Source organism: Agelaius tricolor, unplaced genomic scaffold, assembly GCF_023055355.1.
Source record: "Agelaius tricolor isolate 1412-34295 unplaced genomic scaffold, bAgeTri1.0.p SCAF_36, whole genome shotgun sequence".
Taxonomy (NCBI): Eukaryota; Metazoa; Chordata; class Aves; order Passeriformes; family Icteridae; genus Agelaius; species Agelaius tricolor.
Window position 1 is genome coordinate 2,751,376 of NW_027269296.1, and position 106,878 is coordinate 2,858,253.

The following is a 106,878-nucleotide window of genomic DNA, read 5'->3' on the forward strand; positions in this document are numbered from 1 at the left end:
AGAGGGGGAGACACGCACAGATCACAGAGGGTGTCTTGGCCACGGGGAGAGAGAGTCATGCAGGAGTCACGAGGAGTGTCACAGCGAGACACCCACGGCGGTGTCACTGGGGAGACTCACGTGGGGAGTCACAGGGAGAGAAACGCCCACAGGAGGACACCCATGGGGACAGACTCAGAGGCAGAGACCCATGGGGAGACCCGTGGGAGGTTTCCATGGGGAGATCCACGAGGAGACCTGCAAAAACGCCTCTCCCACCGCATGGTCACCAATTTCCCGCACCACACCCATGCCTTTCCCACCCCACGGACACAAAAGGATGGGAGACAGCTGAAAGGCGAGCCCGGTGCCGGCCATGTCCCCGCAGGGAAGCGGCCGCTGGCCCGGAGTAACCAAAGTCATCTTTATTAATTGCGGCGGTTCGTTACAATAAAAAGGGAGCCACGTGTCACGGTCACTGCACGGCGCTGGCCGGGGCGGGGGCCGGGGGCCCTTCCCAGGCACATCCCTAAATTGGGGGTGCAGGGGGAGTGGGGTGGGGAAGGGCTTTGGGTGGCTGAGTGGGTGCTGCCGTCACGGAGGTGTTTAGCACCGACGGACCCCCAGGAGCGAGGGACCCCAGCGAGGCGTCCCCCAGCTGCCTCTGACCCCACCGCCCTGCCTGAGGGCCTGGGCGAGGTTTGGCCCCAGATTTCGGGAGGTTTGGCCCCAGATTTCGGGAGCCACCTGGCACCCACTGGCCCTGCCCTGGGGGGTGGCTGGTGATGCTGCGTGGGGCTGCTGGCGCGGCAGAGTGAGGGACAGGGGTGGGGTCTTCCCCCCTCTGCCACCAAAAAAGGACCAAAAAGGGACACTGAGGGGGGGACAGGATGTTTGGAGGACGGGGTTAAGGACAGGGATGAGGCAGATGCAGCCTCCTGCCCCACCACGCTGCTCTGCCCTGGAGGGAGCTCTCCACCCTGTTCCTGGCTCTGTGCACAGTGATGGGGGAGCTGGGAACAGCCACATCCCACGGTGTCCCTTGGCCCTGAGAGGCATCAGGTAGGTGACAGCCCTATCCCGGGGTGTCCCACCCCACAGGGCTCCGGGAGCTCAGGAGGAAGGGGTGTCCCCCTGAGGGTGTCTCTAGCTCCACACTCAAGGGACAGCTGCTGGCCATGCCCACACCCCGGTCCCACCCACTGGTGCCAAGCCCAGTGTGGTCCTTGTCACTGCAGGTGGGCTCACCGGGGGAGCATCTCCCACCTGCAGCAAGGCACGGGAGGGGGGGCTATTGCCTGTCCCTGGCTAGTGCCACGTTGCAGAGGTGCTCCTGGCCTCCAGGCTGGCAGGAGGGAAGGACGGACAGATGAGGGATGGGCTGAGGGGACGGAGGGCTGAGCGGGAAGGGGAGAAGCGCGTGGCGATGCTCCGTGCGAGGGAAGCGGGGCGGCTCGCCGTGACCGGGGGGCCTCTGCTGCTCTGGCCCGTCCCACCAGGCAGGACACAGCGCTGGTCACGTGTAGTTTCTGGTTTATTCCTTGGGTTATATTTATATATGTATATAGGGGAGGGAGCCCTGGGTCCCCACGGCACCTGAGCCGCGGGCGGGGGGAGCAGCGAGGGGACCCCTTTGTCCCCAGCATGTCCCAAAGCCTCGAGCCGGCAGGGCAGGGCTGGGGGGCTGTGGCCGGGCAGGGGCTGGGGGCCCTTCCCCGCCACACACCAGGGGATTGCACTGAGTACAGAGAGGCGGGGGGGCCTGCCTGCAGCCCCCTCCCCTCCAGCCCGGCGGGGCCGGGGGCTGGAGGTCACCTCTCTTTGGGTTGGGATGCAGGGGCGGCTGTGCAGAAGGGCTGGGGAGTGGGAAGGGGACAGAAAGCTGGGACACAGCCCCAGGGAGGGCAGAGGGAGGGAGGGAGAGCCCCGGACCCCAGGAGAGGCTGGCAGGGGCATGCGGGCAGTGGGGGGCAAGGGGACGGGGCAGAACCGGGCTTTGCGTTCACCCGCCGTCGGATCCACGAAAGGGCTAAGATAGAAAAGAGAGAAGCTGTGAGTGGGGCCAAGAGCTGCCCCAGGGTGTCCCCGCGGCCCCCCATCACAGTGAGCTACGGCCGCGCCGTCCAGTCCGGGTAGAAAAGCGGAGGCTGCGGTCACAGCCGGGTCTGCGCCTCGGGGATGTAGATCTCGATGCTGTCCGCGCTCTCAGTGGCCGAGCTCTGGCGGAAGGAGGCGGCTCGCTTGGCTGCCAGGAGCCTCTTGCGGGCCTCCTGCCGCTGCCGGTCCACCGAGTCCAGGGAGCGCTCCTTCACCGGGTGCACCTTGGAGCGCGGCGGCTTCTTTGGTATCGGGGGAGGCACCTTCTTCTCCTCCTGCACAGACAACAGGGGCTTCAGGCTGGGACCTCCCAGCAATGGGCATCCCAGCGGGCTCAAGCCATGCTGAGAGGCTCCACAGACCCTCCCACAGCTTGCCAGGCAGGGCTGCACATCCCTTTATCCATCCTGTGCCAGGACCCTTGCCTGGCCCTTTGCTGGGATACATCAGTGGGAGAACAGCCCTTCTCTACCCTTGCTTTTTCCCAGCTCTGTTTTTCAAGGGTTTGCTAAAAGCAGCCACCAGTGAGAGCCCAGCAGTGGTTTGGGTGCAGTTGTGCTTGGGGATGAGGAGGGAGGAAGAGGTGACAGGTACAAGTGCCAGTGGCAGAGCCCTGCCCTCACCTTGGGCTCCATGATCTTCCACCCATTGGCCTTGAGCTGCTGGAGCTCCCCAAACTTCATGCTGACATCCTCAATGGAGAGCTGCAGGAGGTCCCAGAAGCCAGCCAGGTCTTGGAAGGTGGGCACAGGGAATGCGTTGGGATCCTGTGGGGACAGAGGGACAGAGTGCCATCCTCATCCATCAGTGGGATGTTGGCTCTGCTGGCCATGGGGCCATGCCAGCCCCTTGTGCTGGCTCTGGGTCCAGCTCTCCTCCATGGTGGTCCATAGTCACTGCTGAGAGTATGAGACACCCCCTCCCCAGCACAGCTGGCCCCTGGCACGCTGCCCTGCCCACACTCACCATGTTCTGCTGGCAGAGGCGGTAGAACTGCTGCACCTTCTGGGACATGAGGAGCTGGGCACTGCCCACAGCGCTCCGGATCTTCTCCAGGACTGGGGGGAGAGCAGACAGTCACAGGCAGCTCAGAGCCCTCCAGCACATCCTGTCACTTCTCTCCTTCACATCCCTCCAGCCCCAGAGGGTTTCCCGGTGCTTCTTGCCCTCACCCAACCCCTCCAACCTTGGCAGGGAAGATGCTCCAAGGTGGGAGCACTGCAGGACAATGACTGCGCCCCCCCGGCTCTGCAGGATCCCCAGCCCCTCCCTTCGCTGTGTCACCCCACCCGACTCACTCTCCTCGGGCAGGTCATAGTCCTCCGCCTCCCTCTCCATCTGCTGGCACCATCCCTCCATCTTCTCCACCTCTGCCTGCAGCAGTTTGATGAACCACTCCCCGTCGCGGTGGCACGGGGAGGCGCGGCCGGAGTCGGGGAGGCTGCGGGAGCCCCGCTCGATCCAGGCATCCCTCCGGGGCACCTCCACCGTGTCGTACTGCAGCTGGTAATCCTCGCGGTACGCCCACTGCCCCTGCGTGTGCACCGTCTTGTACACGGCGTACTGCCGGCCCGACTCGGGCTCCGAGGAGTGCCGCTGGAAGGGCCGCCCGAACTGCAGGGCTTTGTCCTCGGTGGCCACGGCCAGCCCGGTGAAGCCCTCGAGCTCCAGGTCCGCCTGCACGCCCGCTGTGACGCTGTTGGAGCGCTTGAAGCGCGCTCGCCTGCGGAGACAAGGAGAGCGTGGGGACCCTCACTGCCTGATGGGACAGTCCCTCACTGTCCCATCCCCCTGAGACATAAACTTTAAGGAATTTAGAGGTTTTAGAGGAGCTAAGATTTCAGTTAGAGATAAGCTTTATTGGAGTTGATTAAAATAAATGGGTAAGCCCTGGTGAAGTTAAGAGTTGGTAGTCGCTGTGACGCTGTTGGAGCACTTGAAATGCTCAGCCTGCAGAGACAGGGAGAGCGTGGGGACCCTCACTGCCAGTCCCTCACTGTCCCATCCCCCTGAGAACTAAACTTTAAGGAATTTAGAGGTTTTAGCAGAGCCAAGATTTCAGTTAGAGGTAAGCTTTGTTGGAGTTAATTAAAATAAATGGGTAGGCCTTGATGAGGTTAAGAGTTAGTAGTTGCTGTGACACTGTTGGAGTGCTCAGCCTGCGGAGACAGGGAGAGAGTGGGGACCCTCACTGCCAGCAGGGATTGTCCCATCCCCCTGAGACATAAACTTTAAGGAATTTAGAGATTTTAGAGGAGCTAAGATTTTAGTTAGAGATAAGCTTTGTTGGAGTTAATTAAAATAAATGGTTAGGCTTGATGAAGTTAAGAGTTGGTAGTTAACTGATAACTGATTGCTTGTCAGCACAATGTTTGGTTAGCTGTGTTTATAATGAAGAATATAGAAATTGATAAATAGTTTTTAGGAACATAAGACAATTGTGGCCTCCTCTGTTCTGAAACCAATTGAAGACAGGGAGTGGGAGTTCTACCGAGGGTTCATTTGTCATATTTGCATTGAAAAGGTAGAAAGGTCAGAACGAGGAAGACTTCATTTACTTCCTCATTTTGGGACCCCTCCTCATGAAAAGGACCACCGACCCATTTCAAGGACCAAACTACACATACTTAATAGCGTTTGAACTAATTACCATACAGAGTGGGGAATGGGATATACCAAAGTTATGAATATGCATTTGTATTTTGGGTATTCAATACCTGTATAGATAAAAGGACTCTGTAATCACCTGTAAATTGCAGTGTGTATTTGGGAACTATCCCACAGTAAACATACACTTTCTAACTCTAAACTGTTAGAGAGTTCTTGCCCATCACAGTTGGATATCGGTACTAGATCAATATCCATATTTTTTTAACAAATCACCCCTGTCAGGTATGACAGTGGCAGGGGCAGGGTGAGGGACACCCATAGGTAGGATGGGGCTGGGGATGCCGGGGTGGATCCCAGAACATTCAAGGCCACAGGCACAACCCTGAGCAGCTGCGATCTGCCAGTCCCTCATCTCCTCTGCTCTCAGCCTGTTTCCATGGCTACCAGTGCTGGACCAGGGATGGAGAGGAGCACCAGGCTGCATGGGCACAATGCCAGAGCTCCCCTCCTGCAGGCCATGCAGGTTCTGGCACACCTGGCATTCCCATCCCAGCCAAAATGTCATGGTTAGCTACAGAAATGCCCAAAGGTTCATCTACACCTGGCGTGGGCTCAGAGCTAAGGGCTGAGCCCAGCAGAGGAAACAGGAATAGGGCAGCCCCTTCCCCTGGGCAGCAGAGAGGACAAAGGAAAGGCCAAATCCTGCTCCAGGTGGGGGCAGCTAGCCTGGGATGGGGATGCTGCTGAGCTCTGGGGTTTCAGCCAGAGGGGAGAGGGAGAAGATGCTGTGGGTGTAGGAAGCCCCTGGGAACCCAATGCATCAGTGCAGCCACGTGGTACCTTTTGTCCTCCTCCACCTGCACCCCGATGGAGTGGAACTCCCTCTGGCTCCGGCTCTCCGTATCCGAGTCAGAGACGGCCTCAACCTGCCAAGGGGCAGAGAGAGAGCTTGGAGGGCAGCCCCAAAGCGCAGCGTGGTGGCTCAGCACGGCCCACAGCACTCGGGCAGCCCGCAGGGAGGAGCAGAGCCCACCTGCACACCGATGGAGGGACGCCACTTCCTCTGCCGAGCCAAGCTCCGCAGCTCCTCCCGGCCTGGGATGGCCTTGATGATGAGGGTGGAGGGCTTGGGAGCAGCACGGGGCTGGACTGGGGGCAGGTCGAGGGCCACGGCCGTCACCTTGGAGCTCTCCAGGCTCTCGGCCGAGTTGCAGCGGGCCGCGGCATCTTTGGACCAGGCGGGGCTGCGGGCGACCTCGCTGGGCAGGTAACTCTCGTGGGTGGACTCGGTGCTGCTCTGCGCCGTGACGGAGATGAGAGGTTTGGCTTTGGTTCCTGGAGGGATGGGAGGTGGAGCTTTTCTGTAACTGAAGGCTGTTGTGGGAGAGGCGCAGGATGAAAAGGCACGTGAAAACACAGACACTTGCTCATTTCCCGCCACGAACAGGGGCCCCGGGGAATGCTGCCCGTCTCCTCCCACAGCACGGGGATCATGGCCCCACAGGGTTTGCCCGTTAGCTGGGTTAGATGTGGGCCGGAGTTCAGAGGGGCTGTTTGACCAGGTTTTGGGATTGGAAAACACCCCAGACCCACACTGGCCACATTGCTGCAGCAAGGGGCAGAGATGGGGACAGAAGGAGGGGATGGCAAATGGGTGCTGGGGACACAGAGCACCCCCCTGCCTGGGACTGTGTGACGAGCAGGACACTGACACCCTGTCCTGGGCACTACAGGGGTCAAGGGCCAGGAGGAGGGCAGCAGCAGCCCTTGGCAGGTGCCCAGGTGAGCAGGCAAGGAGATGTGGGGTTCCCTCACGCGGCCAAGCCCTCGCCACCCCCCAGGACTCACAAGTGCTGGGCTTCAGGATGCTGCTGGTGATGGGCGGCCCAGGAGGGGCCGACATGGAGAAGAGTGAGAGACAGTCGTCGTCCTGGGAGCAGCCTGCCTGGATGGCCCGCAGGTAGCTGTGGCTCCGCATGCGGAAGCAGCCGGGCAGGTCCAGCGCCTCCACGGCCTGCGACTCCACCTCGCCGAACACCGACTCGCAGACGGCCTCAAACTGGTGGTTGAGCTCGTCGTTGATCTGGGGAGAGCGGCGGGTGAGGCTGAGCCAAGGCAGGGGATGCTCAGAGCGACATCCCTGCCCCAGCCTGCCCCGTGGAACCTGAGCCACAGGACGTACCTGGCCGGTGGTGAAGGAACGGCCGTAGCTCTGTCCCCGCGGGAGCATTCGCGGTGGCGTGCAGCAGCTGGGACAGTTACAGATATATGAATCAGAATAGTGCCTACTTGCAAACCTAATGAGAGACAGTGGGAATAGAAGGGATCGCACCAAAAGCAACACATTCCAGCAGAGCATTGGGAAATGCAGCCACAGTGATCCTCCCACTGGCCACTGCTGCTGTCCCCACTCCTCACTGCCCCCAAAAGTGTCACCTACAGGGACTGGAGCAAGTCTCACTCATCCCCCTTTGAACATGCCTCTTCTCCCCACGGTCTGCACGTGGCTGCAGCAGCAGGTCCCTCCCAAAAGCCCAGCATAGCCATGTCCCCCCCAGTGCCCTGACACAGAGCAGGGACGGGGCTGGGTGCTGCTGCGCTGGGGAGTGCGGCTGTGAGCGGGGACAATGCTGTGAGCAGGGAGGGTGCTGTGAGTGGGGACAATGCCGTGAGCAGGGAGGGTGCTGGGAGTGGGGACAATGCCGTGAGCAGGGACATGCCACTTGTCCTCCCAGGGAGCCCTGGCCCATGGCCCCACTGCTGCCTGCAGAGCTGGGACGGGGCTGGGAGGCAGCAGCCCTTACTTGGTCCTGGCCTGGTCGGCGCTGGAGGAGCGGCGGTAGCTGTCTCGCCGCGTGGCCGCCCTGGGCAGCACTTTGGAGCTGATGTCCGAGTCGGCGCTGTCCTCGTCGCCCATGGCCTTGATGTAGCTACCGCTGCGCATCCGCCGGCACGGGATCTCCCCGTCCTTGCCCGCCGGGTACCCGCTCCACTCGTCCTGCGGCACCTGGAGCAGGAGGCAAGCGTGGGAGGATGTGGTGGCCAGGGTCCCACAGGTGGGATGCAGAGCCAGGTGGGATGCACCTGCCAGCCCAAATCCGGCCCAAATCCAGCATGTGTGCCCAGCTCCCCTGCCCTCCCCATGCACCCCAGAGCTGCAGGGACAGACCCTGGGTGCTCTGACCCTTTTGGAAAGCTCCAAAATCCAGGAGAGCAGATCCCTCCTAACAGGCACAGCTCCCCATTCCCACAACACGGGGCGGTGCAGCAGCTCCCACCTCACAGCCCCTCTGGCAGGAGCGTCTGGGCCAAATCCCACCCATGCCAGCGCAGCACCCGCCTGACGTATCGGGCACCAGTGCCACCACGTGCTGCTGACGCCAGCACCACGGGGTCCTTATAGGGCAGTGGCAGGGGAATGGTGTCCCCTGGGGCCCCCAGCCAGGGTGATGGGGCCGGCACCCTGCCCCAATGCCCCTGCTGCCAATGGAGACAGGCCCTGGCCACCCCCACTCCCAGCCAGAACAGCATTGCTGCTCCCTGTCTCCTTCCCCCAGGAAAGGGAGAGAAGAGTTAATTAGTTTTTAATTGGAAGGGGGGTGACCTAGAAGGGAGCCCGGTGATGAGGCAGGCAGTGGCACCCAGCCAGACACACAGGCAGGATAAAAGCAGTGACAAGGGAGCAGACACAGGACTGCTGGTGGCCCTGAGCTGACAGAGCTGTCTGACCCTAAATGCAGCACAGGGCAGGAGGCAGCAGATGGACTTCGAGGGGACATAGGGGCCATGGGAATGGGGCACAGGTGCTGGGGACACGGAGCAGAGCTGGAGCATCCCCACAGCACCCCAGGCTGCTGGATGGAGGGTCCCAGCCCTGGCTCATCCCACAGCACAGTCAGCCCCACTTCTCTCACCCTGCCCAGCCCCTCACCTGCAGGTACTGGTACGCTCGGTCTTTGGCCTTTGCTTCCTGAAGCATCAAGGTCTTCTCGGTGCCGCCGGCGCTGGGATAGGCTTCACGGGCCTGGCTGACGGTCATGGTGTGCCAGGCACTCCTCTTGAGCGTCTGGCCGTCCAGAGACATGGACATGCCGGCACAGGCCAGGCATTTTCCTTCCCCGCCGCCCTTTAGACTCTTCAAGGTCAAGTCTCTGAAGGCACTTTCGGGAGCGTCCACGCAGTACTGGGTGCCCTGGTCGGCGGCGTGCCGGCCGGACACCATGTAGCTGCTGTCGCTGTCCAGGTTGTCGTCGGAGCTCCACCAGCCCAACATCTTGGACCGGTGCCGGGAGTCCACCTTACGGTCCTTGCTCTTGCTGCGCTTGCCGTGGCGGGACTGGTGGTGGTGGTGGTGATGGTGGTGGTGGTGGTGGTGGTGGTAGCCGTCCCCGCGGCCGTCCATCTTGGCGCCGTTGTAGTCCCGCTTGGCCGGCGCCTCCAGGGAGTGGGACTTGGCGAAGAGCTTCTGGACGGAGTGGACGAGGTGGCGGATGCGGCTGGGGCTCTCGCTGCGGGGCTCGGCGCCGCCGGCCCGGGGGTACTGCAGCGTGTGGAAGCCGTCGTGGTGCAGCGGCAGCTGCTTCTCGAACTGGTCCAGCAGCGTGGGGGGCAGGCGGTTGATCTTGCTGGCGGGGTGGGCGGTCGCCATGCATTCGTCGCAGGAGTCGTAGGGCTGCTGCTGCTGCTGCTGCTGCTGCTGCTGCGCGTGATGCATCCTCGGGAAGGTGCTGCTGGCGCTGGCGGAGGGCGGCTCGCTCAGGGGCCCGCCCGGGCACTCGCTGCCCGCGTCAGGGCAGTAGGGATGCTCCAGGGAACACGGCTCGCTGGGGCTGGGCAAGTAGGGCGGCCGGCCCTCGGGGATGCAGTCGGCGGGATGCTCGCAGTTGTCAGGGATGCAGCGGCAGCGGTGGCCGGAGGAGGGCTGTGTCTGGCTACGCTCCCCATGGTAGCCCTTCATCATTTCAGCACCCACCCCATAGCCGCGGCATCTTGCCGGGATGCCCCTGCGGGCTCATCTGTGGGGACAGGGACAAGAACAGTGTCAAGATCCCCTCTACACCCCCACAACCAGCAGAACATTGGGGCCACCTCACAAGAACCAGCTGAGAAGGTTGGGAAGCTTCCAGGGCAAGATTCAGCCCTGTGACGTGCCAGAATTCTGGCTTTCCATGTGGTGACAGGAGCACAGTGCCTGGGCCAGGCACCTGGGGTTACCCCCAGCTCAGGTGCTCGGAGGGGGCAGTGGGAAGGAGAAGGTGCTGCCAGCAGCGATGCAGGCAGCAGGGCCTGCAGACGGCAAGGGAGGACATGCTGCCATCAGCAGATCCTTGTTTTCTTCTGCAACACCAAATATTATGAAGTGTTTCTCCATTAGAAAGCGGCTCTGGCTGAGTTTTTCAGCCGTTGCGATTCACAGCGCCGCTAATGAGCTGCCGCGGGGCGCGGGGGGGCCCTGCTCTGATGTCTCCATCCAGCCCCACATGGAGACCCACAATCCAGGGCTCTCCTCCCTGCAAGCCCTCGGGATGGGGAGCCAGGAGCAGAGATGGCTGTGCTGTGTTAGGGCAGCCCCAGGGCGAAGCAGGAGGATGGACGGCGTTGAGCCAGGCTGAGCTTGTGCCAGCCAAGGCTGAGCCGCCTGCACGCATGGAGGTTTGTGTGCCTTGCAGCCCCTCAAAGGCTCTGTCTTTGGTTGGACTGTAAATGAGGAAATTACTTATTCTCCAGAGTATCTCGGCTAATTAACAGGCGTCGTTAACGCTCTTGTTGTCAGATTCAGGCAGGGTGCTGCAGGCAGCACGTCTCCCATACTGGCTGCAGGGAAAGGTGACCGTGGGATGCTCCCTGTGGCACGTGGGGATTTGACCATGGAGACTGGAAACGAGGGACACTGGGAGGGCCAGGGCTGGTGGGAGGGGGTTGTGCCCCAAGCAGCCCTGGAGGAGAGAGCAGCTGAGGGTCCCCAAGGGGTGTGGGAGTGGGCAGCAGTGGCGTTTTGGCCCTGAGCAGCAGACAGGGCCCTAGGAACACATCTGCCCTAAGCCACCACCACCTTCCTTCCCAGCTTTTTGAGGCTGGATGGCTCCATCCTGCACTGCTCCCCATCCTCAGATCCCGCTCCTGCTCTAACAAGGCTCCCTAATTGCTGAGCGGAAGGTGCAGCTGGTACAGATGAATCCTCTCCCCTCCCCAGACAGCTGCTGCGAGGAGCAGGAGCGGCAGCGTAGGATGGAGCTGCCTCCCTGGCCTGGGATCGAGCAGCAGCATGGAAGGACAGACAGACAAACAGGCTCCCAGCCCAGCTCTGCCTCCGCAGGCTGAGCTATCATCTCCTGCTCGGGGAGGGAAGCTCGCAGCTGATCCAAATATTGCTGCCGCGGCGGCAAGAAGGAGTCAAAATATCTGCGGAGCCTGTCAGCACGAGCCCGCCGGGCTTTTGTGCTCGGCAGGTGCAGGAATTCAACAAAGCCGGAACCGCGGGCGAGGCGAGGCAGCGCCGCCGCTCCCCCGCACCTGCGGAGCGCCGGCAGCGGGTGGGGACACGCCGTGCTGGAGGAGCCGTGTCCCAGCTCACCAAGGCGACACAGGCGTCCATGGCCTGCCCAGGGACCCGCCGGGCTCCCTGAGGGCAACCTCGGGATGGAGAAAGGGTCGGGAGAGACCCAGTGGGGCTCAGAATGGGCGGCACAGCACAGGGTACCCATCCCATGTGCCAGCAGGAATGGCCTCATGTCATGATGAGAGAGCCCACTCCTGTCCCCTGTGCCAGGAGGGCAGGCTGGCAGTGGCACTGGGGCAGGCTGGCCAGGGCTTCCTCATGGGCACATGGCCGAGAGCTGGAGCTGTCCCTCCAAAGGCCAACGCACTGAGCAGCCCTTGGGATGGAGGGATTTGTGCCACCAAAGCACAGATTTAAGTCAAGGGGGAAACACCCAGCCCAGCTGAATTTTGTGCCATTTAACACCAGGGTAATTACCACCAGTGGGAACCTACCGCCCACACAATTATGTGCTAGGATAAACTGGAAGAGCATAATTACCATTACAAATAACTCACTCCTCGCCTTTATTGCTTCCAGCCTGGAGAAACTCCCACCAGTGGCTCCCCATCACCACCTCCCTCTGATGTCTCTCCCCATTGTGAGGGTCAGCTCAGGGAGGAGAGGGGCTCGCAGTCCCTGGTGCTCCAGGCCATCCTGAAATTCCGCCTCCTGTTTAATTTCCCATGGGAGCACTTGGCAGAGGCAGCTCCGCTTCCCAGCAGCTGCCCCATGAGATCCCAGCCTTGGAGGCAGCGCCGTGCTGAGCCCCAGGGCTGCAGGGGTTCAGGGCAGACCCCCCCCAGGAGCCTGAGCTTCCCTGGGACCCCACAGCACCCAGGATGCTCCCATCCTTCCTCCAGCTCCAGGAACACCAGCGGGGATGTGAGAGGACATCAAAACCCCACCACAATGTCTGGGTCTGGCAAACCACCCTGACACAGGGCAAGACTGGGCTTTGCAACACTTCCAGGTCCAACCCCAAGAGCTGGGGTTGGTGGCCCTGCACTCGGGGCGTCCTGGCCCCCTGCCCTTCCCCAGCAGCCCCACCATGGGCAGCCCTGCTGGGGTCTGGTGAAGGTTGCTGGTGGCACTCACCGCCCGGCGCTCAGGGGGATGCTGTCCTCATGGTCTCACCAGCAGCAGCTCCTCCACGCTGGGAATCCCTGGGGCAGCAGCTCTGGGGGAGGAACAGGGTGGGGATGAAGCCAGAGCGAGGGTGTTCCCCCCCAAAACCAGCCTGAGCCACCTCCCTGTGTGTTCTTTATCAGCCCAGCCTTCCATCCTCCCCTGAGGCCGCCCCACACCAGCGCAGCAACGAGGACAGCTCCGCACGGCCACGGCCACGTGTTTCACCCAGTTTAGCCCCAAAACCATCCCAGTCCCATCCTGTTATGCAATCTCCTGCCAGCGGGTGCCAGAGCCGGCCCAGCGGCCTCCTCGCCATCGACTTTCATTTGCTCCGGCTCCGGCCGCTCGCTCCACAAAGCCTCCTCCCGCCACCCCGCCTTCCCAGCGTCACCAAAGGGACTTTTTTTCCACCTTCCAGCCCGGGAGAAGTGCGAGCTCGGCCCGTTCTGCAAATTAATGCGAGGCTCTGCCAGCTTGGGTCCTGCTGGGGACCTTTATGGCTTGGGATGAAAGCGGGAGAGAACAAACACGCAGCGTGAGCGAGCTGGAGCCGGGGAAAAAAAATAAAATAAAGTGGTTTTCCCACTTAGGGGCTGAACAAATTTGATCTACGGTCTTCGGAAGAAAATAAATATGGAATACCGCCAGGTCCTTTCCACCGTGCTTTTAATCTATTTACTCTTTCCCAGCTCGTTGTAAGTGAGAAGGATTGTGGAAAGCAAACATTTTATTTTATTACTAATTGCTCTGTTATTTTATGAGGCTGAATTAGTAAAATTTACTCAGTCTGGAGGAAAAAAGAGGGGCTTAGTAAGAGATCACCTAATTTAGAAGAGAAAGGGGAAAGGGAAAAGATGAAGAAAGAGAAAGGGAATAGGAAAGGAAAGGGGAAAAAAGATGAAAAGGAAAGGGGGAAGGGGAAAAACAAAAAGAGAAAGAGGAGGAGGGAAAGAGGAAAACAGTGTGAGCAGGATGCAAAGATCACAGAAAATGCACTGGCTGCAATCAGGAAATCAAAACCAATTACTGTTAATAAAAGAAAGCAGAGCAGCTGCAGGCAGGCGCTGCCTGCAGAGGGCTGTGAGGGGCAGGATCCAACCGGGCACCGCTGGAAAAAAGGGATGAGGCAAGATTTGTTAAAAGTCATGAAAGATGAACACAAGCTGAGGATTTGCAAATATGAGTGGAGCAGGAAGTGTTTGCTGAGGCCACTGGGAAGGCCACAGAAGCCAGCACAGCTGGCTGGGACCTCGACAGGGCTGCAGGGCTCTAGCACCCCAAAAAATCTGGAAGACCCTGACACCCTGACATAACTGGGGGGCTCTGGCACCCCGAGGCTGGGGGCATCTCCCCTGGCTCAGCTCTGCCCTGACACATCCCTTCTCACCCAGAATGGGCACTTCCCAGGCACCAACCCCAAATCCACGATGCCCCAGGGCTCCAGTCCAGCACAGCCACCCTGCTCCAGAGCCTGGAGGCTGAGGACAGGCCGTTTGACGGGCTGGGTACGTTATTAAGCACATGATTAATTTTGGCACCAGCCCCAGCTGCCTGACAGCTCCTTCTCCAGGGCTGGGAGAGCGAGCGCGAGAGGTGCTGCCTCTGCTGATGCAGCGGTTGGTGGGATGAAAAATCCTGCAATGCAGCACTGCTTCTTAATGAGCCATTTGTCTTTGAGTCTTCTTCACTCATTACCATGCCGGGAGAGGGATGGGAGTTGCCCCACGTCCCCATCTGAGCAATTACTCCTGGAGCAGAGCGAGGAAATACGGCCACGAGGCGCCCAGCTGCCAGGGATCCCTGCACGGCCGCCAGCGCGGGGACTTCCCACCACAACACCACTGACTCTGCCTGCTGCCACCTCGGGGGGACAGGAACCCCCTCCCTGCACTGCACACACGGCCCAGGACCACCCACCCTGGCCCCAGACCTGATTCTCTGGGGGTAAGAGCTGCTGTGCTGGGTGTGCAAAGGAGCTGGAGCATCCTGGAGCTGCCAAGGCAAAGGAAGGAGTCTGGCATTCCATCCCTGCAAAGCCCAAACCAGATCTTGGTGGAAGAGCCACATCTTCACAAGCCCTTTAGGATGGGGAACATCTGGGCCTGGGGGCATGGCAGCAAGGTGCCAGGAAGCTGGTTGAGAAGGAAAGAGGTGGCACAGGGAATGGGAAGCTGGCTGAGAAGGAAAGAGGTGGCACAGGGAATGGGCCATGGCAGCTGCTGAGAAGGAAAGAGGTGGCACAGGGAATGGGAAGCTGGCTGAGAAGGAAAGAGGTGGCACAGGGAATGGGCAGCTGGCTGAGAAGGAAAGAGGTGGCACAGGGAATGGGCCATGGCAGCTGGTTGAGAAGGAAAGAGGTGGAACAGGGAATGGGAAGTGGGTTGAGAAGGAAAGAGGTGGCACAGGGAATGGGCCATGGCAGCTGGCTGAGAAGGAAAGAGGTGGAACAGGGAATGGGCCATGGCAGCATGCAGAGGAAGGGCTGGCAGGGGTGAGAATCCAGCAGCCCCATGGCACAGGCAGCTCCAGCCCCCTCAGCCCTGCAGCAATGTTCATCCTGCCCACAGGACATGGCACACAGGGCATGGACTGCCAGAGGTGGGACCCCAGAGCCAGAGCATCAGGAGTGCAGCCAGCAGAGCTGGGAGATGCCCATGGAGGGACCCCCAGGCCAGGCAGGGCTGCAGGGAGCCCAGCCCCTGCCAGCTGGCACAGGCACTGTGGGCACTGAGGCGCACAGATGAGCACCCATCACTGGTGATGCCCACGGACAGCTCCCCTCCCATGGCACCCTCGACATCTGCCCACACTGCCTGGGGCCAGCAGCTCCTGTGGTGCCTCCAGGGCTTGGTGGAAAGGGGGACAGGCAGGTGACACCAGGGAGAGACCATACATAGCTTGCTGTTCACCTGGAGTGAAGGGAAGGGACAAGCAGGGACATCCCCTGTGCTGCGCTCACCCTGGGCTCTGCCCACACTCCCATGGGCACTCCAGGCACCAGCAGTGCCCCAGATGGGCTCCAGCATCTCCCAGGAGTTAAATCTGCCTGTGCCAGGGGCACTGGGGGCCATGGCAGCTCCCTCAGGCCCTGTGGCTGTGCCAGGGACCCCAGCTGGCAGCAGTGTTGGATGAACCCCATTTCCCCATCACCCCCATTTCCCCTCCTGGTGTTGGATGAACCCCATTTCCCCATCACCCCCATTTCCCCTCCTGGTGTTGGATGAACCCCATTTCCCCATCACCCCCATTTTCCCTCCCACCCACATGGAGGCACCAGCTAGGCCCCAAGGCTTAAAGAGCCACTTACTCCCCAGCCATGCTGTGTAATGGCTGAAGCCAGGGATCACTCCAAAGCCTCTTTGGTGAGCTGGGGGCAGCGCAGCCTTAGCGCTGAGCATGGCAGCAGTGGCAACTCCGACCACCTCCTGCCCATTTCCTCCAAGCCCCGGGGCAGGCTGCCCCTTCCCTGCCCAGCTTCACTCCCACTGAGCCCCCAGCAGGCTGGCACTGCCATCCCTGCTCTGCTTGGCTGAGCCAGGGCTCTCACCTGTCGCCAGCGTTGCTCCTCATCCGGGACGAGGCACTCTCTGCTCCACCCCAAATAACAACAATTCCAAATAAGACCAATCCCAGCCGGTTCCCTTCAGGGCACCACACCCCTCCCAAGGGCCCACAGGGGCTGGAGTTTCCAGGAACGAGGAGGAAGCAGAGCCCTGGTCCCTGTGCCAGCAGGGATGCTCGGGGCCATCACGTCCCATTCCCAGGCTGCATCCCCTGGGGCCAGGGCTGGGATGAGCACAGCCAGCCCGAGGCTTGGCACAGCCCAGCTTGCCAGCAGAGGACCCAAATTGCCGCTTTAATGGATGGGCTTAATTTGCAAAGCTGATGAAAACCTAAATATTTAAATACATAATTCTGCACAACGCTCTTAGCGCGGGGACAGAGCACGGGGAGGGGGGGCATGGCTGCTGAGTGAGGACACAGCAGGCGTGGGGGATGCTCTGGTGGGACCACCTGGATCACCTGGGCCAAGAGCACCTCCATCACAATTTGGGGACCATGCACACCCTTGTCCCCAAAGCCAGCAGCACCCACAGAATGGGTGCCATGGGGAGCTCTGCTGTTGGCACTGGAGACCTGCTCCACCATCCAGAAGCATCCCAGAGCGAAATGCAGGGAAAAGAGAGTGTGGTCCAAGCCAGGGAGCTGTGAAGGGCAGTGGGATGAGCCCCCATGGAGATTACACCACCGATATTCCTGCTACAACAGCTTAGAGATAAAAGAGATTTGCAGGATTTACCAGCAATACAAATTGAATATTTAATTTTAGCTGCAGGGGAGGAGCGGGGGCTCATCCCAGGGGTGCACGGAGGTGTGCAGGTGGTGGGCCTGGAGAGATGTTTCCAGCTGCTGGGGGAAAACTGGTGTCAGAGCCATCCCCACGAGCCAGAGGGGCTGGGCATTGTCATGGCAGTGGGACTGGGCACCCCCTGCCCAACCTGCCCCCAATCCCACCAGCCACTCACCACTGCCAACGGCACAGCACAGCCTCTGCCAGCACGTGGAGCTCCTGCAGGATCATCCTCAGATGAGCCACGTGTGTGTGAGCCCAGCACCAGCTCTGGGGGTGCTCAGGAGGGGTCCTGACCCCACACACTCCCCCTGGGCCAATGCGTGGCTCCTTTGCTGTGCTCCGCTCTGCCCTGACCAGGATGTACCCAACGAGGCTGGGCCTGGCTGAGGATGCCCCTGGATGGGGCCATTTGCCACCCAGGCCATGGACTTGGCAGGGAATGGGGCTGGAGGCAGAGGGAGGAGACACACCTGGGTGTCCTGTGGGATGGGGTGGAGAAACCCCCAAGGGACCCAGCCACCCTCTACCGAGCCACAGCAGGAGCAGAGGACAGGCAGCAACAGCTGTGAGAACGGGGCTGCTGGATGTCCCCAAGGCCAGCACAGGGTCCCCAGGGTGCCACCGCGCCGGGTGCCCGTCCTGGCTCACCCCTCCATGGCCTGTGTGCGGTGCTGGCGCGGGTGCCAGCGCAGGGAGGGCTGGGGGAGGACGGCAGAAGATGAATGAGGGAGTCGGGAGGCTAATGGCATTGTCTGGAAAGTAGGTCGTGTGCTGAGCAAAAAGATATTTATATCAAAGCTCGTTCCCCCGCAGAAGCTCCCGAGCTGGGTACAGGCAGCACCACGAGCCCATGGCCATGCTCTGCACCCCCGTGACACCCCTGTGGCACCTCATGGCGCTCCACGCCCCCTCCATGCCCAGCTCTGCCACCCTGGGCCCCCACCTGCCCTGCTCAGGGGTGGCAGTGCCAGAGGTGAAGTCATCCCGATGGAACGGAGCTTTGTGTTTTTCTGACCTGGCTGCAGGCGCCGGGCACTGAATGGCACCGAGTTATTTTTGTTTTAATGCAACCTTTGCCAAGGCGTGATGTTGCCCTGGATGCTCCTCAGATGGGCAGAGTCAGCCCAGGATGGCCATGGAGGGTCCTGCCCAGCCTCAGCGGTGCCACCCTGGCCTGTCCCAGCACCTGGCTCTGCCCATGCTCCTCACACCCTGCATCACCCCTGACCTGAGCTTGGGCCAGGTCTCAGCCTCGTTGCAAAGCTCAGTCACGTCCTTTCCTACCCCAGTATCCCTCCCTCACACCTCCAGCCTTCCAGGAAAAAGCCAAGAAATTATCCCAGATATGGAGTCAAGTGTTTTTGCCCCCTCTGGCCATGCTGCCCCAGCTGTGGACACGGCCCAGCAGCAGCCACGGGGCCATCCAGCCCTGCTCTCCATCCCCATCCCACACCTGGCAGCCAGCACGGCAGGAGCAGGTTCATTTCCCATAATAGCTGTGTCGGCTGAATTTACAGCCTGGCTCCAAGTTATTAATAATAATGGCCTCACTCTTAAGTAGGGCTTTTCATCTGCCTCAGAGCCCTTTCCAGAGGACGTCTGCAGCATTATCACCATTTTATTCTCGTTTCAGTGGGCACAAGAGTGAGATGGAGAAGGGGCAGCTGATCTGTGCTGTGGAGTGGATGGTCCCGTGGGGAGCCCAGCCACGAAACCCCCAGGGAGGCCGGAATGCCGAGGATGCAGCCACAGCCCCGAGGCTCCCGCCGGCCCCGTGCCGTGGTGATTTACACCAGCAGCCAGCCCGGGCCCTGCCGCACGGATAAATCCACTTCAAGCAGCAATAAACCAGCGTCACCACATCGGTAATCCGCAGCGCTGCCACCGCCGTGAGGAATCCAGGGGCAACGCACATGTGCCGATAAATCCCAGGCTTGTCTCAGCGGGGAGGTCCCTGCGGTGGAAATCCCCGCTGGAGCCGCGGCCGGAGGGGTGGGTGCAACCAGGGAGATGCCAGCAAGGGAGACCCTGGGGATGGCTCCAGCACAGGGGACTCACAGCGGCCACGTGGGACCGGGGACATCCCCGGAACGCCCCCCTCCGTGTCCCCCCGGCGATGCCCACCCACCCCGGGTGTCTCCCTGCCGTGCTCCACAGCGAGGACTCGATGGGCAGATTTATTCCCCTGGAAGAGAGCTTTGATCCGAAGTTATTTTTTGTTTACTAGCAACAAGGTATTGTAAATACATCTTTGCCGATAATTATAGAGTCTGGGCGCACACCTTAATCTCCATAAAATATCAGATGCTACAATTTGCCTGATTTAATGAGATTGGAGGCTGATAAGCCGCTGAGCTAAGCTGTAAACTTGGGGGGGAGGAGGGAAATGATTGCAAATGTGCTAAACCGCCTTCGTCCTCCTCCTCCTCCTGCTGCTGCCACGTGCCCAGCCCGGGAGCGTGTGCCCAGCCCCGTAGCCCCCTGCCCAGCTCCAGGGATGTGCCCGGGCTGTGCTGCAGCAGCTTCACGCAGGGATGGGCATTTAGGGCAAACGGAGCTTTTTATACAATTTACCTCATTAAAACTCCAGGAGCTGAGCACGGCACCGGGCCGTGGCCGGGGGCTGTGCCTGGGCACACTCTGTTCCCTGTGCCCTGCCGGGGGCAGCCAGCACAGCCCCAGCGCCAGGCTGGGTCCATGTGCCAGCTGAGGTGTGAGGACAGGGTCCCCAAGGGGCTGGGCTGCACGGGCAGGTCAGGATGGACGTGTGTCCTTATGTGTCCATGTGGGTCCAGCCGTGTCCAGGTGTGTGCCCAGACCTACCTGGCACCACCGGCCATGCCAAGGGCGAGCTGGACTGAGGGGTCCATGCCACCCAAGGCCACCCTCCTGCACGGGCACAGCCATGCCCTGGCCCTGTCCCTTCCACAGCCCTGGGGCTTTGTGCAGTCCCGGGTGCCCGGGGTGAGGATCCCCTCCTGCAGGGATGGGGGCCCTGCCTGGAAAGCAGGAGGCTCCTCCTGGTAACGAGAGCCCCGTTTCCACAGCAACCTTAAAGGCCCACAGGTGCTGCCTCTCCAGCGGCTCTGGCATTTCTGGGGGACACTCAGCCCCTGCCCATGCCCAGCACCCCGTCCCCCCAGCCCATCTCCCCCAGGTACCACCTGGGCTCATCCACAGTCCCCTCCCTCCATTGGGACCCCCAAAGGTGCAGATTCCCTGCAGCAAGAGAGATGGGACCCCCCCCAAAATACCCCTGTGCCCACCCCGACATCATGAGGAGCCAGTGCTGACCTACAAATGTCAGGCTGACAGGTTAATTACTCTCCCTCTTCCTCGGGCCGTTATCAGATGGAATCAGACGTCACCTGAGACTGTTAATTGGGCTAATTATTCCAGTTTCAGATTTTAAATAATTAGTTACTGTTGACTCCAGCCTGACTTCCGCAATTTTCTATAAAAAGGTCAAATGGTTCCTGGAGCCCAAAACCCAAGAGATGGGGTGGAGGGGCTGCAGCAGAGGTCAGGCACACCGAGACCCCTGGGCTGGCTGGGGACACTGGGGACAGTGTGGCTCCCACCAGTGCCTTGTGCTCTTACTGGAGCTGGCAGGAGAGGGACATCACCTGCTTCAATGGCAACAAGGGACACCAGGAGAGGGAGGGGGGTGTGGAAGCACAGGGTGAAGGGTGGGAGGGAGCCCCTTCCTCCCTCCCTTCCTCCCCCAGCATGGTTAGAGCTGCCCCAGGCTGAGCTCCCTGCCCAGGCTGAGCCACAGGAACCCCCCAGCAGAGCCCAGGTCCCTCTGGGCACCTCATCCCTCCTGGCTGGACTCCCCAGGGCTGAAATCTCAGCCCAAGGGTTTCAGCAGCTGTGATTGTCCCTCTGGGTTTCCCTGTGGGCGCTGGGCAGTGGGCACACGGGCAGCACTTGCCCTTCAAAGGGTTTGGTGGCCAAAGCAAGCCCTGGTGCCCCCGGGCTCCCTGCAGGGAGTACCTGTCACCTGCCCAGGCATTGCAGAGGGACACGCTGGGCAGAGGGACAAGCAGAACCAGCTCGTTCCCTCAGGAACACCACGCTTTCTCCCAGCCTCATCCCCGCTATTAATAGCCTTCACTAGCCTCCTCGGGAGCCATTTGCATATTTGATTGCAACTCCGGGGCGGGGCAGGGCCCTTCAATCAGCCGCTCCCGCAGTCTCATTTGCATGGGTTGACATTTTGTTCTGGGAGCAGTGACACCGGCACTGCGGTTGGGGACACGGTTCTGGGGGGCCGAGGTGAGCCCAGTGTCACCAACCAGCAGCGCTGCTCCGGGCACATCAGCCAACCCGTGCGTGCCCGGGAGCACCGAGCAGGGCCGGCAGCCCCTCCCTGGCTGTCCCAAAGCCGGCAGGGAGTGCTGGAGCCTTGGTGGCCCATGTCCCCACACGCCCTGCCCTGCCCTGTCCCGCTCTCCAGCCCGTCCCTGTCCGACCTGCCCGGCGGGACGATCAGAGCGCCCGTGCAGGGGAGGCTGTGCCCGTGCCCAGCCCGGCGGGCAGGGTGTGGGTGCCGGGCACAGCACAGCCGGGGTGAGGGCACAGAGCTCCGCGCGGTCCCCGCCCCGCCAGCCCTGTCTGGAGCTGCCGCACATCAAAGGGCAGGGGCAGGGCGGGACGTGCCCAGGGAAGGGGGGACCTCAGGGGCACCCCCGGGGGCAGCGAGGGTCGGGACCCGCCGCCGGTTCGTGCTGCGGGTCGGACTCGGGGGATCAGCACCGCGGACAGCGCCCGCTCCAGCACGGCCACCATGGCCAGCGCCACCAGCACGGCCACCGCTGTCACTGTGGCCACCATGGCCAGCGCCACCAGCACGGCCACCGCTGTCACTGTGGCCACCATGGCCAGCGCCACCAGCGCCACCAGCACGGCCACCGCTGTCACTATGGCCACCACTGCCATCGCCGCCACCAGCATGGCCACCACTGTCACCACGGCCACCACTGCCATCGCCATGCCACCACCGCCACCAGCATGGCCACCACTGCCACCATGGCCACCACTGCCACTATGGCCACCACTGCCATTGCAGTTCCACCACCGCCACCAGCACAGCCACCACTGCCACTATGGCCACCACTGCCATCGCCGTGCCACCACTGCCCCCATGGCCACCACCACCACCAGCACGGCCACCACTGCCACCATGGCCACCACTGCCACCATGGCCTCCACTAGAAACTCCCACCACGATAAACTCCCACCATGAGCAGCACTGCCACAGCCACCATGGCCACCATGGCCACCACTGCCACCAGTGTCACCACAGTGCCCAACCACACGTGCCACTGGTGTCCCCGCCAGCAGCCCCTGTGGCAGCCCCAGGCCAGGGCTGTGCCAGACAGCGGCAGGAGGAGCTGGGTGGTTCCAGGGCCCCGGGCAGACACAGCCCAGAGCTGTGTCCCAGGACGCCCTCGCTCCCCCCCGGCTCTTGGCATCACTTGGCAGGAAAAAACAAGCCAGGGTGAGGCGTGGGATCAAGCCTCAGGATGACAGGGATTGGGAGAGGGCTCTGCTGCTTCCCTCCCTCCTGCCTCAGTTTCCCCTCCAAGGAAACACAGCAGAGATACAGGTTTGTGTCACGGAGAGGCAGGGTGATGGGGGAATCCACAGAGAGGCACAGAGGGACCCAACTGCCACTGTGACTGTGCCAAGGAGCCGACTGAAGACAGGCAGGGCTCGAAGCACAGATGTCAGCACCGGCTGTGCCGCTCCCCGGCAGCGGGGCCGTCTGGCAGGCAGAGCTGGGGCTCCCCAGCTCCATCCCCGGACCGACACACAGACACACAGACACACAGACACACACAGAGGGGACCCTGCCCCTCGCATACACAGAGGGGCAGCCCTGCCCTGCTCCCCACAGCCCCCACTCAGCACATCCCCTCCCCCAGTTCTCACAGCTCCCAGCCCCCAGCCCCAGCACACACCCCCTGCAGCACACACAGCCCTCAGCCCCATCACACAGCCCCTACAGCACACACAGCCCCTACAGCACACACAGCCCCCAGCCCAGCTCTGCAGGGAACAGGAGCAGAGACCTCGGGGCTGGGATCTCCCCATCCCGGTCGGGCGAGCTTCAAGGCTGTGCCGAGGCTCGTCTGAGCGAGGGCTGGCCGGGAGCCACAGGCTGCACACCGAGGAGAGAACGTGGCTGCCAGGGAGGAGGATTTAGCCACGAAAGGGTTAGGGTTGTGGGCTGCCCGGGCCGGGGGATCTCGCTGAACTGGCACGGCTGGGCACAAAGCAGGGCTCTCCCAGGACTGGGGCTCTGCCAGGCACGGAGCCCCCTGCACGCAGCCAGGCCCTCTCCCCTCCCACCCAGCGCCCCACTCACCCTCCGCCGCTGCTAAGCCATGAAGTTGCCGGCCTGGGCTGGGCAGGAGCCGGAGGATGGATTCCCTGTGATCCTGCAAATTCCCCGCGGGCCGCCCATGCCGCGGCCAGGCCGCGCAGCGAGGCCGGAGGCGTCCCCGGGGTCACGGCCACCCACGGCAGCGGCGGCGGCGGCGGCGGCCACGCTCCGGGTGCCGACACCGGCACCGGCACCTCGCAGCCGGAGAGAGGCGGTGGCGGAGCCGTCGCCCCCGCGCGCTGGGGACACACCCACGCGCGCTCCCCGGCGCGCTCGGCCACCCCCGCGCACCGACAGCACCCCCGGGAAGGGGCTGCCCACGCCAGCAGCGCCGCACGCCCACGCACGGCCCCGCACGGCCGGACCGACACACGGCCCCGCACGGACAGACTGACACACAGCCCCGCACGGACGGACAGACACACGGCCCCGCACGGACAGACTGACACACAGCCCCGCACGGACGGACAGACACACAGCCCCGCACAGACAGAGCGACACACGGCCCTGCACAGATGGACACACAGCCCTGCACGGACAGACCGACACACAGCCCCGCACGGCCGGACCGACACACAGCCCTGCACAGATAGACACACAGCCCCGCACGGCCAGACCGACACACAGCCCCGCACAGACAGACGGACACACAGCCCCACAGGCCGGCGGATGGACGGACACCCGGCACAGCCGGATGGACGCACAGCCCCGCAGGCTGATGGATGGACAGACACCCGGCCCTGCATGGCCAGACAGACACACGGCCCCACACACTGATGGATGGACAGGACCCTGCACACACAGATGGACACACAGACCTACACATGGATGGATGGATGGATGGATGGATGGATGGATGGATGGATGGATGGACGGATGGACAGGGCCCTGCACACACAGATGGACACTCAGCAGCTCTGTATCACTGCACATGGCCATGTGCACCTGGCTGCTCCCACTCACACACGGCTGTGCACCCCACAGCTCCCCTCGCTCCCCACACACACCTGCTGCAGGGGAACCATGTCCTTCCCCCACCATGGGGCTGTCCCCAGTGTGCCCCCACCCAGAGAGGGCCCTGATGCAGATGGGTGTCATGAACAAAACATGAAACTGGGGCCATCCCTCAGCTCAGCTGCACAGATGGCACCAAGCTGGGGGGCATCAATGGGGTCTCACCCCAGCCCCAGGTCTGGGGACACCAGCCACAGCAGGGACAGCCACTTCCAAATCATACAGTGTTTCCCCAGTACCAACCATTCACCATTACCAAACAAGTGCCCCAGCACGCTCTGTGCCACCACAGCACCTGCATCCCTTTGGGAAGAGGAGAGGTTCCCCAAGACTGGGAAATCAGCAGGTCCTGTCACAATGGGACTCGATACCTTCAGCTCTTGTGGTCCTCTCACTCCAACACAGCACCCCTCATGCCCACACACAGGCTGTTCTCCCCCTTCCCTCTGCCCACCAAAAACTTCAGCTGATTCCCAGCCCAAACATCTCCTGATCCTCCTGCAGGAGAGGGCCAGGCAGGCAGCAAGGCCCCGTCACCACCCGCTGCCCAGAGCTGCCAATTTAAGGCCAAGCAGACTCCTGGTGAAACACTGAGCTCTGGCAACCCCGCCACAAACATCTGCTCTTCCAACAGCACCGTGATTCACAGGCTATTAATTGGGGCATGGCAGCTCTGGGAACTGTTTGCATCCCCTGGCTTTGCTCAGAGCCACAACTCGCTGCTGACAAGGTCTGGGTGCTGGAGGCAGAGCCAAACCTGGCACGGCACTGGCTGCAGTGGAGCCACACCAGGACAAGCCACGGGGCACCGTGCCCAGCTCCCACCCAGGAGTGATGCAGAATGAACCCCAGGAAAACACAGCAGTGGTGCCCAGTGCTGGGCAGAGCCACAGTGCCTGCTGGATGCCTCTCTGATGGGGTTGGCAGGTGCTGGGGGTGTTCCTGAAGTTGCTGTCACCAAACATGACCAGGTTTGCATAGGGTGTCCCAGCTACTGAGCCATTCACTCGCAGGGCTCCCAGACCCTGCTCGGGCAGCACCAAACAAAGGCTGAGGGGAGCCTCCAACAACAGCCAAAAGGAATCTGAATTCAGAAGCTGATTAGAAACCATGTCATGGCTTCTTCCTGCTCCAGCATTTGGGGAGGAGTGAGCTGGGGGGCGATGTGGAAAATCTAATTAAGATTGAGGACAGGTTGCAGAGGCACTGACACAGGCACTGCAGGAACACAGCTGCTTGTGGGAGGGGGACACGGGGTGCTGCAGCACCCCTGGCCTTGCAGAAATGGGGAAGGTACAAATTAATTCTCCTTACCCCGATGGGTACTTGCTCCACTGCCACGTGCTGTGGCGGCTGACAGAGCTCAGCTTTTGGACCTGTGGTGGCCTGGCCCTCTCTGTCCCCTGCCAGTGACACTGTGCAGCCCTGGAACGAGCTGCTGAGCAGGACTGGGCAGAAGGGGCTCAATCCTGCCTGCTTTGGGGGAGGCGGGTGTGGAGTGCTGAGCTGTCTGCCCTGTCCATGGATTTCCAGTTGGCCCCCCTGTGCTGCTGCTCATAGAGGAACCAGGCATCACAGGGCCATTGGGATGGCCGAGATCTGAAGGCCACTTTATCAGAGCAGGCTTTACACCTGGTTCTGGGGGATGGCAAAGCCCAGAGGCCAGGCTGAAGGGGCACTACCCAGGCTCTGCAGCACCAAGCACTCTCCACATCCCCTTGCCCTCCGCAGCCACCTGCATCACAGGGATGTCCCCCCGCCGGGAGGAGCTGCCACCCCATGGCCGGGGTGTCCCCCAGGGCACGTCCAGCCGCAGCCCCGGCCCCCGCCCGGCCCAGAGTCCCCCTCTGCTGGCACGTCTCGCCTGCTATTCTTAGCTCTCCAGCGCTGCGCTCTCCCGGCAATGGCACCGTATATTACTATTATTGCTGGCTGCCAACGTCTTGAAGCAGGCAGCCAGGATCGTGATGGGGCTTCCACACCCCTGGTGACCTGTCATTCGGTCCCTGCTGGGCTCTGGTCTTCAACAGGCTATTTCAGGAAATCCAATTTGATGGCCAGAAGGAGCACAAGCCACACGTTCAGCCCCTGCGCTGGATCCAGGCTCCTCCTGTTTCTGCTCAGATCCAGATTTTAGCTTCTCCCGTGTTGGCAATAAGGGCCAAGAGTCACCTTTGGCTCCAGATCCAAATTTCTGGCTGGGTGGGATCCAGGGTTTCGGCTCAGCTTGCTGGAGAGATGCGAGCGTCTGCAAAACCTGGATCTGGAGCCCCAGCCCCCACCGCAGCAGCTCCACCTGGCCATGAGACCCCAGCACGGGGCCTGATCCTGCCCTTGAGGGTGGGCAGAGCTGGGGAGACCCTCACCAGCACAGCCACCAGCCACCCACACAGGCTCTGCATCCCACAGGTGCTGGCACTGCTCTGCCTCTGAGCTGCTGATGGAAGGGCCCCCAAACACCCCCAGGCTGGGCTTCCCAACACCCTCCACTCATCCCGTGCCTTGCCCAAGCTGCTGGGAGCCAGGCCCAGCAGGAGGATCGAGAGGGCTGGGGGCTGCTCCTCCAAGCCCACGTGGCACAAGCCTTGGCACTCAGGAGGGAGATTTGGGCACCAAGCTCAGCACCATCTCGCCCAGGCTTGGAGAGGGACACCACGGTTTTGTCACCCTGTTCACCAGAGCAGGGACACGTGGAGCTGGTCCTGGTGCCCTGGCTCAGTGGGGTGACAACACCCAGGGCAGCCCCAAAGCTGGCTCACACCAACATCTCCCCACGTCAGTGCTCCCACCACCGCCACAGCCAAAAGGGGCCCCTCCAGGCTCGGATGTTCCACGGTCACTTTGATGGCTATTTTTGCATTCCCAGCCCTGCCGGCGCTGTAATAAAGCTTGAAAGGGCTGACATGCTCCTTGCAGCCATGCCCATCTCCCAGTGGCCTTCCCCTGCTCCATCCCTGCACAGACAGAGTCCTCAAGGGCTGGGAACTGTGGATGCATTCAGGGGGGAACAGTGGAGCATGGGGGTGAGAAACTGAGAAAGACCAAAAATTACATCAATTTCCTAAAGGAGAATCTGCACTGCTGACTGGATCCTGCTCCCATTTACACCGAGCAAGGCTGCCTGGATTCCCACAGGGATAACCAACCCCCACCAGCCAGGCTCTGTCCCCTCTTCCTGGCCAGGGGACAGGCAGGGATCCGCTGTGGGCAGCACAGCCCTGGACCCCACGAGGGAGGTGACATGCAGGGCTGGATGTCACAGGATGGAGACACACCAGCGGTCCCAGCACCAACTTGCTCTGCAGGTTTGGCACAGGATGGAGGGACCAGACCGACTCCTCCAAGAAACCCCAACAGTCTGGAGGAAGGAAGGCAGCAGCAAGAGGGAGCAGCCAGACAGGGGCCCCCGAAGCTCTGCTTGCCTGCCAGGCTGGCTGGGACCACGGCGCCTGCATGCACGGTGATGGGCACAGCTCAGCACCCGGCCGGGCATGGTCCGAGCCTCCCCCCCCCGGCAGGATGAGGAGGGGGAGCCCGGTGGGTGGGGAGGGGTCCTGGGCCTGCCCCGAGCCCTCCGCAGCGGGAGAACGCAGCATGGCTGGCGTCGCCATCCAGGGGAGGCTGGAGGGGCTGCGGGCTGTGCCGCCCTCCCCAGTGCCTCGGGCAGCAGGAGATGGGGACCCCCTCTCCCCCACCCACGGGGGAATCCTGGCGGAGCTGAGCGCCACGGTACCGCCGAGACGCCCCCGGCCATCCCCCGGCTCCCTCCTCCCCGGTTCACCCCCGGACAGCCGCTCGGCGGGGCCGGATGGGTCCGCAGGTGACACGTCCCGTTCCCGCGGGGCCGGTTCCGCACGGCTCCGGTGCCTCGTCGGTGAGAGCCCCCTCCGCACTGAGCACCGCGGGCCCTCGGGACCGCTTCCCGCACCCCCCCCGCCCTCCCCGCTGGGCACGGCGGAGCCCGGGCACCGGCCCCCGCTCTGCGCTGGGCACCGCGGCACCCCCGGCACCGGGGCCGCCCCCGCCGCTCTTACCCCGCTCCCGCCTCCTACATCCTCCGGCGGCTCCCGGGCGGTTCCCCGACGGCCCGGCTCGGCCGCCCCCGGCCCGGCTGCTCCCGGCCCGGCTCGGTTGGGCTCGGCTGGTCCCGGCTCGGCCCGGGCCGGCGCCCCGCGCGTGGGAGCGCGGCGGGCGGCAGCATGCGAGTGGCGGCGGCCCCGCAGTGCAGCGCGGGCGGGCGCGGAGCGGCGGGAGCGGAGCGGGGCCGCCGCGGCGCCGCCAAGACACGGCGGTGGATTTTCCCCGGGAGCCAGAGCGGGCGGCGGCGGCGCAAAATGGCTCCGGTGCGGCTCTGCCGCCGCCTCCCGGCGCCCCGGGACCCCACGGGGGGGAAGAGCGGGGGCAGCCGCACGTGGGGCCGGGGAGATGCTGCGGGTGCGGGATGAGTGGTACCCACCCGTGGGCATCCCCCGAGGCACCCTGCGGAGCCGGACTGGCACCCAGACAAGGGGTACCCGCCCGTGGGAATTCCTGCAGAGCCGGACTGGCACCCAGACAAGGGGTACCCACCCGTGGGCATCCCCCTGGATCACCCCAGCGAGCCGAGGGCACTCCGGGACTGTCACCCACGCCTGTCCACGGGCACACAGCCTGCCAGGGAGGGGACAGAGTGCAGGGACAGCCCTGGGGTACTGAGATAGCCCCGGGGTAGCCCCTGAGTGACAGAACAGCCCCGCGGTGCCAGGACAGCCCCAGGCACGGTGCAGCCCCCGAGGCCCAGCCTTCCCTCAGCAGACCCAGGGCCACCCGCTGCTGCCTGCCCGCTGAGCCACTCACACCACACCCTGTAATTTGATAATAATTATAATAATAATAATTACAGCGAGCACGGGCTGGAAGTGCAGGAACAATAACCTGGGTAACGCCCTGCACTGTGGCAGCAGCAGCACGGTGGCACAAGCCCCATCCTGGTGCCAAGCTGAGCCCAGAGCACCTCACCAGGCCCTGCCCAGTGCGTGGGGGGATGTGGCCCAAATGAGTGCCCTGTGTGTGTTTTTAAGCAGTCCTGTCCATGTCCCAGGCTCTGGTTCAAGTGCCAAGGTTTTCCCACTGAACAGGACACCCTGGCAGAGGCAGAGCTGGAGCTGTCCCCACTCCTGGTGTGCAGAGAGCCCCCCAAAAGTCCTGATGCCCCCAGGAAGAGATCTCCAGTCCCAGAGCCCACCAGGCCCTGTAGCATCCTGCATTGCTGACACTGCTGCTCCTGCTGCAGGCGGGGAGCAGAGCTCTGCCCCCTCCTTCAGCAGTTATATAAAAGGATTAAAATTTAATAGGAACTTCAAAAGGGGAAGAACTGGGTGGTCGAAGGCAGCTGGCCTGGGGCCGGGTGTGGAGCAGAGGCACCTTGGGACACGTCTCAGTTCTGCTGAGCAGCAGCACTGTGGCACATGGAGGCATCATCCAGCCATGGGGGCAAAGTGTCCAGGCAGCACGGGCAGCACGGGCATCCCATGAACCCACACTGGCTTTACTGAGCCATGGTGTCCCTGGGTCACAGTGGTGCACAGCTTCCATGGCACAGAGTCCCCATTCCCCAGGGTCAGCCCTTACCCAGCACCTCCACCTCTCTGCTGGCATCCAGGCAGCCTTTAATCATTGCCCACCCACGGGCACAGCATCACCCACCCGTCCTGGTGCCCGCTGCCACCCTGCCCATCCCATCCCATGCCATGCCAGCAGTCCCCAGGCATCACATCTCCTCCAGCCCGGTTCCTTCCATGCACGTGGGTTGGAGTGTGCTGGAGAGCAGCCCTGTGCTGGGGGAGCAACACCCCGAGCTGGGGGGCAGCTGATGCACCCCTGTCCCCCACCACACCCAGAACCCGCCTGGCTGCACAGCAGCGGCTCTGCCCTCCCGCCGGTGCAGCGCCGGGAGCGGGGCTGTGCTGGCAGCAGGAACGAGCCAGGGCTGGGAAAACACCATCTCCCGCCCACACACCGCCCACGGCCGGCCCCGAGCCCGCTCCGCCGCCCCCGCCGCGCCGGGGCTCACGGGGCGGGGGCGGCGGGTGCGGGGTGGGGGCAGCGCCCGGCCCGGCCGCCCCCGCATGGGCAGGGCAGGGGATGGGGCAGGGAACCGGGCAGGGAACCGGGCAGGGAACCGGGCAGGGGGTGCGGGTCAGCAGCCCCGGGTGCAATGTCCGCCCCAATATCCGCCCTGGGGCAGGGTCCTGCTGTAGGAGCCGGGCTGGGCTGGGGGCAGGGGCTGCGGGGGTCGGGGCTGCCCCATATCCATGGCACAGAAACCTCTCGGTGAGGGCCCAGCCAAGAAGCCTTTGGTTGGTTCATTTTTAATCCTGGCCAAGAGCAGGAGGGCTGCAGGCATGAGGCTTAGGGACACTGCAGGACATGATAGGGGGCCTCAAACAGCCCCTCCAGCAGCCCAGCTCATGCCATGAGGGTCTTGGGTCATGCGTGTCCCTGCAGGATGGGGATCCCCGGGAGACAACAGCAACCACCGAGCATCCCTCGCCATTCTGAGCATCCCTCACCACCCCACTGTGGCTCAGCTCCCATTGCTGGGTGAGTCCCTCTCCCAGCGCCAGTGCCGCTCTCCCAGTGCCAGTGCCGCTCTCCCAGCGCCAGTGCCGCTCTCCCAGCGCCAGTGCCGCTCTCCCAGTGCCAGTGCCACCCTGCCGGTGCCTGCAATGCGGGGGGCAGGATCCGTGCTCGAGCAGGAGCTGCGGGCGCGTGGGAATGCACAGAGAGCAGAGCGGGGTGGGAGGAGGGGAGCGCACGAAGCCGGAGCTCCCCCCACGCTGCTCCCGATCCCTCACCTGGCAACAGGGACCGGGTCCCAGCGGGAATGTGGCACCGGGGCAGGCGGGGGCAGGGCCCTGGTGCCCACCCCGCTAGGAGGAGGTGAAGGAGGATGCTCGGGCGGCGGGAGCGGGCCCGGGCGGGGCCGGCGGGGGCAGCGGGAAGCACCGGCCGATCTTGCGCAGGGTGCGGTGCAGGTCAGCGCGGAAACGCCGGATGGAGAAGCAGTAAACGACGGGGTCCAGGCAGCTGTTGAGGCTGAGCAGGGCCACGCTCAGCGTGTGCAGCACATCCAGGGTGTCGGGGGGAGCACAGAGAGGTGCGGGGGGCCGGCTACCCACCCAGGGGGCGAGCGTCAGGTGGTAGGGGGCAACACAGACAACAAAGACCAGCAGCATCCCCAGCACCATGGCACGGGCCTGCTGCCGGTGGGAGCCTGGCGAGGCAGCGGCGGGCACCGAGAGCGCCCGGGCGATGGAGGCGTAGGTGCCCAGCACCACCAGGAAGGCGGCGGAGAAGAAAGCCACCATGGCGTAGGCATAGCCCCGCTGCCGCCCGTGCTGCTCAAAGCAGGCGGTGGTCCCGGCGGGGGTGGGGAAGGTCTGGTGGGTGGCCAGGGTGGGCACGGCACAGCCCAGCCCCAGCAGCCAGGCCAGGGCACAGGCCAGGGCGGCGCCGCGGGGCCCCGGCAGCGGCAGCACCCGGCGCGCCGCCCGCACCGCGCAGAACCGGTTGAAGCTGATGAGGGCCATGAAGGTGATGGCGCTGTAGGTCGCCAGGTAGTAGGCGGCCCCTGCCAGGCGACAGGTGGCCTCCGAGAGGAGCCAGTCTCCCCCAGCCAGGTAGTAGTGGATCCAGAGGGGAAGGGTGAGGTTGAAGAGGATGTCAGCCAGCGTGAGGTTGATGAGGTAGATGCGGATGGCCTTCCTCACCTTGCCGCTCTGCAGGAAGACCAGCAATGCCACCAGGTTGCCCGGCAGCCCCACACACAGCACCAGGCAGTAGACGATGGGCACCAGCACGAACTGCGCCGGGTTGTTGGGCAGGCACTCTCCAGGGTGCTCCACCAGCAGAGGTCCCGGCACTGAGCTGTTCATCCCTGGCTCCTGCAAAGAGGGCAAACAGTCAGGGACAACCCTTGGGGACAGGGGAGGGACATTGACCTGGACAGGACGACCTCTCTGGCTGGCACTGCTGGGCACTGAAGGCAGAGCCCTGAGGGGATGCCTTCATCCGCCAGAAGGGCTCAGCTCACACAGGAGAGGAGGAGACCCCAGCTCTGTCCCCCCACACAAGGGAGCCTAGAGGCCACTGTCAACTGCCCATCTAGATCCTGCAGGGAGTGGCAGGCACAGCTGCAGCACAGCCAGGGGACAGAGCTGCAGCCGCAGGCACCCGAAGGTGCCACACTGGCTCCAGTCGGCAGCTGCAGGGCTTAACACCTCCCACACAGCACGTGCCTGTGGGGCCACCCACCCCAGCCCTCTCCCAGCACCCCAAATTCCCCATGGAGCCAGGCATGAGGAAGTCACTGACTGGCTCAGTGAGCTGCAGAATGGAGAAACCCAGGTAGGGACAGGGGGTACAAACAGGGGGCCAGCACCCCCCGTGCCCCCCAGTCCTGCACAGCAGGGTCTGCCTCTGGTCCTGGCCATGGGAAAGCACACTGTGCTGCAGTGGCTGTATCCAGGGCTGCAGTTACTTCACCTCCCATCACTGCCTGCCCACACCTCGCCAACGAAGGCACTGAGTCACCAGCTGGTGTTTTCCAGCACAGCAGGGCTGGATTCGGCACGCACGGCACCCAGCCCCGGGCTGAGGCATGGAGAGCACGAGCTGCTGAGCCTGGGGGACCTGAGTCTGACTCCCTCAGGGGTCCCCTTTTCCTCCTCCTTCCCCATCATACACACAGTGAATGCTCCATCTCACCCACACCACGATCGTTACTTACCTTGGGTCAGGCGGGAGCGGTTCTGTCCCCTCTGGCTGCTCCTCGCTGTGACCCAGCCAGGCTGGGGACGGCTTTAAGTGCTGGGGGAGGCAGGGGCTGCCTGACCCCCACCCACTATCCCAAACCCCCCTGTGTTACTGCCTGTGGGACAGCAGCTGGAGTGGGGAGAGCACCTGTGTGTGTATGTAACAGGGAATTCCCTGCTGGAGCCACCCTAAGATCCCCTGTGCCGGCTGACGGGGCTGGGGACGTGTGGGAGTGGCCAGTACTGGCCTGGCTGACCCCCCTGCCGTGCCCCCAACCTCATCTAATTCCATTTCCCAGGGCCCTTCTCCCACCCACGCCTGGATGAAAGCAGCAGAGGGTCAGGTTTCTGCACCCAGCAGCTGGGGACAAGAGGGATGCCCCAAAGGGATCAAAGCAGGAATCTGCCTCCTCCTGCCTCTTTGTGCTTTTGTTGGCTTCAGAGCTGGTTTTAAGGGGAGCAGCCCTAGAGGCCCCCCAAGATCTGTGAGCATCTGAGTCACTGCTTTGTGTGGTATGAAATTTGTGTGTGCTCTTTTAGGACACCAAAGATGTCACCCTGAGGTAGGTGACACCTAACTTCAGGTCCCACCAGGGGTACAGGGGTGACTTACACCCCTTGCTCATCCCAATAGCCAGACTCCCCACACAGCCATCCCAGCCCCCTTGCTGGGAGCCACTTCAGGTGAGCTGTGGTTCATCCTGAGCGTGCTGTGCCCATCTGGGGGGGCAGAGGGTGGCTCCCTGTGGGAGCTAGATCCACAAACAGCACATGCCTGCCTGGGCACTCGCTCCTGTCACTGCCTTGGTGTGCAGCAAGGGGCTTGGCACATTGCTGGGGGGCTGTGGGATCCCACCTCAGATGGGCTCTCCCCACTGTCCATCTGCCTCTGTGCCAGCTCCTGCACCAGCTCCCACACGTCCCCAGGCCTTGTGTCCAGGCACTGTCCCCAGGGACTGGGTTCTCCAGCCCCAGGACATCCCCTCAGCCCCCGAGGCTCAGCATGGGGGGGAAGCAGAAATAAACAGGGAGGCAAAACATGAAAAACAAGAGGTTTTATTCCAAAATTTGAAAGAGAGCAGAGCCAGCCCCTGCTTAGTGTGGCCAAACACTGGAAAGAGCCGGACACCTTGTGCGAGTTCAGCAGTGTCACAGCAGTGTCACAGTGGTGCCATGGCCACCATCCCACAGCACCAGCCCAGGTCCCACAGTGTGGGGACAGCCAGCACCAGAGTCACTGGCAGAGGCAGGAGAGGACACACTGTGTCTCATCAGCAAGGATGCGACGTCATCCCTGAAAATACCATAAAGGTGTTGCTCCCCAGCAGCCGAGCCGTCTGTCCTTCCCGTCTGTCCTTCCCGTCTGTCCTTCCCGCCTCTCATCACTCGAACTTGGGCCGGGGGGCAGCTGGGTACCCGCGGATGTTGAGCAGCAGGAGGAGGCCGAGGGAGAGGGTGGCCGGGGCACACATGGCCAGCGGCTCCTGCAGCGCCAGCAGAGTGTAGATGGCACCTGGGCAAGGAGCAGAGCACAGGAATGGGGTTCTCTGGCCAAGGGTGTCCCCAGACCCCACGATGGGCAGTGAGTGCCCGCTGGCTCTCACCTATCATGACGACGCTGAGGATGAAGTTGCTGATCTCCTGCAGCAGCTGGGGCCCAAATGCCAGCAACAGCCCGGCCGTCACCTCCACCCAGCCCACGGCCGCCAGGTACCTGCCCGGCTCCGGCACAAACCCCAAGTCCTTCAGGGGAAACACCTTGGCAAAACGCACGAACTCCGATGCCTGGGAAGGGTGGGAGAGGGGTGAGGCAGCCCTGAGCCTGGGGCTGGGGAAATACAGCCCCTCCAGTGTGTCTGCTCTGCCCTGCCCTGTCTTCCAAGGGGATCAGCTCTGCATCCTAAATAACTCCAGCTCTGCATCCTAAATAACTCAACCACGCACCCTAAGGGGATCAGCCCTGCACCCCAGTGGGATCAGCCCTGCGCTCCAAGGGATTCTGGGCTGACTCACAATGAAGGGCTCAGCCTTGTACCCAAAGTGCTCCACCCTGAACCTCTGTAGTCCCAACCTGCTCATTCTCACCCAAGGCTCAGCCCAGCACCACAACAGGGTCAGCCCTGCACGTTTCCCCTGGAGCTCAGCCCTGCACCCCAACCTGCTCCTTTCCTTTCCCCTGGAGCTCAGCCCTGCACTCCAACCTGTTCCTCTCCTTTCCCCGGGGCTCAGCCCTGCACACCAAAGTGCTCTTTGCTCTTTGCTCTGCCCCCATGCTGCTCATTCCCCCCGGGCTCGGCCCTGCGGCCCCCGAGCCTGCCGAGCCCGTGGCTGCACTCACCATGTGCCGGTGCAGGTCGGCAGAGAGCCAGTCCGAGACCTTCAGGACGCCCGTGAGGAAGAAGAAGAGCCCAAGCAGGACACGGAGGGCGGTGAAGGCCGCCGCCATGGCGGGACGGGCGGGCCCGGAGGCGGAGCGGGGCGGAGCGGCCCGGCCCCGTTCCCAGCCGGGCCCCGATCCCAGCCCGGCCCCGCTCCGTGCCCGGCCCCGTTCCCTGCCCGCTTGAGCCCGGCCAAGCCCCGCAGGTTCAGGGACCCCCTCGCCCCTGGATGCTGCCGGGGCAGGGGATGCTCAGATGTGCAGCGTCACCCCCCAAGCTGTGACACGTCCTCCCCTCGAAACAGAGCTGGAGGAAAAAGGGAACCCCCCCCACCCCGCAATAAATCCCACAGCTGGGGGGGGACTCGTGGGCTCTGTGAGCAGATGTGATCATGGCAGCACTTGGGTGCGAGGGGCTGCGGGGACCGATGGGCAGGCAGGGCACGGGCAGCGCTGGGCACAGCTCCGGAGCAGGCAGGAGCCCACGGAGCGGGCAGGAGCCCATGGAGAGCGGGCAGGAGCCCATGGAGAGCGGGCAGGAGCCCATGGAGCGGGCAGGAGCCCATGGAGAGCGGGCAGGAGCCCATGGAGCAGGCAGGAGCCCATGGCGAGCAGGCAGGAGCCCATGGCGAGTGGGCAGGAGCCCATGGCGAGCGGGCAGGAGCCCATGGAGCGGGCAGCAGCAGCAGAGGATGCCCCGGCCCCAGCGAGGCCGCTCGGGGGGACGGAGGCGGCCGCGCTCCCCCGGGCTCTGCGCTCTCCCGGGCTCTGCGTCACCGCCCGCGCTGCTCCAGCACCAGCACAGGCCGAGCTCCAGGAACGGCAGCTCGGGATTGGCGAGAGCCGGGCCCCAGGGGAGCCGCGGGCGCTGACGTTTGTGTAATTCAAGTGGAAATATTTTTTTAATGCCAATAAATCATGAGAGCCTGAAGTGTTTTCCAAGCACGAGGAAGCACTGTGGGGCACAGAAAGCACGGCCAGCCTGGTCCTGCACTGGCCCCAGCTCGGCCACCAGGTTGCAGGGGCTGCCACAGGCACTGGCTGGACAGGGGCCAGGGGCAGTGACACTATTTTTACTCCTGGCAGCACATGATTCTTCAGCTGCTCGACATGATTTGGAGCTAGGGTTGGCACACCATGCAATGACAGCAACATGCCAGGGCAGGCTCTAGGCATTCACAGCTTGGAAGGCTCTTTGGTTAGAAAGGAATTGAAAAAATAAACATCAAAAACCTAAAAAACCGAGTGCAGCAACTCAGTAGGATCAGAGCAGCACATACTGCTCCCAGGATACTGTTCAAGTGTATCTGCTCTCTGATCTTTTATTGATTAGAGAAGATACTTAATGAACCATTTGGTAGAACAAGGTGTCAGCCTCAGCAGAGGACAGCCCAGGTGATGGCAACAGCCATCAGCAGCTGCAGGGAAAACCCATCCTGTCCCTACAGGACACAGGCTGCAGTTTGCTCCTAGCAGGGAGCTGAGGAGATGCAGCTCAGCACATGGAATGCTGGAACACTTTCTCACAGGAAGCAGCCAGTGCTGCAACAGTGGAAATGAGGACAAGTTACCGGAAAATAACAGAATCTGAAGAAAAATTGTTGCACAAGCTGCAGTAGCTGTGGAGACAAAGACACTGAACCCCAGGCCCTGCAGGGCAGCTATTGAAGATCCACACAATACCACGAAGTCATGAAATCAGAGTGAAACACCTCAGATTGCCCTCAACCAGCACCTGATTGCCTGAGGGAGAACAGCAGCAGCTCCCAGTTGCAGCACCAACGCCCCTGCCATGAGCACTCCCAGGCATTCAGACCCCTCCCAAATGTTTCATTCCACTTTGCCACATGAAATTCAATTTATTGTCATGTTTCTAATCTGGCAAAGCAGGTCCCAGCCAAATGCTGACGACACTTTGTGGCACTGTGGGAGGAAACCCTGCTACAATGAGCAGAGCCACCACTGGTGTATTTCAACATTTAAACAACTTGATATTTAAACAAAGGGTTGTATTTAATCAATGACAGCATGAACCACAGTGTATGTGCACAGTGCAGCTGCCAAAGAATCAAGTGAAGCAATGTGAACCACTGCAATTTGTGCTGCAATAGCTAAATCCAGCACTGCTCTGGCTCCTACAGAACTCTAACTCTTGGCATCTTAGGCTTAATTACTACAGTCATCACCAAGAAAGATATTAAAAACCAACCAGGCAGAGGTAAAGATGTGGAATTCTACAATACAAACTATGTAACACGCAAAATGGGAGTAAGGAATGAGTGAAATTTCCAGAAATTTGTGTTTCTCAGACCCAGCCATACCACTCCACACTGACAGACTGCTTATTCACTGAATACCCTCTGGAATAAAACAGAAGTCATTTATAAAAAATATTTAAATATTTTATTTTTAAGAGCTGTGTGTTCCTGGTTCCTCTTCATTGCACTCAGACTTCTTTTTCTGCAAGTGCAAAGCACACAATTAGGAAGATTGTGGAAGAAAGACAGAAAACAACAGCAGAAACTACATGACATGGAATCATCATTCAGAATCACAGGCCATGGGCCTGCCAAATATTCTCAAGTATTCACATCAGATTTTAGATTAAATTAACAGAATTAATGTATTTTTAAGACCAGATATGGCTTTGTTTTCCTACCCCACAGCAAGGAGCAGCAGTGACAAACCACAGAGGATTCAACAGGAATTCACCCATTGAATCCCACTGGCTTCACACCTTACAGGTCTATTGTTACTCACCTGTGACTCCCGAGTTAAGGTACCAGCAGGTTGCTCCTCAAACAAGATTTTAAATATCTGAAGTTTCCCCTTGTAGTTTAGTGGCAAATTAGAGGGAAAATGTCATTAATTCCAGCTCTGCAAGTTGGTTTATTTCCCTGAACTGCTATTTGCTTCACTCCTATACATGCTGATTTATACACCAGGTTATTTTTTTAATTCATTGTTCAAGTGTTTCAGCAAATAGCTTTTTAACAAGGTTTAGTTGAATTAACATCTGAGAAGCAGCTGCTCTATTTTCCTTTTCCCATGCTGACAATCACCAACCGCAGCCTGAGTGCAGGAATGGTCATTTCTTGTATGACCACCTGCTGCACACAAAGGACAGAATTTATTTGCTGCTGCGGGGCTGAAAAGCCTCAGACAACGGTTACATTTTGGCTCTACAGAAGCAAGATGCAGAAACTTTATACAGAACTGAGATTAATCACATGTTTCAGGCAGGAATTACATAACCCAGCACAGGGTGATGGGCTAGCAGGCCCTCACAGCAGCATAAGGACAACAACTACTTACTTGTCCACCTGTTCCCTTGGTCCCTCCACACACCACTGGGCACCGTGCTGGATGTGCTCATGTTCAACTCCTCAACTGGAAAAACATTCCCAAGTTATTACACCCCCAAGTGATTTTGAAATCTTTTGTACAAACCCACGTCTAGAAAGGTATTTTTAGCTGATGCTGTCAAGATATCAAGCCCAGGTGGAGTCAGGGTGCTCAAGCCCACAGTGTGACAAGCTGGGACTGCGTTCTACCCTACATATTTAATGTATCCATTTTTCAGTGTTCCCCAATTCAAAGGTACTCAGTGACTGAACACAAAGTGACCAAAAACCTTTATTATTTCATCCATCCAGGACAAAAAAAGCAATACTTACTTCCAATGGATGAGCACTCCGGTGTCACTCAGCTTTCATCTTCACCTAAAGGATAACAACTGAAGTTATTAGAGTCATACACAGCAAATTGTGACCATTTAAAAACTAACTTAAAAATAAGATTTTAACATACATGGACTGATTAGTTATGAGGGGGAATTTATCAATTATTCCAAACTATTACGTGGAAGAATAAGGGGCAGAAATAGGCTAGCCTGAACACTCATCAAGAGCTGAAGGAATATGCAGGCAGTTGCCTGAAGAACTGCACCCTGAGCACAAACCATAACCCCAGTCTGAGCACAGTGAGGTTTGATTGCAGCCAGAGGTATACTATCCCTTATGTGAAGGCTTTAATTTCATCAGCTACTCCAACTCTATGATCCTATTGGTCTCCTGTAGCAATGCCCTCTCTCTTCCCCTTCCTGAGGGAGTGCAGTGGTCCTGGCCTCTTGGAGCTCTCGTGTTCTACAGTAGAACAAGTGCTTCAGAAGCCAAAGGCAGACACTAGAGGTTGGCACTGTCACTGCTTTTATCCTCAGCAAGGTTCTTCCCTCCTCAAGGCCTCCCTTTACTATAGCTGAGGGCAACCTGCAATGGTGAAAGCTGGGGATGTGGTGCAAGGCTCTGCACAGCTCCAGTTGGGAGGCAGAACCCACCCTGGGCACAGCATGATCTGACCAGGCAGGGACAACTTCAGGCCTTAGCCTCCAACCCACCACCCACCTGGGTTTCCTCACAGCCCCTGGGAGCAGGAGAGTTATGCACGTTTTGTTTTCTCTGCCATAGCAACAAACACCATGCATAAGGGATACTATATCTTTGTGCATCCTTTGAACACTGCAAATTCCCTGCTAGCCACACTCCTCCCAGCCCTCCCCAGTTAGCTCTTCAGTACTGGTGTTCAGAAGCAACATTTATAGAGAGATGGGGTGTTCACAGACCACTGCGGGATTGCACAGCCAAGTCCTAACGTGTCAATCATTACCTAGCAGCAATGACACAGCTGGGAGAAGGCCAATCCTCCCTTTTTTCCTTTTCCAGGCAGCAGCTATTTAACAGCCCCACTAGCTGGTATGGAGAGTGAAAAAAAATCTGAAGCTAATTAGCTGATTCCAAAACTTGCTGGTAGTGGAAGAAGCCAAGTGATTCCCCAGAGCAGCATACTTGGATGCATCCTTCCCAACATGCTCAGCCTCATTGAACATAATGGAACAGAACACTGGCCTTCCTGATCATGTCACTGCAGCTGGCAATGATTAACAGAGACATGCAACCCCATTACTGCTCCAGTCCTAAAACTACTCACAGGCCTCAGTGTTTAGCTATGGGGAGAACTGCAAGCAAATCAACACTTTGTATGCTTAATGTTACAATAAAGCCCCATCCACGCTGTGCTGTGCTCTCCTGCCAGCAGCAGGCTCTGCTCGGAGGGCCTAGCAGTACGCAGATGTATTCTGACACCACACTTCTGAGCTTCAGGTAAGCTTTTGAGAAAAAGTGTGTTTCACACACAGATAAAACCAAGATGAAACACAATGCAAGCACTTGAATGTCATTTCTTGTACCCACTTGTTACAGACTGACTTAGAGCAGACATGACTAAGTTTGCTACCACACCAAGTTTCATCACTGCAGCCAGAGCTGGTTTGAGCCCCATGGTTTCAGTCACAAATTGCTTGCTCCAAGAGTGTCAAAAACCTGCTTAGTTCAAGTACGTAGAATGAGGCAGATGTGCCAATAACCCCTCCATGACATTCCTGCAGGTCAAGTATCCAGAGCACAATGGAAAAACTTAAGTCAGATCTTGAGCAATGGTTTAAGATCACTAATTCAGTTTTGCTACCTGACAGCACAGTGGCAGCAGCCAGCAGGTTTGCTACTGGATCCCAGTCCCAGGTAAGGATAAGCCATCACAAAATGGATTCAAGTCACAGGTAAAGGTAAACCATCATGAAAAGCCAAACTGACTTTGTGACAGGGTGTCACTGTGTGACCAGCTGGCATGGGCTACACTCACTGTGGTGTAACCAAAGACCTGTTGTCATTAACTCATGGTGCACCTGCTACTTCAAGGGTTCAATGGAACATGGAAAGGTGGCTACAGCAGAGGGCAAGGTTGTCCAGCAGATCCCTGTTCACCAGCAAGTCCTGCCTGGAAGGTAACAAAGAAGGGTCCAGAAGTGACAATAATACCAGAAACAAGTATGCAAAGCAGAACTTTGCAGAACAAGGGAAAACACATTACAACACCTGTGAAATAAACTGAGTATCAGACAAGAGCCAGATCATTCACTGGAACAAGGGACCTTGAAATTCAGGTTCAAGAGCTAATGCAAAAGAGCTGGAGATCAGCATGTCTGGATGTCTAGCAACGTAAGCATGTTAATCCTGGAACACTATAGTCAGGAGTTCTAGTAATGAAGAGTTTAGAATTACATCCCAAGACTGATGAAAAATGAAATTGTACATTACACTATCAAGATGACTCTACGAGGCAGAAGTACAGAATCTCATCACTGTCAATTAAAGCAGAGGAATATATCAGGCTTGTCAATCAAAGTATAAAATCAAGACTACTGCAATGTCCAATAAGCTCTATGAAACTCACAGGGATATTCAATCAAGCACTCATTTATGTCCTCAAAAAATATTCTGGATCAGTCTCAGAACTGCTTGTACCAGTAGCTTGAGGTGACTCTCACACAGCACACACGAGGCAAGAGCAGTGGTTACTAACGCGTTCCCACCAAGCCAAGACTCTACACATGGATGAGCTGCAGATGGGCCACTTCATCACTACAGAAAGTTTAAACGTGTTCTTTTCCAGGCACTGAGAGCACCTTGTCAACTGCTGAACTGAGTTTAAGATCACATTCCCTCTACCCCACAGTGCTCATTTAAGAATATCTTCGTTACATCGGAACTAAGAAAAATCCACCCAAGCCAAGTTGTAAGTACAGAGGAATCGGGTCTGGAAATGCTCATCTAAGAACCACAGTAAGTTATTTCTTGTCTCTGAACGAGACAAAAGCTTCAAACCGAAAACCACACAGCTTTGATGCAAGCTCAGCATACAGGTATGGAGTGCTGCACTGTAATTCCACAGTCAGAAGTGTGATGTCAGAATACCCACAGTATAAGATTACACAGAAAGTCACCAAGTTATATTATATTGCTTGTTACCTACCTGGACGCAGTCGGCAATGAGAATCTTGGAGCAAGCAGGAATACTACATCCGGGTCCTAATGTCCATTGCCATTTGTGGTACTACGTTCCTCACAGTTATGAACTGCAGAAATGCTGGCTAAGTGCAGTTATGTAGCAGGCCACTAGTTTAAAGTGTAAATTGCAGTCTCAAACTCCAGCAAGAACTTGCTGCCACAGTAAATGGTTGCCAAGGAGAAGCCAAGAATTTGTCTACCACAAAAATACCACAAAATCTCAAAAGCATTTTCAATTTCTCATCAGCTGTATAAATGATTAGTGTATCTACGCCAGAAGGTAAGATTATTCTGTATTCATTTCTGAGAAAGTGTGAAGACATATGTGTAACGATACCAGTTTCTACTTGCTGCAGTTTTTAGAGCTCTGAGTGTCAAAATGGGCTCAATTTTGATAAAACAAGCTAAATTGCAACAGCCAATGTCCTCCAAGTCCAGTACAAAAATGTTATGTGATCCAGACCATCCAAAAACAGGTCTGACCAGCAAAGCACTTTTCTGAATGATTTTAGAAGATTCAATTATATAAATCTGAGTTTATGAAAGAAGTCCAAAACCTCATAGGAATAGATCAAAGGAATGTCACTTTCTCGCCTCCCACATTTAGTAACTTTTATCAGATTTAAAAGTTGACATGTTTGCCAGCTTTTAAGACACCATCTTTAAAAGGTCTTGAAAAGAAGTTGGCTAGTTCATCATATATGCCTGTTTAGTACATGCAACTCAAAGCAGAACTTGTTTTAGAAATTCTGCTTATGCAGCTACAACAAAGCCAGATTTAACCAAACTTTCAGATCTTTTGAAAACTGCCAAATCTTTCAAATATATTTACTAATCATGGTTTTGCAGCTCAGCTATTTTAATACCTAGCAACAGTAGCTTACGTACAAAACAGGGGTACCCAAAGAAAAGCTCTGTAAGGTACAAAGACAGCAGCATCCTTCACTCTTCCAAGTTACAGAACTATAAAAGAACATACTTTAGGATATGCACCAGCATCTCTTTTAATAAAGAATGACATGTAATCTGAAAAATAAACTGAAAAAATTAATTTAATGTTCATGTTTAGAATTCCCCACCTCGGACACCTTCACCTTTTGAGGGTGTCCCATGAACACCCTCCAGAAAAGATATTGTTTAAAACCGCTTCAATAATGCAAATTGCATCCATACTGCTCATTTGTAAACTACCCAATACAAGTAACTTCCAAATACTTGGTCTGCAGTTTAGGAACTGCCAATTTGAAATTCCCTCCTCAAGAGCAATTCATTGTTGTAGCATGTTATCAACCCCCAAACTTTTCTGGGTACACAAAAAGCATTCACCGAACAAACTGAATCACTCTTTAGTGAGCTTCATGTTCCAGTCAGTGTTACCTGTATCAGCACTTCCCAACTTGCTATTCTGTCATTTAAGGTGTAACAGTACTTCAAGAGGGATCAGACCCTAAAACCCTGAAATCTGACACTTTATGTTTTAACCACAGGGAAAATTTAGCAGAAAATTTAGAATTAGCCAATGCTCAGCATAAGGAATGGAAGGATATTGGGAAGATTAAAGCTATTCACAGAACTCCAGTGGTTGGGATCATGTGAAGGTACAGCCAAGCTAAGTTTACCTACTTTGTGCCAAGCAGGTTGATGTATCCTGCATTAACACTGAGGTATTTGACACTGGGAAGTCACGTTCCCAGTTTACCTGGTACATTGTAATAACAAGCAAAGCAACTACCTTACCAATGAGTCCAGAATGCTTTGAAATTCTTCTGGGGCTTAATAAAAGGAACAGAAAACTAAGGAATTCATCAGATCTTCTACAAAAAGAACCTTAAAGGGAGTTTATTTGCACTGTGTAGTAGTAACTCTTAAAACTCCAGATTCAGATACTACTTTTGAAGCATTATCTCCAAACATCAATAATAAAAAAGCGATAACCATCATGCAAGCAAGCTGATTGCTGTATTTTACATACAGGATTTTAGGATTTGCCCACCAGCTACACAATTTAAGAATAGTTCCTGCAGTCCCCATAATACAAATGATTGTATTCTGAACTAGGCAAATTAGTCCACTGTTAGCATGAGGACATAAGCAAATTAACCTTAATCACTCGAGTAACACTTCTGGTCTTTTTGCCAAGCAATTTCAGGCAGGTGTACAATATGGAGCAAGGCCAGATCCTGTAATCTCAAGACAGCTTAAGAGCATATAAATATCACATTAACAATCCTTTAGTGAGGAAGTCAGCCAATACAAGGCATTCTATGAATTTATTTTAAAATAACCATTGCTAGTCTTCTGCTTAAAGTCTTTGAAAGATTCCAAGCAGTAACTGCCAGGGTGGTAAGTGCTACCATCCCACCACCCATAGCTAAAATATGGAATTCATTACTGCACTGCTTGCAGTGAAGCTTTAAATAATGTATCTTACAGCATTTGTAAGATTTTCATTTGCTTCCTTGTTGCAGCACAATTACTGCTCAAAAAATCTGCACCTACTGCAAAGTTCGGCTACAATTTAACCCAATCTTTGGCTAGAGAGGCACTGTGGGAAGAGATCTCACTCTTCACTGTAGTTCCACACCCTGGTCTAGGTCCGACCTCAGCTCGAGGCTCTCAGGTTACTGTGGCAGGTGTGGTATTGGCCTCATTTGTTTAACCACGACTGGCAAGAAGAGTTACTACATTTAGTTTTCTATTTATTTTAAGCACAGTAAAAAAAAGGTTGGTACACTTTGGGAATTCAGTGGCACAAGGTACACTGCCATCAAGTTAGGGACGTTATACATCAAAAAAACAGCTAAATTTGATTTTGAAACACTGCATTACATAATTAAATTGTACTCGCCCAAACAGACCACTTACAAATATTAGGTCAGTAAGTTTCTAACATCCATAAAAACGTAGCTTTCTTACTAAAATGCAAGAATTAAGAAGTCGGTGTCTAAACAAGACAGACAAAAACAAACTGGAATGAAACTACAGGTCACATCTAAAATCGGGGCTTTTTGTTTGGGGCTTCATATTCTTCTCTCCCTCTACCATATCCTGCTGGTGTTCCAGGCCCCATTCCTCTAGGACCCTGGCCACCCACGGGCCCCGCACCTCCCTGCCCAAAGCGTTCAGGACGCTATTGGAACAGAATTAACAGTTCATTATAAGTAGTTGATGTCCATGTGTGTTAAGTATATATTTTTAGAAGGTTCCGTAGTCAAGGTTCGTCGATACAATCACCATTGAGCCGATCCACAGGTACCGGGAACATAGAAAGGAAAAAAGGGTAATTTAAAAATTAGTTTATTGTAATACATGCCTTGAGGTATGTTCCCACTTGATGCATTCTCATACATCTGTTACAAAGAACAGATCCTCCCTGCAGTGCTAGAAATGTAAGCATTAGTGCAGATGTGAATTAACAACTTTTCCAAATGAGCTCTAGCAAAATTTTCAACCAAGTTAATGCAAATAGCTTGTGAACGTCTCACCTTTAGTGCAGTAAAAGCTCAGATTACATCACTGTCATTTCCAAATAAGCCTAACGAGAGAATGCAGCTCCAATTGGCTGAAGCAGGAGCTGACATTCATCAAATGTAACAGAATGCCTACTCACCAGGACTGGCATGTGCTGTCTAGAGACCATGTGCTTTTCAAGATGGGGTTAAGACTACGGTCTGCTGACTAAACTGCAGAGGCCTTTGGCAGTACCAAAACTCATTGTGAGCACTACTGCATTGCAAGAAGAAAAAAAAAAGTGAAAAAAGCTACTGACCAGTGCTTTACCTAACCAACACAACTGCTCGAGCAAAGACTGGCACTTGTTCAAACCCAACGTACTCCGGAGCTGCTGGTGCTGCATCAGATGCAAAACGTGGTCCAAGCACTCAGTGTTTCCAGTTAGAGCTATGCACAGAGGGTTGTGTGCATCCAGGCAGTATCTCCCTTCCCACCCCACCTTCACCACAAGCTCTTGGAAAATTCACAGCTTCACAGCAATTGAAAAGGTTTCACACCAAGGTGTAACAGCTAAGTTACTCTGCAATAAAGCAGAGACTTCAGGTCTATTTACTAGTACGTCTAGTTGCATGTACTTTGTTCAGTTACTGTATTACTAGGTGTGATCAGCATTCAACCTACAGAAGTTACACATTATGAGGTCAAAGAGAGCTTTAAATTTTCATTTCAACCAAGGTTCCCACTACCGAGTCACAGAACAATGGTAGGTGGTTTGTTACAAAAAGTATCTGCAACTGAAATTGCACACTTCAGAGCTCCTGACTTCTGAAAGTCAGCATCAATCCTTCCAAGAAAGGAGTTTCACAAATATTACTTAGGTTATTTCTGCCTAATTCATGGCAGCTTCAGCTCATCTCCAGCTCTGTTTAAAGGTATCAGCCCAGGAACTGTGACCGCATTGTGTGGCAGAGATCCCCAACCTAAGAAACTCCAGGCAGTTAATCCACCTCACTGTCACATCTTTTGACCAGATCACATTTCAGGGATTACACAAGTTCAACATGCACCTGTTACCATGGTTTTCAGGAGAAAAATGTACATAGTATCCACCACACACTGCCTAACTGCTCACAGGAAGCTCAGGAACTGCTCATGTATCAGTAGGTTATTGAGGTACCTTAAGGCCAACAGCACTGTCTACTGAATCAATGATGCTCTGGGAAGTTACCATTCCAAAGATATGTTCCCCAAAAAGATAAAACAGAAGGTATCTGACAAGCTACTATGGTAGCTCAGCTCATTAAGCCAGAGGCCTAAACCCACCCAAAAATCATTTAGTTCAGCTTGTGCTGCAGGTGCACACCCTTTCAGGAGGGTGAAAGCACACTGGTATCGCCACCTAAGCCAACAGATTCCCATCCTGCCCATTGAACACTTCTGTCATCTGCATCCGTGGTGCTTCAGTGTAGGAACACCAAACAGGCTCCAAGCCCAGTCACACATGTAGTGTGCCAGAAATTAGTACAGTTTGGAAACATACCTCAGACCAGGAGATATGCTGTGGTTTTAACAGGCTCTACCTTTGTGTCATGCCCAACACAGGAAAACAGACCGGGCTATCATTCCTTTGGGAGACAGGAACCACAAATGGCTACAGTCCAGGATAGCTGGAACATGCCTGAAGCTAAAAACCAGCATTTCTGCTCTTCTACAGCAACATCAGCACAGACTAAGGGATATGCTGTTTACCATTGGTAATTTAAGTTTATCTGCTGCTGGGACAGACCTGAGCGCAGATTTTGGACTGAACAGCACACCCAGACCAACATGCATCCAGCCTACCTAGGCTTGGAAGGGCCAAAACAGTGTTACACATTGGGAAGGAGAACAAAAAAATCTCTCTTGTCCATCAGTACAGAACATCAAATTACTGAAAACCTACCACATTAAGTATTTTGATGAAATTTGTCAGATTCTCTAGAATTCACAAAAAATCCTTCCAAGCCTAACAGTGACGCAGAATTTCCAAAGTCCAATGAAGTCAGTTAATTGCAAATATGCTTAAGAGCACATTTGAATCCACTTACAAACAATTTCTGAGTGTGTAAGCTACCATAAAGGTTATCAACTACTCTAGTGCTACACACTGCCACGTTGTCCTGTGTTAAACACCTGACAAGAGAGTCAGCAGTTAACAGTGACATTTCCACAACCATCCGAACACTGGAGAACTCATTCCCAACCACAACAGCTCCCTTGTGCTAAGCTAAAGCCACCACAGGATACGTTACCATGTCACTTCCCATCATAGAACCACTCATGGCTGCTTGGCCAACTCCTGGATTAGCTTCATAACCTATGCCGCCACCACCTCCCAGAGGTGGAAATTTCTGGGCTGCTGAAGCATAAGGATCTAAGAGAGAGAAATATATAATCATATTCTGATCATTTCTAAGTTAGCCACACAAAGTAATTACTTAAAAGGTTCTTTACCTCCCATGTTCATTGTGGCAGCACCACCCATTCTCATGTCTCGCTCCCTCTGCATAGAAGAAACAACTTTTAACTTGGATAATCAACCACCAAATTCCAAACTTTTCAGGAGACAAAGCACATGTACAGCCAACTACTGCCACTGCCCATACACACACAGTACAATCACCAACCCAAAGGAAGCAAACACAGCCATCTTGAAAATAAATCTACAAAATTCCTGAGCATGGTAACGTGACCCAAACCCACCCCCATGTCACTTACTGGATCCATGTAACCCATTCTACTATAATTCTCTTCCCTCTGTCTTCTCATCTGCTCTTCCATCTCCCGCTGACGGATCATCATCTCCTCCTCCCGCCGCCGGCGCTCCTCCTCCTGCCTGGTCACCACAGAGCAGATGTTAAATCCCAGCAGTGGAGCACACTGAGCACACACTAACATCAACTGCTCCAGCAATATAAAAGCACTGAAAGATTACACTTCAGAAAAAACAAACAAACATACTCTATGATGTCAAAATATTTAAGGAGAAACTTACACAGCAGTTCAATTTCGCTAACACAAACTGAAGCAGCAATGGTGTTTCTTGAAAAATAAAAACTTTCATATGTAAGTAACTGAAAAAAGAAAAAGGTAAATATAATTTTTAATAAAATCCCATGAAAGCCAAACTAACCTCAGCTGAATTTCCTTGCGTTTCTGCATTTCCTGATTATGAAGTTCTTCCATCCGCCTCAGCTCCTCCTGGCGCCTCATGAGGTCTGCAGGAATGAAGCCTGTGAGCAGCTTTTCCACACCATGTCCCATTTTAACTACATCTGAATTAGATCTGCACTGTGGCAGAGAAGTACATTCCAGTGTCACTGTTCTGACCAATACACCACTGAAATTTCAAAAAACTACCAGTGCCTCATTAACTCTGAAATTCTCAAGTTCATAGTCAGAAGCATGAATTTCCTCACTAAACCATTAAAGAGCCATACACTTAAAGCCAGCATTTAAAGCAAAGAGATTGTAAGAGTTCAGAACTCGTTACCTTGACGCAGGAGGTTTGCCTGATGCTCATGGTAAGCATCTTCCATCTCACTTTCAAGTTTGTCCTTGGCATCTTTCATATTTTTTGCAACTTGCTCTCTCTGCTGCTTTTCCATTTCATCTAAAGATTTCCACCTTTGAGAATACTCAAATTCAAAACTGCCAGGCTGAGCAAAACGGGGAGGAGTCTCTCTCTCCCTGCAGAAAGGAAGAGACTCAGATTGGGCAATCCTGGAAACTCAAGGTCAATACAAGATCACGACCCAAATAACTGAATTATCAGGGAACATCAAGGACACCCTGAGAACACCTGACAACCACAGGAGAACTGGCTGTGATGGAACTGCTGCATCTCACACACTCAGACAACAGCACTGAACACAAATAATTATCACAGCACATGTGGAGACTCCTGCACTATCACATCCAAGCAAATCTGCAGAGTGCTACTGCTTGTTTGCCTTATTCTTAACTGTCTTTAGACACTTCACTGCTGACAATTGCAGGTGGAAAATCTTCAAAAAAGACAGGCCTGTGCCCAAGCAGGCACAATCAAGGTGGAGTTTTCTAGTGCCAAAGCACTCTGTGTCAAAGGCAAATAACAGCCCTCACTTTCAAGTAAATAGTTATAAAAGTGCCTGAGGGCCAACAGGTTGTCATATAAATAAACTCCAATTTAAAATTCAGTAATTTATGGAACAAAATTACCAAGTTCAAAAGCTTTCCATGCACTACCAGTATGAATTATTTCAATGCTTGGAGCACCGTATTAATCCACATTGTAAGTGGTTTAGAGGCAGCTTTGAGAACAATTTTTGATCAAAGCAAGGAATTTTGAGCTCTTTCTAAGCCAAGCAAGACTGACTGGATCTCCCTCCCTGCACTCCCTTTTATGATCTGGAAAAATATAAAATTCCTACAACAGGTTTAAAATACGGATTCTAACATAAAACTGCTGTTTCAGAAAAGATTTCTCTTGACTCTTTAATACTCTTTGTTCCTTTATGCCAGTAGTCGGCTCATAAGGCAAATCCACATGCAACAAGTTCACACAAATCAGGCAATGAGTTAAAATTTTACTTTGTTTCTCATTTCAAACCACGAATGTAAATTTCCAAGTTCCCCACGGGATCACCAATCTGAGACATGCCTTAAGGGAGATGACAGCTTCTAACAATAGCATGAAACAATTCAAGTCTGATTTTTCAAGTTTCTACATATACCAAAACCATGTGTCAAGCTGCTATTTCTTTGTACTACAATGTAGAAAACTGCTTGTGTAACACTAAGTGAATACACTAATCAAATCGTTGTTACTTTAAACTATGAACTAACAAAAACCCCCCCCCAAGAACTGGCAATACAACCGAAAATCTAAAGCCTGTTTCTGAAAAATTTTCCATAATCCTCAGTGCCAGGGACAATACCACTTAAAACATCATTAATGCCCTCTTTATATCGAAAGATAGTGCCTACTTTTGATACATCGGATTCTTCTGAGCAAGCTTTTCTGGAAGACCATCTTCATCATCCAGCTGTTCCAACGGTTCCACAATAACTGGCCTGGGAGTGCTGAACAGAAAATACTCGTTTTACTCCTCTAAAAGCCCTTATTCTGAACAACTAGAATCCTGCAGTCTTTATTCAGCTTAAAACTAAAAGATCCTGACAAAGTACTTACGTTGTCAACAAAAACACCCCCTCAGTACACCGTTCAAATGCTTTCCTTGCAGCTGGCTTTGATGCAAACTCAACAATGCCTTTTCCTGTTGATCTACCTCGATCATCTACAATCACAACAGCTCTTTCCACCGGACCGAACTGGGAAAAAGCCTCCTCGAGCAACTCGTTGGACACGTAGGGTGAGAGGTTCCGCACCGACAGGGCAGCGGCGTGAGTGGCAAAGCGAACGCGGAGCTGCCGGCCCCTCATGGGGGTATCGTCCAACTCTGCCTTTGCGATTTCTGCAAGAGCTCTAGATTCCTGGGGGAAGTGCAAAACCCAGCCTTAGAAAACTAAGTTGTACATCACCACACCGCGAGGACGAAACGGATGAACACACAACACGAATGCCTACCAATTTAATGAATCCAAAGCCTTTCCCCTTGTTGATAAAAACCTCTCCCGGCTCCCCGTATTTGGCAAACAGTCTTTTAAAGTCTTCATCTGTGATATCAGCAGGCAAATTCCCAACAAACAACCGGCAGCGCTGTGTGTACGTCTTCTCCCCGGGCCGCCTCAGCAGAGAGAGGTTCGCTTTAAACCCCTATAAAGAATCAGACCAGTTCGAGCTATCACTGAGTGCTACACACAGAATTGCGGGGAGCCTTGAGGACCCCCGGAGAACCCAAACCGCAACCCCGGGACCGCCCGGCCACTGCGAGAGGATCCAAACCGCAGCACCGCGAAGACACCCAAACCGCAGCCCCGTGGCACCGCTAAGAGACTCAAACCGGAGCCCCAGCACCACCGGGGTCACCGCGAGGGAACCCAAACCGCAGCCCCGGGCAACGCGACGGAAGGCAAACCGCAGCCCCGGGGCCGCCCTGACACCGGGGACCGCTCGCATCCCGCTGAGGCGCCACCGCCTCTCCCCCGCTCCTCCCCTCAAGATGGCGGCGCGGGCGCGCGGAGCCGCCGCCATCTTGTGCCTGAGGGAGGTGTGGGGGGGGCCGTGACTCACCTCGTCCGACAGCTTCTCGCTCCTATCTCCCGAGCCCTGCTGTGACCCGAGGCTCTGTTGGCCCTGGTGCTGCTGCCCGCGGCCCCGCGGCTCCCCGCCCGGCCCGCCGCGGTGCCCCGGGCCGCCCTTGTGCGGCCCCTGCTGCGGGCCGCCCGGCCCCTTGGGGCCGCCGCCGGGAGACTGTCCTTGTCCTTTCTTAGGGCCGCCGGCCGGTGTGGGGCTGGGGCTGGGCTTGGATTGCGGCTGTGCACCGGAAGGAGACGAGGAAGGAGCCGAAACTGGCGGCTGCTGCTGTGGCTGCTGCCCCGCGGGAAGCGCAGAGGATGGAGGCGCTCCCGCCTGGCTGCCGGTGGGTCCCGCCGTGGTAGCGGAGGCTGAGGAGGATGAAGAAGGCGGAGCAGAGGTGGACGTGGGTGGCTTCGGCGGTTCAGGTTTCGGGCCTCCTCCCGGCGGACCGCCTGGGCCTTGCGGGCCACCCGCCATCGGGCCGCGGTTCTGTCCCATGCCCATGCCGGGCGGCGGCGAGCGGAAATCGTGGTTGGGACCGCCGCGTCCTCCACCGCCGCCACGCCGGTGAAAGCCGCCGCCACCGCCGCCACGGCTACGGAAGCGATCCCGCGACATGGTGTAGCGGAGGGAGGAGGCGGAGATGAGAAGAGAGCTCCGGCCGCGGCGGCTGCTACTGCTCAGCGCCCGCTGCGCAAAATGGCGGTGAGCTGGACGGCCTCGCCGCCGCCTTTGTCCGCCCCTAATATAGTATGCCCGCCCCCGGAAGCCCCCCTCCTCCCCACCAGCCAACCACCGGCACTGGCGGCAGTGACTGACAAGCAAAGTCACCAATAGCGTGTCGCAATTCCGCTAACTCTTTGATCTCATTGGTAACGAGCCTGCCCTCTGTCCATTGGCGCGTTTGACCGCCGACGTTGGAACGGGCCGGTCCGTTAACCCCCCGCGTGTTGATTGGGCAGTTTGAGCGGCGGGAGGCGCTGTCACGGCGGGAGCGCGGCTCGTGATTGGCTGGCTCGGCTGTCAGTCAGGCGGAGGCGCGGCCCGGGCCCGGCTGCGCGGCGCCTCAAGGCGCGCTCAACCCTGGCTATGGCTGGAAAAATGTCAAATAAACGTATTTTCAATTACAGTTCGCTGCTTCAACGCGGCCGGAGCCTTCGCTTCTGCTTTGAAACCAAATGTGGGATAGGAAATATCCGATTTATCCATTCAAGGGTGGTAGAGGAACCCCGGCGCCAGCACGGGGAGTCACGTTCAGTGTTTTGTGTGAAAAGTCGAACAAGAGCCCTGATTTGGGAACTGCAGTCCGCAGGTACTTTCCAGACACCCCAGGAAAGCAGGACAGAGCGTGCTGCGAACAAAAAGCGATGCCAGCTCCCCAAAATGTCCACGGTGCATTCTGGGGTGAAAAATAAAGCATCTGTACCAACACCGTGGTGGTTACAGTCCCAACATTCCGTGTTTCATTACAGAAAACAGGCCAAAAGCACATTCCAGCTCTTTAGTGTCCCTGCTTTCAGCAGTGCCATTTTTATACCTTCCCTTCAGCAGTGTTTCCATCCATCCCCCTCTCAAGCTCCCAGGAATGTTTCACATTCCGTTTCAGCTCGGAAATAAAAAAAAATCAAACCCCGTGTGAAACGCAAGGGAAAGTCCCACGTTAATTTCACAGACCTGAACTGTAGCAGTGCCCTGGTAAAACATCATCAATTGCATGAATATTTCTGATACCCTGGGGAAGTCAAAGGTCAGTTTCATTCTTCATTGAATCATGGAATCACAGAGGAGTTTGGGTTGGAAGGGACCTTAAAGCACATCCAGTTCCACCCCTGCCATGGGCAGGGACACCTTCCACTATCTCAAGTTGCTCCAGCCCCATCCAGCTTGGCCTTGGGCACTTCCAGGGATCAAGGGGCAGCCACAGCTGCTCTGGGCACCCTGTGCCAGGGTCTCCCCACCCTCACAGGGAACAATTTCTTCCCAAAATCCCATCCATCCCTGCCTTCTGGCAGTGGGAAGCCATTCCCCTTCACCCTTGTAAATTGTCTCCTTTCCTGTCAGCTCCTTCAGGTACTGGAAAGAATTAGCTCTTCCCAAAGTCTTTTCTGCCAGCTGAACAATCCCAATTCTCCCAGCCTTTCCTTATAGGAGAGCAACAAAATAAATGTCTCTGTGGCTTTATATATTTTAAATTAAAAAGGAACCACAGATTGATTCTGGCCCCAAATCAGTGTTATACTGGCTGTGGGACTTCAGCCACTTCCAAGCACTGCAGGATGGAAACTCCAGGTTGTTTTAAAATGGATTCTGGCCGTGGCCCTGCTGCCAGCAGTGAGGGTTTCCACCACGAGGTGTCTCAGAGGTTAAATCACTGCAAGAACAAATTTGGGAATGGCTCTTATCACAAACTAACAACTGGCATCACCTTGCTGTCACATCTGGTTCTGTCTCTTCAGGAAACAAATGATATTGAGTGGAAAAGGGTTGAGTTTGCCTTTGCTGTGTCTTAGGTATAAGTGAACTGTATTTTTGGGAGCTACTAATTTTTATCATTCTTCAAAAGAAATAAAGACTCCCAATTCTGCAAAAATCTGCAGAACAAAGATCAGAACAGAAAAAGGGAGGGGCAGCTCAGATCTTGCTCTGTGTGACCAGGGACAGGACCCAAGGGGGGATTGATGGGGTGTCTGGGCAGACCAGGAGTTGGACTCGATGATCCCTCTGGGTCTCTTCCAACTCAAGATATTCTGTGATTCTATGACTCTAGGAAAAATCTATACAAGAATCTCTAGGATTTATCTGAAGTCTGCAAAGTGGCTTTGAATTTCTCCAGATCTAGCAGAGGCCAGGGTAAGAGTCCATGTTTTGCAGCTGCAATATAAGTGTTTATTCTGGTCTTCAAATCAGAGAAAAACTGATGCCTGAGCAGGACTTGAAGTAAAAACAACTCTGTTAACAATCACCTGCTTTGTAAGTGTGCATGCTGGGCAGCTGGCTGGTTTTGTGCAAAAACAGACACTGAGGAAAAAAGCTTGGGATGTTCTCCCCAGTATGTTCCACTGTAAACAAATATATCTGAGACTGGAAATGTTCTCTGACATCTGGGGTAAGAGTTGAAACATTTCTCCATCCTTACATTGATCTTTTCATTGGGATGTTCAGTGCACACATACATTTGTTCAGCTTAATAGGGGCCGTTGAGAGAAGCAAAAAAGGAAGAACTCCAGACCTCTCTGGCCCTCCAAATATGAATCTATTTTAAAATACCACTAGTGTTACTAATTCTGAGGAGGATTTTTCATACCCTACAAGTGATCTAAAAATTGAATTAAGCCGTGGTAAGAAGCAGTCTGTGACTAATGAGGAAAAGACCTTAGAGGAATATGACAGGGAATCAGGCTGACACAGAGGTGCCCAAAGTTCTGAATGTCTCAGCTGCCACGAGCACAGGATAATCCTCAGGTAATCCCTGTGTGGAGCTCAGCAGGTGATTGATTCAGATACATTTTTTCCCCTAAACTGTTTCCTCTTGTTATAAACATAAACACAAGACTGGCAAGGAGAAATCTGAATTATGTCTGTATTATTAATTGCAGATTGTAGGAGGAAGGAGCAGCGTGTGTCCAAGTTGCTAATTAGGAATAATTACCCCATGAGGTTCTGTAAGTGTCCCAAGTACAAACAAACACAAATCCCACTAACATCCCTTCCTACTGAAGAAGCAATTAAATGCTGTGAGGAGATGTCTGCACTCCCTGGGCATTCCCTGGAAAATGTTGACCCAGAAGAAAACAGTTCAAGGGCTGTGTGCACAAATTCCAGTACGTCCCAGAACTAGAGGTGCTCAGAAATTTAAAGAATCAGGAAGCAAAGGGAGGAGTGGGAAGGGAGTGCAGAGCAGGGAGGCACCCAGAAGGTGCAGGGTAGAATCCTTGCCCTGCTGCAGGCTCTGCTAAATAGACCTGTGGTGCACTGGGATAAACCTTCCTGGAAGAATAGGGGTTCCTGCAGAACCTTCCATCATCCAGGGGCTCACCACAGTGTCATGAAGTGACCTTTGATAGAATAAAGGAGGAAGCAAAATGCCAATAGCATCACCTGGTATCTGAAGCTGAGGCAGGACTGCAGGAGTGGCCAAGAGCTGCTGCAGAGGCTCTTCAGCTCACAGCAGCTTTCCTTGGCACTCAGTGATGAGGGTCCTCCTCTCCCTCCAGGGCTGTTTTCACCTCTCCTTGAGCATGGATTAAATCTGCTCTCCAAGAGGTTTTTCCTCTATACCATCACAAATATGCCTATAGGCTTAAAAACAGAGAGCTCTGAGGTTGGGAAGCTCTGTGACTTGACAAGATCACACAATCTGGATAAAGTGGTCTTTCCCTCCTCTTGCTGCCTGTGTCTCCTCTCTCAGCAGTAGCTGCTGTGTCAGTGGGTGATCCCAGAGTGATCCTGGGACAGCTGAGCATGCCAAGACTGTCTTCAGAGAGGCTCCAAGAGCCCTCCATTCCCAGTGATGTTAATTGGAGTTAAGGATGCTCAGTGCCTTGCAGGAACACTCAGCACAAAGCTGTCAATCCAGACATGTCCTTGAGCTGTGGAGAGAAATGAGACAGACATAACTAGAATTTATCCCACTGCCCTGCAGTTAACAGTATGCATGCCATCTATTAAGAGAATTTAATCTTCTGTGGTTTTCTACTAGAAAGAATTTAATTTTGTATTTCTTTGATAAAGAGAATTTAAAACTCTGTCACGTTTTGTCACCTACTGGCCAGGGTCCTTTAGATGCAGCCCTGAAATCCAGCTGTGCCCTGGGCTGTATCCAAAGGAGTGAGGCCAGCAGGCTGATAAACCACCAGGTTTATCCCAGGGCATTCTCTCAGACCACCTGGGAATACTGCACCCAGTTCTGCTTCCCCAACATAAGGAGAACATGAACTGTTGGAGCAAGTCCAGAGGAGAGATGTGAATTTAATAAAGGGGCTGAAGCACCTTCCCCATGGAGACAGCCTGGCAGAGCTGGGGCTGTTCAATGGAGAAGAGAAGGTTGTTTGGAGACCCCACAGCATCTTCCAGGATCTGCAGGGGCCTCCAGGAAAGCAGGAGAGGAACTCTGCATCAGAAACTGGAGTGACAGGACAAGGAATGGCTTCCCCCTTTGAAGAGGGGAAATTTAGGCTTGATATATGGAAGAAATCTCCCTTGTGAGGGTGGGCAAAGGGTGCCCAGAGAAGTTGTGGCTGCCTCTGGATCCCTGGAAGTGTCCAAAGACAGGTTGGACAGGGCTTGGAGCAACCTGGGACAGTGGAAGGTGTCCCTGCCATGGCAGGGGGTGGAACTGGGTGGGTTTTAAGGTCCCTTCCAACCCAAACCAGTGTGGGATTCTGTGACAATAAATATGTGCCAAGAATGGGATGTAAGTGTTACAGAGAATCCTGTTCTTCTGTCTCACAGAGAGAGGCAGGGGAACAGATACACCAACTCTGCAAAATCCCAGCACTCTGAGCTGAGCTCTGGTTAATGTTTGGCTATGCATGGAATGGCAGTGGGGCAGAAGGGAGTAAACTCACACTGCTGTATTTCACAAGGCTGCCATGACTTTCTCAAAAATCTGAAGACTGGCAATGTCTTCTCTATAATTATTTTTTTAATACACTGCTATTTCCAAAAGACAAACACAAAAGATGAAACAGAAAATCAAAACTTTTTTTTTCCTTCATAACACAAAAATGGTGGAAATTTTAAAATTAGCAGTTTTATTCTGCCTTTGGAAAAAGTGATGTAGTCACAGCATGAATTCAGGATGATGCTAAAATGCAGCAACCAGAGTTTGTGAGAGGGCAGTAATTGCCAATAAAGATTCAAGAGGAGGTCTCCAAACAACACAAATGGCTAAAGAACTCCAGAGGTTATTCATGTCATCCTTCAGTGACTCTCAGAAGACAAAGATAAAATTAATCCTGCTGTAGCAGCAGCCACTTGAAGAGACTTCCCAGGGGATGACTGCTCTGACAACCTGACACCTATCCCAGACCTTGAGCACAAGCAGATTTTGCAAAAGTCTAACAGTTCCCTTTTTGAAAATTACTTTTGGCATCTTATTATGGCAAATAATAAGATCTAAACATCATGGTGACATGATGGCTAGCAGAGCCTGCAAGCAATCTGAGATGTCTTGTGCAGGCTTTACTGATCTCACCCCATTCTACTCTGGGGGCTCACAGGGTGAGCTTGGTGCCAGCCTGAGCTCTCCCACTGCTACTTGGGGTGGGAGTTTGGATTTTCTTCAGGGAGACAAGAGCAGATAGAAAAACAAAAGGAAAGACCCAAAAGTTAAGAGAAAACTCACATTTCCTTTCTTCTGCTTCAGCAAAAGAATCTGCCATGAACCTGCTACAAAACTTTTGTTACCATAAACTGGATTTCCATTAGAAAAACTTTCCAATAAGTGTCCTGGTAGCACAAGAAAGGCATGAATACAGCTGGAAAATAGATAATGATTGTATAAGAAAACAAGTGCAACAAAGAGAAACTTTCTACTTGCTCTTATGGCAACCTCCACCCACCAGTCTGCTGTGCATGAGATGCACTCATATCCCAAGAAGGTGGTGGTCTACAAATAAATAAGAAACTCAGTTCTCTGTCTGGGTTTTGTGCTTCTGCTGTAGAATTTTTCCCAACAGATCACCCAGTACAAAAAAAAAAGCTTCAAAATGGTGCACTGACAATTTTTAAGGCTCCAGAGTAAGAAAGATACAGAGTCCCTGATGCAGAGCAGCATCAGCTGTTTGTAACACAGAATTAGCTGTATAACTCTGCATCCCACATCTGCACCTTGGTCACTGTCTGTTTAAATATTTCATGATGTGTGCAATTAAGTTCTTTCTCCCCTGTTGACTCTGTGACTTTAGAAATCCAAACTACTTATCTTGACCCATGCTCTGGGCTTATTTTCACATTTGCACACTGACAATGAAACAAAACAATTTCTTTTTTATTTATAACCAGATTCACTTTGGGGAGCTGAGAGCTGCCATATTTGGTGTGCAAAAACTGCAGTCTGGCATGTTTGGAAACAAAAGCCTGTGTTATTGAGACTTCAAAAGAGGATGCAAAATAGATTTATAATTATTGTAATTAGAATAAAAGCATGATTGCACTGAACTTAAATCCTGGTCCAAATTTCATACACATGCACAAACCATCCAAACAGAAATTAACTTCATAATTAATATTGGATCATTCCTATTATAAAAAAGGCACTATTAATTATTGATGATGCTTGTGCTTTTCCTGAGCTGTTTCCATCTTTTCCCCTCCAGTTCATGGAGTGCTGGGGGTAATGCAGCATGTACAAATAAATCACTCAGGGGTGTGTAAGTTACTCCACACTCCTGCACGCAGGAGGACCTGCTCCTGGATGTTCTTATCAAACAGAATACAGAGGGGCATTTGTTTGTACGAGCAGAGCTAGAATATTCTCTTTAGAGTTCAGCTTCCTCCTTTCATCCCACCCACCACCAGACACTTCCTGACATTTCTCCTGCAGGCAGAGCAAGGCAACTGCCTTTTTTTTTTTTTTTTTTTTTCCCTTTTTCAACGGCTGCTCCTTCAGTTATCTGTGGGTGGTGGGGGAAGGGGATGTTAACAGCAAACACAGCCAGAGCAAGTCTGGGAATGAGGGGGAGTTTCAGGATGGAAATAGGCCCCTGCCAGCCCTCCTGCGTCTGTGGCTCTATGACTAAGCGTTTGCTCTTTAAAACTTGGCTTTTCTCTTCCCTTGATCCTTGTTGTTTCCAAGCCTCCTGTTCCCCTTTGTCCTGGCAGCTCCTGACATCACCAGCGCCAGGGAAACGCAAATCCCACCCAGCACGTGGAGGGACAAACCAGAGCAGCCCCTGAGCTGGGACTCAAACCCACACCCTCACTGCCCCTGGGTCCCCCCTGTCTGCTCAGGGCTCAAGGGGAGACACCACTGCAGGTTTTTTTCCCCTGAAATATTCCCTGTATTTTCTTACAGCATTACAGCCCTGCTTCAGAAGAGCCTGCAGTATGAGAGCACCTAAAATTAAGAGGTGTTCACAGTTTTGCCCATCTCTGGGACAGAAAAGGCCACTGGCTGCTCATCTCCACATCCCTTTTCAGTCCATGACCACAACAAGGACAAGAAGTGCCCAAAGCACCACCTGGTTAGTGGTGAATGTGGTGGTGATGCTGTGCTGATGGTTGGATTTGGTGATCTCAGAGGTCTTTTCCAACCTTAACCATTTCATGATTCTTTGTGGGTACAACATCTGCAACAGCTGTATTTTCCTCCACCCATCTCCCAAAGCTGTCCTATTTGGATGCTCACTGGAAAGAAAACAAGATTATTGATTATTATTAATTCATGTTTGGCCTGAAACACACAGCAGGGCTGTTCCACCTGCAGCTGGAATTCTCTGCAGACTCTGTGCTGGAGCAGAAACAGGAGTGCCCAGCCCCAACCCACAGGGCTGGCAGGTTTGTAGGGGTGCCCAGCCCCACTCTGTACAGCTGGCAGGTTTGTAGGGGTGCCCAGCCCCAACCCACAGGGCTGGCAGGTTTGTAGGGGTGCCCAGCCCCACTCTGTACACTGGCAGGTTTGTAGGGGTGCCCAGCCCTAACCCATGGGGCTGGCAGGTTTGTAGGGGTGCCCAGCCCCACTCTGTACAGCTGGCAGGTTTGTAGGGGTGCCCAGCCCCACTCTGTACACTGACAGGTTTGTAGGGGTGCCCAGCCCCACTCTGTAGAGCTGGCAGGTTTGTAGGGGTGCCCAGCCCCACTCTGTACAGCTGGCAGGTTTGTCGGGGTGCCCAGCCCCACTCTGTAGAGCTGGCAGGTTTGTAGGGGTGCCCAGCCCCACTCTGTACACTGACAGGTTTGTCGGGGTGCCCAGCCCCACTCTGTACAGCTGGCAGGTTTGTAGGGGTGCCCAGCCCCACTCTGTACAGCTGGCAGGTCTGTAGGGGTGCCCAGCCCCACTCTGTACAGCTGGCAGGTTTGTAGGAGTGCCCAGCCCCACTCTGTAGAGCTGGCAGGTTTGTAGGGGTGCCCAGCCCCACTCTGGACAGCTGGCAGGTCTGTAGGGGTGCCCAGCCCCACTCTGGACAGCTGGCAGGTCTGTAGGGGTGCCCAGCCCCACTCTGGACAGCTGGCAGGTCTGTAGGGGTGCCCAGCCCCACTCTGGACAGCTGGCAGGTCTGTAGGGGTGCCCAGCCCCACTCTGGACAGCTGGCAGGTCTGTAGGGGTGCCCAGCCCCACTCTGGACAGCTGGCAGGTCTGTAGGGGTGCCCAGCCCCACTCTGTACACTGGCAGGTTTGTAGGGGTGCCCAGCCCCACTCTGGACAGGTTTTCTGGGTGATCTATATTCAGCTGTGCATGCCCGTGGGGATGTGCAAAGATCATTCATCCAGTTCACTGAACTGCAGCCTGCATGTGGAGGGGGTTTTGTGGTTCCTTTTTTAAATGTCACTGGTTTAAAGAGGAATAGTCTCAACTCAGGGTTGTGCAGCAGATTGGAATATGGGCACTCCAGGGGTGAATTAAAAAGCAATTCAAAAACAATAGTGTGGAACAATCTTATCTTTTTCCTGCCTTATCCAGGCATTTATCTTGGTCTGTTCTGCAGGAGTCATCACCACGTTATCTATGTATTCTGCAGTCACATTATCTATGTATTCTGCAGTGTCTTTTTTAGCCACATTAGTGCACACACAGTTCCTGCAGAATCACAGAATCATGGAATGGTTTGGGTTGGAAGGGACCTTAAAGATCATCTTGTTCCAAACCCTGCCATGGGCAGGGACATCTTCCACTATCCCAGGAGGCTCCAAGCCCCATCCAGCCTGACCTTGGACACTTCCAGGGATCCAGGAGCAGCCACAGCTCCTCTGGGCACCCTGTGCCAGGGCCTCCTGTGAACACACAGGGCCCCCTGTTCCTTCACAGGGAACAATTCCTTCCAAATCTCCCATCTAACCCTGCCCTCTGGCAGTAGGGAGCTATTTCCCCTTGTCCTGTCACTCCAGGCCTTGGAAACAGCCTCTGTCCATCTTTCCTGCTGTCCTCTTCAGGCACTGGAAGGCCAAAGCTGGGCCAACAACACCCAAGAGTCAAGAGCCTGGAGAAGCTGAAGAATTTCCTGCTCTGGTTCCAACACCCTACAAAGAACAGGTTTGGATGTCTCAGCCCACACCAGGGTTGAGCTGGCTTTAAATGGTGGCTCTCACTGTCACCCCCTTCACCCTCAGCAAACCTGCAGCAGGCAGAGATTTCAACAGCACATGGCTGATTTACCACCTGTTGTAGTGACAGGATCTATTTCTCACAGAATTCTTTGTGCAGTGGTCTGAAAGCATTTTATGTTGCATGTTCAAAGTTCCATCACTCCCCTGATTCCTTAGGAGAACAACACAATGGTACAAAAATGTCTCTTCCCATTAAAAGGCTTGAACAAGTTAATTTTCTACCATCCTATGGAAACTTACAATGTAGCCCCAAGAAGTTACAGTAGTTTTGTTGAGTTCTCGTGGCTTTTGAGGTTATCCTGAGTGGTTGAGTATTTGGCACTAGGATGACAAGAAAAAAGAGGTTTAGTCAACACAAAAACACCTACAATTTCTAAACTTCAGCCTGAAAACATGAAGGCAACCTTTGCAAAGCCTCAGAAAGCAGAGGGCAAAAAGAAAAAGCAAGTTTATTTTCCTAAGTATCTTAATTCCTAAACCAAACTCAAACTTCTAAGGTCTGCCTCAAATACTTGAATTTCTCAGCATTTTTGTTAAGTTAATAAATATTTATCTTTTATTATATTTATTATATAGTAAATTTATTTTTCTATTTTCTGTCTTCCTAGATAAATCCTATTGAGAAATCTGTGCATTTTCAGCTGGTCCACAATCTGTGCTGTGACCCCCATGCTTTTGGGACAACTGTGTATTCACAGTGAGCTTTTGTGCAAAACACCTGGGGAACCCTGATGTGCAGTCCCATATTGAGACAGCATTAGAATTTCTAACTCTTAAAAAATTTAATATAAATCCCTATTAATTTTTTAACGTTATTGTATTTTGTCCCCATTTAAAAAATATTTAAATATTCATTATTTTCTTCATAGCTATCTAAATTTTTAATTAGATAGCTACAAAGAAAAGAATTTTTAATTTTTTTTTAAAATTACTATAAAATTTCTTATCAGGCTCACAGTTCCCTTATAACATCTTTTGCCATTAAAAAACCCCAATTTTTTTGGAGAAATTTCACAAAACAACTCATCAACTGTAATTATTTTAGACTTCAAGATAAGGATTATTTTAATTTAGACTTGAGGATGAGGATTATTGCATAAGTGAAAAGCATTAATTATTAAATTATCACATTAATTATCTCTCTGTCCTTGGAATGCCATGATTTCTAAGAGAGACCTGACAGGATTTCCTAAATGAATCCCAATATTCTGCATCCAGCATTTCAGGCCAGCTGAAGGACAGTGTTTATATAAGGATCACTTCAGTCACCACTGAAATGCAGCTGCAGCTCAGCACCAGTCTATAATTGTGCAAATCAGATAAACTGGGAAGTGGAGATTTCCTTTAAGACCAAGTTTTAATTAGCAGATAGATTATTTAATTATTAAAGAGACAAGAACGCATTGTCCTTACCAACTTCTGGGTGCTGGCAATGTCCAACATTGCCCACAATAAAAAACCCTCAATAATCTGAATCTCACATATGGTTTCAAAGGTTTTCTTAATAGGCCATCAGTGTTCATTGGCTATGTGTTACATAGTTCTCTTTTAATTAGTGTTCTGCTGGGTAATGATTCTTTTGCTATTCATGCTAATTAGTGCATGCTCAGTGTTTCTTTCTTTTGGGCTGGTGGTTTCTTGGGTCAGTGGTCCATGGGTTGGCAGTGGTGATCTCCCCCTGCCACAATTACCCTTCACCCAGCTGCAGTTGATTCAGCACAATTACCAGGTTGGGTTTTTTGGCTGTTCCTCACCTTGCAGTCCTGCCCGGTGTCTTTGTGGCCTGTCAATGGTGCATTTCTTGTGGCCGCCATCCCTGGCACATCCTTCTCCCCAAGCTTTGTTAAACACCCTCAAGGGCTGAGATCATGAAGCATGTCCAGGCCTAACCCTTAACAAGGCAACTCTACCAACAGTAACTTGTTTCTCTAATACCTGGACATCGCTTACATCTTGTGAGCTGCTATTTGTTCCACGGATTAAACCTTCCTCCTTGCTGACGAGGCATCAAACATCACAGAACATCCTTAAAATTTTTTTTAGGTATTCCACGTTTTGCAACAGTACCAACAAAATTCAATTAAACTCAGTTAAAAAAATTACTTAATTCAAAATGAATTCATTCACGCATGACGCAGCAGAGGTACAATAGGCAGGACAGGTGAGGTGGGCGCCGTGAGGGCGGTGCTGCGGCCTGGCCGGGCCCTCACCCCAGGAGCCCACCGACCACCTGCCGCCAGCGCGACAGCCCCGGCAGCCGCTCCACGAGGCGGCCGCCCCGGTGTCGCCGCCGGCAGCGCCGTGAGGGCGGCGGAGCCCCCGGGCCGCTCCCGCCGCGGGATCCCGGAGCGTCCCCCCCCGCCTCAGGGCACCCCCGACCCCGCGGCCCCGCCGAGCCCCCGCCGCGCAGGCGCGGGCGCGCGCAGGCGTGCGGCGCATGCGCGGAGCGGCCCCGCGCTGGGCTGGTCGGGGCAGCTCCGGGAGCAGCGGCCGCGGCCTGGCGGGTCCGAGCCCCCCCCCCGCCGCCCTCGGGGAGCCGCCGGGCCCCCCTTCAGCCCCGCCCGCCGCGTCGCGGAGCCCCCCGGAGCCGCCGCCCCCCGGAGCGCGGGGGAGGCTGAGAGGGAGTGACCCCCGGCCCCTCGCCCCGGGCTGGGACAGCTGAGGGGGGGCGCAACATGGCGGAGGCCAAGGAGGAGGGGCCCGGCCCCCGCGGCAGGGTGAGTGGGGGGCGCGGGGGGCGCGGGCCGGGGCGGGATGCGGCGGGCGAGGCGCGGCCCCGCCGGGGGTCCCGGGGGCACCGAGCCGCACGAGCTGCCCGGCTTCAGGCCAGCAGCGCTGCCCCTCGGGGCCCTTGAGCTTCCTCTCCCCCAGGGCAGTGCCCAAGCATCACCGCCACGAGCGTCTTGGCATCACTTAAATAATAAACTTGCAGCTAAGCAGGAGCTGTCGTCACCGTCCGTCTCCTTGTTTAAAGCACGATGTCCTTGCTGCTCCTCTTAATTCCAGTTGTCCATGTCAGGCCAGAGTGAGTCAAGATGGCAGCACCATCGAGTTCTTGGGTGCTCAGGCTGTAAGCATTGGATGGCTTCTGTTCCCCATGGCTGTCCCAGGGTTTGGCTGCAACCCCTGTGTGACTCGTGTTAGCCATGCCCCTTCCAGGACTTGGCTGCAACCCTTGTGCCAGTACCTTTAGCCATGAACATCCCAGCTCTCGGTCCTTTGTTGTCACAGCTTGGGCCGTCATTGTCACCTCTTGGTCTGTAAGCACACTGTCCATTCTCATCTATTTGGTATCATAGAATCATGAAGGTTGGAAAACACCTCCAAGATGGTCAAGCCCAACTTTACTTGAAGAATTAATTCATCTCTCAAGCCAGTGGAAGGTTCTTTGTGGCCAACACTTTGTAGTTGTGAAGGAACTGTGGGTGAATGTTTTAAGTAGGGCTGAAAATAATCTTACCATGAGTCCAGTCCTCTTTCCTTCACACATGTAGCATTTAGTTGAAAGCTTTTTGCCAGGAATGAGGTTTCAATCATGTTTCTGCTTGTGTGGAAGAGTCAATAGCCCACTACAAGACTGAGCTGTCTAGTTCCCTTTCCCCAAAGATGAAGAAGCTTTCCCGTTCTCCAGCCTTGGGAAAGACAAGAGCAGAGGCTCAAGTTTTCCATTGGCGCGTGGGAGAGAAGTTTAATTGCTGAATTTGTATCAGGGAACTTGAAACTTGTGACAGTAATTGTTGATAAACATTGAAACTAATTGTTACCAAAGAGAGCATGACCTCTCAGGGTCTCACTTGAGTGAGTTGTGTAGATGTCTGACTACTCTGCAGTTAGGGAGTGAGCATCATTTCTGCATCTCTTAAACCTGTGTCTTTCAAACACTTCACTTGCAGGCTCCAGGAGTTTTGTGGAATTGCTTACAGACAGTACATAAACGTGCAGGTCTTTGGGGGAATCAGATATTGTTTAACTGCAAGAAGTGTGACGGGAAATGGCTGCATGTAGGACAGTACCTTGAGAAATCTTGAATTAAACTTCATTGCCAGTGATTGAAATGTTAGTGGACATCAGGAAACACTTGTGCACCATGAGGACAGCCAAGTGTTGCTCAGAGGTTGTGCAGTCTGTGCTGGTGTCTCTGGTTCCTTCATGCTCATTGCCTTGACGTGCTCCTTTTACCTGTAGAGTTACTTGGTGCTCCATGCAGAAAAAGAGAATGTGGCCTTTTTTTCTTCCCAAAATTGTCAGTTACCCAGTGAGGAATAACAAATTTATCATCTGGTCAATATCATCTTCATTGGTCTCAGGAAAAATCATTTCTCTCTCTGTTGGCTGATTATTCCTGGGGTGCCAAGTCTGCAAGTCTCCATCAGTTACTGCTCCACGTGTCCCTGCAGGTTATGAAAAGCTTCCCATGCTGTTGGCATTGACCATGTTCTCTGCTCCTGCTGAAGCAGAGGGCTTCAGTAAAAGTTAGGAATGATGCAGGAAAATGGTGTTGCTCTGGACAAGTGTAAATTAGGAAAGAGGAAACACAACTTGCCCGTGAGGCATCGTCCCAAAGCTGGTTTTGCCACAAGATGTTCTTGAGGAACGTGGGGAGAAGTGAATCCTGGAGTGCTCCCAAGGCTGGTGGAGCCTGTGAGGAGTGAGGTTAGCAAACTGTGAATCCAGCACACAGAGATCTCCTAATAATTAATGAGGCCATGGAAGACCTGCATATCCCAGTTCTCTTCCCCACAGTGGCCCAGTTCCCATTCTACAGGAGGTCATGGTTTTGGATTCTCCCAAGTCTTGTGCCTAAGGCATAACAAGCATTTCTTGTAAAAATTATTTTCCTTTGTGTGGAGAAAATAAAGAGTGATTTAATGATTTCTTCAGACAGGAGCTTAGCAGTTGGTGGTGTTTTCAGAATTGTTCTTTTCAGGATTAGAATCTCTGCAATTATTCCAGAAGCACATACACTGAAGCTGGCATGTTGCAAATCCCATGGATAAGCAGCCACCATCTTTTAACTCAATCCATGAATGAGCAACAAATGAAAGAATAAATTTTTTGCAAGTCTAAGACTGACAGAAGTTTATCTAATTTGATTTTTAAGAGGTTTTGGGAAGTTTTTATGGCTAAATTGTTTTAGAGCAGGTTAATTTCTGCCCTAAGTCAAACTGTTGTGTAAGCTAAGGAAAACATTTACTACATAAGATCAATATTAACTTGAAAGATATCTGCTAGTACATTTTTAATGTAGTTGATAAAAATATTTTTGGCAATTCAACTTCAATTTGTGAATAATATCATTGTTTTGAACAGTTAAATGTTTTGACTGGAATGTTCATTTATTTACAACAGTTGTTGATAACCCCTTGGACCAGGCAAGACAGTTTGGGCTGTACTGAAATTTGACACTTGGACTGTTGGAAATTAATGTGATGTGAACAGGTGAACACTTGGGTGTCCACATTAATAAAACAGATGTTTGCAAAAGATTTTTAATTTTGCATGACTGTAATTAAAAATTGAAGGAGATCATCTTATTTAGAAAGTTTTGTTGCCGAATTACTCCAGAATGGTAGAAAGATGATGAAAATGTTTCTCTCCCAAGGCTTGTGCACCTCTCAAAGGATGTTTTAATGTCATAATCTTTGAATTCTCTTTACAAAAATGAGCATAATGGATCCCAGGCATTTAGGTTAAGACTTTTTTCACATTGTGTAAAATACAGAAAGTTAAGTCAGCTCTTTGTGCCCAATTCAAGGCCTTTTGCATCTTTAGAATTGTGGGATTTAATTCTGAAATCACTCAAAATGTTCTTGAAGTGCTTCTCTCAACTCTTCTCTCCTTAGGGGTTGGAACTGGACGATCTTTAGGTCCCTTCCAGCCCAAATCATCCTGTGAGTCTGTGCCTGGTGACCTGTACCCCAGCATCCCTTCCACAATGCCTTTCCCTAGGGAAGCCTTACAGGAAGTTTTCTCTCACAACTCCAAGGTTTTCTGTCATTACTGACTCCGTTCAGATGATTTCCATCGTCCATTCCATGAGGGTGGCAAAGGCCTAAGAGCTCTTGGACCTCACTTGTGCTGTTGCTCATAACACTTGTTCTCTGGGATCCTCTAAACTCTTCAGAAGGAGGTTTCTGCAGCAGAGAATATTTCATTGAGGACAGGTCAGCAGGATTGGGGAGCTTGCAGTGTCCATCCTCTTAGCCTGTGTTCTGCCTCTAGTGCCATTCTTTTTTCCTCTGGAAGTGCTCCTCAGAAATTCCAAGGGAAATCAGACATTTAAGAGACTATAATTTGCTTTACCAAACTAATATCTATCCAAAAATTATGTGATGCATCTGTTTTTTCTGCAAATAGTGATTGAAGATAAATACATGGTAATGTATTTAATTTTGGTTACTGTGTTTTCTACTGTTTTAGATACATTTGTTTAATTTTAAGAGTAGTTGGAAGTATTGTAGGGGTTGCCCCTACATTAGATAATTTAAAAGTGTGTTGTGTCTAATGCCTTTGAGTTTTTTAGTAAAAAAAAGTGTGATGACCAATTGTTGTCATAACCAAAGTTTAATACATCAGATTTTTGGTGACAAAGCCAAGACTTTAATTCTACATTTGGTCCTTTTCTCTTTTGAGAAGATGCTGGTGCACAGTCCCAGGGCAGGATGAATTGCTGCTGCCAGAATTCTTCAATTTCCTTTGGAAAGAGAGGAAATCTGAATCATTAGCCTAATAAACTAATGTTTAGTTGTCTAAATTTAGGTGAGAAGAACTTGAAACAGAATTAGCACAACTATACAGAGTTATTCCCACAGGAGGCATTTTGGAGTACTTCCTTTTTTATTATTATATTTTTAATAACTTATTTGTGTATTTCTGCAAGTCTTGATATTTCTTAAAAGCTTTGAAAGAACATGAAAAGATTTCATCTGCATTGAAATTCATCTTTATATGGTGCTGTTTGCTCAGAAAGCTTTATGAAGTACAGTTAATGCAGGCTATTAACAGGATTTTGTTGTGTTTAATCGTGGAAAAGGCAAAGAGGAAGCCAGAATTAGGGAGGTACTTTGAAGAATGAAGTAGATATTTTGTCTCTTTAGGGACAGAAATACTGAAATAGAATTGTGTGTACATCCAGGTTCTCCCATTTGCACCATCACTTGCTGTTGGCACTGAGCTCTTAGGAGAAGGGAGAGGATTTGCAGTACCTGGTGGAGCTGAGCCCAGTCACCAGAGTGGGGCTGGGCAGGACATGCTCCTGCTGGGTTTGTCAAGCAGAGAGTGCTACAGCTGTAAATCTTCCCAATTTGTTCACAAAACCACCTTGTGGGTTTCTGAATTGAGGACAGATTGTAATGACGAGCAGAGAACTTCAGGTTCAAACAGTTCACTCTCTTTAAAAATTAACTTCCAGTGGGTTGGGGTTATTTTTTTCTCCTATTAGTAATATAGCTAGTAGCAACTAATTACTAACATAGTTAATCATCTTTCTGGAATGATTGAGTAGAGAGATCTTCCTGAGGTTCTAGAGCTGCTCTTCCACCCTGGATTGTCACCCTTGGCACTTGCTGGTTGTATTCCAGGGACTGGCTTTCCCTAAAGGACAAGTGATGGCTCTCTCTTAATGAGCTGTTCAGCTTCTGAGCTAAATGCAATTAAGGGGATTCCATGCTTTGCAGAACACAACCTTCTGACTAGCCATACTTTTGAAAGCTTTGGCCAAAAGCACACATTTGTGATCTGGACAGTGCTGGCCTGCTTGTGGAATAAGCTAAAATATGTAACTGGACTGAAACACTTGGTTTGGAGTAAGTTACTGCTGAGCATCACAGCATAAACATACATATTGTGACACAGACCCTGCTCTGATATTGGCCATTTTTACATTTTGTAATTCTCATTTAGTTCTCCTGCCTTATGCTGTGAGAAACTGGAATTATTTTTATTTCAGCTCATTTACAGCCTCAGTGTAACCAAATCCCAGCCTTAGTGGTTGTTTGTGTCTTACCAGCAGCAGAGAAGTTCAGCACAGAGCCAGAGGTGAGGTTTTGAGGGAAGAAATTCTTTGTTTGGAAACAAAGTCTTTCTTGTGGATGTCTTGATTTGTTTGCTTGCTGCGTGGTTTGTGTCTGTTTCTTAATTGAAAAACCCAAAGCACATTCAAAATCTGGTGTCTTTGCAAAGACCATTGCAAGGAAATTTGTTGTTAATAACAAATATTAGGGAGAAATTCTTCCCTTTGAGGGTAGTGAATCCCTGGCACAGGTTGCCCAGAGAAACTGTGGCTGTCCCCATTCCTGGAAGTGTCCAAGGCCAGGTTTTTGGGACTTGGAGCAGCCTGGGGTAGTGCCAGGAGTCCCTGCCCATGGCAGGGTTTGGAACAAAATGATCTTTAAGGTCCTTTCCAACCCAAACCAGTCTGGGGTCCTGAGATTGCCAGGTGAAACCATGACATGTGAAGCTGCTTCCTTCTCAAATCCATGATTCTGTGTGTGAATGGGAGAAGGGCTTGGATCATCCTATGGTTTTTGTAGGTATAGATTAAACCTACCAATATTCCAGAAAAAAATAAGGCTCTCTGTGACTTCTGTATGTTTGACAAATTCATCTTGGCCCTATACATGTTGGTAACAGTCTGCAGGTTCTGTGTGTGCTGGGTGGGTGTGGAAACTATAAGGTTTGTTTGGAATTGGCCTGTGAATATTCCAAAAGCTCAGGAATATCAGAAAAGCCTAGTGGCAGAAAGGGACCATAAAATTCCATGCTGAACTGGTCCCTGTGAATGATCCAGAATTCTTAAAATGCAGAAATGAAAAGGGAGCAGCACATGCCTAAATCTTCTGTCCTGACACTTAAAAATTGAAGATGTGTAAGGTAAAACTGTATTTCTTGAACAGAATGTAGGGAGCCAGAAGCAGCTGGGAAGTGCCTGCTTTTTTACATGTTTGGGATTTGCCTTTGCCTTTAAAGCCTCCCATCACCATCTCCACTGTATTACCTAAATCTTCTGTGCTGACACTTAAAAATTGATGTTTAAGTGAGATGGAAGGTGAAACTATTTCTTGAACAGAATGTAGGGAACCACAAGCAGCTGGGAAATGCCTGCTTTTTACCTTTGGGATTTCCCTTTAAAAACTCCCATCACCATCTCCACTGCATTACCCTCAGCCTAGATTTAGAACAATCTTTCCGAGTGCTCAGCATGGCTCAGGGAAGCCTCAGCGACAGCCACCGTGCCGAGCTCGCTCTTTTCCTGTGCCCAGAGGGACTGGGAGCCTGTCCCCGGGCAGGAGGGCGCTGTCCCTGCGCTGTCCCCGCGCTGTCCCCGCGCTGTCCCTGCGGTGCCGGGGGTCCCGGAGCCGCCTAGGGGGGGCTCTGCTCGGCTCTATGGCAGTGACCCCGGCAGGTTCTCTTCCTGCCGCAGCCTTTCCTTTCCTGTGGCAGGTATGTGCAGCAGCCCGGCTCTTTGTTACCCCGGCTCTTCCCTCCCCGCTGCTCCGCAGGTACAAATCCCCAGGGCTGCCCGTGCTTCGGGGGGAGCGGCTCCGGCAGGACCTGCTGGGGAATCCCGCGTGTGCCGCGGAGTTCAGTGGTGCCAGAGGTGCAGCGTGGTTGGCTGCTCCCTGCCGGGCATCCCTGCCTGCCTGCCATCCCTGGCATCCATCCCTGCCTGCCTGCCATCCCTGGCATCCATCCCTGCCTGCCTGGCATCCCTGCCAACCCTGCCTGCCATCCCTGCCTGCCATCCCTGCCTGCGTGCCATCCCTGCCATCCCTGCCTGCCATCCCTGCCTGCCTGCCATCCCTGGCATCCATCCCTGCCTGCCATCCCTGCCCAGCATCCCTGCCTGCCTGCCATCCCTGCCATCCCTGCCTGCCATCCCTGCCTGCCATCCCTGCCTGCCAACCCTGCCTGCGTGGCATCCCTGCCAACCCTGCCTGCCATCCCTCCCTGCCATCCCTGCCTCCCATCCCTGCCTGCCTGGCATCCCTGCCATCCCTTCCTCCCATCCTTCCCTGCCATCCCTTCCTGCCATCCCTGCCAGGGCCCTGCCACGTGGAAAAGGTCAGGGGATGCTTCCTGAGCTCACCCCACCTGCCTCAAGAACAGCGATTGAAATTTCAATTCCTTTTTTATTATTTTTTTTTGGTGTCTTGTCAGTTGAGTGGATTCTGGAGTGGGGGTTATGTTGTGTGCATAGAGGGACAAGGAAACTACAGGCAAACTGAGAATCATTTCTGATTATTTTTAATTGCAGTTCTCTTAACATCTGCTTCCTTTCCACAGTTTGCTTATGGGTATGTTAAAATCCAGGATCAAACTTCAGAAGCTTACTAGAAAGACATTCTGTGTGTGTAAAGTAGATACACTGTTTTGTTTATTTCTTAATGGAATTCTGTTTTGCATTCAAAGCAATACTGTAGCCATAGGCAGCTTCTCTCTTTATATTGCACCAAAATAATCTATGAATTGTTTGATTTGTGGATGACATGGCTATGTTGAACACCATGAAGGTATGGATCAGCTTTTTAGTTATTTCAAATTAGCATGTTGTATTGAAGTGTAAATATGTGTCCTTCTGTCCTCCACTCCCAGCAAAGGCAGGTTAGTGCTGAGGCTGTGACCCTGCTCCCTCAATCTCATGATTCACATCTATAAAAAACCAGTGACATATCTGGTGGAATTTTATTTTGTTTATAAAAGCAATGCTGTCTTTTTTTATAGAGTAGTTACTTTTAAGCAAGTCACACTGCTTTCAGAAATACCTCATTGTTTTGTCACCATTTCTGTATTCTTTCATTTCATTCATTCATTTATTTGTTTTTAACAGCCTGAGTAGGCAGAGCACCACTTTGTGTGTAGTCCTAGCTAATGAGGCAGTCACTAAAAAGGCATAGCCTAAAACATTGAATTTCACTAATACCAAACTTAAACTGTTCTGTATTAAACTCTTATAGAGTTAAATGATTAAAGCCACTAAGAATTATTGTTCTCTGGCAAATATTTGATGATTTAATGAAGGTGGTTTAGAATACTGAATTATTGAGTTTAGTTTTACAACTGCCAGTGTGTTTTGAGGACTGAGTTGAAGAGTTGAAGCCTGAGTATTTGAACAGAAAACTCTATTTTTCCTTTGAAAATGAGATTTTCCTTTTGTAGTTACCAAAGACTTAATGCAGGGTGCTGAGATACCTTTCTCCTTAGTTCTGGCAAAAGTGACCCAGAGGAAATGCCATCAGTTCCATGTTTGCCCCTCAAGTACTTTTGCTCCACTTCTCACTAAATCTTAAAAAATCTGAGCAGAAGAAATGAAAGGAATTAACAGCGATGAAAGGAGGAAGCATGAGGACTGGAGAGATGGAATTGTCTTGCAGAATTGTAATAGAATAATGTAGAAATAGTAAGTTGGGCATTGTTGTTCACATTTCTGTGTGATACAAGACCATAATCCAGTTAAAAGCTAATGTCCATGATTTATTAAAGTGATACATTTTTGTAACTGGTGATACACAAAATTTCCTCCTGAGGTGGCATTAAACAGGACTGCAGTGACATTGGGGAAGGGACTAGAAGTGTATAACTAAGAAAATACCCCACATTAATGCTGAAAAAAAAAAATATTAGCTCTAATTCCAGGGAGAGTCCAGTTATAGAATGAGTAATTTGTTAGGGATATATATATATTTATAATATATGTTTATGTGTGTGTGGATACATATGGGTACACACACACAATCATCCCAACACTTTCCCAGGTTTTCTCCCTTTAAATTTTCACTATGTGGGAGTTCTGATGCTGTTCATAGTCAGAAACTAGATGGTGGCTTAGATAAGGCTGCTGGTATTGTCAGATGCTGGAGTTCCTAAAGGCATAGCCTAAAACATTGACTTTTATAAATTTATAGGTTTATAAATAGGTTTATAAATATTTCCAGGGAAAATTTTTGACCACAGACTCAGATCTTCCTCTGTACCCAAACCTTTTGAAAGAAGATCTTCTTTTCATATCCTCACAAAATAAGGAGTGAAGGAACAAAACAAGGGGGATTTTTTCCCTAGGGTGACCTTGTGTTTGGGAAGTGTCTTGGGTTCTTTCCAGGTAGATTGTAAATGTTTTCCAGCTTCTCTAGAATGTTTCTGGGAGTCCCTCATGCTCTTGCAGGTGGCCCCTTGTGCTGACTTGCCTGTTAGTGTTTCTTTGAATGAAACAGTGAGACAGATCCACACTGCAAAATGTATCCCTTGCTAATACAAGCATTCCTGGGCTTGTCAGCTGTTGGCAAAAGATTTGTAACCACCAGCAGAAGGAATACTTAGGGTTTGGGTGTGTAAGGCAGCCAGGGTAGTGTAGGACCTGGAATATTTTCCCCAGGTACTTTGGGTCTCAAAAGAGTTAAAGAACTACTTTGATAGAAATCTACCCTGAGAAAAGGATAAGCTCAACTGAAAATTCCCTTCATCCTACCATCAAAATCTGTTGTGACATTTTTGGAGAGGATAGAGAATTCCTGACAGGAAGCAAAAAAGGATCAAAAAAGGGTCAGTGTAGAGTCAAGGACCTGGGCTATTGTTTTTGCCTCCTAAAACTTCATGCTCTGATATTATTATCAAATGGCAACAAGTTCCTCTCCATGTTCTTCTGTAAAAGTAACCCATCCCTGCTGTCCCTGTCCTCAGCAGCTTCTAGGAGCACTTAGTATATCCAGTATTTATGGGGATTAGTTTTACACCTGGGTCAATTTAGTTGACTCTTAATGGGCTTCTAGATCAACATTCAACTTCCATCTTCCAGACACTCCTGAGATCATTACAGCAGGAGCAGAGCTCAGGCCTTGCAAACCTTCCTGGGAGGTATTTCCTTACTCTTTCCCTGTAGATAATTACATGAGAAGACTTGCATCAGCCTTGTGGAACTATATCCTTTGGTTTGGTTTGGTTTGGTTTGGTTCTCTTTTACTTTTCCAGCCTCAAGTGTCTGCTCAGAGAATCTAGAAAGTTCTGGTGCAGTATCCAACTGACTTGATGCCATGCTGGACATGTCCTCACTGTTCCATGTGTGTCCAGTTAAGCTGAAGGAGCTACCTTGTCTTTGCAGACCTTCAAGTGGTATTGGAAAGGGACATTTTGCCATCAAATGACCTCTGGGACAGTCTGTTGTCATCCTTTCCTAGAGCTGCCTGCTACCAAACTGATAGCTCCCATCACAGCCCTGAGAAATACTGGATTTATCAACTAAATGACTTGAGTTAAATGAAATTAAGGCTCATCCCTTTGCTATCAAATCCCATTACTTTCCCTAAGATGGCTTAAGAATTGCAGTGTGAGCAGGATCTAGCAGGAAAGAAGTGTAGAGCTGGCAAGGCAGAGAAAGGAGAGAGGGCTTAAATGAATTACTGTTATCTCTTGGGCAGAAAAGAAGGCTGCTAATGAGTTGGACATTCTGAAGAAAACTTTAATTATCCTTCTCCAGGCACCATCCAAGCATGCCAACAACTTCAACATCTGTCAGAGAGGATGTTTAATGCAGACAGATGTTTGTGCAGCACTCACTCAGCATCTGGGTCTTCTGTGCCTATGCTCACACTGACACTCTCTGTGTTGGGAAGTTAAACATTGCATTTCCCTGTTCCTGGAAAGGGGAAAATTCCCTGTAAGAGAGGTGAAACCCTTGGGCCTGTGCTGCCCATGGCAGTGGGAGCTGCCCATGCTCCTGGTTTTTATTTTTGATGTTCAGAGGGAACGAAGGCTCGTGGAGTATCAGGGCAGAATCTGTGGCCTTGACCTGGTAATGGTATCCCAGGTAGTAGAGAATATTGACATTCCCTTTCCTCTCTCCTCTGGGAAGCAACACTATTTCTAAATTTTCCTTGTGTGCCTTTTCTATGTATTCTGAGCTCATTAGGGTTAGTGTGGCTTCTCAGTGATGTAACTGTCTTAATTCATAAAAATTTGCTTGAGGCAAAGAAGGAAGGAGGAGGAGGAATTGTGATCCTTCTGCTTGGTTTTGATCAGATACTTTTTAGCAAAGTACATGGCAGCTGACCAAGACAATGACACAGTGCTTTCCTTTTTTACAGTTTGAAGATAAATCTGATGCGGTATTTGATATTACAGAGAAATGTAAGTATTTCTATTTATTCTCTAATGTCATAGTTTCACAAAGCCTTTCTTGGAAGTGTCATTGCTGCTGAACAAGACTGTCTTGCCCTCATCCCAGCCCTTCCTGCTCATTCCCTCCTGCATTGCCTTCTCCACAAGTGCTACAAGTGAGGTGAATGGAAATTAATATTTTTTCTTTCTTTGGTTAGTTTTACTCAGTTCAGCTTCTGCCTCAGAGTGGTGAGGGCAACTGAACCATCCCTATGTCAGCAATGTTTTCAGAGTTATGTTGGCATGAAAAGGCTGAGAATATTCAAGAAATTGCAGCATCAGCCAGATTAGGACACTCACACTTCTCCTTCATTACACATGAAATTGGTCAATTTTCTGACAGTTCACTGGGATTTTTTTCTCCTTAGGTGGTGAAATTCTGGATGCAGAGATGTCTGAGGACGCTGAGCACAACTTAACACCTGCCCTGGACAGCTTGTCTTACGGAGTACTGAACCGAGCAGGACCTGAGAACTCACTGCAGGGTGATGATCATGATTATTTTCTGAACTCTGGGGATCTTGCAGGCATACCCGTTGTTGGGAGTGACAACGAAGATGATCAGAATTTCACTCCAAAAGACGCTCTTTCTTCAGCAATTCATGATGAAGATCATCTGGAAGAGGGCAAGAGAGTTCCAGATCATGAACTGGACAGTGAAAAAGAAATTCAGGTTCAGAATGCAATCCAGAAGGATCTCACTTCCCCCTTTGAGCAGGGCCCCGTATTTAAATCACTTCGAAAAGATTTTAGCAGAACACGAGATAATGGCAAAGAGACTTTTTCAGCAAAGGACAAGAATAGAGAAGGACATTTTCAAGAACGTGAAAAACGGTTGGAAAAAATCCCTAAAGATATGGATTCTAGATTGAAAAGCAGTTTTCTTGACAAAGCAGGTAACTGTTGCCATCATAGACCTGGCTGCCCAGCAAAGAGGAAGAAAGAATTAGAAAGAAATCAGCAGTAGGGCTAATTATTAAAAACATCACTTTGTTGAAGAGAACAGGCAGAGCTGTGTGTAGGGGAGCATTTTATGAAGAATCCTGCAATCCAATGAACTCTGTCTTAGGAGGAGGATTTGCAAAGGGCTTGGCAGTGTCAGGGAGGCCTCATCCTCCACAGCTTGTTACAGAGCCTCAACATAACCTTTGTTGTTGTGGTTTCCTAAACCAAGCTAGGTGACAATTCAAGCTTCCTTTTGGTTTTTCTCACTGTTTTTTATAGACCATGGAGCTTCTTAAAAGAAAAGGTGATGAAGTTTAGGTTAAGTTGATGGCCACTAAAGATTTTTTGAGCAAAGCACCAATTCTTCACTAGTGCCTAGGCATTTAAAGCAGTGTGGATTTGATAGTATCAGGGAAAGGCTTGCTAGAAAGGAGTTAGTGTCTGCAGGAACTAAGCCAGAACATAGCTTGAAATCTGCTTTTCCTGGGAGACTGCTCCCCTTCTTCCTCAAATACTTGTGTCTTGGACTTCATCCAGCCAACATGGAAAGAACCAAAGATGCCTAAAATCCCTTTCTCATTTGACAGTCTCCATAATCTTGCTGCCCACACACTTATTTTTGTCTTCTCAAGCTCTGAAAGTTACAGCAGAGCAGTGAATGAAGGAGTTAAGAATAACCAAGCAGGACCACATGGTTTAATCTTATTCAGCAGAGGGAGGGTGAGCCAGCACGTGAGGCACTCCTGGCTGCTTGTTCACATTCACAGCTTCTAGTTCTGAGGTTTAAACTTTCAATGTTCAGCAACAGCATCTTCAAATCAGTGCTTCCAGGTGGCACCAATGATAGAGAAGCAATAAAAATATCTTGTGAAATAATTTTACAGATGTATCTCTACTTGTACCTTCAGTTAGAAGTCAAGGGAAGAATGTTTCTGTACATAGGATGTATTTCAGAAAGTTGTAAACACCTACAGTTAAAAGATAGGTAAAGTAGTCAGTAGTTGAAACCAGAATGATAAATGCTCTTGGTAGCATCCAGCATCTAGGCAGATCCAAAGTTTTTAAATGATATGTTCTAAAAAAGCAGAAGATGCTATTTCCTGAGAAGAGGGGAAAAGGCAAAAGAACAGAACAGCAAAGGAAAAGCTGGAAGATGTTGCTCTGAAAAGTATTTTCTGATTTAAATGTCAAAACAGGGGAGTTCAAAACCTGCTGAGGTGTGGAAAATTCTGAGTGAAGAATTTGCATCGGAAGTTTGCAACTATTTTGCTGGAATGGGAAAATAATGATCCAATAGAATAATTAAAAAAGAGTCAATTCTCTTTAGGGATTACCACCTTCCCTACAGGGAGGAGAAAGGGAGTAGTTTAATAGTGGTGAGGTGCTGTCAGACACTGGGGTTGGGGAGCAGGATGAGACTCTGATAGTTTTAAAGGAAATGCATTGGAACCTGTATTCATTTCTATTTAATGTATATGTTTTCCTCAGTTCATAATCAAGTAGAAGAAACATTACGGACGCAGTTAGCGCCACAAACTCCAGAAACTAACTTCAGGGTAAGCTATAGATCTTTCAACCACTTTTGCAAGTGCAGCAATATGCTGGAATAATTCAAAATACGTATTTTGTATTTGAGTGTAAATTTGAGTGTTAAGGAAACTGATCTTCTGACTCTTAGACATCTTTGCTACTTAAACAGTACATATAATTTTGTAAAATTTTCCTGAGCCTCTCTTTGGATTGAGGATTCTTTTGGTAGCCACTTTCCTGTTCAGCATGATTGGAGTGACCAGTGAGCCGAACCTACAGCTGGATGCATCCACCTGACCTGCTGCTTTTTTTCCACATGAGCCAGGGAACAGCTGTATCCACAGGAGACACTCCCAAACAACCAACTTACAGAGCTGGGTGTCTTCTGCTTGGGCCAGAGGAGTGGAAAGCATTGGGGGTGGGATGAGAGAGGGGGCTGCAGGGAGGTTGAGGCAGCAGCTGCTGCCCAGCATTTCTCCCACCTTGGCAGGACCCAAATCTCTTGGTCTGCAACACAAACTCCCCTTGGCAGCAGCCCAACTCCTCATGGCAGATGCAGGAGGGTGAATTCTTTTTCATATTATTGTTTCAGGAGTCTAGCTACCTATTTTCTAGTAAGGAATCTATTGGACAAGAGCTGGGGAATTCCTTTGCACCAAATATTAGAATTAAGAAGGAGCCTTTGGATGACGAATATGCTAAAGCTATGGCCCCACAGCAGGGACTATTAGACAAAATTAAAGATGAACCTGGTAATTCTGAGGTAAGTTTCCCATTGCATTTCTCATTTTGGTCTGACAGCTGACCGCTTAAGCTGAACAAAAATTCAGCCATTTATTTGGTTTGTTGGCCTAAATTTAACTTGAAGAATATAGTTTAGTTGAAGGATTTTTCCCTCTTACACTACTATGAAAAAATTACCCACTCCCCCTCAACTTTTTGATGTCTTGTTACCTTGTCTCTGAAAATGTTTTTCTTTTCAGTTAGAAACAAAGCCAAGTGCTCTAAAACTTCTGTAACTAAATCTGTGGCAACATAGACACTTTACCTAACTAGGAAATAACCTGTAAATCACATTTTGTTAAATAACTTATGAGTGCTCATAATTAGAGATATTAATTAAAGCAGCTATTGCTGCTACTTCCTTCTTAAAAGCTGCCTTTGCAAGCACAGTAGTTTGTTCCTGTTTTAAATTAGCACTTAAAGGACTTAGCAAAATATTTAAGTACTTACACATCAGTGAAGTCAATTTAAGTATGTGTTTAAGTGACTTTCTTATTCAAGACTGACACTTTTTGTGGTGATACAGGTAAAACTCAGCAACTGCAATCTGGAGAAGGTCTGACCTGTGGATTGAGCAGTGCTGGGGCCAGGGTTGCTGAGCTCCAGCCAATCTCTGTGCCCCTGGTTTGCTGTGTGACACCAGGGGAACAAGCTGTGCTGCAATTCCTGTCTCCTCACTGCTCAGATCTGGGTTACATGTCAGATTTTATATGTGAAAGGTGTGCAGAACTTCCCAAAATGATGCATCCCTTTGCACCAACACATGAGTGTTGGTGTTCCTGTGTAGGTGTTAGTTTTTAGCATCAGTCTTTGTCCTTCTGCTGAACCTCCTCTGCTCTCTGGGCCTGTCTTCCCAGCACTTTTTCTTCTTTTCCCATAATACTCTCAATTTAATAAGTAAAATATTTGCAACTTCAGATTTTACTGTCCTTCTGGTTTGTTCAGTCTCTGTGGGATTGTTTGGGTTTATTTTTCCTTGAACCTGTAGAATGTCAAACCACGTGTAGATTAGTTAAATCTGTCTCTTCTTTTGTCCTCCCAAGATGGCATCTGCTGTGTGGATTTGTGTGGAATGCAAGGCGAGATGTCTGTGGTTATCAAAGATCATATTAATAAGTAAAAATGAAGACTTGAAGAATTTAAATGTCAAATATCGTATGGTTCAAAAAATTCCTTCCTGGAGTAAAATCCTGTGATTATCAACTCTGCCTGATACTGGAAAAGTAGGAGAACTGAGTTCATTTTGTTTTGCTTTAGATTGGAATTTCTATGGGGGGGATTTTATGGATTTTTTTTTAATATTTCCTGAAAGATAAGAGCATTTCTTGCTGTAACCAATAGTTGGAGCTGAAAGTTTTTGGCTTTCAGCACTGTTAAGCTGCTGTGAAACTGCTTGATCATGCACAGTTGATGTCAGGATTTGCCTCCATTTCTTTTCCTGCTCTTGACTAATGATACAATTACAGTTAAAGTGCTTAAAAAACTGTATGTCTGCAAATGATTAATTTTTCAATAATAATAATAATAATAATAATAAAAATGGTGCTTAAGAATCTCATCACAGCATGCCCATACCCAGCTTTGAGCTTCTCAACGTGAGATTTGATTGTTTGAGTCTGATGGTTGACATGGTCAAGGAATACCACTGCCTGTCTCCTGGGAAACATGTTGAGAAATACTTTGCTTGTCTAGCATAGAAACTTCCAGTTTTCCCACAGGAGTGAGAGGAGTGCTCAGTTTGGGCACGTGCTCAGTGGAGGTTGTTGTGGGATTTTGGGAGCTGGCAGAAGCTGGGGGAGCCTCTCACTGCCACTGGGAAGGGAGAGCTTCCTTTTGCTTAGTGATTCTGAGTTGGTTTCCCTGGCAGCCAGGCAGCAACTGTGAATTTAGCTCAGTCATAACATGACATCATGCCTCACTGCTCCCAAACGACTGGAAGTAGGCTAAATCTTATCATCTCTGGAGTTCCAAGAGATTATGTTATTCAGCCTATTAAGATTTCCATGTGGAGTGTTCCAAGCTGCTTTCTGGCTCAGATTTCTGGGGAGAGCAGGGGCAGGAAGTGTGCTGGCAGTGGGAATAGCTGCTGGGGACTCAGCCAGTCATTTCTAGCATGTCAGCTATTCCAGCAGCAGCTGTCCAGGGATTTTCTCATCCTGTACCAAATGTGAGGTGATTCCCCTCGTGCTGGAGCTGGGACTGTGATGGTCCAGCCTTGGTCTGCTGTAAAGCTTCACCTTAGGCTGCTCCAAGGTCCTAACTCCTGGTTAAAACAGAACTCTCCCCTACGAGGTCCCAGCTCTATTTCATTGCTATCCTCCTTTATGTGAAGATAAAACTTCTTTCCCAGAACAGGGGCAAGGCAAAAGCACTTCCAGCTGGAAAGTTGGAATGGGAAGCAGAGATTTCCTTAAGCTTTGGCTGAATTCTGAGCTGTCTTGGAGTGCAGCTGGAGAGGGGGATGCAGCAGGCAGCCCCACCTGTGCATTTGTGCCCCCTCAGGTGTGGTTTGCTGTGGAGCTCTGAGAAGGAGCTGTGTGTGCTGCTCACTTGTCACCCAGCCTTTGGAGCAGGCTTAGGACACCCACTCCTCCCTGAGGTTCAATGCAGCATTGTGAAAGAAGGGAATCATGTAACCTGTTATTACATGTGTGTATTTGTTCTCCTTTTCCTTTTCCTTTGTTTTAGGAGTACGGCCAACAGCCAAAATCTCAGGAAGGGGAGCTGAAAATCAGTGCTGTATTTTCAGTCAGTGGCAATCCTCTTGGTAAGGAATAGGCAAGAATAATTTCATTTAAATCTGTAAAATGTGTCACCTTTGCAAATAGTCTTGCAGGTCACTCTGCATTTCATTCGCCGTGTCTGATCCCAGTAGGAATGAAGAACTAGTTTGGTTTAGAGAGAATGAAATTGAGATTAAAAATAATAGTGGTTTTGAGGCATAGGAAAATTGAATGTGAAATGCATAGGAGAACTGAATGTGTTAAATAGTCTTAAGCTGAAGGAGGGCTGATTTAGATTAGATCTTAGAAAACAATTGTTCCCCTGTGCAAGTAGAGAGAACCTGGCTTAGGTTGCCCAGAGCAGCTGTGTCTGCCCCTGGATCCCTGGGAATGTCCAAGGCCAGGTTGGACACTGGGGCTTGGAGCAACTTGGGGTAGTGGAAGGTGTTCCTGCTCCTGCCAGGGGGTGGAAGGGCATGAACTATAAATTCCCTTCCCACCCAAACCATTCTATGATTCCATGAAAGGGATGTTGAAAGTGCATTCTCCATCTTCAGAGTAGTTACAAAAATCTGCTATGCAGAAAAGCAGCACAGGGCATGTATTTGTGGAGAGTTCATCTGCTATTTGATTCTCCCCTAGACCCTGACAACCCAAATAAAGCTATGAGCCTTGTGCCTGCCCCTACACACCAGTGAGTTCTTTGTACTGGATCTGTGACACTGACTCTGTGTTTTCTCTGTGTGGTTTTTTTTTTAGTTCCACAGCTGTCATCAGGTTTCCAGCCTGCTGTGGCATCCTCTGGCATGAGTAAAATGCTACCCTCAGTTCCAAGCACAGCTGTTCGGGTTTCCTGTTCTGGCTGTAAAAAAATCCTGCAGAAGGGGCAAACTGCCTACCAGAGGAAAGGCTCAACCCAGCTCTTCTGCTCCACACTGTGCCTCACTGGATACACCATTCCAGCTTCTCGCCCACCAGCTTCTACCAAGAAAACCTGCTCAAGCTGCTCAAAGTAGGACAGTGCTTTCATTTGTTCTACTAATAATTGATATTCAAGCAGATAATGAAAGGCTTCAGTTCTGTTCTTGTGCCCCTTGCTGTGTTGGTAGTGCTGCTCCTCTTATGCTTCCCTTCAAAAATTGGTGGCTGATGCTGTTCTTTGTTAATTGGTCTGTCTGCTTGCAGTTCCATTTCCTTAATTGGGTTTTACACACACATAGATTTAAAAGCCTCTGTGGTGCAGAATGCATCTTCTCTTTTTTTATATTTAAATGAGCCAAATATGAAAAACTGTGTTTCAAAAGGTCCAGCATCTGCCTGCCATTTCAAAATGTCATTTCACTCTCAAAATTACTAACAAGAGTACATTTTCAAAAAGTATTTTATGCATTATTTCTTCTAAAGAAAAACAGATTTATGAATCCCTAAAATAAACTAAAACATGGGTGAGTTAATGTATTCAAGGTTTCAATTAAATGGATCCATCCTCTCCTGGAGAATGTTTAGTCTCCAGAATAATCAAGAACAGCAAGTTGACATGAAACCCCCATTAATCCTTTATCTCTGTGTTTGTTTTTCTTTTTCCACAGAGAAATTCTAAATCCAAAGGACGTAATCACTGCCCAGTTTGACAACACAGACTTCAGTAAGGATTTCTGCAGCCAGTCTTGTCTGTCCACATATGAACTGAAAAGGAAACCCATTGTCACTATCCACACCAACAGCATTTCCAGCAAGTGCAGCATGTGCCAGAAGAATGCAGTGGTAATTTCCATTTTCCTTGTTTAAATTTCTTTAGCTCAGCACAGCTGGCTCAGAGATGACCAGACATATTCTTCCTGTCCTTGCTGTATGTTCCTTTTCTTGCAGATCAGGCACGAGGTGAATTACCAGAACGTGGTGCACAAGCTCTGCAGCGACGCCTGTTTCTCCCAGTTCCGTTCAGCCAACAACCTGACCATGAACTGCTGTGAATATTGTGGGGGATACTGCTACAGTGGCTCTGGCCAGTGTCACGTCCTGCAGATAGAGGGACAGTCCAAAAAATTCTGCAGTTCCATCTGTGTGACAGGTTACAAGCAGGTATATGTGATGGGACAAGGGGGAATGGATTCCCACTGCCAGAGGGCAGGCTTAGATGGACATTGGGAAGAAATTCCAGGCTTAGATGGACATTGGGAAGAAATTCCAGGCTTAGATGGACATTGGGAAGAAATGCTTCTCTGTGAGGGTGGGGAGACCCTGGAACAGTCTGCCCTGAGAAGCTGCTCCATCCCTGGAAGTGTCCAAACTCAGGTTGGACAGGGCTTGGAGCAACCTGGGGTAGTGAAAAGTGTCCCTGTCCATGGCAGGGAGGGAACAGGATGGGCTTTAAGGTCCCTTCCAACCCAAAACATTCTGGGATTCCATGATTTCTGTATTTGGACAAAATACTAGAAATAGAATCCATCTAATTTTTATTAGATTTTAAGTGTTTTAACACCCAATTTACTGTTTGATTATTTCAGTTACTATATTGGTTTAAGGTAACTGCTTTTTCAAGAATTTTTTTCAACTATTTTTTCAAGAATAACAGAATCATTAAGGTTGGAAAAGCCCTCCAAGATCATCAAGTCCATCCTTCAACCAAATACCCAATGCCCACTAAACCATATCACAAAGTGTCACAGGTCAGAGTGGGTTTTGAACACATCCAGGGATGATAATTTGCTGCTTAATCTTTGCCCACATGTGTTGCTCTGGTTTTTTGTCACTACTGTACCAGCTACCAGACAATTCCAGTGTGGGAGAAGACACAGTGGGACCACTCAGCAGCAGCCTCCTGTGGCTGTTTTCAGCCTTGAGATGCTCCTTAAAGAGTATTCTTTATTAAATTGTAGCCCTTGAATTAAATGGAAAGGAAAAGTAATAATTAGTTGATAATTATGATTTTAACTTTTAAACTTTTCATATTTATTTTTTATTATTGAAGACCTGAGCATTTAAGAGAACCTTAATTTATTATAATAGCTCAATTATTCTTGAATTATTTATTCTAAAGCAATTACTTTAGGAAAAAATTGCCCTCTGATAAAAGAATGGAACTTCATTTTATGACTTGACTCTGCTGTCCCATTATCCAGGCCACTTAGGTCAAGAAAGGCCTAATGAATTGAAAAAAAAATTATGGTAAATGTATTTCATCCAGAAAATTGCCTTCAGAATTAGTTGTCCTCTGAAACAAATCTGGAGATAAAATTAAATAAGCTGGAAACATTTTCATGCTTCTTTTATGTCACACATCAAAACCCCATATGTGATAATTCTCTTGAAAATACAGTATGTTCAAAGCTTATAAGGTTAAGTCATATCTATTTTTAATTGATTTTTAAACAGTATTCAGCTCAATTGTCAGGTACATTCTGATAATTTCTGGAGGTTTGTGGGTGTTTTAAAATCCCTAAAAGCTTGTATTCTGTTCTGTCCTGTGAAGAGCTGGAATAGCTGATGATAGAACAAAGTGCATTTTTAAGGCTGTCATATTAAAATAATCTGGTGCTCTAATTCTCAAAGTTTTTTCCAAACTTAAAGACCTTAAAAAAACCTTAAACACAGAAAATGTGTCTATGAAAATCAGGCTTTTTCCTGTGTCTCTCTTCAAAAGAAGTTTGTAGACCACACACTGAAAACTGTGATTATTACTAGAATAAGGATCTCTTTCCCATTTTGCTATCAAACACCATCAGGGGACCTGCTTCTCCCTGTTCCTTGTTTTCTCATCTCTTCAGTGGGAATATTGTTTATCTACAGAGCTGATGCATTAAAAACCATAAGCAAAATGTCAATCCCCTCAGCAAGATGTTGGAAGTTGTCTGGTACAAGGTGCTGATCTGTGGCAGTACCTGTAGGAGTTTTTGCAGACAGCCTGGTACTGGTTAAAGTGGCCTGGGAAGGTGCTCAAACCACAGCTCAGATCAATGAATCTGCACCATAAATAACACAGCTAGAAAACAAGCTCTGTTTCAAGCACACCAGCACGTTTTACAAATATTGTAAATGTTAGCGACAATTTCCGGGTTAATAAAAAATGCCAAGTTTCAAATGAATAAGCAATTTCCCTGTTTCCACAGAAGTCAGCTAAAATTACACCCTGCACACTGTGTAAATCTCTGAGATCTTCAGCTGAGATGGTGGAGGGCACAAATAACTTGGGGAAGACGGAACTGTTTTGTTCTGTTAACTGTTTGTCAGCATACAGAGTAAAAATGATCACTTCTTCAGGTAAGCTTCTCCTTTTACTTCTATAGAAACTTCATTTCCTGTGGCTCATATCCCAGCTTTATTTGTCTTGAAAGTTAAGGCTGATATTCTTTTTTGGGTGGGTGGGAAGTGATTTTTTAAGTGCTGAGATGGGAATGAAAGGGCATTCTATTGTAGATAAATGCAGCAGTGATAGTATAGCTATTTCAGTTTTGGTTTTAGGGAACTCCACATGATAACCAATCTTAAATCTGTTTTATTTTGGTCTTGCAAGTGCAGCTGGTGGATTTTCCAGCTAGACAAACCTCTTGTGTGGACATGTGCCATCCCACTGCTGGGACTCTCCTGGCCCTTGCTCCCTGGGGTGATCAGCTTTATTACCTCTGCCCAATGTTGCATAGAGCTAGGCAAACATTCTCAGCTATTTTTCATGTAAAAATAGAAAAATGCTTACTGACATCCTAGGGATACTGGGAGATTAATTAAATTTCTGGCAAGCAACAGGCACAGCAGCTGCAGTGTCTGCTTCTGAATCTGTGGAAACATCATCGTGGGCTTCTGTCTGTGCCTTGGCTCATCACTCAGACTGTTTTTGTATGCACTGTGCAAAATTAGCTGCAATACAACTTGATGTTGCATAAATCACTTTTTCTTCTCTGTTTCACCCTCAGGTGTTCAAGTTCAGTGCAACAGCTGTAAAACCTCAGCAAACCCTCAGTATCACTTGGCTATGTCAGATGGGAGCATACGAAATTTTTGCAGCTACAATTGTGTAGTAGCTTTTCAGGTGTGACATCTAGGATTTCTTCTTAGCTGAATTAACAGAATGCTAAATTGATGGTGGAAATACCCAGGTGTAAGATGGAACCCTGTAAAGTAAAGCCTATTTCTTTGCTTTCCCACAGAATCTGTTCAACAAGCCTACAGGACTGAACTCCTCGGTGGTGCCCCTGTCTCAGGGCCAGGTCATTGTCAGCATCTCCTCGGGGACAGTCTCAGGCACTGGCACCACCTCAACTGTGTCCCCCAGCTCCACGAGCAGCCCAGCTGCAGCAGGGCTCCAGAGGTTGGCTGCCCAGTGCCAGCAGGTCACCTTTACCCGTTCTGTTGTGAAAATCAAGTGTCAGCACTGTAACAGATCATTTGCCACCAAACCAGAACTGCTTGACTACAAGGTAATAAAGATCAGGGCTTTCAAAGCTCTTTTTTCAGAATAAAAACTCAAAAAATCGTAGTTTATGTGCATTGGTCTGTCAGTACTGCTTTGTTGCTTGCACAGACCTGCTATGAAGGGTTTTGAAACTCATTTGGTTTAACCAATATCAAATTAATACTGATACTATCTCTATAGTCTTAAAACCAGAAAAAAAAAGAACTCCAAAAAAAATCCCAAACCAAACAATTGCCTGTCTAAATAAACACATCCCTGTCCTCTTGTACCTTTTAATCCAAGGACAAAGACCGTTGGTGAGGGCTTTCTGCAAGAAATTTTGCTTTATTATAAAACTAAATAGGGAGACTCATCTGCCAGTGCTCTGTTGCTGATTTCTAAGGGTATAAATACTCTTCTGCGTTTCTATTAACAATTTAAATGTATTATCTGGGATGTGACTCATTCAAACACTGAAACCAAAACATTCTGGCTGTGTTGCAGGGTAAAATGTTCCAGTTCTGTGGGAAGACCTGCTGTGATGAATATAAGAAGAAGGGCAATATGATGGCTTTGTGTGAATACTGCAGGTTTGAGAAAATTATCAAGGAGACAGTGAGAGTCTCAGGCATAGATAAAACATTCTGTAGTGAAGGTAAGAAAGGGCAAAACCCTGCCTCAAAGAAATCAAGTCACAAGTGTTTTGCCTAAAAATTATCAGTAATACTAAAAGAAATCTAATATTTTTAAGTTAGGAATCTGTTTTTTAGGTTTAGGAACACAGAACCCTGTTCACAGTTTACATTTTAATGGTATGTTTCAATGAATTATTAGAGACATCACTTAGTACAGGAATTAGAGAATTAAAGAATATTTTTGCTGTTTTCTTTTAGTTTGTAAACTGCTCTATAAACACGACTTGTCCAAGCGCTGGGGAAACCACTGTAAAATGTGCAGTTACTGTTTACAAACCTCCCCCAAACTGGTCCAGAATCACTTTGGGGGGAAAACAGAAGAATTTTGCTCAGAGGAGTGCATGTCTAAATTCACTGTTTTGTTTTACCAGGTAAGCTATATTCTCACATCCTCTAGGTTTTTATACCTGTACCCCTTGTTGGTGTTTCCAAATGTATTCAATTTCTCCCTCACTCTGTTTTCCTAGATGGCAAAGTGTGATGGTTGTAAGAGACAAGGTAAACTCAACGAGTCCATCAAATGGCAAGGGGAGATGAAGCATTTTTGCAATCTGCTTTGTATTTTGTTGTTCTGTAAACAGCAAGGTGCTCCTGACCCTCCAGTCCCAAACAACACAGGTAAAGCAGCCTGGGGATGGTGTTGCCTTTTGATGTGTGGGGTAGTGAGATGGATGTTTATCTGCAAATTCACTTCAGTGAACTCTTTAAGATCTGTCTTCTCCTGGGGAGCTTTTCTGTTGCTGCTGAGTGGGCTCTGGTTTAGATCACTCTTACTTGAGACCATTTCAAACTTCTGTAGGTGTGAAATGCAAGTGCTTTGTGTACCAAACAAATTTTAGAGAAGATGAAGCAAAAACACTTGCTTTCAGTCACTTTCATGAAACAAAAACCTGCTTCATTGGGGTAAACTCTGCTGATATTTAGTGCAGACATGTTAAATATCTAGCTCATCTTCATAACACCAAGAAGATATGGTAGAATGTTAATATTCTTTTAACAATCAAGTGGTGAAATTAATAGACTTAGTGGTTTTAAATACAGACTCCTATATATGCACTTAAACCAGCCACTTCTGTGCAGTCTGTAGGCATATGAAGACTTCCCATTTTGTGTCATAAAGTGTTTATTCTTGGGAATTATCAATCCCAAAGTGTACACGTGCTGTAGCTGTTTCCTTGAGCAGGTGGAATGGGAGTAAGGGTAGGAATGAAGCCCACAGGAACAGGAACTATGAATTTCTGTAGAGACACAAAGAGATGAAAGGCCCTCAAAGATAGGAAGGAAAAGGGAAAGAAAAAGCAGGAATATCACTGATCTTAAAGAGGGGCATAATTTTCCACTGAGTGGCTGCAAGAGTAGGATACCCAAAACCAATAAATATTAACTGGCAGTTTTTAGGCCATGGTGCACATTGTATGAATTTGGTGCAGTCTGCTGCTGACATTGGTGGGTGCTCTTTTCCCTTCTTGCTTGATTTGCTTGTGGAAGTAGCTCCTGTTTAAACTGAAATGCTGCAACTCGACACCTACATCCCCTTCTCACACAGCAGCCTCTTCCACCTGGAGACAGATCTGAAGGGTGGGTGTTGTTTCAGAAATGCTTTTTTTCTCAATTATCTTACTGCTTATTCTCATTTTCTTCTGTCCACTGTGTCCAGCAAACCTTTCCATGGCACCAGCCTCCTCCTCAGGCCCTCCTTCTTTAAGAAAGGACTCAACCCCTGTCATAGCAAACGTGGTGTCCCTTGCAAGCACCCCAGCTGCCCAGCCTACTGTTAACTCCAACAATGTTTTACAGGGTAAGGCAGCTGAATACCATGCCTGTACTTTTACATCTCTATTCCTGAACATTTATATTTGCTCAGGGATTTTACTGAGAACAACGGCCACTTCTTCATTATGCTTCACATCGCTGCAGATGATTGCTTTTGTCCTTCCTTTATCTAGGGATAAATAATGACTTAAATTTATGTACATACATCAGGGAATGAGTTTTAATTGGAATTCTTTTTCTTGACCTTGGCAGAATATGGATTGTTGTTCTTGATGATAAGTAGACATGTTATTTTATGGGGGTTTTTTTTCCTTCACAGGTGCAGTCCCTACTGTGACAGCAAAAACAATAGGAGATGTAAGTTTTACAAGACTTTTTTCAGTTTTCAGATTGTATCAATAACAAGTAAATTATCCAAGAATTTGGCACAATCATTTTGTAACTAATTTTTTATGAGGATTTAAAATTCATCCAGCTTGCAGATGCTTTTTTTAAAAATTGATAGAACTTAGATGGTACAAAAGCCTTGTGTCCACTGCCAGATTGGATATTTTAAGGCAAAACTTAAGATTGTAGCTCTTGAGGTGTCTGTGGTTCCCAAGTAATTCATGTGTGGTTTCTGCACTTGAGGCTGCCTTTTGTGCTCAGAAATGGGATAGAACAGCAAAAGGACCAGCCTGGGCTGCTGGGACTGACATGACCAAGCTCCTGCAGCTTCATTTTCCTTCCCCACCCCCTGGCAGTGTGGTACAGAGCTGTGGGGAGCCCCTGTCACCACTTATCTGGGGATAACTCTGAGAGTCCCTATTCCTGAGCCCTTTGAGGTATGTGGTGTAACATCTTGCAACTCTCCTAAAATCAGAGTTGCTTTTATGTAGCTTTAGGTTCTGGAAGACTGACAGCTTTGCTTTTAGCTGGAGTGTCACTTATGAATTAGAGTATGAGTTTTCCCTCTTGAAATAGATCCTATTATTTGAATGCATGACTGAAAATTACAGTTAGCAGGACATTAGTACAAGCATGAATAGTCAGTCTGTGTGTATCAGGAAATGATACTGCTGCTGCCAGCATTGCTGTTCCTTTTGTACATTTATTTGTTTTCAGTGGTTTCACATTAGTTTACTCAGTTTTATCGGTGTCTGTATCAGCCAGACTTTTAGTCATCAAAAGTATCTTAGCATAATTCCTCTTTATATCTCTGCCATCAGTAAAATTCCAAGGTCAAAAGTTTATAGCAGTTATTTGACGACAGAAACCAAATATTCTTGCGGATTTGTTCACTGCACTGTTAACAAAATAAGCTTTATTAGCAAAATTAGCTTTAAACAACATCATTGTTGAATCAAATTAAATTAAGATGGAGACCAGAAAGCACCAAATAAGCAAGCTTATTTTGCAGTAGTTTTTAAATGATCATTTTTATCAGCAAATACAGTTTTAAATTGTTCAGCTTCCCCTAGTATAGAACAAACTCTAGTCTTATGTTATCTTTCAAACCAATACTGACTCGACCCTCCTTTGTGTTTTCCAAACAGGCAAGTACCCAGACAGATGCCCTAAAGCTCCCATCATCAAAACCACCCAGGCTTCTGAAAAACAAAGCTTTATTGTGTAAGCCCATCACCCAGACTAAGGCCACCTCCTGCAAACCTCACACACAAAACAAAGAATGCCAGACAGGTGGGTGTGTGATCTCCTACCCCTGTTGGAATTGTCTGTACTGCAGTTGAGAGAGTAATACATGATTTATGTAACAGAGAGTATTTTTGAATGTATAATTAAACCTTAACTAGTTTTCAGGTTGTTGTATGGTATTTTCCAACAATTTTTTGTCTGTTCTGTTTTTGGTACAACAGAAGGAGAAGAAGCACCTGCTCAACCCCAGATCATTGTGGTACCTGTTCCTGTACCAGTGTTTGTGCCAGTGCCCCTCCACCTCTACACCCAGTACACACCAGTTCCCCTGGGGATGCCAGTACCTGTAAGTTATGCTGCAGCTCACCACTGAAGGCAGTGGTTTGCAGGCTTGTTTTACATCCAGCACACCCAGCACTGCATCACTGGGTGCTCTGTCTGCTCATGCAAGTGGTATTTGGAGTCCTTGATGCCATTTCCCTCCTTATTACATCATATTTGGTTAAACATCATCACACAAAACTACCAAATTAGGGAGAGTACAGAGCTGTCCAGTCTGGAGTTATTTTTAACTTCATTTTAGTAGTCCTAAAATATACATAAGGTTAAATGGGAGTGACCTCCTGAGGTGTATTTGCTGTTTCCCTTCACCCCTAAGTATGTTCTGATATTTTCCACATGTTCCATAGGTACCAGTTCCCATGCTCATCCCAACCACCCCGGATAATGCTGATAAGATCATTGAAAATATTCAGGAAAACAAGGAAAAGATTTCCATTAATCCATTTGAAGCTGATCTCCTTCAGATGGCAGAAATGATTGCAGAAGATGCAGAGAGAGAAAAAACACACTCTCATGGTGGTAGGTGGTGGTTTTAAAGAGGATATGAAATGCAATGAGGTGAAGGTCTTCTCACCACAGAATTTCCCTTTCCCTCATTCTACAGGCTGATTTGACTTGTGGTGACAGGGACAGGTTACCAGAGGTAGAAACCTCCAGATCAGTACAAGATGTGTTAGAAGAGTCAAAATCAAGAAGACAGAGCAGCTGCCTTGAAAGAAAATTTTCCTATCAGGCTTTTTATGGAGGGTGAGGCAGGTCAGAGTTTGTTGGAGAGCAACCAATCCATGTAATGAAAGTGAAACAAGCTGGAAAGACATAAACAAAATATCCTACTGGTCTACAGATGACTCAAATAACAGGGAGGGATGGAAGGAAAAGCAAACCCAAACCTGTGTTAGTTGTGATTCCTGTTTCCCCTGCAATAGCATGACCAAGGTAGAAAGCTGCTAGGAGAGCTCCAGTGGAGGAGAAGGCATAGCATGTGTGTTCATGTTATGACCTAATAGATAGGTTTTTGCTGTTCAAAGTATTTTGTATTAGTTGTGCAAAGTGTCAGCCATGTGTAGATACAGATTTCCTTCTTTTTCTAAAGGATCTCAAACATCTGAGCACGAGCTCTTCCTGGACCCCAAGATATTTGAGAAAGGTCAGTCAGATTTCTTTATTTTACAAATGGATTTTGATCCTGCTGCATCTTTTCTTGCAAACTCCTGGTTCTGCCTTTCCTGTAGCACATGGTCCCTGTGGTCCCTCTCGTTGCAGACCAGGGCAGCACGTACAGTGGAGATCTGGAATCAGAAGCAGTGTCCACCCCTCACAGCTGGGAGGAGGAGTTGAATCACTACACCTTACGGTCCAGTGCCCTGCCAGAACCTGATCCAGAGCTCAAGCAGTTCTCCAAAGGTGATGTGGAACAGGATCTGGAGGCAGATTTCCCATCAGGTCGGTGTCATGTGAAGTAAAACTCATTGTTTTATAAAAGCACACACAGTTTTCTGCATGAACATTGTCCCAGCAGCCTGCTTGTACATTTTCATCTAGTGACAGTGGATGTTTAAAGCTGCAATAGTTGATCACATCTACAAAATATTACTATTTTTAGAATATTACTGCTGTCTTTAAAGACAGTACTCTGCAGAACCCCTGACAGGAGTAACAGGAAATTGTGGCTTACCTCCTTTGAATTCATCACTTCTGTGTCCCTGGGTATAATCCACGTGGAGTAGTTGCTAAGATATTTGCCTGAATAAATACACCCACTTTTTGGGGGGCTTTTATGTCCTACTGAGAATTCACTGTCTTTATACAGCACATGCACATGGATTGCTAAATTAGTCAAATGTCAGGATTACTTGAATATACAGGTGTGATTGTCAGCTGTAAGGTGTTCCATAGTATCTCAGTGACAGTGACACTTCTACCTGGGCTGAGAAATCATGTGATTAAACTCTTCATGGTGTTGATTTGACTCCAGACTCATTTGACCCTCTCAGTAAAGGACCGGGTTTACATTCACGTTCACGGGCAAGACGGAGACACAGGGATGGCTTCCCCCAGCCAAAAAGAAGGGTAAGGAATGACTTCTGCAACACAAATCCCTTCTGTTTTGAAATAACCACATCATGTGCCCTAATCTAACCAGCCATGGATGAGGAGCTGATGAAATGCTGCTTTGTTTGGATGTCTTTGCTTGCCTGTAGGGACGGAAGAAGTCTGTGGTTGCTGTGGAGCCCCGGAGTTTGATGCAGGGCTCCTACCCTGGCTGCTCTGTTTCTGGGATGACCCTAAAATACATGTATGGGGTAAATGCCTGGAAAAACTGGGTCCAATGGAAAAATGCACAGGAGGAACAAGGGGACCTGAAGTTTTCAGGTAAATTTGTCTCTCAGTGGAAACAGAAATACATAGTTGAAGAGCATTTGGCTTGATTCATTGTTGAGGTGAAAATTAGGATTAGATACCACTGAGTTTTGCAATGCCCATTAGTAGAGAATAGATTTTATAGAATTTGGTCTTGCATCTTTCCATGCATTTAAAAATCATAGCTATTACATTCTTAATTGATATGTTTCCTTTAAAAAAAGTCTTTCAAGCACTAGAAATCTCCACATTGCCTTCCTTTGCATGCAGTAGTTCTTCATTTGCAGCACAGATGCTTTCTGCAGCTGCACAGCTTTTCTGAGCTATTATAGAACCATGAAATTACAGATCTATCAGGCCATAATTCTAAGTTGACAGCACCAACTTGGCCCCATCCATTTTATCTGCAGCTGGCACATTCCCAAAGTATTTGTTGGTCAGCAGAACTGTTTGCTGTAAAAAAATCGTGTGATCCAACATCAAAATCTTCACACCTTATTTCTAGGCTTCACAGCTGGAAAGAAACATTTCAAAAGCCTGCCCATTCTGTGCTGCAACCTGCCTGAAACTTTATTGCTGCTCATGTCTCACAGAGGGGATAGATAACAATGACAATTAAATACAATTTTGTTTATTTTTCCAATGATTAATTTTTTATTTTTTGTTTTTTACAAAAGCCCAGCAGAACTGGGATTTGGCAATGTCTAACTCCCCTTTTCCCTGGTCTCAGATCTTACATCATTGCACTGAGTTTTGTGGGCAAATTTTCAGAGTCAAGCAGAGCATTTAAATTAGGAATAGTATTGAACATAATAAATACTTCTGCAGTTTAAAGAACTAAGCATGACAGGACTTAGATAAGAAAGACCCACAAAGGGAAAAATTCTAGTTAGGATGAGATCTGCTTTTTCATCTCTTACTTGGAATTTTTGTTGTCATTCCATGAGAACAGCCGGGGTTTATTTCCCAGAAAAGGAGTATTCACATGAGTTACTATGTTTTCTTCTTGAGGCCAAAGAAGTAAATATTACAGTCATTTCTAGGAAACTGTGCCCAGAAAGATTCCCTGCTTATTCCCAAACAGGCATTTCTGAGGTGTGGAGCAGCCAAGCCTGGTAGTTTCATTGCAGATTATTTGATCAATCAATTCCTGGTTGTGCTGCTTCCCTTTCCAAACCTGCATGGTCCCACTGAACTCTTCCTTTAAGTGGGATCTGCTGCACTCAACTCATGGTTAGAAATACTCAGGGTCTTTTTCTGATTCTGGAGTGAGTCTCTCTCTCCCCTGAGTCCAGCTGGAGGAGTGAAATCCATTTATCAGCCTCGAGCTCATTGCAGCCCTTGCTGTCCCACATTTTGGGTTCAGCAGACTCCCAAACATTTACATGTCTGGACTCCAAATTCCTGCAACCTCAGTACTCATTGTAACATTTATACTGATTGCACATGCAGCTGGGCTGGGTTTTATTGGCCAAATCATTCAGTTCTCAGCCAACAGATAGGAAGGAGTTCACCATTTAATCATACAGGGTAATTCATGTATGAGACAGGAATTTAGGAGTTTTGCCTACATGAAATAATAAGGAAAGTGGGAAGATTTAATGTGCTGAATGAATTTTTCTGATCATTTCTTTGACCCCAGTTCATCCTGTGAAGCTCAAGGAGGACATTCTCTCATGCACATTTGCTGAGCTGAGTTTTGGTTTGTGCCAGTTTATTCAAGAGGTGCGGAGACCAAACGGAGAAAAATACGACCCTGACAGCATCTTATACTTGTGCCTTGGAATTCAGCAGGTAACTCTGGGATTGGGGCATTGCTGAAAACATACAGAACTGCTCTGGTCACTTATGGGACATCCACAGCCCCACAGAGCAGCTTGGGCTTTCTAGAGGAGGCAAGAATGTCTATTTTTGTGTTTCATTGTTTGCCTTAGTCCTATGTAGGACCCATTTTTCTGGATTTTCTTACAGTCACAGTGACCAAGTTCTTCTTCACTCCTTTTATAGGAGTGTGATGTTGGGGCTGAGTGTTTCTACCTAGACATAAGTATTTGGATTTGGGACCTTTTGGATTATTTTTCATGTTTAGGAAATATTTGCTCCTCGGAAATTCTTGTTTTAAGATGGAATGGTTTAGAGCTAAAATAATTGCACAGAGCTCTTCCAATATATAACTTGATGTGGAAGAGGTTGCCCAGGAAGGATTCTCAGTGACAAGACAGATACCTCTGGCAATATTTACAGAGAAAATACACTGGGAATAACTGCATTGTAATTAGTGAATACTAAGAATAATGTAGTAAGTCCTTATTACCAGCCTTGCAACAGTAGCAGTACAATCTTATAATAATGCTGATTTGTGTTTAAAACTCCATGTTCAGTACATTTCTATTTCCTTTAGGACAGCCTGCTTGGTCCTGTTCTGAAACAGTCATTTTGAGATAAAGAGTCAAAAGCTGTTTTGACATAAAACCTATTTAATTAGACATCGAATTATTTTAATTTTTTTTCCTTGCTATGCTTGGAGAAAGTATAGAAAGAGTTAAAATTCAAAGTGCCATTGATAAGTTCTCAGAGTATCAGGGATTTTTGTGTCACAGTTTTGACTTATTTATTGATACAAACTCCTTTTAGAAAACTTTTTTTAACTGCTCCTTGAAAAGTTTAAGGAACTTTTCTTCCTTGGTGCTGCAAGTTGAGCAATTTCAGCAGCCTCTGTCTCTTGTCAGGAGGTATTAACATGTAAAGTTCATTTCAACAGAAAAATTCTCAATAACTATTCTGGTTTTTATAGGCAGACTCTTTCAAAAATATTAAGAATATGATTTCACAGAAAACAGCTCTAGAGCTTGAAATATTAACCACAGTTCTTGCTGAGATCTCTCCTTTCATACTGGAGTGGTCCCAGCCCTGCAGAAAATTTGATTTACTGTTTTGCTGGAGATTTCACCAAAGTGTTTGGCCCCATAAGCCACTGGGAGATAAGAAAGGAAAAGAATTTGATGTGCTGTATCTTCTCTACACTGTTCTATAATCATAAACTGGTTTTCTTCCTGTTTTTTCTCTTGCAGTACCTGTTTGAGAATGGTAGAATAGATAACATTTTCACCGAGCCCTATTCCAGGTTTATGATTGAACTTACAAAACTTTTGAAAATCTGGGAACCTACAATTCTTCCAAATGGTAGGACAATGCTTTTGTTTTATGTATCTGCATGGCACAGCTGTATCATAAATTAATGTTTTCTCAGGGCCAGGAAGAGAATGTGATCTGAAGCTCTCACATTAGTCTCCCCTCTCTACACCATGGATTTTATGTCTGTTTCTAGCAGTTATGATTACAGTTAAATGTATCTTTGCCTCTGGAGAGAAAGGATTTCCATTCTGGCACTCAGCACATTCGTTTTCTTCTTCCCTCAAGTTTTAGCTCTTTTTTTTTAATACAAGTAGCCAGAATTTAATTCTGTATTTGAGATGAGGTACTGCAACATCTGTGTATATTTCCCTATTAGTGCAGGAAATACTCCTGGTGAGTTTGGGGATCACATTAACAAATCATTGGAATCTTGTCTCAAGTCCAAATTAATACTTCCCAAATTCTGCAGATACTTTTATTTGGTTTTCAAGCCTGATTATGTGGTTTATAGAGCTGAACCCCAGCCCAATGAGCACACAACATCTTTAGAGTATCAGTGAAATTTGAATAATGTTGGCAACTCCACAACTGCCTTTTCATTTAGAAAAATGAACTTTTTATTTCATACAGAAATAATCCAGTTACCTATAGTTTGCTGCTCACTGTGACTTTTTTTTACAACAAATTTATTCTAAGCCCCCACATCTTCCCTTTCCTGATTTAGGATAATCACAATGGGCTATTTATACATAAAATGGGACATTTTAAACTCATACTTCATGTTGTAGGAATTACACGTTGTTGCAGTTGGCTGACTGTGGCTTAATACAGTGAAATTAGAACTTAGTGAGAATCTGCTGGTGTCTGCAGTTCCTTTTTATCCTTCTCCTCAGGTATTGGAAGATCATGCTGTTCCACAGCTTGGTTCTCCCTGCTCCCTCTTACATTTGTGCATGCAATATTCTGGTTTTATTGGATTATAGGTGATCAAATTCACACTGATGATAGGTGTGAATTTGATTTGATATGTGGTTCACAAATAGAGGTTAGCTGAAAAAGGATTTATATGCATAAATAACTATTTTCTTTTTTCTTTACCCATTCTTTGTAGGTTATATGTTCTCAAGAATTGAAGAGGAACACTTGTGGGAATGTAAACAGCTGGGTGCATATTCCCCCATCGTTTTGTTGAACACTCTTCTGTTCTTCAACACCAAATATTTCCAACTAAAGAATGTCAGTGAGCACCTGAAACTGTCCTTTGCCCATGTTATGAGGCGCACCCGAACTCTCAAGTATAATACTAAGATGACATATTTACGTTTTTTCCCACCCTTTCAAAAACAAGAGGTAGAATCAGGTGAGTGCTCTCTTATCATTGGTGTTTGGGCAGTCACATTTGTGTGGTGTGAATTACAGAATCAGAGAGTTCTGTGATTTTGTATTGTCTGCTTCTCTTTTGAAAAGGATTGGGGAGAAATGTGTTCTGCAGTAAGCAGAGCTGAGCATATGCTGCTATCCTGAATACATTTGCAGTATTTTCACTGCTTTAAACAGAAATTCTCAAAGAGCCAAGGCACCCAGGGAAAACTTGCAAAAGTGTCACAGATTTGGCTGCAAATTTGTTTAAAGTCTTTCATAACATCCTCAACTTGCATAAAGCTCTATTAATACTGCAGGAGTTAAAGGCCTTTCCTGAAGTCCTTTTCTCAGCACTTCACAATCTTGGGTTTTGCAGGTCCAGACCTTTATTGTGCCATTTTAATTCCCATATTTATCCTGGGTCTGTGTGGGGGGCAGGCCCAGTGGAGAACAACAATATGAGGCTTGTACTTAGAGACAAAGATTGACAGATTTTTGTTCTCAATTAATTTTGGCACTTGGGAAGGGGAAGTCTTTGTTCCTTTTGGCTTCTTCAGTTCCTAGCTCCAGTGCATTACATGAATTCGTCTTTAATAACTAAAATTATATCCTCCATATTTTCCTGCTAGTTCTTATGGGTTTTCTAGATGAGGAATGGGCTGTGGACCTGGCCTGTAGGATGTGCAGTCCTTGCCCACACAGCAGATCACACAGGTGACCATGGTTGGATGGTGACACGGGACAGAACCAGTTCAAGGAGTGGGTTTGGGTGATGCAGTCACCACTGGGTGCTGGGCTGAGATGCCAGGCCTTGTTTCTGAAGGTGTTGCTTTCACTGAACTGCTGTGATGCCATTTTTGTGTATCCAGATAAATTATCAGTAGGCAAGAGGAAACGCAGTGAAGATGAGGAGGTTCCCACAGCAGTGGAAATGGCTGAAAACACAGATAACCCCCTCCGGTGCCCAGTCCGACTCTATGAATTCTACTTATCAAAATGGTGAGTGACAGAACTTGAGTTTTGGTCTGTGTGTAGATTAGAACAGGCATTTGGGCAAGGAGCCCACTCAGACATTCTGTGCCTGTGCTTTCCCAATCCCTCAGTGGGAGCAGAACAGGAATTCCAACAGCAGCACTGCTCTGAGACCCCCAAACAGCTTTTTATTTTGTTTGTTACTCATGTTGAGTCAAGAGCAGAGTTACAGAGAGAGATGTATTCTTTAAATAAATAAATTCTTTGATATAAATGTGAGACATTACTACAGTGCCCATGGCATTCTCCTCTCCCTTAATTCCCACACACCATCCTTGTTGTGAGGGGATTATAACTAACACCCAAGGAACATCATGTTTCTCGTGAAAGAGTATAGGAGAAGAGTGAATTAGGTAAAACTCCTGATAAATTTTACCTGCTGAGATGTGAGATTAACTTGTGTTTAGGAGTTAGGAAGGAGACTATAGCAAGGACAGAGATATAAATCATTTTTCTCTCCTATTTATATAGAAACTTTACTTAGATCCTTGAGCAGGTGGAAGGTGATGTTCTTCTCTCTTCAAAGGAAATACACATATAAAATGAAACAGCTTCTCATTAGTGTCAGCTGAAACTCAGATAAATCATCCTCAGAAATGTATCTGCTGAGCTTACTACAAATGTCCCATTCCTGAGGCAGAGGCAGGCGCGCAGCTGTCCAGACTCTTTCTCTCCCTCTTCTTGCCTTCCTTGTCTTCACTGGCACATTATTAGAAGCTTTTAGTTGTTCTTGGGCTGGGGAAGCATTTTCCTGTTCCCCATCATATTTCATAGCTCAGCCTCTGCAGAGGTGTAGGCAGCAGTACAAATTTCCTTTGCTGTTTTGGTGTGATTATCCCAAAACCAGGCAGGAGGGACTCAGAGCCCTACCAGAGCCTGGAGGCTGCCTTGGAGTCAGTCAGGCTTTCAGGCAGATGGGCTCAGCATTGCAGCATGGCCAGGCAAGCTGGGATTTGGTTTTACTCACTCTTAGACACCGCCTTAGAATCATTTAGGTTCAAAAAGCCCTCTAAGCTCATCAAATTCAGCTGTTCCCTCAGCACTGCCAAGGGCACTGCAACCCATGTCCCCAAGTGCCACATCCACCTGGCTGTTAAATCCCTCCAGGGACAGGGACTCCAGCACTGTCCTGGGCAGCAGGGCCAGGGCTGGACAGCCCTTGCAGTGAAGAAATTTTCACCAATATCCAGTCTAAACCTTGAGGCCATTTCCACTTGTCCACAGTATGCAGCAATTCTGTGGAATCCCAGAACCAGGAATCCCAGAACCAGTTTAACTCAGAAATTGCATGTGAAATGTGAAATACCATTAATTGGATGACACTGAAGAACCACTGCTGTAATGAAGTTACTTTGATTTTCTTTGTTTCTTTAAAAGCAATTAATGCTGGGTGACCTGGAAACAACTTAACTGTTCCCTCTTAAGAAGGGGGAGACGGTGTTGCCATACCAATGTAACTTTGATTTCTTTTCTGATTCTCTATTAAACTGTTGGTAAGATTGTAAATGCATCCTAAACTGTGTTTCCTTTGCCTTGGCAGTTCTGAAAGTGTGAAGCAGAGGAGTGATGTGTTCTACCTGCAGCCCGAGCGCTCCTGTGTTCCCAACAGCCCCATATGGTATTCCACATTGCCAATAGACCCAGGAACCTTGGACATCATGTTAACAAGGATTCTTATGGTGAGGGAGGTACACGAAGAACTTGCCAAAGTCAAATCAGAGGACTCTGATATTGAGTTATCAGACTAACTGCAGTGGGGTATTTTCCTTTGAATACACATCAGAAGCACCAAAATGTGAATACGTCCAGCCTTTGGAAAATGTGTATCAAATAAGCCAAGATAACGTCACCTACAGGCAGATTTTGTACCACAGTGGATGTACAAACTGGAACTGGAAGGAAGCAAAGGAAGCAAGCTGTGTAAGCTGCAAATCCCAGCCTCCTGCAGCACCAATCAATCCTCAGAACAAATCCAAGTGGAACTCACCCATTGGATTGGTGCATAAATCCTTTATCTGTTTAGGAATTTTTAAAAGTTGTGAGATATTTTTAAGGAAAATGGTTGTGTAAAATCTACCCTCACACTGGCGGGCATGGAGAGCTAGATTGTGGCTCAGGTGACTTCCCAGCCTGCTGGCAGCCCTTGCTGCCAAGGAACACGTGGAGATCCTTGAGCTCTTCCAGAGGATACGAGAGAAAGGGGTGAGGTTTAGACAAACAGACACCTTCCGTTATAAATACACCTACACCTACACTTTTATAATTTTTGTTTTTTTGAAAACTGGGATCAAATGTTAGGAAGGCAGGAGCCACTGACCATCCCAAGGGACAACTCTGGCTGCTCTTAACTGGTCACACAAGACCAGACTCCAGCTCCCGCTCCGGGCTCACACCAACTCTAGCTGTGTTGGAAGAGGTGCTGCAGGTCAAACTTCTGAGTGACCTTTGGGGAATGTCCAGGAGAGGATGCCCTGGGCTCTGTGCAGAATTCCCTGCCCAGCCCAGTAGCTCTGCAGTCTGTCCATATAACCCAGTGAATACTGTGGTGCGTGGAAAGTTTATTTCCCTTAAGGCAGCTTTCCTTTCTCCTCTTTCCCTACTCCTATGGTTTTGATTCTTTTGTAAGGCAAATCTAGAGAGGGCTTTGTCATTTCAAACAGGAATACACACACACACACACACACACACACTCTTCCTCTTTCCACCTTTGCAACACGGGCAGTGTTGTACAAAGGATGCAGTATTACTTCTGACAACAGAACTGTGGTAGAAAATGACCATGTGTGTTTTTATCCCGCCCCACCCAAAGAGATTTAGTCATAGTGTTGGAAATTGAAAGAGATTTTTTTTAAGGCTTGGCTGTTACTGAGTCTTTTGGAAGAGTAAAGTTCCCATGTGGTGTTTAGAGGACAGGACATTATCAGATACTGTCTGTATCTCTGTTTTCTCAAGCTCTAGGTGTATGTTTCTGATGAGCAGTGGTCACAAATTCATTGGAAACCCAAGCTATTTTTGAAGAGGAGAATTATATGGTTTTTATCTAGTTCTGGTCAGTTATCCATCTTCTGTAACAAGGGTCTGATATTTGAGCTTGTCACTAAAATTTCAAGAGATGAGAATCAACAGCCTTGAATAATATTTCAGGTTTTTTGTTTTGTTTTGGTTGGTCGTTTTTTTTTATTATTATTTTTTTAGCAGTTACAAAAGTAATTTAACAAAAATAAAATCAGAAAGTAGTCTATTGACGTTGTGTACTCGGTAGTCCTGTCCCTGCCTGTAACAGATTTCACTGATGTATTTTTTAATACAGAAAATTATGTGAAAAGTAAAACCTGCCCCTGATTCTGTCTGACCAAAGCCCATCTGTGTCTGTCATTTGTGAGCAAAGGTTCTGCTTTCTCCATGGCCTGGCAGGGGGAGATGTTTTGGCCACTCCTCAGCACAGGGATGCTCCTGCAGCCTCAGTTCTTGCTCCATGGACACCAACCTGCCCCTCCCCGTTGTTACATTGAACAATCACATTGCAGGCACAGTGGTTTGGATTGGGAAGGTTCAGGGAAAACAAAACCATGCTGGAAAGATCAGTTTGTAGGGGATTAAGAATGTCTGAGATGTGTCTGCTGCTCACAGGTGTGCCCAGAGCCTCGGTGGCACAGGGGAGGCTCCAGGAATTCCTGTGTTTCCTGGGCAGCTGCTGGAGGTGCTGCCTCCTTCCCTGACCCCCTGGGAATGAGCAAGGCAGCAGTGAGGACAGGCTGTGGGGAGGGCAGGATGGGGATGGGGTGAAAAATAATCCCAAAGTGTTGAGAGTTTCTTAATAGACCTTAACAGAAATATTCCCATAGAATAACGTAGGATATTTGTACCTTATGAGAAACACTTTTCTTCCTCTGAACATCCTCACTGTTTCTTGTCTGGGAACACCTTAATTGTGGTCAATTTTTTTGCAGGCACTGAGAATGAAAGATAGGCAAGTGAAATGACTTTAACTTTCACTGGCTGAGAGCAGAGTTGTTAAACATTGTGTAAACTCCTTTGGTGTGGTGGCTGTGACATGAGAAACATTTCACTGCAGTTCCATGGTAATAATTAACACAGTAAGTAGTTTTAGTTTCTATTTCACTCCTGCTTGGAGGCCCTTTGGCAATGGTCTGTTTTTCCCAGGGTCTGCCTGGGCTGTTTTTGCCTCTTGAGGGATTTCTTGTCAGCTCAACTCAAGTTCACACAGATAACAGAAGAAGGATTACCTTGAAGGATTAAAGTATATACAAATTATACACACAGGCTCAAAGTTCTGAACACGGTCTTGTTTGTAATCAACATTTCTGACTGCTGAGCACACAACATTTATTGAGATATTCTTTTAAACAAACAAACAAACAAACAAAAAATCATGCTGTGTCCTGCTGAATCCTAGAGTTAACTGGGCTGGAAAAGTTCTTGAGATCATCCAGTCCACCCTGAGACTAACACCAGCTTGTCAACCAGGCCATGGCACTGAGTGCCACATCCAGTGTTAAACTGTAGTTTCAGTGTGGACAGAGAATCAATAAAGATGGGTGTGAGAAAGAAAAATGGAAAACTTCCTGCTACAGGGTTCCAGCAGCTCCCAGTGCAGGAGGTGCTCAGTGCAAACCTCCTGCTCCATCCTGACTTCAGTTCACTAAAGAAAGCAACTGGGGGCACTCTGAAAGCCACAGAACTGGGTGCAAAAGGAAGTTAAATTACCTTGAGAATTATTCTGCCAACTACTGCTAAAAAAAACACTCCAGGATTTCTCTGGAGTGGTTTCCAACTCCTTGGAGACTTAAAACAGCAGCAAAGTCCCTCATCACACGTCCCCAGCTGTGCTGCTGCCTCAGTGCCAGGGCTCACAGAGGTGACTCACAGGAATGTGCAATAAAGTCATTGGTTTTTGGTAACAATCTCAGTAACTCCCAGGTCTCCTGAGCAGCAATTTCACTGTTGCCTTAACAACCAAAGAAGGCAGAACAAATGCTCCAGCACCCAGTGCTTACTGTGCTCATAACCCTGGTATGGCTGGAACTTTGCTCCCCTCAGCACAACGGGTTCCTCCCCATTCTTCCTCGGCCTCTTGTCCTTTTTAAACATTCCAGAGGCAACACAAAGATTTGCTGCCTTCATTAAAGAGCTGCTCTGTGGCAGTACTTCCCCTGTAGCATCATCAGCCTTGTAAGATGCTATGTAAGAAATAAGTTTTGAGCCTTTAAGTTCCCAAGCATTAACCTTTGGGGTTTTTTTTCTTTACCTGTGTATGAGCACCAAAAGTCTGTAAAAATGACAGACCGTTGCCGAGGAGAAAGGCTAGAAGGAGTTTTGGGAGCACTGAAATGGGTGTGTTGTGCCTCTGAGAGCTGCAGGTCTTGTCTCATGTTGCCAGAGCTTCACACCTGCAATGGGTGAGGTGACAGAGGAGTCCCCATGGGATCCCCTCCTTTGCCTTACAGGGAAATCCCTTTGCTCCAGCACCAGAGCTGGGCAGGTAGGACTCACTCTGCTTTTGCATCTCCCCCAGGAGGAAACAATTGGTTTGGAAACGATGAGGAGGCCAAATGGTTTTGCACAATATTACTGCATTTGTTAGGAAGTTGTCCTCAGCCCTTTTTTAGGTGGATTTTTTTAAACTAAGGGAAAAAACCACTCATTTAGTCTGACCACTGGCACCAATTTCTTCCAGCAGCAAAGCTATAAGAACTTGCCTTTTATCTTCAGTTTTCCCACCACAATCTCAAGGAGCATTCCAGAAGTTTTCTGTTGTGTTGTGCTTTCAGAGGGAACAATTTTGGACATGCCAGGAAGAGCAAGTGGCAGAAGAGATGTTGCAAGGTGCTGGGAATGTGCTTTGGGGAGGCAGGTAATTGATGGTACATGGCAAAACACTAATACAAATATTAAGTCCCTAAGATTAATGGTTTTATATTCCAAACATCTCATTGAGGAGGTCCTTGGTGCTCAGCCACTGGCACCAGTGCTGGCTCTGCTCCAGGGAGTGTTGCACAGATGCAGAATGGTTTTTAAAGTCATAAAGGCTCAAAAGAACTTGGGCAGCTTGGATTCCTCTAGCCACAGAACTGAAATGTCCATTGGACATTACATTGCCTAAGCTAAAGGATTTTCAGCAGATATTCAACTTTTGTTAAAGACCTGGGATACCTGACTTTCACCTCTCAGATGGGAAAAGGGATTTTATGACAATGAAACAGTGAAGTTAGAGCTTTACACCCCACATCTCAAAATGAATCCCAAGAACATGGTTTTAATCTTGGGAAATCCAAGTGGATGTGGGCAGCACAAGCCACACACCCCAGCTTGGTAGTCTTGATTCTTAAGTCAACCTTTGGATATGTCAACAGAGGAGCTTGGGCCTGTGAGTGCTGGGCTTTTTATCCTCTCTTCTGCCTATTTATAGCATAAACAGCCAGAGCAAATTGCAAACATCTTCTTGACCTGCTGGGAGCCAGGTTGCAGCTTTGGAGGGAAGGGTGAGGGTGGTGGCACCTGAACTTTCTCCCCAGCTAAGCCACAAACCCACCCCCAGCGCACACTTCCCGTCACTCCTGAGAATCAATGACACCTCATACCTTGTCCCTCCCAATCTGTACCTGGGTTGTACCCTCTGTAAATTGGCCAGACTTTCCTACCTCGTTTGGGCATTATGAGGCAGAATTCCACAGGATGCTTTGCAGCCCCGTGATGAAAGGTGCTATAAAACTGCAAAGTGTTACTTCAGATGTAACTAGGTCAGCAGTGCATCATAACCTATATTAAACAGACATTTTCTAATACGAGAATTTATAGAGTTCGATCTACGGTATTCAGAAGTGAATTATTGAGACCCTAAAAAGAGTTTTTGTTTCAATTGTATCTGTATTCTGG

General features: G+C 50.1%; 5 protein-coding genes and 2 long non-coding RNA genes across 21 annotated transcripts; 2 read left to right on the plus strand and 5 right to left on the minus strand.

The window, feature by feature from the left end:
* Nucleotides 1–331: 331 nt before the first annotated feature.
* Nucleotides 332–24,073, minus strand: DLGAP3 (DLG associated protein 3). Of its 2 annotated transcripts, none has more exons than XM_071453511.1 (12): nt 23,083–24,073; nt 12,323–12,404; nt 8,618–9,701; nt 7,491–7,693; nt 6,869–6,983; nt 6,535–6,769; nt 5,720–6,060; nt 5,527–5,612; nt 3,375–3,799; nt 3,043–3,134; nt 2,700–2,843; nt 332–2,351 (listed from the first exon to the last, which is right to left on the minus strand). In XM_071453511.1, the coding sequence occupies exons 3-12, from the start codon at nt 9,644–9,646 to the stop codon at nt 2,133–2,135; spliced, it is 2,889 nt and encodes a 962-aa protein (XP_071309612.1). In that variant the 5' UTR covers nt 9,647–9,701; nt 12,323–12,404; nt 23,083–24,073; the 3' UTR covers nt 332–2,132. The 2 variants fall into 2 exon arrangements, with proteins under 2 accessions (XP_071309612.1, XP_071309613.1); XM_071453512.1 differs by having other exon boundaries at nt 6,869–6,935; nt 23,083–24,072.
* LOC139603071 (uncharacterized) lies at nt 14,425–14,918 on the plus strand. Of its 5 annotated transcripts, none has more exons than XR_011683562.1 (3): nt 14,425–14,506; nt 14,590–14,751; nt 14,797–14,918. It is a non-coding gene; the product is annotated as an uncharacterized lncRNA (long non-coding RNA). The 5 variants fall into 5 exon arrangements; XR_011683563.1 differs by having other exon boundaries at nt 14,590–14,667; nt 14,713–14,838; XR_011683561.1 differs by having other exon boundaries at nt 14,426–14,545.
* A 6,952-nt stretch (nt 24,074–31,025) lies between the features above and the next one.
* On the minus strand, nt 31,026–32,030 carry LOC139603074 (platelet-activating factor receptor-like). Its single transcript, XM_071453516.1, has one exon. The coding sequence runs from the start codon at nt 32,028–32,030 to the stop codon at nt 31,026–31,028; it is 1,005 nt and encodes a 334-aa protein (XP_071309617.1).
* Nucleotides 32,031–33,949: 1,919 nt separating this feature from the next.
* Nucleotides 33,950–35,588, minus strand: TMEM35B (transmembrane protein 35B). The gene is made up of 3 exons (XM_071453185.1): nt 35,248–35,588; nt 34,514–34,694; nt 33,950–34,422 (listed from the first exon to the last, which is right to left on the minus strand). Exons 1-3 carry the CDS (start codon nt 35,353–35,355, stop codon nt 34,292–34,294), a joined length of 420 nt encoding a protein of 139 aa, XP_071309286.1. The 5' UTR covers nt 35,356–35,588; the 3' UTR covers nt 33,950–34,291.
* A 2,084-nt stretch (nt 35,589–37,672) lies between these two features.
* Nucleotides 37,673–52,595, minus strand: SFPQ (splicing factor proline and glutamine rich). 5 transcript variants are annotated; one of them, XM_071453402.1, is made up of 14 exons: nt 51,856–52,595; nt 51,250–51,438; nt 50,854–51,155; nt 50,649–50,744; nt 49,174–49,370; nt 48,814–48,898; nt 48,399–48,516; nt 48,135–48,183; nt 47,933–48,054; nt 42,154–45,318; nt 38,964–39,008; nt 38,602–38,676; nt 38,047–38,115; nt 37,673–37,746 (listed from the first exon to the last, which is right to left on the minus strand). In XM_071453402.1, the coding sequence occupies exons 1-10, from the start codon at nt 52,477–52,479 to the stop codon at nt 45,181–45,183; spliced, it is 1,920 nt and encodes a 639-aa protein (XP_071309503.1). In that variant the 5' UTR covers nt 52,480–52,595; the 3' UTR covers nt 37,673–37,746; nt 38,047–38,115; nt 38,602–38,676; nt 38,964–39,008; nt 42,154–45,180. The 5 variants fall into 5 exon arrangements, with proteins under 5 accessions (XP_071309503.1, XP_071309501.1, XP_071309502.1 ...); XM_071453400.1 differs by lacking the exon at nt 38,047–38,115; XM_071453401.1 differs by having other exon boundaries at nt 37,673–38,115.
* Nucleotides 52,596–55,429: 2,834 nt separating this feature from the next.
* Nucleotides 55,430–64,507, minus strand: LOC139602854 (uncharacterized). Of its 2 annotated transcripts, XR_011683500.1 has the most exons (4): nt 63,883–64,507; nt 62,369–62,449; nt 58,208–58,340; nt 55,430–56,450 (listed from the first exon to the last, which is right to left on the minus strand). It is a non-coding gene; the product is annotated as an uncharacterized lncRNA (long non-coding RNA). The 2 variants fall into 2 exon arrangements; XR_011683499.1 differs by lacking the exon at nt 58,208–58,340.
* Nucleotides 64,508–64,559: 52 nt separating this feature from the next.
* Nucleotides 64,560–103,338, plus strand: LOC139602955 (zinc finger MYM-type protein 4-like). Of its 5 annotated transcripts, none has more exons than XM_071453214.1 (29): nt 64,560–64,845; nt 76,204–76,246; nt 76,645–77,172; nt 78,710–78,777; nt 79,344–79,514; nt 82,223–82,301; nt 83,017–83,269; nt 83,847–84,021; nt 84,127–84,339; nt 86,367–86,517; nt 87,168–87,283; nt 87,402–87,671; nt 88,151–88,301; nt 88,540–88,712; nt 88,809–88,959; nt 89,999–90,139; nt 90,434–90,471; nt 91,650–91,794; nt 91,971–92,095; nt 92,439–92,610; nt 93,185–93,238; nt 93,355–93,534; nt 94,067–94,161; nt 94,293–94,464; nt 96,095–96,246; nt 97,524–97,635; nt 98,699–98,947; nt 99,819–99,948; nt 101,522–103,338. In XM_071453214.1, the coding sequence occupies exons 1-29, from the start codon at nt 64,804–64,806 to the stop codon at nt 101,727–101,729; spliced, it is 4,557 nt and encodes a 1,518-aa protein (XP_071309315.1). In that variant the 5' UTR covers nt 64,560–64,803; the 3' UTR covers nt 101,730–103,338. The 5 variants fall into 5 exon arrangements, with proteins under 5 accessions (XP_071309315.1, XP_071309316.1, XP_071309318.1 ...); XM_071453215.1 differs by having other exon boundaries at nt 86,370–86,517; XM_071453217.1 differs by having other exon boundaries at nt 76,645–76,761.
* Nucleotides 103,339–106,878: the final 3,540 nt, after the last annotated feature.

Coding starts and splice junctions, on each gene's coding strand:
- DLGAP3 (XM_071453511.1), bottom strand. CDS start 9,646: ATGATGAAGGGCTACCATGGGGAGCGTAGCCAGACACAGCCCTCCTCC. Junction 3,135..3,374: donor CTATGACCTGCCCGAGGAGA/GTGAGTCGGGTG, acceptor CTCTCCCCCCAG/TCCTGGAGAAGATCCGGAGC. Junction 2,352..2,699: donor GGAAGATCATGGAGCCCAAG/GTGAGGGCAGGG, acceptor TTGTCTGTGCAG/GAGGAGAAGAAGGTGCCTCC.
- LOC139603074 (XM_071453516.1), bottom strand. CDS start 32,030: ATGAACAGCTCAGTGCCGGGACCTCTGCTGGTGGAGCACCCTGGAGAG.
- TMEM35B (XM_071453185.1), bottom strand. CDS start 35,355: ATGGCGGCGGCCTTCACCGCCCTCCGTGTCCTGCTTGGGCTCTTCTTC. Junction 34,695..35,247: donor CCGACCTGCACCGGCACATG/GTGAGTGCAGCC, acceptor CACCCTTCCCAG/GCATCGGAGTTCGTGCGTTT. Junction 34,423..34,513: donor CCTCAGCGTCGTCATGATAG/GTGAGAGCCAGC, acceptor CTCCTTGCCCAG/GTGCCATCTACACTCTGCTG.
- SFPQ (XM_071453400.1), bottom strand. CDS start 52,479: ATGTCGCGGGATCGCTTCCGTAGCCGTGGCGGCGGTGGCGGCGGCTTT. Junction 51,156..51,249: donor GCTTTGGATTCATTAAATTG/GTAGGCATTCGT, acceptor CACTTCCCCCAG/GAATCTAGAGCTCTTGCAGA. Junction 48,055..48,134: donor TGCCACAATGAACATGGGAG/GTAAAGAACCTT, acceptor TCTCTCTCTTAG/ATCCTTATGCTTCAGCAGCC.
- LOC139602955 (XM_071453214.1), top strand. CDS start 64,804: ATGGCGGAGGCCAAGGAGGAGGGGCCCGGCCCCCGCGGCAGG. Junction 82,302..83,016: donor AGTCAGTGGCAATCCTCTTG/GTAAGGAATAGG, acceptor TTTTTTTTTTAG/TTCCACAGCTGTCATCAGGT. Junction 92,611..93,184: donor AAAAACACACTCTCATGGTG/GTAGGTGGTGGT, acceptor CTTTTTCTAAAG/GATCTCAAACATCTGAGCAC.